Raw genomic sequence first — 144,179 nt, 5'->3', positions numbered from 1 at the left:
TCAAAATTCCACCTTTCCAAGCAGAGAAATGACTGTTTGTGTAAAGACATTATTCATTGATTTTAGCCATTGAAAACCGTCCTCTTAATCATATACCAGAAATGGTTGAAGGTATTGTCTAAACGCAAACAGATAGCATCTCACCCACTTTGAATCTTCTTTAGCATGCTAAAAGGAGCAGGAAAAAGCAAAAAAATTTCAGAATTTCACCTTTCAAAGCAGAATAATGTCTGTTTGTGCAATGACAGTATGCATTGATTTTAGCCATGGAAAAATGTCCTGTTACTCATATACCAGAAATGGTTGAAGGTATTGGCTGTACGCAAACAGACAGCAACTCATCCTCTTTGAATCTTCTTTAGCATGCTAAAAAGAGCAGGAAAAGGGAAAAAAATTCAGAATTCCACCTTTCCAAGCAGAGAAATGACTGTTTGTGCAATGACATTATTCAATGATTTTAGCCATTGAAAATCATCCTGCTACTCATATGCCAGAAATGGTTGAAGGTATTGACTGAACGCAAACAGATAGCAGCTCACTCTCTTTCAATCTTCTTTAGCATGCTAAAAGCAGAAGGTAAAAGCAAAAGATTTCAGAATTCCACCTTTCTAAGCAGAGAAATGACTGTTGGTGTAATGACATTATTCATTGATTTTAGCCATTGATAACCGTCCTGTTAATCATATACCAGAAATGGTTGAAGGTATTGGCTGAACGCAAACAGATAGCAGTTCACTCACTTAGAATCTTCTTTAGCATGCTAAAAGGAGCAGGAAAAAGCAAAAAATCTACAGAATTTCACCATTCAAAGCAGAGAAATGACTGTTTGTGCAATGACATTATTCATTGATTTTAGCTATTGAAAAATGTGCTGTTACTCATATACCAGAAATGGTTGAAGGTATTGGCTGAACGCAAACAGATAGCAGCTCACCCACTTTGAATCTTCTTTAGCATGCTAAAAGGAGCAGGAAAAAGCAAAAAAATTTCAGAATTTCACCTTTAAAGCAGAATAATGACTGTTTGTGCAGTGACATTATGCATTGATCTTAGCCATTGAAAAATGCCCTGTTGCTCATATACCAGAAATGGTTGAAGGTATTGGCTGAACACAAACAGACAGCAACTCATCCTCTTTGAATCTTCTTTAGCATGCTAAAAAGAGCAGGAAAAAGGAAAAAAAATTCAGAATTCCACCTTTCCAAGTAGAGAAATAACTGTTTGTGCAATGACATTATTCAATGATTTTAGCCATTGAAAACCATCCTGCTACTCATATACCAGAAATGGTTGAAGGTATTGGCTGAACGCAAACAGATAGCAGCTCACCCTCTTTGAATCTTCTTTAGCATGCTAAAAGGAGCAGGAAAAAGCAAAAAATTTCAGATTTCCCCTATTCCAAGCAGAGAAATGACTGTAGGTGCAATGACATTATTCCTTCATTTTAGCATTGAAAAATGTGCAGTTACTCATACACCAGAAATGGCTGAGGGCATTGGCTGAACGCAAACAGATAGCAGCTCACCCTCTTTGAATCTTCTTTAGCATGCTAAAAGGAGCAGGAAAAAGCAAAACATTTCAGAATTCCACCTTTCCAAGCAGAGAAATGACTGCGTGTGTAATGACATTATTCATTCATTTCAGTCATTGAATACCGTCCTGTTACTCATATTCAAAAAATGGTTGAAGGTATTGGATGAACAGAAACAGATAGCAGCTCACCCTCTTTGAATCTTCTTTAGCATTCTAAAAGGAGCAGGAAAAAGCAAAAAATTTCTGAATTCCACCTTTCAAAGCAGAGAAATGACTGTTTGTGCAATGACATTATTCCTTCATTTTATCCATTGAAAAATGTGCTGTTACTCATATACCAGAAATGGTTGAAGATATAGCCTGAACGCAAACAGATAGCAGCTCACCCTCTTTGAATCTTCTTTAGCATGCTTAAAGGAGCAGGAAAAATGAAAACATTTCAGAATTCCACCTTTCCAAGCAGAGAAATGACTGTTGGTGTAATGACATTATTCGTTGATTTTAGCCATTGAAAACCGTCCTATTAATCATATACCAGAAATGGTTGAAGATATTGGCTGAACGCAAACAGATAGCAGCTCACCCTCTTTGAATCTTCTTTAGCATGCTAAAAGAAGCAGGAAAAAGCAAAAAAATTTCAGAATTTCACCTTTCAAAGCAGAATAATGACTGTTTGTGCAATGACATTATGCATTGATTTTAGCCATTGAAAAATGTCCTGTTACTCATATACCAGAAACGGTTGAAGGTATTGGCTGAACGCAAACAGATAGCAGCTCACCCTCTTTGAATCTTCTTTAGCATGCTAAAAGGAGCAGGAAAAAGCAAAAGATTTCAGAATTCCACCTTTCCAAGCAGAGAAATTACTGCTTGTGCAATGACATTATTCAATGATTTTAGCCATTGAAAACCGTCCTGCTACTCATATACCAGAAATGGTTGAAGGTATTGGATGAACGCAAACAGATAGCAGCTCACCCTCTTTGAACCTTCTTTAGCATTCTAAAAGGAGCAGGAAAAAGCAAAAAATTTCTGAATTCCACCTTTCAAAGCAGAGAAATGACTGTTTGTGCAATGACATTATTCCTTCATTTTATCCATTGAAAAATGTGCTGTTACTCATATACCAGAAATGGTTGAAGATATAGCCTGAACGCAAACAGATAGCAGCTCACCCTCTTTGAATCTTCTTTAGCATGCTTAAAGGAGCAGGAAAAAGCAAAACATTTCAGAATTCCACCTTTCCAAGCAGAGAATTGACTGTTTGTGTAATGACGTTATTCATTCATTTCAGCCATTGAATACGGTCCTGTTACTCATATACAAAAAATTGTTGACGGTATTGGCTGAACACAAGCAGATAGCAGCTCACCCTCTTTGAATCTTCTTTAGCATTCTAAAAGGAGCAGTTAAAAGCAAAAGATTTCAGAATTCCACCTTTCCAAGCAGAGAAATGACTGTTTGTGCAATGACATTATTCATTGATTTTAGCCAATGAAAACCGTCCTGTTATTCATATACCAGAAATGGTTGAAGGTATTGGCTGAACGCAAACAGATAGCAGCTCACCCACTTTGAATCTTCTTTAGCATGCTAAAAGGAGCAGGAAAAAGCAAAAAAATTACAGAATTTCACCTTTTCAAGCAGAGAAATGACTGTTTGTGCAATGACATTATTCATTGATTTTAGCCATTGAAAAATGTCCTGTTACTCATATACCAGAAATGGTTGAAGGTATTGGCTGAACACAAGCAGACAGCAACTCATCCTCTTTGAAACTTCTTTAGCATGCTAAAATCAGCAGGAAAAATCTAAAAAAATTCAGAATTCCACCTTTTCAAGCAGAGAAATGACTGTTTGTGCAATGACATTATTCATTGATTTTAGCCATTAAAACCATCCTGTTACTCATATTCCAGAAATGGTTGAAGGTATTGGCTGAATGCAATCAGATAGCCGCTCACCCTCTTTGAATCTTCTTTAGCATGCTAAAAGGACTTACTCATATACCATAAATGGTTGAAGGTATTGGGTGATTGCAAACAGACAGCAACTCACCCTCTTTGAATATTATTTAGCATGCTAAAAGGAGCAGGAAAAAGCAAAACATTTCAGAATTCCACCTTTGCAAGCAGAAAATTGATTGTTTGTGCAATGACATTATTCATTGATTTTAGCCATTGAAAAACGTCCTGTTACTCATATACCAGAAATGGTTAAAGGTATTGTCTGAACTCAAAAAGATAGCAGCTCACCCTCTTTGAATCTTTTTCAGACTGCTAAAAGGAGCAGGAAAATGCAACAAATTTTTAGAATTCCACCTTTCCAAGCAGAAAAATGACTGCTTGTGCAATGACATTATTCATTGATTTTAGCCATTCAAAACCGTCCTGTTACTCATATACCAGAAATGGTTGAAGGTAATGGCTGAATACAAAGAGATAGCAGCTCAACCTCTTTGAATCTTCTTTAGCATGCTAAAAGGAACAGGAAAAGGCAAAAAAAATTCAGAATTCCACCTTTCCAAGCTGAGAAGTGACTGTTTGTGCAATGATATTATTCATTGATTTTAGCCATTGAAAACTGTCCTGTTACTCATAAACCAGGAATGGTTGAAGGTATTGGCTGAATGCAAACAGATAGCAGCTCACCCTCTTTGAATCTTCTTTAGCATGCTAAAAGTAGCAGGAAAAAGCAAAACATTTCAGAATTCCATCTTTCCTAGGAGAAAATTGATTGTTTGTGCAATGACATTATTCATTCATTTTAGCCATTGTAAACCTTCCTGTTACTCATATACCAGAAATGGGTGAAGGTATTGGCAGAAAGCAAACAGATTGCAGCTCACCCTCTTTGAATTTTCTTTAGCATGCTAAAAGGAGCAGGAAAGAGCAGAACATTTCAGAATTCCACCTTTCCAAGCAGAGAAATGACTGTTTGTGCAATGACTTTATTCATTCATTTTAGCCATTGAAAAATGTGCTGTTACTCATATACCAGAAATGGTTGAAGGTATTGGCTGAACACAAACAGAGAGCAGCACAACCTCTTTGAGTCTTCTTTAGTATGCTAATAGGAGCAGGAAAAAGCAAAAAAATTTCAGAATTCCACTTTTCCAAGCAGAGAAATGACTGTTTGTGCAATGACATTATTCATTGATTTTAGCCATTGAAAACCGTCCTGTTACTCATATACCAGAAATGGTTGAAGGTATTGGCTGAATGCAAAGAGATAGCAGCTCACCCTCTTTGAATCTTCTTTAGCATGCTAAAGGAGCAGGAAAAGGCAAAAAAAATCAGAATTCCACCTTTCCAAGCAGAGAAATGACTGTTTGTGCATTGATATTATTCATTGATTTTAGCCATTGAAAACCGTCCTGTTACTCATAAACCTGAAAAGGTTGAAGGCATTGGCTGAACCCAAACAGATAGCAGCTCACCCTCTTTGAATATTCTTTAGCATGCTAAAAGGAGCAGAAAAAAGCAAAACATTTCAGAATTTCACCTTTCAAAGCAGAGAAATGACTGAGCAATGACATTATTCACTGATTTTAGCCATTGAAAAACGTCCTGTTACTCATACACCAGAAATGTTTGAAGGTATAGCCTGAATGCAAACAGATAGCAGCTAAACCTCTTTGAATCTACTTTAGCATGCTAAAAGTAGCAGTAAAAAGCGAAACATTTCAGAATTCCACCTTTCCAAGCAGAGAAATGACTGTTTGTGTAATGACATTATTCATTGATTTTAGCCATTGAAAACTGTCCTGTTACTCATATACCAGAAATGGTTGAAGGTATTGGCTGAACGCAAACAGATAGCCGCTCACCCTGTTTGAATCTTCTTTAGCATGTTAAAAGGAGTTACTCATATGCCAGAAATGGCTGAAGGTATTGGCTGAATGCAAACAGACAGCAACTCACCCTCTTTGATTCTTCTTTAGCACGCTAAAAGGTGCAGGAAAAAGAAAAAAAATTCAGAATTCCACCTTTTCAATCAGAGAAATGACTGCTTGTTCAATGACATTATTCATTACTTTTAGACATTGAAAACCGTCCTGTTACTCATATACCAGAAATGTTTGAAGGTATTGGGTGAATGCAAACAAATAGCAGCTCACCCTCTTTGAATCTTCTTTAGAATGCTAAAAGGAGCAGTAAAAAGCAAATCATTTCATAATTCCACCTTTCCAAGGAGAAAATTGAGTGTTTGTGCAATGACATTATTCATTCATCTTAGCCATTGAAAACCTTCCTGTTACTCATATACCAGAAATGGGTAAAGGTATTGGCAGAAAGCAAACAGATTGCCGCTCACCCTCTTTGAGTCTTCTGTAGCATGCTAAAAGGAGCAGGAAAGAGCAAAACATTTCAGAATTCCACCTTTCCAAGCAGAGAATTGACTGTTTGTGCAATGGTATTATTCAATCATTTTAGCCATTGAAAACCGTCCTGTTACTCATATACCAGCAATAGATGAAGGTATTGGCTGAACGCAAACAGATAGCAGCTCACCCTCTTTATATCTTCTTTAGCATGCTAAAAGGAGAAAGAAAAAGCATAAAAAGTTCAGAATTCCTCCTATCAAAGCCGAGAAATGACTGAGCAATGACATTATTCACTGAATTTAGACATTGAAAATGTCCTGTTACTCATATACCAGAAATGGTTGAAGGTATTGGCTGAAAGCCAACAGAGAGCAGCTCACCCTCTTTGAATATTCTTTAGCATGCTAAAAGGAGCAGGAAAAACATAGAAATTCAGAATTCCAACTTTCCAAGCAGAGAAATGACTGTTTGTGCAATGACATTATTCATTGATTTTAGCCATTGAAAACCGTCCTGTCACTCATATACCAGAAATGGTTGGAGGTATTGGCTGAACGCAAACTGATAGCAGCTCACTCTCTTTGAATCTTCTTTAGCATGCTAAAAGGAGGAGGAAAAACCCAAAAATTTCAGAATTCCACCATTTAAAGTTCTGGAAAGACTGTATATGCAATGACATTATTCATTAAATTTAGCCATTGAATACCGTCATTTTTCTCATATGCCAGAAATGGTTGTGAGGTATTGGCTGAATGCAAACAGATAGCAGTTCACCCTCTTTGAATCTTCTTTAGAATGTTAAAAGGAGCAGTAATAAGCAAAAAAATTCAGAATTCCACCTTTCCAAGCAGACAAATGACTGTTTGTGCAATGACATTATTCATTGATTTTAGCCATTGAAAACCGTCCTGTCACTCTTATACCAGAAATGGTTGAAGGTATTGGCTGAACGCAAACAGATATCAGCTCACCCTCTTTGAATCTTAATTAGTATGCTAAAAGTAGCAGGAAAAAACAAAATATTTCAGATTTCCACCTTTAAAAGCAGAGAAATGACTGTTTGTGCAATGCCATTATTCATTGATTTTAACCATTGAAAAACATCCTGTTACTCATATACGAGAAAAGGTTGAAGGTATTGGCTGAACGCAAACAGACAGCAACTCACCCTCTTTGAATCTTCTTTAGCATGCTAAAATGAGCAGGAAAAAGCTAAATAATTTCGCAATTCCACATTTCCAAGCAGAGAAATGACTGTTTGTGCAATGACATTATTCATTCACTTTAGCCATTGCTAAATGTGCTGTTACTCATATACCAGAAATGGTTGAAGGTATTGGCTGAACGCAAACAGATAGCAGCACAACCTCTTTGAATCTTCTTTAGCATGCTAATAGGAGCAGGAAAAAGGAAAACAAAATCAGAATTCCACCTTTCCAAGCAGAGAAATGACTGTTTGTGCAATAACATTATTCATTGATTTTAGCCATTGAAAAAAGTCCTGTTAATTATACACCAGAATTAGTTGAAGATATTGGCTGAATGCAAAAAGATAGCATCTCACCCTCTTTGAATCTTCTTTAGTATGCTAATAGGAGCAGGAAAAAGCAAAAAAATTTCAGAATTCCACCTTTCTAAGGAGAGAAATGACTGCTTGTGCAATTACATTATTCATTGATTTTACCCATTGAAAAACATCCTGCTACTCATATACCAGAAATGGTTGAAGGTATTGGCTGAACTCAAACAGATAGCAGCTCACCCTCTTTGAATATTATTTAGCATGCTAAAAGGAGCAGGAAAGAGCAAAAAATTTCAGAATTCCACCTTTCCAAGCAGAGAAATGACTGTTTGTGCAATGACATTATTCATTGATTTTAGCCATTGAAAAACGTCCTATTACACATATACCAGAAATGGTTGAAGGTATTGTCTGAATGCAAAAATATAGCAGCTCACCCTCTTTGAATCTTTTTTAGCATGCTAAAAGGAGCAGGAAAATGCAAAAAAATTTTAGAATTCCACCTTTCCAAGCAGAGAAATGACTGCTTGTGCAATGACATTGTTCATTGATTTTATCCATTGAAAACCGTCCTGTTACTCATATACCAGAAATGGTTGATGGTAATGGCTGAATGCAAAGAGATAGCAGCTCACTCTCTTTGAATCTTCTTTAGCATGCTAAAAGGAGCAGGAAAAGGCAAAAAAATTCAGAATTCCACCTTTACAAGAAGAGAAATGACTGTTTGTGCAATGACATTATTCATTCATTTTAGCCATTGAAAAATGTGCTGTTACTCATATACCAGAAATTGTTGAAGGTATTGGCTGAACGCAAACAGATATCATCTCACCCTCATTGAAACTTCTTTAGTATGCTAAAAGGAGCAGGAAAAAGCAAAAAATTTCAGAATTCCACCTTTCAAAGCAGAGAAATGACTGTTTGTGCAATGGCATTATTCATTCATTTTAGCCATTGAAAAATGTGCTGTTACTCATATACCAGAAATGGTTGAAGGTATTGGCTGAACACAAACAGATAGCAGCACAACCTCTTTGAATCTTCTTTAGCATGCTAACAGGAGCAAAAAAAAGGACAAAAAATTCAGAATTCCCCCTTTTCAAGAAGAGAAATGTCTGTTGGTGCAATGACATTATTCATTGATTTTAGCCATTGAAAACTGTCCTGTTACTCATATACCAGAAATGGTTGAAGGTATTGGCTGAACGCAAACAGATAGCCGCTCACCCTGTTTGAATCTTCTTTAGCATGTTAAAAGGAGTTACTCATATACCAGAAATGGTTGAAGGTATTGGCTGAATGCAAAAAGACAGCAACTCACCCTCTTTGATTCTTCTTTAGCACGCTAAAAGGTGCAGGAAAAAGAAAAAAAAATCAGAATTCCACCTTTCCAAGCAGAGAAATGACTGTTTGTTCAATGACATTATTCATTGATTTTAGCCATTTAAACCGTCCTGTTACTCATATTCCAGAAATGGTTGAAGGTATTGGCTGAATGCAAACAGATAGTCACTCACTCTCTTTGAATCTTCTTTAGCATGCTGAAAGGAGTTACTCATATACAATAAATGGTTGAAGGTATTGGCTGAACGCAAACAGACAGCAACTCACCCTCTTTGAATCTTATTTAGCATGCTAAAAGGAGCAGGAAAAAGCAAAACATTTCAGAATTCCACCTTTGCAAGCAGAAAATTGATTGTTTGTGCAATGACTTTATTCATTGATTTTAGCCATTGAAAACCATCCTGTTAGTCATATACCAGAAATGATTGAAGGTTTTGGCTGAACGCAAACAGATAGCAGCTCACCCTCTTTGAATCTTCTTTAGCATGCTAAAAGGAGCAGGAAAAAGTAAAAAAATTCAGAATTCCACCTTTCAAAGCAGAGAAATGACTGTTTGTGCAATGACATTATTCATTCACTTTAGCCATTGCTAAATGTGCTGTTACTCATATACCAGAAATGGTTGAAGGTATTGGCTGAACGCAAACAGATAGCAGCACAACCTCTTTGAATCTTTTTTAGCATGCTAATAGGAGCAGGAAAAAGGAAAACAAAATCAGAATTCCACCTTTCCAAGCAGAGAAATGACTGTTTGTGCAATAACATTATTCATTGATTTTAGCCATTGAAAAAAGTCCTGTTAATTATACACCAGAATTAGTTGAAGATATTGGCTGAATGGAAAAAAAAAGCATCTCACCCTCTTTGAATCTTCTTTAGTATGCTAATAGGAGCAGGAAAAAGCAAAAAAATTTCAGAATTCCACCTTTCTAAGGAGAGAAATGACTGTTTGTGCAATTACATTATTCATTGATTTTACCCATTGAAAAACGTCCTGTTACTGATATACCAGAAATGGTTGAAGGTATTGGCTGAACTCAAACAGATAGCAGCTCACCCTCTTTGTATATTATTTAGCATGCTAAAAGGAGCAGGAAAGAGCAAAAAAATTTCAGAATTCCACCTTTCCAAGCAGAGAAATTACTGTTTGTGCAATGACATTATTCATTGATTTTAGCCATTGAAAAACGTCCTATTACACATATACCAGAAATGGTTGAAGGTATTGTCTGAATGCAAAAATATAGCAGCTCACCCTCTTTGAATCTTTTTTAGCATGCTAAAAGGAGCAGGAAAATGAAAAAAATTTTTAGAATCCACCTTTCCAAGCAGAGAAATGACGGCTTGTGCAATGACATTATTCATTGATTTTAGCCATTGCTAAATGTGCTGTTACTCATATACCAGAAATGGTTGAAGGTATTGGCTGAACGCAAACAGATAGCAGCACAACCTCTTTGAATCTTCTTTAGCATGCTAATAGGAGCAGGAAAAAGGAAAACAAAATCAGAATTCCACCTTTCCAAGCAGAGAAATGACTGTTTGTGCAATAACATTATTCATTGATTTTAGCCATTGAAAAAAGTCCTGTTAATTATACACCAGAATTAGTTGAAGATATTGGCTGAATGCAAAAAGATAGCATCTCACCCTCTTTGAATCTTCTTTAGTATGCTAATAGGAGCAGGAAAAAGCAAAAAAATTTCAGAATTCCACCTTTCTAAGGAGAGAAATGACTGCTTGTGCAATTACATTATTCATTGATTTTACCCATTGAAAAACATCCTGCTACTCATATACCAGAAATGGTTGAAGGTATTGGCTGAACTCAAACAGATAGCAGCTCACCCTCTTTGAATATTATTTAGCATGCTAAAAGGAGCAGGAAAGAGCAAAAAAATTTCAGAATTCCACCTTTCCAAGCAGAGAAATGACTGTTTGTGCAATGACATTATTCATTGATTTTAGCCATTGAAAAACGTCCAGTCACTCTTATACCAGAAATGGTTGAAGGTATTGGCTGAATGCAAACAGATAGCAGCTCACCCTCTTTGAATCTTCTTTAGCATGCTAAAAGGAGCAGGAAAAAGAAAAACATTTCAGAATTCCATCTTTCCTAGGAGAAAATTGATTGTTTGTGCAATGACATTATTCATTCATTTTAGCCATTGTAAACCTTCCTGTTACTCATATACCAGAAATGGGTGAAGGTATTGGCAGAAAGCAAACAGATTGCAGCTCACCCTCTTTAAATTTTCTTTAGCATACTAAAAGGAGCAGGAAAGAGCAGAACATTTCAGAATTCCACCTTTCCAAGCAGAGAATTGACTGTGCAATGACATTATTCATTGATTTTAGCCATTGAAAACTGTCCTGTTACTCATATACCAGAAATGGTTGAAGGTATTGGCTGAATGCAAAGAGATAGCATCTCACCCTCATTGAATCTTCTTTAGTATGCTAAAAGGAGCAGGAAAAAGCAAAAAAATTTCAGAATTCCACTTTTCCAAGCAGAGAAATGACTGTTTGTGCAATGACATTATTCATTGATTTTAGCCATTGAAAACCGTCCTGTTACTCATATACCAGAAATGGTTGAAGGTATTGGCTGAATGCAAAGAGATAGCAGCTCACCCTCTTTGAATCTTCTTTAGCATGCTAAAGGAGCAGGAAAAGGCAAAAAAAATCAGAATTCCACCTTTCCAAGCAGAGAAATGACTGTTTGTGCAATGATATTATTCATTGATTTTAGCCATTGAAAACCGTCCTGTTACTCATAAACCTGAAAAGGTTGAAGGCATTGGCTGAACCCAAACAGATAGCAGCTCACCCTCTTTGAATATTCTTTAGCATGCTAAAAGGAGCAGAAAAAAGCAAAACATTTCAGAATTTCACCTTTCAAAGCAGAGAAATGACTGAGCAATGACATTATTCACTGATTTTAGCCATTGAAAAACGTCCTGTTACTCATACACCAGAAATGTTTGAAGGTATAGCCTGAACGCAAACAGATAGCAGCTAAACCTCTTTGAATCTACTTTAGCATGCTAAAAGTAGCAGTAAAAAGCGAAACATTTCAGAATTCCACCTTTCCAAGCAGAGAAATGACTGTTTGTGTAATGACATTATTCATTGATTTTAGCCATTGAAAACTGTCCTGTTACTCATATACCAGAAATGGTTGAAGGTATTGGCTGAACGCAAACAGATAGCAGATCACCCTCTTTGAATCTTCTTTAGCATGCTAAAAGAAGCAGGAAAAAGCAAAACAATTTCAGAATTCCACCTTTCCAGACAGAGAAATGACTGTTTGTGCTATGACATTATTCATTGATTTTAGCCATTAAAACCGTCCTGCTACTCATATGCCAGAAATGCTTGAAGGTATTGGCTGAGCGCAAACAGATAGCCGCTCACCCTGTTTGAATCTTCTTTAGCATGTTAAAAGGAGTTACTCATATACCAGAAATGGCTGAAGGTATTGGCTGAATGCAAACAGACAGCAACTCACCCTCTTTGATTCTTCTTTAGCACGCTAAAAGGTGCAGGAAAAAGAAAAAAAATTCAGAATTCCACCTTTTCAATCAGAGAAATGACTGCTTGTTCAATGACATTATTCATTACTTTTAGACATTGAAAACCGTCCTGTTACTCATATACCAGAAATGGGTAAAGGTATTGGAAGAAAGCAAACAGATTGCAGCTCACCCTCTTTGAGTCTTCTGTAGCATGCTAAAAGGAGCAGGAAAGAGCAAAACATTTCAGAATTCCACCTTTCCAAGCAGAGAATTGACTGTTTGTGCAATGGTATTATTCAATCATTTTAGCCATTGAAAACCGTCCTGTTGCTCATATACCAGAAATGGATGAAGGTATTGGCTGAACGCAAACAGATAGCAGCTCACCCTCTTTAAATCTTCTTTAGCATGCTAAAAGGAGCAAGAAAAAGCATAAAAAGTTCAGAATTCCTCCTATCAAAGCCGAGAAATGACTGAGCAATGACATTATTCACTGAATTTAGACATTGAAAATGTCCTGTTACTCATATACCAGAAATGGTTGAAGGTATTGGCTGAAAGCCAACAGAGAGCAGCTCACCCTCTTTGAATATTCTTTAGCATGCTAAAAGGAGCAGGAAAAAACATAGAAATTCAGAATTCCAACTTTCCAAGCAGAGAAATGACTGTTTGTGCAATGACATTATTCATTAAATTTAGCCATTGAATACCGTCATTTTTCTCATATGCCAGAAATGGTTGTGAGGTATTGGCTGAATGCAAACAGATAGCAGTTCACCCTCTTTGAATCTTCTTTAGAATGTTAAAAGGAGCAGTAATAAGCAAAAAAATTCAGAATTCCACCTTTCCAAGCAGACAAATGACTGTTTGTGCAATGACATTATTCATTGATTTTAGCCATTGAAAACCGTCCTGTCACTCTTATACCAGAAATGGTTGAAGGTATTGGCTGAACGCAAACAGATATCAGCTCACCCTCTTTGAATCTTAATTAGTATGCTAAAAGAAGCAGGAAAAAACAAAATATTTCAGATTTCCACCTTTAAAAGCAGAGAAATGACTGTTTGTGCAATGCCATTATTCATTGTTTTTAACCATTGAAAAACATCCTGTTACTCATATACGAGAAAAGGTTGAAGGTATTGGCTGAACGCAAACAGTCAGCAACTCACCCTCTTTGAATCTTCTTTAGCATGCTAAAATGAGCAGGAAAAAGCAAAATAATTTCGCAATTCCACATTTCCAAGCAGAGAAATGACTGTTTGTGCAATGACATTATTCATTCACTTTAGCCATTGCTAAATGTGCTGTTACTCATATACCAGAAATGGTTGAAGGTATTGGCTGAACGCAAACAGATAGCAGCACAACCTCTTTGAATCTTCTTTAGCATGCTAATAGGAGCAGGAAAAAGGAAAACAAAATGAGAATTCCACCTTTCCAAGCAGAGAAATCACTGTTTGTGCAATAATATTATTCATTGATTTTAGCCATTGAAAAAAGTCCTGTTAATTATACACCAGAATTAGTTGAAGATATTGGCTGAATGCAAAAAGATAGCATCTCACCCTCTTTGAATCTTCTTTAGTATGCTAATAGGAGCAGGAAAAAGCAAAAAAATTTCAGAATTCCACCTTTCTAAGGAGAGAAATGACTGCTTGTGCAATTACATTATTCATTGATTTTACCCATTGAAAAACATCCTGTTACTCATATACCAGAAATGTTTGAAGGTATTGGCTGAACTCAAACAGATAGCAGCTCACCCTCTTTGAATATTATTTAGCATGCTAAAAGGAGCAGGAAAGAGCACAAAAATTTCAGAATTCCACCTTTCCAAGCAGAGAAATGACTGTTTGTGCAATGACATTATTCATTGATTTTAGCCATTGAAAAACGTCCTATTACACATATACCAGAAATGGTTGAAGGTATTGTCTGAATGCAAAAATATAGCAGCTCACCCTCTTTGAATCTTCTTTAGCATGCTAAAAGGAGCAGGAAAAGGCAAAAAAATTCAGAATTCCACCTTTACAAGAAGAGAAATGACTGTTTGTGCAATGACATTATTCATTCATTTTTGCCATTGAAAAATGTGCTGTTACTCATATACCAGAAATGGTTGAAGGTATTGGCTGAACGCAAACAGATATCATCTCACCCTCATTGAAACTTCTTTAGTATGCTAAAAGGAGCAGGAAAAAGCAAAAAATTTCAGAATTCCACCTTTCAAAGCAGAGAAATGACTGTTTGTGCAATGGCATTATTCATTCATTTTAGATATTGAAAAATGTGCTGTTACTCATATACCAGAAATGGTTGAAGGTATTGGCTGAACACAAACAGATAGCAGCACAACCTCTTTGAATCTTCTTTAGCATGCTAACAGGAGCAGGAAAAAGGACAAAAAATTCAGAATTCCCCCTTTTCAAGAAGAGAAATGTCTGTTGGTGCAATGACATTATTCATTGATTTTAGCCATTGAAAACTGTCCTGTTACTCATATACCAGAAATGGTTGAAGGTATTGGCTGAACGCAAACAGATAGCCGCTCACCCTGTTTGAATCTTCTTTAGCATGTTAAAAGGAGTTACTCATATACCAGAAATGGTTGAAGGTATTGGCTGAATGCAAAAAGACAGCAACTCACCCTCTTTGATTCTTCTTTAGCACGCTAAAAGGTGCAGGAAAAAGAAAAAAAAATCAGAATTCCACCTTTCCAAGCAGAGAAATGACTGTTTGTTCAATGACATTATTCATTGATTTTAGCCATTTAAACCGTCCTGTTACTCATATTCCAGAAATGGTTGAAGGTATTGGCTGAATGCAAACAGATAGTCACTCACTCTCTTTGAATCTTCTTTAGCATGCTGAAAGGAGTTACTCATATACAATAAATGGTTGAAGGTATTGGCTGAACGCAAACAGACAGCAACTCACCCTCTTTGAATCTTATTTAGCATGCTAAAAGGAGCAGGAAAAAGCAAAACATTTCAGAATTCCACCTTTGCAAGCAGAAAATTGATTGTTTGTGCAATGACTTTATTCATTGATTTTAGCCATTGAAAACCATCCTGTTAGTCATATACCAGAAATGATTGAAGGTATTGGCTGAACGCAAACAGATAGCAGCTCACCCTCTTTGAATCTTCTTTAGCATGCTAAAAGGAGCAGGAAAAAGTAAAAAAATTCAGAATTAGACCTTTCAAAGCAGAGAAATGACTGTTTGTGCAATGACATTATTCATTCACTTTAGCCATTGCTAAATGTGCTGTTACTCATATACCAGAAATGGTTGAAGGTATTGGCTGAGCGCAAACAGATAGCAGCACAACCTCTTTGAATCTTCTTTAGCATGCTAATAGGAGCAGGAATAAGGAAAACAAAATCAGAATTCCACCTTTCCAAGCAGAGAAATGACTGTTTGTGCAATAACATTATTCATTGATTTTAGCCATTGAAAAAAGTCCTGTTAATTATACACCAGAATTAGTTGAAGATATTGGCTGAATGGAAAAAAAAGCATCTCACCCTCTTTGAATCTTCTTTAGTATGCTAATAGGAGCAGGAAAAAGCAAAAAAATTTCAGAATTCCACCTTTCTAAGGAGAGAAATAACTGTTTGTGCAATTACATTATTCATTGATTTTACCCATTGAAAAACGTCCTGTTACTGATATACCAGAAATGGTTGAAGGTATTGGCTGAACTCAAACAGATAGCAGCTCACCCTCTTTGAATATTATTTAGCATGCTAAAAGGAGCAGGAAAGAGCAAAAAAATTTCAGAATTCCACCTTTCCAAGCAGAGAAATTACTGTTTGTGCAATGACATTATTCATTGATTTTAGCCATTGAAAAACGTCCTATTACACATATTCCAGAAATGGTTGAAGGTATTGTCTGAATGCAAAAATATAGCAGCTCACCCTCTTTGAATCTTTTTTAGCATGCTAAAAGGAGCAGGAAAATGAAAAAAATTTTTAGAATTCCACCTTTCCAAGCAGAGAAATGACTGCTTGTGCAATGACATTATTCATTGATTTTAGCCATTGAAAACCGTCCTGTTACTCATATACCAGAAATGGTTGATGGTAATGGCTGAATGCAAAGAGATAGCAGCTCACCCTCTTTGAATCTTCTTTAGCATGCTAAAAGGAGCAGGAAAAGGCAAAAAAATTCAGAACTCCACCTTTCAAAGCAGAGAAATGACTGTTTGTGCAATGACATTATTCATTTATTTTAGCCATTGAAAAATGTGCTGTTACTCATATACCAGAAATGGTTGAAGGTATTGGCTGAACGCAAACAGATATCATCTCACCCTCATTGAAACTTCTTTAGTATGCTAAAAGGAGCAGGAAAAAGCAAAAAATTTCAGAATTCCACCTTTCAAAGCAGAGAAATTACTGTTTGTGCAATGACTTTATTCATTCATTTTAGCCATTGAAAAATGTGCTGTTACTCATATACCAGAAATGGTTGAAGGTATTGGCTGAACACAAACAGATAGCAGCACAACCTCTTTGAATCTTCTTTAGCATGATAACAGGAGCAGGAAAAAGGACAAAAAATTCAGAATTCCCCCTTTTCAAGCAGAGAAATGTCTGTTGGTGCAATGACATTATTCATTGATTTTAGCCATTGAAAACTGTCCTGTTACTCATGTACCAGAAATGGTTGAAGGTATTGGCTGAACGCAAACAGATAGCCGCTCACCCTGTTTGAATCTTCTTTAGCATGTTAAAAGGAGTTACTCATATACCAGAAATGGTTGAAGGTATTGGCTGAATGCAAAAAGACAGCAACTCACCCTCTTTGATTCTTCTTTAGCACGCTAAAAGGTGCAGGAAAAAGAAAAAAAAATCAGAATTCCACCTTTCCAAGCAGAGAAATGACTGTTTGTTCAATGACATTATTCATTGATTTTAGACATTGAAAACCGTCCTGTTACTCATATACCAGAAATGTTTGAAGTTATTGGCTGAATTCAAACAAATAGCAGCTCACCCTCTTTGAATCTTCTTTAGAATGCTAAAAGAAGCAGGAAAAAGCAAAACATTTCATAATTCCACCTTTCCAAGCAGAAAATTGAGTGTTTGTGCAATGACATTATTCATTCATTTTAGCCATTGAAAACCGTCCTGTTATTCATATACCAGAAATGGGTGAAGGTATTGGCAGAAAGCAAACAGATTGCAGCTCACCCTCTTTGAGTCTTCTTTATCATGCTAAAAGGAGCAGGAAAGAGCAAAACATTTCAGAATTCCACCTTTCCAAGCAGAGAATTTACTGTTTGTGCAATGGCATTATTCAATCATTTTAGCCATTGAAAACCGTCCTGTTACTCATATACCAGAAATGGATGAAGGTATTGGCTGAACGCAAACATATAGCAGCTCACCCTCTTTGAATCTTCTTTAGCATACTAAAAGGAGCAGAAAAAATCAAAAAATTTCAGATTTTTTCTTTCTAAGCAGAGAAATGACTATTTGTGCAATTACATTATTCATTGATTTTAGTCATTGAAAAACGTGCTGTTACTCATATACCAGAAATGGTTGAAGGTATTGGCTGAATGCAAACAGATAGCAGCTCACCCTCTTTAAATCTTCTTTAGCATGCTAAAAGGAGCAAGAAAAAGCATAAAAAGTTCAGAATTCCACCTTTCAAAGCAAAGAAATGACTAAGCAATGACATTATTCACTGATTTTAGCCATTGAAAAACGTCCTCTTACTCATGTACCAGAAATGGTTGAAGGTAATGGCTGAAAGCCAACAGAGAGCAGCTCACTCTCTTTGAATCTTCTTTAGCATGCTAAAAGGAGGAGGAAAAACCCAAAAATTTCAGAATTCCACCATTTAAAGTTCTGGAAAGACTGTATGTGCAATGACATTATTAATTAAATTTAGCCATTGAATACCGTCATTTTTCTCATATGCCAGAAATGGTTGTAAGTTATTGGCTGATTGCAAACGGATAGCAGTTCACCCTCTTTGAATCTTCTTTAGAATGCTAAAAGGAGCAGGAATAAGCAAAACAATTCATAATTCCACCTTTCCAAGCAGAGAAATGACTGTTTGTGCAATGACATTATTCATTGATTTTAGCCATTGAAAACCGTCCAGTCACTCTTATACCAGAAATGGTTGAAGGTATTGGCTGAACGCAAACAGATAGCAGCTCACTCCCTTTGAAACTTAATTAGCATGCTAAAAGGAGCAGGAAAAAAACAAAATATTTCAGATTTCCACCTTTAAAAGCAGAGAAATGACTGTTTGTGCAATGCCATTATTCATTGATTTTAACCATTGAAAAACATCCTGTTACTCATACACGAGAAACGGTTGAAGGTATTGGCTTAACACAAACAGACAGCAACTCACCCTCTTTGAATCTTCTTTAGCATGCTAAAAGGAGCAGGAAAAAGCAAAATAATTCAGAATTCCACCTTTCCAGCAGAGAAATGACTGTTTGTGCAATGACATTATTCATTGATTTTAGCCATTGAAAACCGTACTGTTACTCATATACAAGAAATGGTTGAAGGTATTGGCTGAACACAAACAGATAGCAGCTCACCCTCTTTGAATCTTCTTTAGCATGCTAAAAGGAGCAGGAAAATGCAAAAAATTTCAGAATTCCACCTTTCCAAGCAGAGAAATGACTGTTTGTGCAATGACGTTGTTCATTGATTTTAGCCATTGAAAACCGTCTTGTTAGTCATATACCAAAAATTGTTGAAGGTATTGGCTGACCACAAAAAGATAGCAGGACACCCTCTTTGAATCTTCATCAGCATGATAAAAAGAGGAGGAAAAAGCAAAACATTTCAGATTTCCACCTTTCAAAGCAAAGAAATGACTGTTTGTGCAATGACATTATTCATGGAATTTAGCCATTAAAAAACATCCAGTTACTCATATACCAGAAATGGTTGAAGGTATTGGCTAAACGCAAACTGATAGCAGCTCACCCTCTTTGAATCTTGTTTAGCATGCCAAAAGGAGGAGGAAAAACCAAAAAATTTCAGAATTCCATCATTCAAAGCAGAGTAATGACTGTTTGTGCAAGGACATTATTCATTGATTTTAGCCATTGAAAAACGTTCTTTTACTCATATACCAGAAATGGTTGAAGGTATTGGCTGAACGCAAACAGTCAGAATCTCACCCTCTTTGAATCTTCTTTAGCACGCTAAAAGGAGCAGGAAAAAGCAAAAAAAATTCAGAATTCCCCCTTTCCAAGCAGAGAAATGACTGTTTGTTCAATGACATTATTCATTGATTTTAGACATTGAAAACCGTCCTGTTGCTCATTTACCAGAAATGGTTGAAGGTATTGGCTGAATGCAAACAGATAGCAGCTCACCCTCTTTGAATCTTCTTTAGCATGCTAAAAGGAGCAGGAAAAATCAAAAAAATTCAGAATTCCACCTTTCCAAGCAGAGAATTGAGTGTTTGTGCAATGACATTATTTATTCATTTTAGCCATTGAAAACCGTCCTGTTACTCATATACCAGAAATGGATGAAGGTATTGGCAGAAAGCAAACAGATTGCTGCTCACCCTCTTTGAATCTTCTTTAGCATGCTAAAAGGAGAAGGAAAATGCAAAAAAAATCAGAATTCCATCTTTCCAAGCAGAGAAATGACTGTTTGTGCAATGACATTATTCATTGATTTTAGCCATTGAAAACCGTCCTGTTAGTCATATACCAGAAATGGTTGAAGGTATTGGCTGAACACAAAAATATAGCAGGCCACCCTCTTTGAATCTTCTTTAGCATGATAGAAAGAGCAGGAAAAAGCAAAAAATTTCAGATTTTCACCTTTCAAAGCAAAGAAATTACTGTTTGTGCAATGACATTATTCATTGATTTTAGCCATTAAAAAACATCCTGTTACTCATATACCAGGATTGGTTGAAGGTATTGGCTGAAATCAAACATATAGCATCTCACCCTCTTTGAATCTTCTTTAGCATGCTAAAAGGAGCAGGAAAAAGCAAAAAATTTCAGAATTCCACCTTTCCAAGCCGAGAAATGACTGTTTGTGCATTGACATTATTCATTGATTTTAGCCATTGAAAACCATCCTGTTACTCATATACCAGAAATGGTTGAAGGTATTGGCTGAACGCAAACTGATAGCAGCTCACCCTCTTTGAATCTTCTTTAGCATGCTAAAAGGAGGAGAAAAAAGCAAAAAATTTCAGAATTCCACCATTCAAACCAGAGTAATGACTGTTTGTGCAATGACATTATTCATTGATTTTAACCATTGAAAAACGTTCTGTTACTCATATACCAGAAATGGTTGAAGGTATTGGCTGAACACAAAAAGATAGGATGCCACCCTCTTTGAATCTTCTATAGCATGCTAAAAAGAGCAGGAAAAAGCAAAAAATTTCAGAATTCCACCTTTCCAAGCAGAGCAATGACTGTTTGTTCAATGACTTTATTCATTGATTTTAGACATTGAAAACCGTCCTGTTACTCATGTACCAGAAATAGTTGAAGGTATTGGCTGAATGCAAACAGATATCAGCTCACCCTCTCTGAAACTTCTTTAGCATGCTAAAAGGAGCAGGAAAAATCAAAACATTTCAGAATTCCACCTTTTCAAGCAGAGAATTGAGTGTTTGTGCAATGACATTATTCATTCATTTTAACCATTGAAAACCGTCCTGTTACTCATATACCAGAAATGTATGAAGTGAAAGCAAAAAATAGTTTTTCCAGCACACGATGTAGAAAAATTAAAAAAAGCCTTTATTTAATCCATCGTTAAAAAATACAATTCCAACAGAGATAAAAGCGTGTGTAGGCTTACGCGTTTCGGATCATATTTGACCCTTAGTCATAGCATAAAGTACTGAATAAATGTTGCACTTTTCAAGGAAAAACAGTCAAGGGAAGCTGCCAAGGGTAACACCTACCAAAATCAGCTGTGATATCAGCATCACTAATTCAAGGCTAGCAGTGCTCTAAGCACTAGTTTAACCCTGTAGTACATCCATCCTCTACAAACATATTACAATGTGAACTGTCACTTAATAATGCACTAATTATTTAATTACTTTTTACCCAAGTTTTTTATATATGTGAATTCATTGAATAAACAATCGATGCACTATTTAAATATATATGTAACAATAAGAGCTTCTAAAGATATCTAACATTTGATTTCAAGGGCATACTTTTCCCAAAAAAAAAAAAAAAAAAACCTTCTCCATTTTAAAACTATATGAAAATGGCTGGAAATTATTACAAAACGTAATTACCATATATTGTTTTGCATACTATTAGTTATAGAATCCCCCAGATTGATCACAAAAAAAAAAAAAAAAAAAATTTCTCCTATGTTTATTTCTTTTTTAATTTTTTTCTCTTTCTCTCTCTCTTGAAAAAAAAAAAAAAAAGAAAAAAATTTCATTTCCATTTATTAAATGCCTCAATTTGTCCCAACTTTTTTAGTATAGATACATCAATTCATGTTTTAGATTTAGTCCTGCTGGGTGTCTGGTATTTAGTTTTAGAATCCATTGAGCTTCAGTCATCTGGAGTAATTTAACCCTATCTCCACCTCGCCAGGGAGCTGAAACAAATTCCAAAGCACTTACTCGCAGTCTACTTAAATCCCCCTTGTGTTCATACAAAAAATGTTTGGAAGCCCCCGAAAGACTGCGGGTAGTGACATTGTTAATGTCATAAATGTGCTCCGACAGTCTTTTTCTTACACTGCGGCTTGTAGATCCCACATATTGTTTTCTGCATATTGTGCAAAAAATGATATAAACACAGTGGTCAGTGGCACAATTCATGAAAGTCTTAAGATTAAATACTTGACCCTCATTACTTATGACTAGAGATGAGCGTTGTTCTACTCGAACTGTTCGCCAATCTCAAATTCGAGCTGTTTTGGGCGGTGTTCGAGCCGTTCGGCGTACACGAACAATTTGATAAAAATTCGGCTGTTCGAGGTTATGTTCGATAACTGTTCGTGCACCAAAATCATAACTGGATTTTTTCTCAGTAATGATGAAAATTAATGTTAATACGCAGTTTGAGTGTACAGCGGGGTGGGGGGAGGGGCAGGGGATGGATCTCTGCAGGAACAATGAAGATCTCCATTTTTTTTTCTCTTTCCCGCATTTGCAGTTGGGAGGTGCAATCTGTCAGCCTATCAGCAGCGCACACACGGAGCGAAGTGCTTTTTTTCACACAAGCAAGGGCATGTGTCATTGGCAGTGTATGTCACATGTCCTTGCCCTATAAGACCAAGCCATTTTCCCCGTCGCCACCATTTTCTCACTGCTGCAGCTGCGTGTTAGACGGCACCGCTGTTGCTGTGTGCGCTATACCTTGTTAATTTCAAGCCAATTTTCGCACAAATATACAGATAGCTTGGGAGTAGGGAATAGTTGTGATTGCAGTCCTTTTAAGGACTAGGTTACAGCATTTCCTACGACTTTTATCAAGCAGGTCTGTGCTCTTAAATAGATAGATTGTGGGAGTAAAGACTAATTGTAATTGGAGTCCTTTTCAGGACTAGGTTACATCAGTTCCTATCAGTTTTTGCCAGGCAGGTCTGTGCCACTGCTGTGCAAGTTTTTTTCACAGCATTTGGCTGAATCTAGCAAAGCTAATCCTTTTTGGCCTATTGCAGAGTGTGTTAGTCAGTGGAGTAGCCTATCTGTGTTGCAAGATATACCACCTGTGTATAGAATACCAATTTTTTTACTGCACCTAGTGAAGGAAAATCTTTTGGGCATAGCATCATTCTATTAGTCCATCTATACTGACCTCCATCAGGTTGCAAATTAAAACTAATTTTTATCTGCATCTACAGTACCTCTGAAAAAATATTTGGGCTTCTAGCTGTGTGTGGGACTTGTTGTATTAGTCCATCTATACTGACCTCCATCAGGTTGCAAACTGAATATATTTTTTTCTGCATCTACCTCTGAAAAAATATTGGGCTTCTAGCTGTGTGTGGGTCTTGTTCTATTAATCCATCTATACTGACCTCCATCAGGTTGCAAACTGAATATAATTTTTTTCTGCATCTAGCTCTGAAAAAATATTTGGCCTTCTAGCAGTGTGTCGGACTTTCTCTATTAGTCCATCTATACTGACCTCCATCAGGTTGCAAATTAAAACTAATTTTTATCTGCATCTACAGTACCTCTGAAAAAATATTTGGGCTTCTAGCTGTGTGTGGGACTTGTTGTATTAGTCAATCTATACTGACCTCCATCAGGTTGCAAATTAAAACTAATTTTTATCTGCATCTACAGTACCTCTGAAAAAATATTTGGGCTTCTAGCTGTGTGTGGGACTTGTTGTATTAGGCCATCTATACTGACCTCCATCAGGTTGCAAACTGAATATATTTTTTTCTGCGTCTACCTCTGAAAAAATATTGGGCTTCTAGCTGTGTGTGGGTCTTGTTCTATTAATCCATCTATACTGACCTCCATCAGGTTGCAAACTGAATATAATTTTTTTCTGCATCTAGCTCTGAAAAAATATTTGGCCTTCTAGCAGTGTGTCGGACTTTCTCTATTAGTCCATCTATACTGACCTCCATCAGGTTGCAAATTAAAACTAATTTTTATCTGCATCTACAGTACCTCTGAAAAAATATTTGGGCTTCTAGCTGTGTGTGGGACTTGTTGTATTAGTCCATCTATACTGACCTCCATCAGGTTGCAAATTAAAACTAATTTTTATCTGCATCTACAGTACCTCTGAAAAAATATTTGGGCTTCTACCTGTGTGTGGGACTTGTTGTATTAGTCCATCTATACTGACCTCCATCAGGTTGCAAACTGAATATATTTTTTTCTGCATCTACCTCTGAAAAAATATTTGGGCTTCTAGCTGTGTGTGGGACTTGTTGTATTAGTCCATCTATACTGACCTCCATCAGGTTGCAAACTGAATATATTTTTTTCTGCATCTACCTCTGAAAAAATATTTGGGCTTCTAGCTGTGTGTGGGACTTGTTGTATTAGTCCATCTATACTGACCTCCATCAGGTTGCAAACTGAATATATTTTTTTCTGCATCTACCTCTGAAAAAATATTGGGCTTCTAGCTGTGTGTGGGACTTGTTGTATTAGTCCATCTATACTGACCTCCATCAGGTTGCAAACTGAATATATTTTTTTCTGCATCTACCTCTGAAAAAATATTGGGCTTCTAGCTGTGTGTGGGTCTTGTTCTATTAATCCATCTATACTGACCTCCATCAGGTTGCAAACTGAATATAATTTTTTTCTGCATCTAGCTCTGAAAAAATATTTGGCCTTCTAGCAGTGTGTCGGACTTTCTCTATTAGTCCATCTATACTGACCTCCATCAGGTTGCAAATTAAAACTAATTTTTATCTGCATCTACAGTACCTCTGAAAAAATATTTGGGCTTCTAGCTGTGTGTGGGACTTGTTGTATTAGTCCATCTATACTGACCTCCATCAGGTTGCAAACTGAATATATTTTTTTCTGCATCTAACCCAGCCAATAGTTTTGGCCTAATACCACAGTTTGGCCACTCAGCTCTGCTCGGTTACCATCCATTGTTTTTTTGTGCAAACAACTCCAGAGTTGTGAATTAGTTAACCACCAAAATGAGTGGAAAAAGGCCTGCTGCTGCTGGAAAGGCGAATAGGCGTGTTGGGAAGGGGAAAAAAGGTTGTGTCCGTGGGGTAGGTGTTAAAGCAACAGTAACATCTGCAGAAGAAAGACCATCTTCCAGCCAAACTAAAATGTCTACTTCTTTTAGCGGACAATGTGATAAGATCCCTTTCTTACGGCCACGCCAATCGCTACAAATTCCAGATGAGGCACAAAAACAGCAGGTGCTTCAACGGATATCAAGTGCTCCTTTAAGTGGGCTCTCCTCCACATCAACTTCAACATCACAAATACTCCAGTCCTCAAAGGTGTCACCCAAATCGCACTTGCTTCCTCACAGCTCCCAAATCTCCAGCTGCCCGTCTGAGTATGAGGTAGAACAGATGGTTGAGTCTGCAGAGCTGTTTACTCATACTATAGCCTGGGAATCAGAGGTCGACTCCAGCGCTTCTGTGAATCCATACGAGGAAATGATCTGCACTGATGCCCAGAATCTTTATGAGTTGGATCCAGGACCAGACGCAGAAGGTTCTGACCATAATGTAGACCCTCATTCCCAAACTGTAACTCCTGTTGGTGGAGACAATGAGGAAGACGATGATAAGACTCAAATACCTGATTGGAGCGACAACTTTAGTTTTTTGTCAGGGCAGGAACAGGTTGGCTCTGAGGACGACGGGTGTGATAACACACAGGGTGATGATGATGAGGTTGGAGATCCCACTTACTGTCAACCCACAGTCAGCCAAGAGATGAGGTCAGCAGAGGAGGTGGAGGAAGATGCTAGTGACGACGAGGTCAGGTTGCGCCTTCCTGGACAGAGACGTAGTACTGGAAGCACGTCAACAACTGCATCCTCAAACACAACTCTGCCTCTCACCACAAGTTGTGGTGGCTCTTCAGGTCGCATGGGTGCTAAGCCTTGCATAGCCTGGGCATTTTTTCAGATCGATAAAGATGACCCAACTCGTGTTATCTGTAACATTTGTCAGCAAAAGCTAAGTAGAGGCCAAAAAATACATAGTTTGAGTACTTCATGCATGAACCGGCACATGGACATGAAGCATAAGTTGCAGTGGGAAGCTCAGTGTGCTACAATGCGGCCTAGCCGGCCGGGCCAACCACCGTCTGCCATATCTTGTGCATCCGCGGCCTCTTCATCCTCTGTGACTGGGGGGACAGCAGTCACACCTGTTTTGGGGCGCAGACCTGCCACGTCTTTACCCGCAACAGCCAGCGTGATTGGCAGGTCATCATTTTCTTTGGAGGTGGTAACAGCAGCTGGTGTTGAGCGCTGTCCGACATCGATAGCACCACCTTTGGATCAAGGCAACCTAACATGTCCGCCTGCATCTTCCTCACAGACCGGCAGTTTGCCGGGGACACCCTTATCAACCCCGTCTAAGCACTATAGCCAGCCCTCGGTCCCTCAGATGTGGACAAGTAAAAGACCATTTCCTCCTAGCCATGAGAAAGCTAAGAGGTTGAATTTCACCATCTGCAAGCTCTTGGCTACAGAAATGCTGCCTTTCCACCTGGTGGACACAGAGGATTTTCGAGACCTTATGTCCGTCGCAGTGCCCCAGTACCAGATGCCCAGTCGGCACTACTTCTCAAAGAAAGGTGTGCCTGCGCTCCACCAGCATGTCGCACACAACATCACCGCTTCTTTGAGAAACTCTGTGTGTGACAGGGTGCATTTCACCACAGACACTTGGACGAGTAGGCATGGACAGGGGCGTTACATGTCGCTGACTGGGCACTGGGTAACTATGGTGACAGCAGGACAAGAGGCTGCTGTCCAAGTCTTGCCGTCCCCACGAGTTGTGCGTCAATCCTCTTTATGTCAAAGTTCCTCCACTGCTTCTGCCTCCTCAACCTCCTCTCGGTCTTCCACCTGCACCCAAAGCCTGTCTGGTCATGCCACAAGCTTTCTAACTGCGCAGAAGGGATCCTGCACACCTCCTTACTATGCTGGCAGTAGGGCTCAACATCATCAGGCGGTTTTTACATTGAAATGTCTGGGAAATGTGAGTCACACAGCTGAGGAGTTGTGGTCAGCTCTGGAGAACCAATTTCATGAATGGTTGTCTCCACTGGACCTGAAACCAGGGAAGGCCGTGTGCGACAATGCTGCAAACCTGGGTGCAGCCCTTCGCCGGGGCAATGTCACACACGTGCCTTGTATGGCTCACGTGTTGAACCTGGTTGTCCAGCAATTTTTAGCCCACTATCCCAGACTAGATGGCCTTCTGCAGAGGGCACGGTCGCTGTGTGCTCACTTCCGCCGTTCGCATCCCGCAGCTCAGCGACTTACATCTCTACAGAAGTCGTTGGGCCTGCCACTTCACCGGCTAAAATGCGATGTGCCTACCCGGTGGAATTCAACTCTGCACATGTTGCAGCGACTGTGGCAGCACCGACAAGCCCTGGTTCAATACGTTCTGACGTATAGCCTGGGCCAACGAGATTCAGAGGTGGGGCAAATCACGCTGGAGGAGTGGTCTCAGATCAGGGACCTATGCACCCTTCTGCACAGTTTTGAAATGGCGACGAAGATGTTTAGTGCTGACGATGCCATTATCAGCATGACTATTCCGGTGATTTACATGCTGGAGCACATGTTAAACAGAATTCGGAGTCAGGTGGTGGCACAAGAGGAGGTGGAGGAAGTAGAGGAGGAGGAGTTGTATGCGGAAGGGCTAACATCTGCAAGGTCCAGACGGTCGGCAGCACCAAGGCGGCAGGCATGTGAGGGTGGGGGAGATGGTTTTACCAGGGCGCATGGTAGCAGCCAAACTAGTGAGGAAGGTGCAGGAGCCCAGGAAGAAGTGGAGGACGAACTGATGGAAGACTCATCAGATGAGGGAGACCTTGATCACATTTCTGTTGTGCGAGGTTGGGGGGAGAGGACAGAGGAAGGAAGCATGATTGTTACCTCACCACCAACACAACAGGGACTTGGTGCTCCTGGATGCGCAACACACATGAGTGCCTTCTTGCTGCACTACCTGCAACATGACCCTCGAATTGTGAGAATTAGAAATAATCCTGACTACTGGGTTGCCACACTGTTAGATCCCCGGTACAAAAGTAAATTTGCAGAAATTATTCCTGCCATAGAAAGGGATGCACGCATGCAGGAGTATCAGCAGAGACTGTTGCAGAATCTTACATGTGCTTTTCCACAAAATACCAGTGGTGCACGTAGTGAATCTCACAGTTCCAACTTGCCAACCGTGGGACCGTCAAGTGTTCAGCACTCAAACCGTAACAGAACCACAGTATCTGGTGGTAACATCAATTTTGCGGAATCATTTCACCACTTTTTTAGCCCATCCTTTGCAAGGCCACAGGAGACAAGAAGTCTGACACATAGTCAACGCCTAGAGACGATGGTACAGGAGTATCTCCAAGTAAACATTGAAGCCACGACTGTGTCACTGGACCCTTGCTCTTTTTGGGCTTCCAATCTGGATAAATGGCCGGAGCTAGCCACTTACGCCTTGGAGATCTTGTCATGCCCCGCAGCCAGCGTTCTGTCTGAACGTGTGTTCAGCGCTGCTGGTGGTGTGCTGACAGATAAGCGCACGCGGCTCTCCACTGATAATGTAGACAGACTCACGTTCATAAAGATGAACAAATCATGGATCCGAAACGACTTTTCTACCCCTGTGTCATCCTGGGGAGAGTAAAAGCTTGATGATTGTTTAAAATCACCCTACCAACCGTTTTAAGCTTTCAAATTACTAATCATGTTTATCTGTATCTTGACTGGAAATAATTTGGGCTTTGTAGCAGTGTGCAGCACTGATGCTATTAGGCCATCTATAATAAGCTCCACCAGATTTAAAATTAAAAATAATTTTTAGCTGCATCTAGCCCGGAAAATAATTTTGGGGCTCCGAGATGCGCAAGACACATAAATGCCTTCTTGCTGCACTACCTGCAGCATGACCCTCATATTGTCAGAATTCGAAGTAATCATGACTACTGGGTTGCCACACTCTTAGATCCCCCAAACTTTTCGATCAACCTTTTCATTTTAATAAAGACCAAAAAAATGGTCATTTTTGAAATTATAAGCATTAGCAGGTTGTTAGAAACTGAAATCAAACAGTTTTCAACTCAAAACTTTATTCTAGGTGATGCTACATTTTCACATAGGACCCCTTGTTCGAAAGGAGCTTCTGAACTCTCTCGTCCATTGAATTTGTCAGGTTTTGGATGGTTTCTGCTTCAATTGTTTTGCATGAGGACAGAATACCCTCCCAGAGCTGTTGCTTAGATGTGAACTGCCTCCCGCCATCATAGACACTCCTTTTAATGATTCTCCAAAGGTTCTGAATGGGGTAGAGGTCAGGGGAGCATGGGGGTCACACCATAAGTTTGTCCCCTTTTATGCCCATATCAGCCAGAGATGCAGATGTTTTATGTGCAGCATGAGATGGTGCATTATCATGCAGAAAAATGATCTTGCTGTGAAATACACGGTTCTTCTTCTTGAACCATGGCAGGAAGTGCTGTTTGAGAAAATCCACATACATTATGGAGTTCATCTTTAGCGCCTTCAGGGATCCTAAAGGGGCCGACAATCTCTCTCCCCATGATTCCAGCCCAAAACATTACTCCACCTCCTCCTTGTTGGCGCTGTAGCCGTGTTTGCGTGGGGTGTCCATCAACCAGCCATCCTCCACTCCATCCATCTGGACCATCGAGCGCTGCACGGCACTCATCCGTGAACAAAACAGTTTTGAAATCAGTCTTCATGTAATGTTTGGCCCACTGGAGCCGTTTCTGCTTGTGTGAAGTGGATAGAGGAGGTCGACAGGATGGCGTATGCACAGCTGCAAACCTCTGAAGGACCCTGCATCTTGTTGTTCGGGGGACGTTGGAGGCACAAGCAGCTTCAAAAACTTGTCTGCTGCTATGACAAGGCTTTTTTGCCGCTGCTCTTTCAACCTGACGTAATTGCCTGTAGGAAAGAGTCCTCAATTTGCCCTTATCAGCACGCACACGTGTGTACTGTGAATCAGCTACATACTCCTTGATTGCCAAGACACTTCATCCTGATCATCGCACAATGTTGATTGTAGTCATGCCTTGACCTAAACACTCCACAATTTGTTGCTTCTCAGCAGCCGACACATCCTTTTTCTTTCCCATTTTGGCAGAAAATGTAGGCTGCTGAATAATGTGAGAGAGCCTTCTTAAGTAATCTTGCCTTTCATTGGACACACCTGCCAAACTAATTAGCACTGGTGTCTGCAATTGCTTACAGTGATATAAAGAGCCCTGACACACATCACCATCAATGAGTTTAACTGACAAACAAACAAATTCTTCCCTTATCACTCCTAAACACTTTTTGCATAATAATTTGGAACACAGTGTACATGTTCTTTTCCACAAAACACCAGTGGTTCACGTAGTGAATCTTACAGTTCTAACTTGCCAACCGTGGTCTGTATGGAGTTGTTCAATAAAGGGCCCAAAATTAAGATAACATAGATGGGAGAGGTCTCTATGAATAGGAATTCCTAAGTATTTGATACCCTGTGAGGGCCAGGCAAAGGGAAAGTTGGACTGGATGGAATCCTATATGGATTTGGGGATGGAGACATCGAGGGCCTCAGACTTCGCTGCATTGATTTTAAAATTTGACCATGTAACAAAGTGATCTATTTCAGCCATAACAGCATGGATGGATATATGTGATTGAGTGATATATACTAGGACATCATCAGCAAATAGAGAGCACTTGTACTCGGTGCCTCCCACCTCAATCCACCTAATATTGGGGTTATGGCGAATTGATGAGAGCAGGTGCTCCATCACTAGGATGTATAAGAGAGGGGACAGAGAACATCCCTGCCTTGTCCCATTGGTGATTGTGAAAGGTGATGAAAATGTTCTGACGCGCCCCCTGGGCCTTGGGACACCCGGAGCCGGACCCTTTTTGGTGGATGCTGGTGGTTGTAGTCTCTGTGGCGGCAACCCGGTTCCGTGGCTCAGGGCGGTCAAACCAGTGGCGGAACTATTTATGTGGTTTTGATGTTTAAATGTCCGACTATGCCACCCGTGGATTGCGGCCAGAGTGAACCGCCGCTCCAGGGCAGACCGCTGAGGCTGGTGTTGTGGGTGCAGCAGAGCGTAGCATAACTCCCCACGGGAGGAGTATAGCCTCAGGGCAGTGTATGCGGAGGATGGGGGTGATGGTGCAGGGCAGCAGCAGTAATGACACGGAGTCAGTGATGCAGTCCAGGGCCTTTTCTCACAGTTCTTATTATCCAGACCACGTCTGCAGGTAGCGGCTGCCCACGTCGTACTGTGCTCACCAGGTGAGGGGCTCAGACAACTCCCAGATAACTTTGGAGTGCTTCACAGGACCCCCTTTGTGTGTCCTTTGTCTGGCCTTTCTTACCAACCCTTCTGTCCGGCTGCCTCGGGCCTCCTCTTGGTAAACTTGGCGCCAGTTTCCCTAACCCTATGTGGTGCCTTCCTAGCGGGTGTAGCGAGGGGCTGTGCCACATAAAATGTCACAGCCTCCTGTTTCTAGCTGAGGGTCGTTTCCTGCCTCCACTAGTTTCGGGGACCGGTCTCCCCCTTTGGCCTGACCCCTCCACGCAGGTGGATTCTGGCGTGTGGTGGCGACTCGCCCGTCCGCACCCCTGAGATCCCTTCGTTCCTCGTTCCTGGAGCCTTCTCCGCTCCTCTTCCTTCCTTCTTTCTCTTCCAGGCCTGGGCCTCTGTTACTAGGCCCGCCTCCGGAGCAGAGCTCATGCAGAGCCCCTGCTCCCTGCCACTTCTGCTCAGACTTCTCTGCACTGAACTAAGATGGTGCCCACCTTTTATACTCCCTTCTCAATGCACCCAGGAACTGCTTCCTCCCTGCTCCTGCACTACAGGGTTCCCCTTCCTCAGTGTTCCCTCCCCCTACTCCAGCCAGGGACAGGGACTGTCGTGCCCATCTCAGGGGCATATTGGTCGCCCTGCCCCACGGCAATGTGGTGTAATGCATGCAGGTGTCGGGTCCTGATCCACACTACATCCTTACCTGAGAGTGAGATATCACACCTCTGGGTGAGGTGCAATACCTCTGTAGCAACCGAGCCCTCAGGGTGCTACAGTTCCATTTATCTTCAGCCTAGGTGACGTATTGCGATACAGGGCCGTGATTTTGGCTATAAAAGGGTCCCCTAGACCCCTACCCCAAGCTTTTTAAGAGAATCATATATGGCGTGCCAGGAGACTCTATGGAATGCTTTCTCAGCATCCAACGAGAGTATCTAATTACAAATTTTTAACTGCATCTAGCCCAGGAAATACTTTGTGCCTAGTAGCAGTGTCTGCTAGTCAGCGGATTATCCCGGCTGTTAAGCAAGCTACACCACCTGTAGTTTGGACACTTAATTTTTTCAAAGGAAATGCTTCGGGACCACGGGATACTCAGTGAAGAGCATCAGGAGGCACCCCAAGGCATAGGGGCTGGGACTGCAGTAGGATGCCTTGCGGTGGACAGCCGAGCTCGATCCTTATAAAAGCTTTTTAACTGCAGCAGCTTTAGTGGACGCTACTGGAGCTGGAATTACGCGGCTGCTGGCATGAGACTTGCCCTCCAATAGATCCTTGTAAATGGATTTAAAGTGTATTCATTCAAATTAGAGAGACAATTTAAATTAAAAAGCTTAGAGCTGCCTCCACCACAGGGGGGCTCGCTCGACCCACCAGCGGACAGGCACCAGTATTGGGAGAGGGGGGCTGGCCATCAGGGTTCACCGCGGCTCTGGCACAAACCCGGCGACACGGAGGTGGCACGGGCAGGAGCGGACTGGCCGTGTCGGCTTCTCACTTTTTGGATTTTAGAAGGGCATGACATGCCTATATCTGTGTCTCCCCCTCCTTTTACTCCTCCACCTCTTTTATTTTCGCATGACTATATGTACTTGTCACTTTTCCATGTGTTAGTTATGTCTTCTGAGCAGTTTGTCAGCTTTTGGACACCTTTGAAGGTGTTTTCTATGTGTTTCTATGTGTTTTTGTTTGCCTGCCATTGGTTTTAACGGTGTTCGAAGGTGTTCGACGAACAGTTCGACGAACAGTTCGGCGAACACACGGGTGTTCGACGAACCGAACCGAACTCGAACACTACGGGGGTGGCTCAACACTACTTATGACAGACTTGTTATTATTTGTCATGAATTTGCATAAACCGCATGACTTTTGCCCGCATCTGAATGAGCCCTTAGTGGACAACCATGTATGACCTATTTTGCCTGTATTTTCTCTGAGTTCACTCAGGGAGATTACATTTCCTATTGTCAGGGATTTTTTTGGAACAAATTTACAACCATTTTTTAGAATTTCTCCAAGGGTACTGTCAGTGGTTAGGAATGGTAGATGTTTTCGAACAACATTAATTACTTTATAATAATTGCTGTGATATGTGGTGGAGAAGATCATTTCTTTAGAGAAATCTTTCCTGTCTGATTTTTTTGACTGGAGTAGATACTGATCTCTGCTTTTTTCATTAGCTTTTATTTCAGCTTTTCAATGGTTTTATGATTATAGCCCCTATGCTGTAGTCTCTTTTTAATGTTGTCACATTCCTCTTTATATTTTCTGTCATCAGTACAACACCTGCGAGCTGTGATAAATTCCCCGGTGGGGATATTCCTAATTACATGTTGTGGGTGTTGACTGGAAGCATGCAAAATAGAATTTCCTGAGATTTTTTTGCAGAAAAGCTGACAGTCTACTTTCCTATTCAAACTATCCCCACTCAGCTGTATATCCAGAAAGGAAATCGTGTCCCTATTGGTATCTACTGTAAAAGACAGATTTAAATCATTATCATTAATGTACTCATTAAAACCAGGGACTAAATCATCTGATCCTTTCCGCACTATCAAGATGTCATCTATAAAACGCAGGTATTGCTCTATGCAGTCTGAATAAGGGTTAGATTCAGAGTAGATAAATTTGGACTCCCACCAGTTCATGTACAAATTAGCCAGAGATGGGGAGAATTTAGCTCCCATGGAACATCCCTGACACTGTACATAGAACTGCTGGGAGAATTTAAAGTAATTGTTCTGAAGCAAAAATAGAGTGACATCCAGAATAAATTCTTTCATTATATCAGAATAATTGGAATATGTGTTTAGTTGATCTGTCAATGCTTGCATAGCTAAACCATGTGGAATGCAAGAATATAATGTTTTTATATCACAGGTAATCCACATGAGATTTTCATCCCAGTTCTGATTTAGCATTACTGATAGTACATGTTTGCTGTCTTTCAAATAGCTAGGTGACATAACTACCAATGGTTGCAGTCTCTCATCTAGCCAGGAACCTAGTCTTTCCAATAGTGAATCCACACCCGACACTATAGGCCTAAATGGAGGAGGAAAAAGCCCTTTATGAGTTTTTGGTAGGGCATGAAAAATAGGAATTCTGGGATTTTCTGGTAATAGGAATTCTTTTTGTTTTAAATTAAGAATACCTAAATCTGCCCCCTCTTGTAGAATTTTCCCCAATTTTTCCTCTATAGTTCGGGTTGGATCCCCATCAATTTTTCTGTATGAGTGGCTGTCATTTAGAATATTATTAACCTCTCTTACATATAGGGTCTTATCCAATATTACCACTGATCCCCCCTTATCAGCATTCTTCACTACAATGTTTGGGTTGTTTTGTATACTTTTTAGTGCTTGTCTTTCTCCCTTAGATAGATTATCCCCCTTATTACAATTAGAAAATACAGATTTTAATTCCCGTTCCACAGAAAGCTGAAACTCATCCATAATGGGGGCTCTTGATTGTAAGGGATCAAAATCTATGTTTGCCACTTTAGAAACAACACTGTTATCAAAAACAGGATTTTCCCTTTGTGAAAAATCAGATAAGGAATTAAGTTCTGTCAGGGCAACTTGTTCTTTAAACGAAAGTCCTGCATACTCATTAACTCATTAAGACTTTCATGAATTGTGCCACTGACCACTGTGTTTATATCATTTTTTGCACAATATGCAGAAAACAATATGTGGGATCTACAAGCCGCAGTGTAAGAAAAAGACTGTCGGAGCACATTCATGACATTAACAATGTCACTACCCGCAGTCTTTCGGGGGCTTCCAAACATTTTTTGTATGAACACAAGGGGGATTTAAGTAGCCTGCGAGTAAGTGCTTTGGAATTTGTTTCTGCTCCCCGGCGAGGTGGAGATAGGGTTAAATTACTCCAGATGACTGAAGCTCAATGGATTCTAAAACTAAATACCAGACACCCAGCAGGACTAAATCTAAAACATGAATTGATGTATCTATACTAAAAAAGTTGGGACAAATTTAGGCATTTAATAAATGGAAATGAATTTTTTTTCTTTCTTTTTTTTTTTTTTTCAAGAGAGAGAGAAAGAGAAATTTTTTTAAAAAAAAATAAAAATAAAAATAAACATAGGAGAAAAAAATTTATTTTTTATTTTTGTGATCAATCTAGGGGATTCTATAACTAATAGTATACAAAAAAATACATGCTAATTACGTTTCGTAATAATTTCCAGCCATTTTCATATAGTTTTAAAGTGGAGAAGTTTTTTTTTGTTTTTTGTTTGGGAAAAGTATGCCCTTGAAATCAAATGTTAGATATCTTTAGAAGCTGTTATTGTTACATATATATTTAAATAGTGCATCGATTGTTTATTCAATGAATTCACATATATAAAAAACTTGGGTAAAAAGTGTTCAAATAATTAGTGCATTACTAAGTGACAGTTCACATTGTAATATGTTTGTAGAGGATGGATGTACTACAGGGTTAAACTAGTGTTAGATCAATGCTAGCCTTGAATTAGTGATGCTGATATCACAGCTGATTTTGGTGGGTGTTACCCTTGGCAGCTTCCCTTGACTGTTTTTCCTTGAAAAGTGCAACATTTATTCAGTACTTTATGCTATGACTAAGGGTCAAATATGATCCGAAACGCGTAAGCCTACACACGCTTTTATCTCTGTTGGAATTGTATTTTTTAACGATGGATTAAATAAAGGCTTTTTTTAATTTTTCTACATCGTGTGCTGGAAAAACTATTTTTTGCTTTCACTGAGGATTTTTCTCCCAGATAGGGATGGATTAATTCCGAGCACCGAGATCATGGAAACGAGGACTGGGCAGGTTGGGCCAGGTGAGCTGAAGATCTTTTTCTTACTTGCTCAGAAATGTATGAAGGTATTGGCAGAAAGCAAACAGATTGCAGCTCACCCACTTTGAATCTTCTTTAGCATGCTAAAAGTAGCAGGAAAAAGCAAAAAATTTCAGAATTTCACCTTTCCAAGCAGAAAATTGACTGTTTGTGCAATGGCATTATTCAATCATTTTAGCCATTGAAAACCGTCCTGTTACTTATATACCAGAAATGGATGAAGGCATTGGCTGAATGCAAAAATATAGCAGCTCACCATCTTTGAATCTTCTTTAGTATACTAAAAGCAGCAGGAAAAAGCAAAAAAAATCAGAATTCCACCTTTCCAAGCAGAGAAATGACAATTTGTGCAATGACATTATTCATTGATTTTAGCCATTGAAAAACGTGCTGTTACTCATATACAAGAAATGGATGAAGGCATTGGCTGAACGCAAAAATATAGCAGCTCACCCTCTTTGAATCTTCTTTAGCATGCTAAAAGGAGCAGGAAAAAGCAAATAAATTCAGAATTCCACATTTCCAAGCAGAGAAATGACTGTTTGTGCATTGACATTATTCATTGATTTTAGCCATTGAAAAACATCCTGTTACTCATATACCAGAAATGGTTGAAGGTATTGGCGGAACGCAAACTGATAGCAACTCATCCTCTTTGAATCTTCTTTAGCATGCTAAAAGGAGGAGGAAAAACCAAAAAATTTCAGAATTACACCATTCAAAGCACAGGAATGACTGATTCTGGAATGACTTTATTCATTCAATTTAGCCATTGAATACCGTCATTTTTCTCATATAGCAGAAATGGTTTAAGGTATTGGCTGAATGCAAACAGACAGCAGCTCACCCTCTTTGAATCTTCATTAGCATGCTAGAAGTAGCAGGAAAAAAACAAAATATTTCATATTTCCACTTTTAAAAGCAGAGAAAAGACTATTTGTGCAATGACATTATTCATTGATTTTAGCCATTGAAAAACGTCCTGTTACTCATATACCAGAATTGGTTGAAGGTATTGACTGAAATCAAATAAATAGCAGCTCAACCTCTTTGAATCTTCTTTAACATGCTAAAAGGAGCAGGAAAAAGCAAAAAAATTTCAGATTTCCACCTTTCCAAGCAGAGAAATGACTGTGCATTGACATTATTCATTGATTTTAGCCATTGAAAACCGTCCTGTAACTCATATACCAGAGATGGTTGAAGATTTTGGCTCAACACAAAAAGATAGCAGGACACACTCTTTGAATATTCTTTAGTATGAAAAAAAGAGCAGGAAAAAGCAAAACATTTCAGAATTCCACATTTCAAAGCAAAGAAATGACTGTTTGTGCAATGACATTATTCATTGATTTTAACCATTGAAAAAGGTCCTGTTACTCATATACCAGAATTGGTTTAAGATGTTGGCTGAACTCAAACAGATAGCAGCTCACCCTCTTTGAATCTTCTTTAGCATGCTAAAAGGAGCAGGAAAAAGCAAAAAATTTCAGAATTCTACCTTTCCAAGCAGAGAAATGACTGTTTGTGCATTGACATTATTCATTGATTTTGGCCATTGAAAACCGTCCGGTTACTCATGTACCAGAAATCGTTGAATGTATTGGCTGAACGCAAACTGATAGCAGCTCACACTCTTTGCATCTTATTTAGCATGCTAAAAGGAGGAGGAAAAAAAAAATTCTGAATTCCACCATTCATAGCAGAGGAATGACTGTGCAGTGACATTATTCATTGATTTTAGCTTTTGAAAAACGTCCTGTTACACATATACCAGAAATGGTTGAAGGTATTGGCTGAACACAAAAAGATAGGAGGCCACCCTCTTTGAATCTTCTTTAGCATGATAAAAAGAGCAGGAAAAATGGAAAAAACAAAAAATTTCAGAGTTCCACCTTTCAAAGCAAAGAACTGACTGTGTGTGTATTGACATTATTCATTGATTTTAGCAATTAAAAACCGTCCTGTTACTCATATACCAGAATTGGTTGAAGGTATTGGCGGAACTCAAACTGATAGCAGCTCACCCTCTTTGAATCTTCTTTAGCATGCTAAAATGAGGATGTTTTTGCAATGACATTATTCTTTCATTTTCGCCATTGAAAACCATCCTGTTGCTTTTATGCCATAAATGGTTGAAGGTATTGGCTGAACGCAAACAGATAGCAGCTCACCCTCTTTGAATCTTCTTTAGCATGCTAAAAGGAGCAGGAAAAAGCAAAAAAATTCAGAATTCCACCTTTCCAAACAGAGAAATGACTGTTTGTTCAATGACATTATTAATTGATTTTAGACATTGAAATCCGTCCTGATACTCATATACCAGAAATGGTTGAAGGCATTGGCTGAATACAAAGAGATAGCAGCTCACCCTCTTTGAATCTTCTTTAGCATGCTAAAAGGAGCAGGAAAAAGCAAAACATTTCAGAATTCCACCTTTCCAAACAGAAAATTGAGTGGTTATGCAATGACATTATTCATTCATTTTAGCCATTGAAAACCGTCCTGTTACTCATATACCAGAAATGTGTGTAGGTATTGGTAAAAAGCAAACAGATTGCAGCTCACCCTCTTGGAATTTTCTTTAGCATGGTAAAAGGAGCAGGAAAGAGCAAAACATTTCAGAATTCCACCTTTCCAAGCAGAGAAATGACTGTTTGTGCAATGACATTATTCATTGATTTTAGCCATTGAAAACTGTCCTGTTTCTCATATACCAGAAATGGTTGAAGGTATTGGTTGATCGCAAACAGACAGCAACTCACCCTCTTTGAATCTTCTTTAGCATGATAAAAAGAGCAGGAAAAAACAAAAAATTTCAGAGTTCCACCTTTCAAAGCAAAGAACTGACTGTGTGTGTATTGACATTATTCATTGATTTTAGCCATTAAAAACCGTCCTGTTACTCATATACCAGAATTGGTTGAAGGTATTGGCGGAACTCAAACTGATAGCAGCTCACCCTCTTTGAATCTTCTTTAGCATGCTAAAATGAGGATGAAAAACCAAAACATTTCAGAATTCCACCTTTCCAAGCAGAGAAATGACTGTTTGTGTAACGACATAATTCATTCAATTTAGCTATTGAATAAAGTGATTTTTCTCATATACCAGAAATAGTTTTAAGGTATTGGCTGAATGCAACCAGATAGCAGCTCACCCTCTTTGAATCTCCTTTAGCATGCTAAAAGGAGCAGGAAAAAACAAAAAATGTCAGATTTCCACCTTTAAAAGCAGAGAAATGACAATTTGTGCAATGACATTATTCACTCATTTTAGTCATTGAAAAACATCCTGTTCCTCATATACCAGAAATGGTTGAAGGTATTGGCTTAACGCAAACAGACAGCAACTCACTCTCTTTGAATCTTCTTTAGCATGATAAAAAGAGCAGGAAAATGAAAAAAAAATTTCAGAATTCCACCTTTCAAAGCAAAGAAATGACTGTTAGTGCAATGACATTATTCATTGATTTTAGCTATTGAAAAACGTCCTGTTACTCATATACAAGAATTGGTTGAAGGTATTGGCTGAAATCAAACAGATAACAGCTCACTCTCTTTGAATCTACTTTAGCATGCTAAAAGGAGCAGGAAAAAGCAAAAAAAATCAGAATTCCTCCTTTCCAAGCAGAGAAATGACTGTTTGTGCCTTGACATTATTCATTGATTTTAGCCATTGAAAACCGTCCTGCTACTCATATACCAGAAATGGTTGAAGATATTGGCTGAACGCAAACTGATAGCAGCTCACCCTCTTTGAATCTTCTTTAGCATGCTAAAAGGAGGAGGAAAAACCAAAAAATTTCAGAATTCCTCGCTTCCAAGCAGAGAAATTACTGTTTGTGCATGGACATTATTCTTTGATTTTAGCCATTGAAAAACGTCCTGTTACTCATATACCAGAAATGGTTGAAGGTACTGGCTGAACACAAACAGATAGCAGCTCACCCTCTTTGAATCTTCTTTAGCATGCTAAAAGGAGCAGGTAAAAGCAAAAAAATATAGAATTCCACCTTTCCAAGCAGAGAAATGACTGTTTGTGCAATGACAATATTCATTCAATTTAGCTATTGAATACCATCATTTTTCTCATATACCAGAAATGGTTTTAAGGTATTGGCTGAATGCAACCAGATAGCAGCTCACCCTCTTTGAATCTTCTTTAGCATGCTAAAAGGAGCAGGAAACAACAAAAAATTTCAGATTTCCACCTTTAAAAGCAGAGAAATGACAATTTGTGCAATGACGTTATTCATTCATTTTAGCCATTGAAAAACATCCTGTTACTCATTTACCAGAAAGGGTTGAAGGTATTGGCTGAACGCAAACAGACAGCAACTCACCCTCTTTGAATCTTCTTTAGCATGCTAAAAGGAGCAGGAAAAAGCAAAATAATTTCAGAATTCCACCTTTCCAAGCAGAGAAATGACTGTTTGTGCAATGACATTATTCATTGATTTTAGCTATTGAAAAACGTCCTGTTACTCATATACCAGAATTGGTTGAAGGTATTGGCTGAAATTAAACAGATAGCAGCTCAATCTCTTTGAATCTTCTTTAGCATGCTAAAAGGAGCAGGAAAAAGCAAAACATTTCAGAATTCCTCCTTTCCAAGCTGAGAAATTACTGTTTGTGCATTGACATTATTCATTGATTTTAGCCATTGAAAAACATCCTGTTCCTCATATACCAGAAATGGTTGAAGATATTGGCTGAACACAGGCAGACAGCAACTCACCCTCTTTGAATCTTCTTTAGTATGCTAAAAGGAGCAGGAAAAAGCAAAAAATTTCAGAATTCCTCCTTTCCAAGCAGAGAAATGACTGTTTGTGCATTGACATTATTCATTTATTTTAGCCATTGAAAACCGTCCTGCTACTCATATACCAGAAATGGTTGAAGATATTGGCTGAATGCAAACTGATAGCAGCTCACCCTCTTTGAATCTTCTTTAGCATGCTAAAAGGAGGAGGAAAAACCCCAAAATTTCAGAATTCCACCATTCAAAGCAGAGGAATGACTGTTTGTGCAATGACATTATTCATTGATTTTAGCCTTTGAAAAACTTCCTTTAACTCATATAGAAGAAATGGTTGAAGGTATTGGCTGAACACAAACTGATAGCAGCTAACCCTCTTTGAATCTTCTTTAGCATGCTAAAAGGAGCAGGAAAAAGCAAAAATTTCAGATTTCCACCTTTCCAAAGAGAGAAATGACTGGTTGTGTAATGACATTATTCATTCAATTTAGCCATTGAATACCGTCATTTTTCTCATATACCAGAAATGGTTATAAGGTATTGGCTGAATGCAAACAGAGAGCAGCTCACCTTCTTTGAATCTTGTTTAGCATGCTAAAAGGAGCAGGAAAAAGCAAAAAAAAATCAGAATTCCACCTTTGTAAGCAGAGAAATGACTGTTTGTGCAATGACATTATTCATTGATTTTAGACATTGAAAACCATCCTGTTACTCATATACCAGACATGGTTGAATGTATTGACTTAATGCAAACAGAGAGCAGCTCCCCCTATTTGAATCTTCGTTAGCATGCTAAAAGGAGCAGGAAAAAGCAAAACCTTTCAGAATTCCACCTTTCCAAGCAGAGAATTGACTGTTTTTGCAATGACATTATTCTTTCATTTTCGCCATTGAAAACCATCCTGTTGCTTTTATGCCATAAATGGTTGAAGGTATTGGCTGAACGCAAACAGATAGCAGCTCACCCTCTTTGAATTCTCTTTAGCATGGTAAAAGGAGCAGGAAAAAGCAAAAAAATTCAAAATTCCACCTTTCCAGGCAGAGAAATGACTGTTTGTGCAATGACATTATTCACTGATATTAGACATTGAAAACCGCCCTGTTACTCATATACCAGAAATGGTTGAAGGTATTGGCTTAACGTAAACAGATAGCAGCTCATTCTCTTTGAGTCTTCTTTAGCATGCTAATAGGAGCAGGAAAAAGCAAAAAAAAATCAGATTTCCACCTTTCCAAGCAGAGAATGACTGTTTGTGTAATGACATTATTCATTCAATTTAGAGAATTGAATACCGCCATTTTTCTCAAATACAAGAAATGGTTTTAAGGTATTGGCTGAATGCAAACACATAGCAGCTCACCCTCTCTGAATCTTCTTTAGCATGCTAAAAGGAGCAGGAAAAAGCAAAAAAATTCAGAATTCCACCTTTCCAAACAGAGAAATGACTGTTTGTGCAATGACATTATTCATTGATTTTAGCCATTGAAAACCATCCTGTTAATCATATACCAGAAATGGTTGAAGGTATTGGCTGAACGCAAACAGATAGCAACTCACCCACTTTGAATCTTCTTTAGCATGCTAAAAGGAGTTACTCATATACCATAAATGGTTGAAGGTATTGGCTGATCGCAAACAGACAGCAACTCACCCTCTTTGAATCTTCTTTAGCATGCTAAAAGGTGCAGGAAAAAGCAAAAAAATTCAGAATTCCACCTTTCCATGCAGAGAAATGACTGTTTGTTCAATGACATTATTAATTGATTTTAGACATTGAAATCCGTCCTGATACTCATATACCAGAAATGGTTGAAGGCATTGGCTGAATACAAAGAGATAGCAGCTCACCCTCTTTGAATCTTCTTTAGCATGCTAAAAGGAGCAGGAAAAAGCAAAACATTTCAGAATTCCACCTTTCCAAACAGAAAATTGAGTGGTTATGCAATGACATTATTCATTCATTTTAGCCATTGAAAACCGTCCTGTTACTCATATACCAGAAATGTGTGTAGGTATTGGTAAAAAGCAAACAGATTGCAGCTCACCCTCTTGGAATTTTCTTTAGCATGGTAAAAGGAGCAGGAAAGAGCAAAACATTTCAGAATTCCACCTTTCCAAGCAGAGAATTGACTGTTTGTGCAATGACATTATTCATTGATTTTAGCCATTGAAAAACGTCCTGTTACTCATATACCAGAAATGGTTGAAGGTATTGGCTGAACGCAAACAGATAGCAGCTCACCCTCTTTGAATCTTCTTTAGCATGCTAAAAGGAGCAGGAAAAAGCAAAATATTTCAGAATTCCACCTTTCAAAGCAGAGAAATGACTGTTTGTGCAATGACATTATTCATTGATTTTAGCCATTGAAAACCATCCTGTTAATCATATACCAGAAATGGTTGAAGGTATTGGCTGAACGCAAACAGATAGCAACTCACCCACTTTGAATCTTCTTTAGCATGCTAAAAGGAGTTACTCATATACCATAAATGGTTGAAGGTATTGGCTGATCGCAAACAGACAGCAACTCACCCTCTTTGAATCTTCTTTAGCATGCTAAAAGGTGCAGGAAAAAGCAAAAAAATTCAGAATTCCACCTTTCCATGCAGAGAAATGACTGTTTGTTCAATGACATTATTAATTGATTTTAGACATTGAAATCCGTCCTGATACTCATATACCAGAAATGGTTGAAGGCATTGGCTGAATACAAAGAGATAGCAGCTCACCCTCTTTGAATCTTCTTTAGCATGCTAAAAGGAGCAGGAAAAAGCAAAACATTTCAGAATTCCACCTTTCCAAACAGAAAATTGAGTGGTTATGCAATGACATTATTCATTCATTTTAGCCATTGAAAACCGTCCTGTTACTCATATACCAGAAATGTGTGTAGGTATTGGTAAAAAGCAAACAGATTGCAGCTCATCCTCTTGGAATTTTCTTTAGCATGGTAAAAGGAGCAGGAAAGAGCAAAACATTTCAGAATTCCACCTTTCCAAGCAGAGAATTGACTGTTTGTGCAATGACATTATTCATTGATTTTAGCCATTGAAAAACGTCCTGTTACTCATATACCAGAAATGGTTGAAGGTATTGGCTGAACGCAAACAGATAGCAGCTCACCCTCTTTGAATCTTCTTTAGCATGCTAAAAGGAGCAGGAAAAAGCAAAATATTTCAGAATTCCACCTTTCAAAGCAGAGAAATGACTGTTTGTGCAAAGACATTATTCATTCATTTTAGCCTTTGAAAAATATGCTGTTACTCATATACCAGAAATGGTTGAAGGTATTGGCTGAACGCAAACAGATAGCAGCTCAACTTCTTTGAATCTTCTTTAGCATGCGAATATCAGCAGGAAAAAGAAAAAAAAATCAGAATTCCACCTTTCCAAGCAGAGAAATGACTGTTTGTGCAATAACATTATTCATTGATTTTAGCCATTGAAAAAAGTCCTGTTAATTATACACCAGAGTTGGTTGACGATATTGACTGTACGCAAAAAGATAGCAGCTCACCCTATTTGCATCTTCTTTAGTATGCTAATTGGAGCAGGAAAAAGCAAACAAATATCAGAATTCCACCTTTCCAAGCAAAGAAATGACTGTGCATTGACATTATTCATTGATTTTAGTCATTGAAAAACGTCCTGTTACTCATATACCAGAAATGGTTGAAGGTATTGGCTGAACTCAAACAAATAGCAGCTCACCCTCTTTGAATCTTCTTTAGAATGCTAAAAGTAGCAGGAAAGAGCAAAAAAATATTCAGAATTCCACCTTTCCAAGCAGAGAAATGACTGTTTGTGCATTGACATTATTCATTGATTTTAGCCATTGAAAAACGTCCTGTTACTCATATACCAGAAATGGTTGAAGGTATTGGCTGAACGCAAACAGATAGCAGCTCACCCTCTTTGATTCTTGTTTAGCATGCTAAAAGGAGCAGGAAAATGCAAAATTTTTTTAGAATTCCACCTTTCCAAGCAGAGAAATGACTGTTTGTGCAATGACATTATTCATTGATTTTAGCCATTGAAAACCGTCCTGTTACTCATAAACCAGAAATGGTTGAAGGTATTGGCTGAATGCTAAAAGGTAGCAGCTCACCCTCTTTGAATCTTCTTTAGCATGCTAAAGGAGCAGGAAAAGGCAAAAAAAATCAGAATTCCACCTTTCCAAGCAGAGAAATGACAGTTTGTGCCATGATTTTATTGAATTTTTTAGCCATTGAAAACCGTCCTGTTACTCATAAACCAGAAAAGGTTGAAGACATTGGCTGAACCCAAACAAATAGCAGCTCACCCTCTTTGAATCTTCTTTAGCATGCTTAAAGAAGCAGGAAAAAGGAAAACATTTCAGAATTCCACCTTTCCAAGCAGAGAAATGACTGTTTGTGTAATGACATTATTCATTGATTTTAGCCAATGAAAACCGTCTTGTTACTCATATACCAGAAATGGTTGAAGGTATTGGCTGAACACAAAAAGAGGGCAGGCCACCCTCTTTGAATATCCTTTAGCATGATAAAAAGAGCAGGAAAAAGCAAAAAATATCAGAATTCCACCTTTCAAAGCAAAGAAATGACTGTTTGTGCAATGACATTATTCATTGATTTTAGCCATTGAAAACCGTCCTGTTTCTCATATACCAGAAATGGTTGAAGGTATTGGCTGAACGCAAACTGATAGTAGCTCACCCACTTTGAATCTTTTTTAGCATGCTAAAAGTAGCAGGAAAAAACAAAATATTTCAGATTTCCACCTTTAAAAGCAGAGAAATGACTGTTTGTGCAATGACATTATTCACTGATTTTAACCATTGAAAACCGTCCTGTTACTCATATACCAGAAATGGTTGAAGGTATTGGCTGAACGCAAACAGATAGCAGCTCACCCTTTTGAATCTTCTTAAGCATGCTAAAAGGAGCAGGAAAAAGCCAAAAAATTAGAGAAATCCACCTTTCCAAGCAGAGAAATGACTGATTGTGCAAAGACATTATTCATTGATTTTAGCCATTGAAAACCGTCCTGTAACTCATATACCAGAAATGGTTGAAGCTTTTGGCTGAACACAAAAAGATAGCAGGCCACCCTCTTTGAATCTTCTTTACCATGATAAAAAGAGCAGGAAAAAGCAAAAAAAATCAAAATTCCACCTTTCAAAGCAAAGAAATTATTGTTTGTGCAATGACATTATTAATTCAATTTAGCCATTGAATACCGTCATTTTTGTCATATACCAGAAATGGTTTTAAGGTATTGGCTGAATGCAAACAGATTGCAGCTCACCCTCTTGGAATCTTCTTTAGCATTCTAAAAGGAGAAGGAAAAAGCAAAAAAATTCAGAATTCCACCTTTCCAAGCAGAGAAATGACTGTTTGTGCAATGACATTATTCATTGATTTTAGCCATTGAAAACCGTCCTGTTACTCATAAACCAGAAAAGGTTGAAGACATTGGCTGAACCCAAACAAATAGCAGTTCACCCTCTTTGAATCTTCTTTAGCATGCTAAAAGGAGCAGGAAAAAGCAAAACATTTCAGAATTCCACCTTTCCAAGCAGATAAATGACTGTTTGTGTAATGACATTATTCATTCATTTCAGCCATTGAATACCGTCCTGTCACTCAAATACAAAAAATGGTTTAAGGTATTGGCTGAACACAAACAGATAGCAGCTCACACTCTTTGAATCATCTTTAGCATGCGAACAGGAGCAGGAAAAAGCAAAAAATTTCAGAATTCCACCTTTCTAAGCAGAGAAATGACTGTTGGTGCAGTGACATCATTCATTGATTTTAGCCATTGATAACCGTCCTGTTACTCATATACCAGAAATGGTTTAAGGTAAGGGCTGAATGCAAACAGATAGCCACTCACCCTCTTTGAATCTTCTTTAGCATGCTAAAAGGAGCAGGAAAAAGCAAAAAAATTTCAGAATTTCACCTTTCAAAGCAGAGAAATTACAGATTGTGCAATGACATTATTCATTGACTTTAGCCATTGAAAAATGTCCTGTTACTCATATACATGAAATGGTTGAAGGTATTGGCTGACCGCAAACAGACAGCAAGTCATCCTCTTTGAATCTTCTTTAGCATGCTAAAAGGAGCAGGAAAAAGCAAAAAAATTCAGAATTCCACCTTTACAAGCAGAGAAATGACTGTTTGTGCAATGACATTATTCATTGGTTTTAGCCAATAAACCCGTCCTGTTACTCATATACAAGAAATGGTTGAAGGTATTGGCTGAACGCAAACAGATAGCAGCTCATCCTCTTTGAATCTTCTTTAGCATGTTAAAAGGAGTTAATCACATACCAGAAATGGTTGTAGGTATTGGCTGAACGCAAACAGACAGCAACTCACCCTCTTTGAATCTTCTTTAGCACGCTAAATGGTGCAGGAAAAAGCAAAAAAATACAGAATTCCACATTTCCAAGCAGAGAAATGTCTGTTTGTTCAAAACATTATTCATTGATTTTAGACATTGAAAACCGTCCTGTTATATACCAGAAATGGTTAAAGGTTTTGGCTGAATGCAAAAAGATAGCAGCTCTCCCTCTTTGAATCTTCTTTAGCATGCTAAAAGGTGCAGGAAATAGCAAAACATTTCAGAATTCCACCTTTCCAAGCAGAAAATTGAGTGATTGTGCAATAACATTATTCATTCATTTTAGCCATTGAAAACCATCCTGTTACTCATATGCCAGAAATGGTTAAAGGTATTGGCGGAACGCAAACAGATAGCCGCTCACCCTCTTTGAATATTCTGTAGTATGTTAAAAGGAGTTACTCATATACCAGAAATGCATGAAGGTATTGGCTGAACGCAAACATATAGCAGCTCACTCTCTTTGAATCTTCTTTAGCACACTTAAAGGAGCAGGAAAAAGCCAAAAATTTCAGAATTCTAAGTTTCCAAGCAGAGAAATGACTAATTGTGCAATGACATTATTCATTGATTTTAGCCATTGAAAAACATGCTGTTACTCATATACCAGAAATGGTTGAAGGTTTTGGCTGAATGCAAACAGATAGCAGCTCACAATCTTTGAATCTTCTTTATCATGCTAGAAATAGCAAAAAAAAAACAAAAGATTTCAGATTTCCACTTTTAAAAGCAGAGAAATGACTGTTTGTGCAATGACATTATTCATTGATTTTAGCCATTGAAAAACATCCTGTTACTCACATACCAGAAATGGTTGAAGGTATTGGCTGAACGCAAACAGACAGCAACTCACCCTCTTTGAAACTTCTTTAGCATGCTAAAAGGAGCAGGAAAAAGCTAAATAATTTCAGAATTCCACTTTTCCAAGCAGAGAAATTACAGTTTGTGCAGTCACATTATTCATTGATTTTAGCCATTGAAAAACGTCCTGTTACTCATATACCAGAAATGGTTGAAGATATTGGCTGAACGCAAACAGATAGCAGCTCACCCTCTTTGAATCTTCTTTAGCATGCTAAAAGGAGCAGGAAAAAGCAAAATAATTTCAGAATTCCACCTTTCCAAGCAGAGAAATGACTGTTTGTGCAATGACATTATTCATTGATTTTAGCCAATGAAAACCGTCTTGTTACTCATATACCAGAAATAGTTGAAGGTATTGGCTGAACACAAAAAGAGGGCAGGCCACCCTCTTTGAATATCCTTTAGCATGATAAAAAGAGCAGAAAAAAGCAAAACATGTCAGAATTCCACCTTTCAAAGCAAAGAAATGACTGTTTGTGCAATGACATTATTCATTGATTTTAGCCATTGAAAACCGTCCTGTTTCTCATATACCAGAAATGGTTGAAGGTATTGGCCGAACGCAAACTGATAGTAGCTCACCCTCTTTGAATCTTTTTTAGCATGCTGAAAGTAGCAGTAAAAAACAAAATATTTCAGATTTCCACCTTTAAAAGCAGAGAAATGACTGTTTGTGCAATGACATTATTCACTGATTTTAACCATTGAAAACCGTCCTGTTACTATTATACCAGAAATGTTTGAAGGTATTGGCTGAACGCAAACAGATTGCAGCTCACCCTTTTGAATCTTCTTAAGCATGCTAAAAGGAGCAGGAAAAAGCCAAAAAATTAGAGAAATCCACCTTTCCAAGCAGAGAAATGACTGATTGTGCAAAGACATTATTCATTGATTTTAGCCATTGAAAACCGTCCTGTAACTCATATACCAGAAATGGTTGAAGCTTTTGGCTGAACACAAAAAGATAGCAGGCCACCCTCTTTGAATCTTCTTTACCATGATACAAAGAGCAGGAAAAAGCAAAAAAATTCAGAATTCCACCTTTCAAAGCAAAGAAATTATTGTTTGTGCAATGACATTATTAATTCAATTTAGCCATTGAATACCATCATTTTTCTCATATACCAGCAATAGTTTTAAGGTATTGGCTGAATGCAAACAGATAGCAGCTCACCCTCTTGGAATCTTCTTTAGCATTCTAAAAGGAGAAGGAAAAAAGCAAAAAAATTCAGAATTCCACCTTTCCAAGCAGAGAAATGACTGTTTGTGCAATGACATTATTCATTGATTTTAGCCATTGAAAACCGTCCTGTCACTCATATACCAGAAATGGTTGAAGGTATTGGCTGAACGCAAACAGACCGCTGCTCTCCCTCTTTGAATCTTCTTTAGCATGCAAAAAGTAGCAGGAAAAAACAAAATGTTTCAGATTTCCTCCTTTAAAAGCAGAAAAATGACTGTTTGCGCAATGACATTATTCATTGATTTTAGCCATTGAAAAACGTCCTGTTACTCATATACCAGAAATGGTTGAAGATATTGGCTGAACGCAAACAGATAGCAGCTCACCCTCTTTGAATCTTCTTTAGCATGCTAAAAGGAGCAGGAAAAAGCAAAATAATTTCAGAATTCCACCTTTCCAAGCAGAGAAATGACTGTTTGTGCAGTGACATTATCCATTGATTTTAGCCAATGAAAACCGTCTTGTTACTCATATACCAGAAATGGTTGAAGGTATTGGCTGAACACAAAAAGAGGGCAGGCCACCCTCTTTGAATATCCTTTAGCATGATAAAAAGAGCAGGAAAAAGCAAAAAATGTCAGAATTCCACCTTTTAAAGCAAAGAAATGACTGTTTGTGCAATGACATTATTCACTGATTTTAACCATTGAAAACCGTCCTGTTACTCATATACCAGAAATGGTTGAAGGTATTGGCTGAACGCAAACAGATAGCAGCTCACCCTTTTGAATCTTCTTAAGCATGCTAAAAGGAGCAGGAAAAAGCCAAAAAATTAGAGAAATCCACCTTTCCAAGCAGAGAAATGACTGATTGTGCAATGACATTATTCATTGATTTTAGCCATTGAAAACCGTCCTGTAACTCATATACCAGAAATGGTTGAAGCTTTTGGCTGAACACAAAAAGTTAGCAGGCCACCCTCTTTGAATCTTCTTTACCATGATAAAAAGAGCAGGAAAAAGCAAAAAAATTCAGAATTCCACCTTTCAAAGCAAAGAAATGACTATTTGTGCAATAACATTATTAATTCAATTTAGCCATTGAATACCGTCATTTTTCTCATATACCAGAAATGGTTTTAAGGTATTGGCTGAATGCAAACAGATAGCAGCTCACCCTCTTGGAATCTTCTTTAGCATTCTAATAGGAGAAGGAAAAAGCAAAAAAATTCAGAATTCCACCTTTCCAAGCAGAGAAATGACTGTTTGTGCAATGACATTATTCAGTGATTTTAGCCATTGAAAACCGTCCTGTCACTCATATACCAGAAATGGTTGAAGGTATTGGCTGAACGCTAACAGGCTGCTGCTCTCCCTCTTTGAATCTTCTTTAGCATGCTAAAAGTAGCAGGAAGAAACAAAATGTTTCAGATTTCCTCCTTTAAAAGCGGAGAAATGACTGTTTGCGCAATGACATTATTCATTAATTTTAGCCATTGAAAAACGTCCTGTTACTCATATACCAGAAATGGTTGAACATATTGGCTGAACGCAAACAGATAGCTGGTCACCATCTTTGAATCTTCTTTATCATGCTAAAAGGAGCAGGAAAAAGCATAAAAAAATCAGAATTCCACCTTTACAAGCAGATAAATGACTGTGCAATGACATTATTCATTGGTTTTAGCCATTAAAACCGTCCTGTTACTCTTATGCCAGAAATGGTTGAAGGTATTGGCTGAACGCAAACACATAGCCGCTCACCCTCTTTGAATCTTCTTTAGCATGTTAAAAGGAGTTAATCAAATACCAGAAATGGTTGTAGGTTTTGGCTGAATGCAAACAGGCAGCAACTCACCCTCTTTGAATCTTCTTTAGCACGCTAAATGGTGCAGGAAAAAGCAAAAAAATTCTGAATTCCACCTTTCCAAGCAGAGAAATGACTGTTTGTTCAATTACATTATTCATTGATTTTAGAAATTGAAAACCGTCCTGTTACTCATATACCAGAAATGGTTAAAGGTATTGACTGAATGCAAAAAGATAGCAGCTCTCCCTCTTTGAATCTTCTTTAGCATGCTAAAAGGAGCAGGAAAAAACAAAACATTTCAGAATTCCACATTTCCAAGCAGAAAATTGAGTGTTTGTGTAATAACATTATTCATTCATTTTAGCCATTGAAAACTGTCCTGATACTCATATACCAGAAATTGGAGAAGGTATTGGCAGAAAGCAAACAGATTGCAGCTCACCCTCTTTGAATCTTCTTTAGCATGCTAAAAGGAGCAGGAAAGAGCAAAACATTTCAGAATTCCACCTTTCCAAGCAGAGAAATGACTGTTTGTGCAATGATATTATTCATTGGTTATAGCCATTAAAACCGTCCTGTTACTCATATACCAGAAATGGTTGAAGCTTTTCTCTGAACACAAAAAGATAGCAGGCCACCCTCTTTGAATCTTCTTTACCATGATAAAAAGAGCAGGAAAAAGCAAAAAAATTCAGAATTCCACCTTTCAAAGCAAAGAAATGACTGTTTGTGCAATGACATTATTAATTCAATTTAGCCATTGAATACCGTCATTTTTCTCATATACCAGAAATGGTTTTAAGGTATTGGCTGAATGCAAACAGATAGCAGCTCACCCTCTTGGAATCTTCTTTAGCATTCTAAAAGGAGAAGGAAAAAGGAAAAAAATTCAGAATTCCACCTTTCCAAGCAGAGAAATGACTGTTTGTGCAATGACATTATACATTGATTTTAGCCAATGAAAACCGTCCTGTCACTCATATACTAGAAATGGTTGAAGGTATTGGCTGAATGCAAACAGACCGCTGCTCTCCCTCTTTGAGTCTTCTTTAGCATGCTAAAAGTAGCAGGAAAAAACAAAATGTTTCAGATTTCCTCCTTTAAAAGCAGAGAAATGACTGTTTGCGCAATGACATTATTCATTGATTTTAGCCATTGAAAAACGTCCTGTTACTCATATACCAGAAATGGTTGAACATATTGGCTGAACGCAAACAGATAGCTCCTCACCATCTTTGAATCTTCTTTAGCATGCTAAAAGGTGCAGGAAAAAGCAAAAAAACAGAATTCCACCTTTCCATGCAGAGAAATAACTGTTTGTTCAATGACATTATTAATTGATTTTAGACATTGAAAACCGTCCTGTTACTCATATACCAGAAATGGTTGAAGGTATTGACTGAATGCAAAGAGATAGCAGCTCACCCTCTTTGAATCTTCTTTAGCATGCTAAAAGGAGCAGTAAAAAGCAAAATAATTTCAGAATTCCACCTTTCCAAGCAGAGAAATGACTGTTTGTGCAATGACATTATTCATTGATTTTAGCCATTGAAAAACATCCGGTTACTCATATACCTGAAATGGTTGAAGGTATTGGCTGAACGCAAACAGTTAGCAGCTCACCCTCTTTGAATCTTCTTTAGCATACTAGAAGTAGGAGGAAAAAACAAAATATTTCAGATTTCCACTTTTAAAAGCAGAGAAATGTCTGTTTGTGCAATGACATTATTCATTGATTTTAGCCATTGAAAAACATCCTGTTACTCACATACCAGAAATGGTTGAAGGTATTGGCTGAACGCAAACAGATAGCAGCTCACGCTCTTTGAGTCTTCTTTAGCATGCTGAAAGGAGCAGGAAAAAGCAAAAAAATTCAGAATTCCACCTTTCCAAGCAGAGAAATGACTGTTTGTGCAATGACATTAATCATTGATTTTAACCATTGAAAACCGTCCTGTTACTCATATACCAGAAATGGTTGAAGTTATTGGCTGAACGCAAACAGATAGCAGCTCACCCTCTTTGAATCTTCTTTGGCATTCTAAACGGAGCAGGAAAAAGCAAAAAATTTCAGAATTCCACCTTTCCAAGCAGAGAAATCACTGTTTGTGCAATGACATTAATCATTGATTTTAACCATTGAAAACCGTCCTGTTACTCATATACCAGAAATGGTTGAAGGTATTGGCTGAACGCAAACAGATAGCAGCTCACCCTCTTTGAATCTTTTTTAGCATGCTAAAAGTAGCAGGAAAAAACAAAATATTTCTGATTTCCACTTTTTAAAGCAGAGAAATGACTGTTTGTGCAATGACATTATTCATTGATTTTAACCATTGAAAACCGTCCTGTTACTCATATACCAGAAATGGCTGAAGGCATTGGCTGAACGCAAACAGATAGCAGCTCAACCTCATTGAATCTTTTTTAGCATGCTAAAAGGAGGAGGAAAAAACAAAAAAATTCAGAATTCCAACATTCAAAGCAGAGTAATGACTGTTTGTGCAATGACATTATTCATTGATTTTAGCCATTGAAAAAGTTCTGTTACTCATATACCAGAAATGTTTGAAGGTATTGGCTGAACACAAAAAGATATTAGGCCACCCTCTTTGAATTTTCTTTAGCATGATAAAAAGAGCAGGAAAAAGCAAAAAAATTCAGAATTCCACCTTTCCAAGCAGAGAAATGACTGTTTGTTCAATGACATTATTCATTGATTTTGGACAATGAAAACCGTCCTGTTACTCACATACCAGAAATGGTTGAAGGTATTGGCTGAATGCAAACAGAAATCAGCTCACCATCTTTGAATCTTCTTTAGCATGCTAAAAGGAGCAGGAAAAAGCAAAACATTTCAGAATTCCACCTTTCCAAGCAGAGAATTGAGTGTTTGTGCAATGACATTATTCATTCATTTTAGCCATTGAAAACCTTCCTTTTACTCATATACCAGAAATGTATGAAGGTATCGGCAGAAAGCAAACAGATTGCAGCTCACCCTCTTTGAATCTTCTTTAGCATGCTAAAAGTAGCAGGAAAAAGCAAAACATTTCAGAATTCCACCTTTCCAAGCAGAGAATTGACTGTTTGTGCAATGGCATTATTCAATCATTTTAGCCATTGAAAACCGTCCTGTTACTTATATTCCAGAAATGTATGAAGGTATTGGCTGAACGCAAAAATATAGCAGCTCATCCTCTTTGAATCTTCTTTAGCATACTAAAAGCAGCAGGAAAAAGCAAAAAATTTCAGAATTCCACCTTTCCAAGCAGAGAAATGACTATTTGTGCCATGATATTATTCATTGATTTTAGCAATTGAAAAACGTGCTGTTACTCATATACCAGAAATGGTTGAAGGTATTGGCTGAACGCAAACACATAGCAGCTCACCCTCTTTAAAACTTCTTTAGCATGCTAAAAGGAGCAGGAAAAAGCAAAAAAATTTCAGAATTCCACCTTTCAAAGCGGAGAAATGACTGAGCAATGACATTATTCACTGATTTTAGCCATTGAAAAACGTCCTGTTATTCATATGCCATAAATGGTTGAAGTTATTGGCTGAACGCCAACAGAGAGCAGCTCACCCTCTTTGAATCTTCTTTACCATGCTAAAAGGAGCAGGAAAAAGCAAATAAATTCAAAATTCCATCTTTCCAAGCAGAGAAGTGACTGTTTGTGCATTGACATTATTCATTGATTTTAGCCATTGAAAACCGTCCTGTTTAGTGTTGAGCTACCCCCGTAGTGTTCGAGTTCGGTTCGGTTCGTCGAACACCCGTGTGTTCGCCGAACTGTTCGTCGAACTGTTCGTCGAACACCTTCGAACACCATTAAAACCAATGGCAGGCAAACAAAAACACTAAGAAACACATAGAAAACACCTTCAAAGGTGTCCAAAAGCTGACAAACTGCTCAGAAGACACAACTAACACATGGAAAAGTGACAAGTACATATAGTCATGAGAAAAGAAAAGAGGTGGAGGAGTAAAAGGAGGGGGAGACACAGATATAGGCATGTCATGCCCTTCTAAAATCCAAAAAGTGAGAAGCCGACACTTTCAGTCCGCTCCTGCCCGTGCCACCTCCGTGTCGCCGGGTTTGTGCCAGAGCCGCGGTGAACCCTGACGGCCAGCCCCCCTCTCCCAATACTGGTGCCTGTCCGCTGGTGGGTCGAGCGAGCCCCCACGGTGGTGGAGGCAGCTCTAAGCTTTTTAATTTAAATTGTCTCTCTAATTTGAATGAATACACTTTAAATCCATTTACAAGGATCTATTGGAGGGCAAGTCTCATGCCAGCAGCCGCGTAATTCCAGCTCCAGTAGCGTCCACTAAAGCTGCTGCAGTTAAAAAGCTTTTATAAGGATCGAGCTCGGCTGTCCACCGCAAGGCATCCTACTGCCAGTCCCAGCCCCTATGCCTTGGGGTGCCTCCTGATGCTCTTCACTGAGTATCCCGTGGTCCCGAAGCATTTCCTTTGAAAAAATTAAGTGTCCAAACTACAGGTGGTGTAGCTTGCTTAACAGCCGGGATAATCCGCTGACTAGCAGACACTGCTACTAGGCACAAAGTATTTCCTGGGCTAGATGCAGTTAAAAATTTGTAAGTAGATACTCTCGTTGGATGCTGAGAAAGCATTCCATAGAGTCTCCTGGCACGCCATATATGATTCTCTTAAAAAGCTTGGGGTAGGGGTCTAGGAGACCCTTTTATAGCCAAAATCATGGCCCTGTATCACAATACGTCACCTAGGCTGAAGATAAATGGAACTGTAGCACCCTGAGGGCTCGGTTGCTACAGACGTATTGCACCTCACCCAGAGGTGTGATATCTCACTCTCAGGTAAGGATGGAGTGTGGATCAGGACCCGACACCTGCATGCATTACACCACATTGCCATGGGGCAGGGCGACCAATATGCCCCTGAGATGGGCACGACAGTCCCTGTCCCTGGCTGGAGTAGGGGGAGGGAACACTGAGGAAGGGGAACCCTGTAGTGCAGGAGCAGGGAGGAAGCAGTTCCTGGGTGCATTAAGAAGGGAGTATAAAAGGTGGGCACCATCTTAGTTCAGTGCAGAGAAGTCTGAGCAGAAGTGGCAGGGAGCAGGGGCTCTGCATGAGCTCTGCTCCGGAGGCGGGCCTAGTAACAGAGGCCCAGGCCTGCAAGAGGGAGAAGGAAGGAAGAGGAGTGGAGAAGGCTCCAGGAACGAGGAATGAAGGGATCCCAGGGGTGCGGACGGGCGAGTCGCCACCGCACGCCCGAATCCACCTGCGTGGAGGGGTCAGGCCAAAGGGGGAGACCGGTCCCCGAACTAGTGGAGGCAGGAAACGACCCTCAGCTAGAAACCGGAGGCTCTGACATTTTATGTGGCGCAGCCCCTCGCTACACCCGCTAGGAAGGCACCACATAGGGTCAGGGAAACTGGCGCCAAGTTTACCAAGAGGAGGCCCGAGGCAGCCGGACAGAAGTGTTGGTAAGAAAGGCCAGACAAAGGACACACAAAGGGGGTCCTGTGAAGCGCTCCAAAGTTATCTGGGAGTTGTCTGAGCCCCTCACCTGGTGAGCACAGTACGACGTGGGCAGCCGTTACCTGCAGACGTGGTCTGGATAATAAGAACTGTGAGTAAAGGCCCTGAACTGCATCACTGACTCCGTGTCGTTACTGCTGCTGCCCTGCACCATCACCCCCATCCTCCGCATACACTTCCCTGAGGCTATACTCCTCCCGTGGGGAGTTATGCTACGCTCTGCTGCACCCACAACACCAGCCTCAGCGGTCTGCCCTGTAGCGGCGGTTCACTCTGACCGCAATCCACGGGTGGCGTAGTCGGACATTTAAACATCAAAACCACATAAATAGTTCCGCCACTGGTTTGACCACCCTGAGCCACGGAACCGGGTCGCCGCCACGAAGACTACAACCACCAGCATCCACCAAAAAGGGTCCGGCTTCGGGTGTCCCAAGGCCCAGGGGGTGCGTCAGAACATTTTCATCACCTTTCACAATCACCAATGGGACAAGGCAGGGATGTCCTCTGTCCCCTCTCTTATACATCCTAGTGATGGAGCACCTGCTCTCATCAATTCGCCATAACCCCAATATTAGGTGGATTGAGGTGGGAGGCACCGAGTACAAGTGCTCTCTATTTGCTGATGATGTCCTAGTATATATCACTCAATCACATATATCCATCCATGCTGTTATGGCTGAAATAGATCACTTTGTTACATGGTCAAATTTTAAAATCAATGCAGCGATGTCTGAGGCCCTCGATGTCTCCCTCCCCAAATCCATATAGGATTCCATCCAGTCCAACTTTCCCTTTGCCTGGCCCTCACAGGATATCAAATACTTAGGAATTCCTATTCATAGAGACCTCTCCCATCTATGTTATCTTAATTTTGGGCCCTTTATTGAACAACTCCATACAGACCACGGTTGGCAAGTTAGAACTGTAAGATTCACTACGTGAACCACTGGTGTTTTGTGGAAAAGCACATGTACACTGTGTTCCAAATTATTATGCAAAAAGTGTTTAGGAGTGATAAGGGAAGAATTTGTTTGTTTGTCAGTTAAACTCATTGATGGTGATGTGTGTCAGGGCTCTTTATATCACTGTAAGCAATTGCAGACACCTGTGCTAATTAGTTTGGCAGGTGTGTCCAATGAAAGGCAAGACTACTTAAGAAGGCTCTCTCACATTATTAAGCAGCCTACATTTTCTGCCAAAATGGGAAAGAAAAAGGATGTGTCGGCTGCTGAGAAGCAACAAATTGTGGAGTGTTTAGGTCAAGGCATGACTACAATCAACATTGTGCGATGATGAGGATGAAGTGTCTTGGCAATCAAGAAGTATGTAGCTGATTCACAGTACACACGTGTGCGTGCTGATAAGGGCAAATTGAGGACTCTTTCCTACAGGCAATTACGTCAGGTTGAAAGAGCAGCGGCAAAAAAGCCTTGTCATAGCAGCAGACAAGTTTTTGAAGCTGCTTGTGCCTCCAAGGTCCCCCGAACAACAAGATGCAGGGTCCTTCAGAGGTTTGCAGCTGTGCATACGCCATCCTGTCGACCTCCTCTATCCACTTCACACAAGCAGAAATGGCTCCAGTGGGCCAAACATTACATGAAGACTGATTTCAAAACTGTTTTGTTCACGGATGAGTGCCGTGCAGCGCTCGATGGTCCAGATGGATGGAGTGGAGGATGGCTGGTTGATGGACACCCCACGCAAACACGGCTACAGCGCCAACAAGGAGGAGGTGGAGTAATGTTTTGGGCTGGAATCATGGGGAGAGAGATTGTCAGCCCCTTTAGGATCCCTGAAGGCGCTAAAGATGAACTCCATAATGTATGTGGATTTTCTCAAACAGCACTTCCTGCCATGGTTCAAGAAGAAGAACCGTGTATTTCACAGCAAGATCATTTTTCTGCATGATAATGCACCATCTCATGCTGCACATAAAACATCTGCATCTCTGGCTGATATGGGCATAAAAGGGGACAAACTTATGGTGTGACCCCCATGCTCCCCTGACCTCTACCCCATTCAGAACCTCTGGAGCATCATTAAAAGGAGTGTCTATGATGGCGGGAGGCAGTTCACATCTAAGCAACAGCTCTGGGAGGGTATTCTGTCCTCATGCAAAACAATTGAAGCAGAAACCATCCAAAACCTGACAAATTCAATGGACGAGAGAGTTCAGAAGCTCCTTTCGAACAAGGGGTCCTATGTGAAAATGTAACATCACCTAGAATAAAGTTTTGAGTTGAAAACTGTTTGATTTCAGTTTCTAACAACCTGCTAATGCTTGTAATTTCAAAAATGACCATTTTTTTGGTCTTTATTAAAATAAAAAGGTTGATCGAAAAGTTTGGGGGATCTAAGAGTATGGCAACCCAGTAGTCATGATTACTTCGAATTCTGACAATATGAGGGTCATGCTGCAGGTAGTGCAGCAAGAAGGCACTTATGTGTCTTGCGCATCTCGGAGCCCCAAAATTATTTTCTGGGCTAGATGCAGCTAAAAATTATTATTAATTTTAAATCTGGTGAAGCTTTAGTATAGATGGCCTAATAGGATCAGTGCTGCACACTGCTACAAAGCCCAAATTATTTTCCAGTCAAGATACAGATAAACATGATTAGTAATTTTAAATCTGGTGGAGCTTATTATAGATGGCCTAATAGAATCAGTGTTGCACACTGCTACAAAGCCCAAATTATTTTCCAGCCAAGATACAGATAAACATGATTAGTAATTTGAAAGCTTAAAACGGTTGGTAGGGTGATTTTAACCAATCATCAAGCTTTTACTCTCCCCAGGATGACACAGGGGTAGAAAAGTCGTTTCGGATCCATGATTTGTTCATCTTTATGAACGTGAGTCTGTCTACATTATCAGTGGAGAGCCGCGTGCGCTTATCTGTCAGCACTCCACCAGCAGCGCTAAACACACATTCAGACAGAACGCTGGCTGCGGGGCATGACAAGATCTCCAAGGCGTAAGTGGCTAGCTCCGGCCATTTATCCAGATTGGAAGCCCAAAAAGAGCAAGGGTCCAGAGACACAGTCGTGGCTTCAATGTTTACTTGGAGATACTCCTGTACCATCGTCTCTAGGCGTTGACTATGTGTCAGACTTCTTGTCTCCTGTGGCCTTGCAAAGGATGGGCTAAAAAAGTGGTGAAATGATTCCGCAAAATTGATGTTACCAGCAGATACTGTGGTTCTGTTACGGTTTGAGTGCTGAACACTTGACGGTCCCACGGTTGGCAAGTTGGAACTGTGAGATTCACTACGTGCACCACTGGTATTTTGTGGAAAAGCACATGTAAGATTCTGCAACAGTCTCTGCTGATACTCCTGCATGCGTGCATCCCTTTCTATGGCAGGAATAATTTCTGCAAATTTACTTTTGTACTGGGGATCTAACAGTGTGGCAACCCAGTAGTCAGGATTATTTCTAATTCTCACAATTCGAGGGTCATGTTGCAGGTAGTGCAGCAAGAAGGCACTCATGTGTGTTGCGCATCCAGGAGCACCAAGTCCCTGTTGTGTTGGTGGCGAGGTAACAATCATGCTTCCTTCCTCTGTCCTCTCCCCCCAACCTCGCACAACAGAAATGTGATCAAGGTCTCCCTCATCTGATGAGTCTTCCATCAGTTCGTCCTCCACTTCTTCCTGGGCTCCTGCACCTTCCTCACTAGTTTGGCTGCTACCATGCGCCCTGGTAAAACCATCTCCCCCACCCTCACATGCCTGCCGCCTTGGTGCTGCCGACCGTCTGGACCTTGCAGATGTTAGCCCTTCCGCATACAACTCCTCCTCCTCTACTTCCTCCACCTCCTCTTGTGCCACCACCTGACTCCGAATTCTGTTTAACATGTGCTCCAGCATATAAATCACCGGAATAGTCATGCTGATAATGGCATCGTCAGCACTAAACATCTTCGTCGCCATTTCAAAACTGTGCAGAAGGGTGCATAGGTCCCTGATCTGAGACCACTCCTCCAGCGTGATTTGCCCCACCTCTGAATCTCGTTGGCCCAGGCTATACGTCAGAACGTATTGCACCAGGGCTTGTCGGTGCTGCCACAGTCGCTGCAACATGTGCAGAGTTGAATTCCACCGGGTAGGCACATCGCATTTTAGCCGGTGAAGTGGCAGGCCCAACGACTTCTGTAGAGATGTAAGTCGCTGAGCTGCGGGATGCGAACGGCGGAAGTGAGCACACAGCGACCGTGCCCTCTGCAGAAGGCCATCTAGTCTGGGATAGTGGGCTAAAAATTGCTGGACAACCAGGTTCAACACGTGAGCCATACAAGGCACGTGTGTGACATTGCCCCGGCGAAGGGCCGCACCCAGGTTTGCAGCATTGTCGCACACGGCCTTCCCTGGTTTCAGGTCCAGTGGCGACAACCATTCATGAAATTGGTTCTCCAGAGCTGACCACAACTCCTCAGCTGTGTGACTCACATTTCCCAGACATTTCAATGTAAAAACCGCCTGATGACGTTGAGCCCTACTGCCAGCATAGTAAGGAGGTGTGCAGGATCCCTTCTGCGCAGTTTGAAAGCTTGTGTCATGACCAGACAGGGTTTGGGTGCAGGTGGAGGACCGAGAGGAGGTTGAGGAGGCAGAAGCAGTGGAGGAACTTTGACATAAAGAGGATTGACGCACAACTCGTGGGGACAGCAAGACTTGGACAGCAGCCCCTTGTCCTGCTGTCACCATAGTTACCCAGTGCCCAGTCAGCGACATGTAACGCCCCTGTCCATGCCTACTCGTCCAAGTGTCTGTGGTGAAATGCACCCTGTCACACACAGAGTTTCTCAAAGAAGCGGTGATGTTGTGTGCGACATGCTGGTAGAGCGCAGGCACACCTTTCTTTGAGAAGTAGTGCCGACTGGGCATCTGGTACTGGGACACTGCGACGGACATAAGGTCTCGAAAATCCTCTGTGTCCACCAGGCGGAAAGGCAGCATTTCTGTAGCCAAGAGCTTGCAGATGGTGAAATTCAACCTCTTAGCTTTCTCATGGCTAGGAGGAAATGGTCTTTTACTTGTCCACATCTGAGGGACCGAGGGCTGGCTATTGTGCTTAGACAGGGTTGATAAGGGTGTCCCCGGCAAACTGCCGGTCTGTGAGGAAGATGCAGGCGGACATGTTAGGTTGCCTTGATCCAAAGGTGGTGCTATCGATGTCGGACAGCGCTCAACACCAGCTGGTGTTACCACCTCCAAAGAAAATGATGACCTGCCAATCACGCTGGCTGTTGCGGGTAAAGAGGTGGCAGATCTGCGCCCCAAAACAGGTGTGACTGCTGTCCCCCCAGTCACAGAGGATGAAGAGGCCGCGGATGCACAAGATATGGCAGACGGTGGTTGGCCCAGCCAGCTAGGCCGCATTGTAGCACACTGAGTTTCCCACTGCAACTTATGCTTCATGTCCATGTGCCGGTTCATGCATGAAGTACTCAAACTATGTATTTTTTGGCCTCTACTTAGCTTTTGCTGACAAATGTTACAGATAACACGAGTTGGGTCATCTTTATTGATATGAAAAAATGCCCAGGCTATGCAAGGCTTAGCACCCATGCGACCTGAAGAGCCACCACGACTTGTGGTGAGAGGCAGAGTTGTGTTTGAGGATGCAGTTGTTGACGTGCTTCCAGTACTACGTCTCTGTCCAGGAAGGCGCAACCTGACCTCGTCGTCACTAGCATCTTCCTCCACCTCCTCTGCTGACCTCATCTCTTGGCTGACTGTGGGTTGACAGTAAGTGGGATCTCCAACCTCATCATCATCACCCTGTGCGTTATCACACCCGTCGTCCTCAGAGCCAACCTGTTCCTGCCCTGACAAAAAACTAAAGTTGTCGCTCCAATCAGGTATTTGAGTCTCATCATCGTCTTCCTCATTGTCTCCACCAACAGGAGTTACAGTTTGGGAATGAGGGTCTACATTATGGTCAGAACCTTCTGCGTCTGGTCCTGGATCCGACTCATAAAGATTCTGGGCATCAGTGCAGATCATTTCCTCGTCTGGATTCACAGAAGCGCTGGAGTCGACCTCTAATTCCCAGGCTATAGTATGAGTAAACAGCTCTGCAGACTCAACCATCTGTTCTACCTCATACTCAGACGGGCAGCTGGAGATTTGGGAGCTGTGAGGAAGCAAGTGCGATTGGGGTGACACCTTTGAGGACTGGAGTATTTGTGATGTTGAAGTTGATGTGGAGGAGAGCCCACTTAAAGGAGCACTTGATATCCGTTGAAGCACCTGCTGTTTTTGTGCCTCATCTGGAATTTGTAGCGATTGGCGTGGCCGTAAGAAAGGGATCTTATCACATTGTCCGCTAAAAGAAGTAGACATTTTAGTTTGGCTGGAAGATGGTCTTTCTTCTGCAGATGTTACTGTTGCTTTAACACCTACCCCACGGACACAACCTTTTTTCCCCTTCCCAACACGCCTATTCCCCTTTCCACCAGCAGCAGGCCTTTTTCCACTCATTTTGGTGGTTAACTAATTCACAACTCTGGAGTTGTTTGCACAAAAAAACAATGGATGGGAACCGAGCAGAGCTGAGTGGCCAAACTGTGGTATTAGGCCAAAACTATTGGCTGGGTTAGATGCAGAAAAAATTATTTTCAATTTGCAACCTGATGGAGGTCTGTATAGATGGACTAATACAACAAGTCCCACACACAGCTAGAAGCCCAATATTTTTTCAGAGGTAGATGCAGAAAAAAATATATTCAGTTTGCAACCTGATGGAGGTCTGTATAGATAGATTAATAGAACAAGTCCCACACACAGCTAGAAGCCCAATATTTTTTCAGAGGTAGATGCAGAAAAAAATTATATTCAGTTTGCAACCTTATGGAGGTCAGTATAGATGGACTAATAGAACAAGTCCCACACACAGCTAGAAGGCCAAATATTTTTTCAGAGGTAGATGCAGAAAAAAATTATATTCAGTTTGCAACCTTATGGAGGTCAGTATAGATTGACTAATAGAACAAGTCCCACACACAGCTAGAAGGCCAAATATTTTTTCAGAGGTAGATGCAGAAAAAAATTATATTCAGTTTGCAACCTTATGGAGGTCAGTATAGATGGACTAATAGAACAAGTCCCACACACAGCTAGAAGGCCAAATATTTTTTCAGAGGTAGATGCAGAAAAAAATTATATTCAGTTTGCAACCTTATGGAGGTCAGTATAGATGGACTAATAGAACAAGTCCCACACACAGCTAGAAGGCCAAATATTTTTTCAGAGGTAGATGCAGAAAAAAATTATATTCAGTTTGCAACCTTATGGAGGTCAGTATAGATGGACTAATAGAACAAGTCCCACACACAGCTAGAAGGCCAAATATTTTTTCAGAGGTAGATGCAGAAAAAAATTATATTCAGTTTGCAACCTTATGGAGGTCAGTATAGATGGACTAATAGAACAAGTCCCACACACAGCTAGAAGGCCAAATATTTTTTCAGAGGTAGATGCAGAAAAAAATTATATTCAGTTTGCAACCTTATGGAGGTCAGTATAGATGGACTAATAGAACAAGTCCCACACACAGCTAGAAGGCCAAATATTTTTTCAGAGGTAGATGCATAAAAAAATTATATTCAGTTTGCAACCTTATGAAGGTCAGTATAGATGGACTAATAGAACAAGTCCCACACACAGCTAGAAGGCCAAATATTTTTTCAGAGGTAGATGCAGAAAAAAATTATATTCAGTTTGCAACCTTATGGAGGTCAGTATAGATGGACTAATAGAACAAGTCCCACACACAGCTAGAAGGCCAAATATTTTTTCAGAGGAAGATGCAGAAAAAAATTATATTCAGTTTGCAACCTTATGGAGGTCAGTATAGATGGACTAATAGAACAAGTCCCACACACAGCTAGAAGGCCAAATATTTTTTCAGAGGTAGATGCAGAAAAAAATTATATTCATTTTGCAACCTTATGGAGGTCAGTATAGATGGACTAATAGAACAAGTCCCACACACAGCTAGAAGGCCAAATATTTTTTCAGAGGTAGATGCAGAAAAAAATTATATTCAGTTTGCAACCTTATGGAGGTCAGTATAGATGGACTAATAGAACAAGTCTCACACACAGCTAGAAGGCCAAATATTTTTTCAGAGGTAGATGCAGAAAAAAATTATATTCAGTTTGCAACCTTATGGAGGTCAGTATAGATGGACTAATAGAAAAAGTCCCACACACAGCTAGAAGGCCAAATATTTTTTCAGAGGTAGATGCAGAAAAAAATTATATTCAGTTTGCAACCTTATGGAGGTCAGTATAGATGGACTAATAGAACAAGTCCCACACACAGCTAGAAGGCCAAATATTTTTTCAGAGGTAGATGCAGAAAAAATTATATTCAGTTTGCAACCTTATGGAGGTCAGTATAGATTGACTAATAGAACAAGTCCCACACACAGCTAGAAGGCCAAACATTTTTTCAGAGGTAGATGCAGAAAAAAATATATTCAGTTTGCAACCTGATGGAGGTCTGTATAGATGGATTAATAGAACAAGTCCCACACACAGCTAGAAGCCCAATATTTTTTCAGAGGTAGATGAAGAAAAAAATATATGCAGTTTGCAACCTGATGAAGGTCAGTATAGATGGACTAGTACAACAAGTCCCACACACAGCTAGAAGCCCAATATTTTTTCAGAGCTAGATGCAGAAAAAAATTATATTCAATTTGCAACCTGATGGAGGTCAGTATAGATGGACTAATAGAATGATGCTATGCCCAAAAGATTTTACTTCACTAGGTGCAGTAAAAAAATTGGTATTCTATACACAGGTGGTATATCTTGCAACACAGATAGGCTACTCCACTGACTAACACACTCTGCAATAGGCCAAAAAGGATTAGCTTTGCTAGATTCAGCTAAAAGGAGCAGGAAAAAGCAAAAAATTTCAGAATTCCACTTTTCAAAGCAAAGAAATGACTGTTTGTGCAATGACATTATTCATTGATTTTAGCCATTGAAAACAATCCTGTTACTCATATACCAGAAATGGTTGAAGGTATTGGCTGAACGCAAACTGGTAGCAGCTCACCGTCTTTGAATCTTTTTTAGCATGCTAAAAGTAGCAGGAAAAAACAAAATATTTCAGATTTCCACCTTTAAAAGCAGAGAAATGACTGTGCAATGACATTATTCGTTGATTTTAACCATTGAAAACCGTCCTGTTACTCATATACCAGAAATGGTTGAAGGTATTGGCTGAAAGCAAACAGATAGCAGCTCACCCTCTTTGAATCTTCTTTACCATGCTAAAAGTAGCAGGAAAAAACAAAATGTTTCAGATTTCCTCCTTTAAAAGCAGAGAAATGACTGTTTGCGCAGTGACATTATTCATTGATTTTAGCGATTGAAAAACATCCTGTTACTCATATACCAGAAATGGTTGAACATATTGGCTGAACGCAAACAGATAGCAGCTCACACTCTTTGAATCTTCTTTAGCATGCTAAAAGGAGCAGGAAAAAGCAAAATAATTTCAGAATTCCACCTTTCCAAGCAGAGAAATGACTGTTTGTGCAATGACATTAATCATTGATTTTAACCATTGAAAACCGTCCTGTTACTCATATACCAGAAATGGTTGAAGGTATTGGCTGAACGCAAACAGATAGCAGCTCACCCTCTTTTAATCTTCTTTAGCATTCTAAAAGGAGCAGGAAAAAGCAAAAAAATTCAGAATTCCACCTTTCCAAGCAGAGAAATGACTGTTTGTGCAATGACATTATTCATTGATTTTAGCCATTGAAAACAGTCCTGTTACTCATATACCAGAAATGGTTGAAGGTATTGGCTGAACGCAAACTGATCGCAGCTCACCCTCTTTGAATCTTTTTTAGCATGCTAAAAGTAGCAGGAAAAAACAAAATATTTCTGATTTCCACCTTTAAAAGCAGAGAAATGACTTTTTGTGCAATGACATTATTCATTGATTTTAACCATTGAAAACCATCCTGTTACTCATATACCAGAAATGGTTGAAGGTATTGGCTGAACGCAAACAGATAGCAGCTCACCCTTTTGAATCTTCTTAAGCACGCTAAAAGGAGCAGGAAAAAGCCAATAAATTTCAGAAATCCACCTGTCCAAGCATAGAAATGACTGATTGTGCAATGACATTATTAATTCAATTTAGCCATTGAATACCATCATTTTTCTCATATACCAGAAATGGTTTTAAGGTATTGGCTGTATGCAAACAGATAGCAGCTCACCCTCTTTGAATCTTCTTTAGCATGCTAAAAGGAGAAGCAAAAGGCAAAAAAATTCAGAATTCCACCTTTCCAAGCAGAGAAATGGCTGTTTGTGCAATGACATTATTCTTTGATTTTAGCCATTGAAAACCATCCTGTCACTCATATACCAGAAATGGTTGAATTTATTGGCTGAACACAAACAGACAGCTGCTCACCCTTTTAGAATCTTCTTTAGCATGCTAAAAGTAGCAGGAAAAAAACAAAATATTTCAGATTTCCACCTTTAAAAGCAGAAAATTACTGTTTGTGCAATGAAATTATTCATCGATTTTAGCCATTGAAAACGGTCCTGTTACTCATATACCAGAAATGGTTGTAGGTATTGGCTGAACACAATAAGATAGCAGGCCACCCTCTTAGAATTTTCTTTAGCATGATAAAAAGAGCAGGAAAAAGCAAAAAATTTCAAATTTCCACCTTTCAAAGCAAAGAAATGACTGTTTGTGCAATGACATTATTCATTGATTTTAGCCATTAAAAAACATCCTGTTACTCATATACCAGAATTGGTTGAAGGTATTGGCTGAAATCAAACAGATAGCAGCTCACTGTCATGGTTGTGTCGCCATGAAGATCGTCAAGATTGCACAGCCTGACTTCTCGCAGCTGAGTTTTTGGTGTTTTGTGCTTTTCGGCAGTGAGGGAGTTAACTCTCTCTCTCTGTGCTAGACAAGGTCCAGCCTCACCCAGCTGCAATCAATTCTGCAGTAGTGAGATTCTTTCATATGTCTGCTGATCTGTTAGGGAAGTTGTCGGTGAAAGCATTTCATGCAGACTAACAGAGCGGATCGTGGTATTTGGAGTTTCAGAGCTAAGTGTATTTGGAGTGTTTTTTCCCTTCCTCGCTTTATCATTTATCTCCTTTCCCGTTGGTGTTCCCTCTGTTGTTGTTGTGCAGTTTTTGTATGCAAGGTGGTTTTGGTTTTACCCTTGTACTGTCTCGTTCGTCTAAGTACTGAGTGTTGGCATACTATTACCTGTCCCCTTTTGTTGTGATCGGGGTCCTTCTCAGGACTAGATTACTTAGGTGCAGGGATCCTCAGGAGGTAGGGGTTACGCTGGCGGCCTGGACCTCTGTACCTTTAACAGTACCTCCAGGTAGAGGGATTAGTCAGGGCCCCAGCTTAGGGTCAGCTTAGGCCCCCTACCTCCAGTACACAGAGACAGCGTGACACTTACCCTCTTTGAATCTTCTTTAGCATGCTAAAAGGAGCAGAAAAAAGCAAAAAATTTTAGAATTCCACCTTTCCAAGCAGAGAAATGACTGTTTGTGCATTGACATTATTCATTGATTTTAGCTATTGAAAACCATCCTGTTACTCATATACCAGATAAGGTTGAAGGTATTGGCTGAACGCAAACTGATAGCAGCTCAACCTCTTTGAATCTTTTTTAGCATGCTAAAAGGAGGAGGAAAAACCAAAAAATTTCAGAATTCCACAATTCAAAGCAGAGTAATTACTGTTTGAGCAATGACATTAATCATTGATTTTAGCCATTGAAAAACGTTCTGTTACTCATATACCAGAAAAGTTTTAAGGTATTGGCTGAACACAAAAAGATATTAGGCCACCCTCTTTGAATCTTCTTTAGCATGATAAAAAGAGCAGGAAAAAGCAAAAAAATTCAGAATTCCACCTTTCCAAGCAGAGAATTGACTGTTTGTGCAATGGCATTATTCAATCATTTTAGCCATTGAAAACCGTCCTGTTACTTATATTCCAGAAATGGATGAAGGTATTGGCTGAACGCAAAAATATAGCAGCTCATCCTCTTTGAATCTTCTTTAGCATACTAAAAGGAGCAGGAAAAAGCAAAAAATTTCAGAATTCCACCTTTCCAAGCAGAGAAATGACTATTTGTGCCATGACATTATTCATTGATTTTAGCAATTGAAAAACGTGCTGTTACTCATATACCAGAAATGGTTGAAGGTATTGGCTGAACGCAAACACATAGCACCTCACCCTCTTTAAAACTTCTTTAGCATGCTAAAAGGAGCAGGAAAAAGCAAAAAAATTTCAGAACTCCACCTTTCAAAGCGGAGAAATGACTGAGCAATGACATTATTCACTGATTTTAGCCATTGAAAAACGTCCTGTTACTCATATACCAGAAATGGTTGAAGGTATTGGCTGAACGCAAACTGATAGCAGCTCACCCTCTTTGAATCTTTTTTAGCATGCTAAAAGTAGCAGGAAAAAACAAAATATTTCAGATTTCCACCTTTAAAAGCAGAGAAATGACTGTTTGTGCAATGACATTATTGGTTGATTTTAACCATTGAAAACCGTCCTGTTACTCATATACCAGAAATGGTTGAAGGTATTGGCTGAACGCAAACAGATAGCAGCTCACCCTCTTTGAATCTTCTTTAGCATGCTAAAAGTAGCAGGAAAAAACAAAATATTTCAGATTTCCACCTTTAAAAGCAGAGAAATGACTGTTTGTGCAATGACTTTATTCATTTAATTTAGCCATTGAGTACCGTCATTTTTTCTCATATACCAGAAATGGTTTTAAGGTATTGGCTGAATGCAAACAGATAGAAGCTCACCCTCTTTGAATCTTCTTTACCATGCTAAAAGGAGCAGGAAAAAGCAAATAAATTCAAAATTCCACCTTTCCAAGCAGAGAAGTGACTGTTTGTGCATTGACATTATTCATTGATTTTAGCCATTGAAAACCGTCCTGTTACTCATATACCAGAAATGGTTGAAGTTATTGGCTGAAAGCAAACTGATAGCAGCTCACCCTCTTTGAATCTTCTTTAGCATGCTAAAAGGAGGAGGAAAAACCAAAAAATTTCAGAATTCCACCATCCAAAGAACAGGATTGACTGTTTGTGTAATGACTTTGTTCATTCAATTTAGCCATTGAATACAGTCATTTTTCTCATATACCAGAAATGGTTTTAAGGTATTGGCTGAATGCAAATAGATCGCAGCTCACCCTCTATGAATCTTCTATAGCATGCTAAAAGGAGCAGGAAAAAGCAAAAAAATTCAGAATTCCACCTTTCCAAGCAGAGAAATGACTGTTTGTGCAATGACATTATTCATTGATTTTAGCCATCGAAAAACATCCGGTTACTCATATACCTGAAATGGTTGAAGGTATTGGCTGAACGCAAAAAGTTAGCAGCTCACCCTCTTTGAATCTTCTTTAGCATGCTAGAAGTAGCAGGAAAAAACAAAATATTTCAGATTTCCACTTTTAAAAGCAGAGAAATGACTGTTTGTGCAATGACATTATTCATTGATTTTAGCCATTGAAAAACATCCTGTTACTCACATGCCAGAAATGGTTGATGGTATTCGCTGAACGCAAACAGACAGCAACTCACACTCTTTGAAACTTTTTTAGCATGCTAAAAGGAGCAGGAAAAAGCTAAATAGTTTCAGAATTCCACTTTTCCAAGCAGAGAAATGACTGTTTGTGCAATGACATTATTCATTGATTTTAGCCATTGAAAAACGTCCTGTTACTCATATACCAGAAATGGTTGAAGATATTGGCTGAACGCAAACAGATAGCAGCTCACCCTCTTTGAGTCTTCTTTAGCATGCTAAAAGGAGCAGGAAAAAGCAAAAAAATTCAGAATTCCACCTTTCCAAGCAGAGAAATGACTGTTTGTGCAATGACATTAATCATTGATTTTAACCATTGAAAACCGTCCTGTTACTCATATACCAGAAATGGTTGAAGGTATTGGCTGAACACAAAAAGATAGCAGGCCACCCTCTTTGAATCTTCTTTAGCATGATAAAAAGAGCAGGAAAAAGCAAAAAATTTCAGAATTCCACCTTTCAAAGCAAAGAAATGACTGTTTGTGCAATGACATTATTCATTGATTTTAGTAATTGAAAACCGTCCTGTTACTCATATACCAGAAATGGTTGAAGGTATTGGCTGAACGCAAACAGATAGCAGCTCACCCTCTTTGAATCTTCTTTAGCATGCTAAAATGAGCAGGAAAAAGCAAAAAATTTCAGAATTCCACCTTTCCTAGCAGAGAAATGACTGTTTGTGCATTGACATTATTCATTGATTTCAGCCATTGAAAACCGTCCTGTTACTCATATAACAGAAATGGTTGAAGGTATTGGCTGAACGCAAACTGATAGCAGCTCACCCTCTTTGAATCTTCTTTAGCATGCTAAAAGTAGCAGGAAAAAACAAAATATTTCTGATTTCCACCTTTAAAAGAAGAGAAATGACTGTTTGTGCAATGACATTATTCATTGATTTTAGCCATTGGAAAACATCCTGTTACTCATACACCAGAAATGGTTGAATATATTGGCTGAACGCAAACAGACAGCAACTCACCCTCTTTGAATCTTCTTTATCATGCTAAAAGGAGGAGGAAAAACCAAAAAATTTCAGAATTCCACAATCAAAAGCACAGGAATGACTGTTTGTGCAATGACTTTATTCATTCATTTTAGCCATTGAATACAGTCATTTTTCTCATATACCAGAAATGGTTTTAAGGTATTGGCTGAGTGCAAATAGATAGCAGCTCACCCTCTTTGAATCTTCTTTAGCATGCTAAAAGGAGCAGGAAAGAGCAAAAAAATTCAGAATTCCACCTTTCCAAGCAGAGAATTGACTGTTTGTGCAATGATATTATTCATTGAATTTAGCCATTGAAAACCGTCCTGTCACTCATATACCAGAAATGGTTGAAGGTATTGGCTGAATGCAAACAGATATCAGCTCACCCTCTTTGAATCTTCTTTAGCATGCTAGAAGTTGCAGGAAAAAGCAAAATATTTCAGATTTCCACTTTTAAAAACAGTGAAATGACTGTTTGTGCAATGACATTATTCATTGATTTTAGCTATTGAAAAACGTTCTGTTACTCATATACCTGAAATGGTTGAAGGTATTGGCTGAACGCAAACAGATAGCAGCTCATCCTCTTTGAATCTTCTTTAGCATGCTAAAAGGAGCAGGAAAAAGCAAAACATTTCAGAATTCCACCTTTATAATCAGAGAAATGACTGTTTGTGCATTGACATTATTCATTGATTTTAGCCATTGAAAACCGTCCTGTTACTCATATAACAGAAATGGTTGAAGGTATTGGCTGAACGCAAACTGATAGCAGCTCACCCTCTTTGAATGTTCTTTAGCATGCTAAAAGTAACAGGAAAAAACAAAATATTTCAGATTTCCAGCCTTAAAAGCATAGAAATGACTGTTTGTGCAATGACATTATTCATTGATTTCAGCCATTGAAAAACCGTCCTGTTACTCATATACCAGAAATGGATGAATATATTGGCTGAACGCAAACAGACAGCAACTCACCCTCTTTGAATCTTCTTTAGCAGGCTAAAAGGAGCACAAAAAATCAAAATAATTTCAGAATTCCACCTTTCCAATCAGAGAAATGACTGTTTGTGCATTGACATTATTCATTGATTTTAGCCCTTGAAAACCGTCCTGTTACTCATATACCAGAAATGGTTGAATATATTGGCTGAACGCAAACAGACAGCAACTCACCCTCTTTGAATCTTCTTTAGCAGGCTAAAAGGAGCACAAAAAATCAAAATAATTTCAGAATTCCACCTTTCCAAGCAGAGAAATGACTCTTTGTGCATTGACATTATTCATTGATATTGGCCATTGAAAACCGTCCTCTTACTCATATACCAGAAATGGTTGAAGGTATTCGCTGAACGCAAACTGATAGCAGCTCACCCTCTTTTTATCTTCTTTAACGTGCTAAGAGGAGGAGGAGAAACCAAAAAAATTCAGAATTCCACTATTCAAAGCAGAGGAATGACGGTTTGTGCAATGACATTAATCATTGATTTTAGCGATTGATAACCGCCTGTTACTGATATACTAGAAATAGTTGAAGGTATTGGCTGAACGCAAACAGATAGCAGCTCATCCTCTTTGAATCTTCTTTATCATGCTAAAAGGAGCAGGAAAAAGCAAAAAATTTCAGAATTCCACCTTTCCAAGCAGAGAAATGACTGTTTGTGCAATGACATTATTCATTGATTTTTGCCATTGAAAACTGTCCTGTTACTCATATACCAGAAATGGTTGAAGGTATTGGCTGAACACAAAAAGATAGCAGGCCACCCTCTTTGAATCTTCTTTAGCATGATAAAAAGAGCAGGAAAAAACAGAAAATTTCAGAATTCCACCTTTCAAAGCAAAGAAATGACTGTTTGTGCAATGACAATATTCATTGATTTTAGCCATTGAAAACTTTCCTGTTACTCATATACCAGAAATGGTTGAAGGTATTGGCTGAACGCAAACTGATAGAAGCTCACCCTGTTTGCATCTTCTTTAGCATGCTAAAAGGAGGAGGAAAAACCAAAAAATTTCAGAATTCCACCATTCAAAGCAGAGGAATGACTGTTTGTGCAATGACATTATTCATTGATTTTGGCCATTGAAAACCGTCCTGTTACTCATATACCAGAAATGGTTGAAGGTATTGGCTGAACGCAAGCTGATAGCAGCTCACCCTCTTTGCATTTTCTTAAGCATTCTAAAAGGAGGAAGAAAAAACAAAAAAATTCAGAATTCCACTATTCAAAGCAGAGGAATGACTGTTTGTGCAATGACATTATTCATTGATTTTAGCCATTGAAAAACGTCCTGTTACTCATATACCAGAAATGGTTGAAGGTATAGGGTGAGCACAAAACGATAGGAGGCCACGCTCTTTGCATCTTCTTTAGCATGATAAAAAGAGCATGAAAAAGCAAAAAATTTCAGAATTCCACCTTTCAAAGCAAGGAAATGATGGTTTGTGCAAAGAAATTATTCATTGATTTTAGCCATTGAAAACCGTCCTGTCACTCATATATCAGAAATGGCTGAAGGTATTGGCTGAACGCAACAGATAGCAGATCACCCTCTTTGAATCTTCTTTATCATGCTAAAAGTAGCAGGAAAAAACAAAATATTTCAGATTTCCACCTTTAAAAGCAGAGAAATGACAGTTTGCGCAATGATATTATTCATTGATTTTAGCCATTGAAAAACATCCTGTTACTCATAAACCAGAAATGGTTCAAGGTGTTGGCTGAATGCAAATAGACAGCAACTCACCCTCTTTGAATCTTCTTTAGCATGCTAAAAGGAGCAGTAAAAAGCAAAATAATTTCAGAATTCCACCTTTCCAATCAGAGAAATGACTGTTTGTGAAATGACGTTATTCATTGATTTTAGCCATTGAAAAATGTCCTGTTACTCATATACCAGAAATGGTTGAAGATATTGGCTGAACGCAAACAGATAGCAGCTCACCCTCTTTGAATCTTCTTTAGCATGCCAAAAGGAGAAGGAAAAAGCAAAAAAAATCTGAATTCCACCTTTCCAAGCAGAGAAATGACTGTTTGTGCAATGACATTATTCATTGATTTTAGCCATTGAAAACCGTGCTGTTATTCATATACCAGAAATGTTTGAAGGTATTGGCTGATTGCAAACAGATAGCAGCTCACCCTCTTTGAATCTTCTTTAGCATGCTAAAAGGAGCAGGAAAAAGCAAAAATTTCAGAATTCCACCTTTCCAAGCAGAGAAATGACTTTTTGTGCAATGACGTTATTCATTGATTTTAGCCATTGAAAACCATCCTGTTAGTCATATACCAGAAATGGTTGAAGGTATTGGCTGAACACAAAAAGATAGCAGGCCACCCTCTTTGAATCTTCTTTAGCATGAAAAAAAGAGCAGGAAAAGGCAAAAAAATTCAGAATTCCACCTTTCAAAGCAAAGAAATGACTGTTTGTGCAATGACATTATTCATTGATTTTAGCCATTAAAAAACATGCTGTTACTCACATACCAGAATTGGTTGAACGTATTTTCTGAAATCAAACAGATAGCAGCTCAGCCTCTTTGAATCTTCTTTAGCATGCTAAAAGGAGCAGAAAAAAGCATAAAAATTTCAGAATTCCCCCTTTCAAGCAGAGAAATGACTGTTTGTGCATTGACATTATTCATTGCTTTTAGCCATTGAAAACCGTCCTGTTACTCATATACCAGAAATGGTTTAAGGTATTGGCTGAACGCAAACTGATAGCAGCTCACCCTCTTTGAATCTTCTTTAGCATGCTAAAAGGAGCAGGAAAAAGCAAAACATTTCAGAAATCCACCTTTCCAAGCAGAGAAATGACTGTTTGTGCAATGACATTATTTATTGATTTTAGCCATTGAAAACCGTCCTGTTACTCATATACCAGAAACGGTTGAAGGTATTGGCTGAATGCAAACAGATAGCAGCTCACCCTTTTGAATCTTCTTTAGCATGCTAAAAGGAGCAGGAAAAAGCAAAAAATTTCAGAAATCAACCTTTCCATGCAGAGAAATGACTGTTTGTGCAATGATATTATTCATTGATTTTAGCCATTGAAAACCATCCTGTAACTCATATTCTAGAAATGGTTGAAGGTTTTGGATGAACACAAAAAGATAGCAGCTCACTCTCTTTGAATCTTCTTTAGCATGAAAAAAGAGAAGGAAAAAGCAAAAAATTTCAGAATTCCACCTTTCAAAGCAAAGAAATGACTGTTTGTGCAATGACATTATTCATTGATTTTGGCCATTGAAAACCGTCCTTTTACTCATATACCAGAAATGGTTGAAGGTATTGGCTGAATGCAAACTGATAGCAGCTCACCCTCTTTGCATCTTCTTTAGCATTCTAAAAGTAGCAGGAAAAAACAAAATATTTCAGATTTCCTCCTTTAAAAGCAGAGAAATGACAGTTTGCGCAATGATATTAATCATTGATTTTAGCCATTGAAAAACATCCTGTTACTCATAAACAAGAAATGGTTCAAGGTGTTGGCTGAACGCAAATAGACAGCAACTCACCCTCTTTGAATCTTCTTCAGCATGCTAAAAGGAGCAGTAAAAATTAAAATAATTTCAGAATTCCACTTTTCCAAGCAGAGAAATGACTGTTTGTGAAATGACGTTATTCATTGATTTTAGCCATTGAAAAATGTCCTGTTACTCATATACCAGAAATGGTTGAAGGTATTGGCTGAACGCAAACTGATAGCAGCTCACCCTCTTTGCATCTTCTTTAGCATGCTAAAAGGAGGAGGAAAAACCAAAAAATTTCAGAATTCCACCATTCAAAGCAGAGAAATGACTGTTTGTGCAATGACATTATTCATTGATTTTAGCCTTTGAAAAACGTCCTGTTACTCATATACCAGAAATGGTTGAAAGTATTGGCTGAACACAAAAAGATAGGAGGCCACCCTCTTTGAATCTTCTTTAGCATGATAAAAAGAGCAGGAAAAAGCAAAAAAAATCAGAATTCCACCTTTCCAAGCAAAGAAATGACGAATTGTGCAATGACAATATTCATTCAATTTAGCCATTGAATACCGTCATTTTTCTCATATACCAGAAATGGTATTAAGGTATTGGCTGAATGCAAACAGATAGCAGCTCATCCTCTTTGAATCTTCCTTATCATGCTAAAAGGAGAAGGAAAAAGCAAAAACATTAAGAATTCCACCTTTCCAAGCAGAGAAATGACTGTTTGTGCAATGACATTATTCAATGATTTTAGCCACTGAAAACCGTCCTGTCACTCACATACCAGAAATAGTTGAAGGTATTGGCTGAACGCAAACAGATAGCAGCTCACCCTCTTTGAATCTTCTTTAGCATGCTAAAAGTAGGAGGAAAAAACAAAATATTTCAGATTTCCAACTTTAAAAGCAGAGAAATGACTGTTTGCACAATGACATTATTCATTGATTTTAGCCATTGAAAAACATCCTGTTACTCATATACCAGAAATGATTCAAGGTATTGGCTGAACGCAAACAGACAGCAACTTACCCTCTTTGAATCTTCTTTAGCATGCTAAAAGGAGCAGGAAAAGCAAAATAATTTCAGAATTCCATCTTTCCAAGCAGATAAATTACTTTTTGTGCATTGACATTATTCATTGATTTTAGCCATTGAAAACCATCCTGTTACTCATATACCAGAAATGGTAGAAGGTATTGGCTGAACGCAAACTGATAGCAGCTCACCCTCTTTGAATCTTCTTTAGCATGCTAAAAGGAGCAGGAAAAAGCAAAAAATTTCAGAAATCAACCTTTCCATGCAGAGAAATGACTGTTTGTGCAATGATATTATTCATTGATTTTAGCCATTGAAAACCATCCTGTAACTCATATTCTAGAAATGGTTGAAGGTTTTGGATGAACACAAAAAGATAGCAGCTCACTCTCTTTGAATCTTCTTTAGCATGAAAAAAGAGAAGGAAAAAGCAAAAAATTTCAGAATTCCACCTTTCAAAGCAAAGAAATGACTGTTTGTGCAATGACATTATTCATTGATTTTGGCCATTGAAAACCGTCCTTTTACTCATATACCAGAAATGGTTGAAGGTATTGGCTGAATGCAAACTGATAGCAGCTCACCCTCTTTGCATCTTCTTTAGCATTCTAAAAGTAGCAGGAAAAAACAAAATATTTCAGATTTCCTCCTTTAAAAGCAGAGAAATGACAGTTTGCGCAATGATATTAATCATTGATTTTAGCCATTGAAAAACATCCTGTTACTCATAAACAAGAAATGGTTCAAGGTGTTGGCTGAACGCAAATAGACAGCAACTCACCCTCTTTGAATCTTCTTCAGCATGCTAAAAGGAGCAGTAAAAATTAAAATAATTTCAGAATTCCACTTTTCCAAGCAGAGAAATGACTGTTTGTGAAATGACGTTATTCATTGATTTTAGCCATTGAAAAATGTCCTGTCACTCATATACCAGAAATGGTTGAAGGTATTGGCTGAACGCAAACTGATAGCAGCTCACCCTCTTTGCATCTTCTTTAGCATGCTAAAAGGAGGAGGAAAAACCAAAAAATTTCAGAATTCCACCATTCAAAGCAGAGAAATGACTGTTTGTGCAATGACATTATTCATTGATTTTAGCCTTTGAAAAACGTCCTGTTACTCATATACCAGAAATGGTTGAAAGTATTGGCTGAACACAAAAAGATAGGAGGCCACCCTCTTTGAATCTTCTTTAGCATGATAAAAAGAGCAGGAAAAAGCAAAAAAAATCAGAATTCCACCTTTCCAAGCAAAGAAATGACGAATTGTGCAATGACAATATTCATTCAATTTAGCCATTGAATACCGTCATTTTTCTCATATACCAGAAATGGTATTAAGGTATTGGCTGAATGCAAACAGATAGCAGCTCATCCTCTTTGAATCTTCCTTATCATGCTAAAAGGAGAAGGAAAAAGCAAAAACATTAAGAATTCCACCTTTCCAAGCAGAGAAATGACTGTTTGTGCAATGACATTATTCAATGATTTTAGCCACTGAAAACCGTCCTGTCACTCACATACCAGAAATAGTTGAAGGTATTGGCTGAACGCAAACAGATAGCAGCTCACCCTCTTTGAATCTTCTTTAGCATGCTAAAAGTAGGAGGAAAAAACAAAATATTTCAGATTTCCAACTTTAAAAGCAGAGAAATGACTGTTTGCACAATGACATTATTCATTGATTTTAGCCATTGAAAAACATCCTGTTACTCATATACCAGAAATGATTCAAGGTATTGGCTGAACGCAAACAGACAGCAACTTACCCTCTTTGAATCTTCTTTAGCATGCTAAAAGGAGCAGGAAAAGCAAAATAATTTCAGAATTCCATCTTTCCAAGCAGATAAATTACTTTTTGTGCATTGACATTATTCATTGATTTTAGCCATTGAAAACCATCCTGTTACTCATATACCAGAAATGGTAGAAGGTATTGGCTGAACGCAAACTGATAGCAGCTCACCCTCTTTGAATCTTCTTTAGCATGCTAAAAGAAGCAGGAAAGAGCAAAAAATTTCAGAATTCCACCATTCAAAGCCGAGTAATGACTGTTTGTGGAATGACATTATTCATTGATTTTTGCCATTGAAAAATGTTCTGTTACTCATATACCAGAAATGTTGGAAGGTATTGGCTGAACACAAAAAGATAGGATACCACCTTCTTTGAATCTTCTTTAGCATGATAAAAAGAGCAGGAAAAAGCAAAAAAATTCAGAATTCCAACTTTTTAAGCAGAGAAATAACTGTTTGTTCAATGACATTATTCATAGATTTTAGACATTGAAAACCGTCCTGTTACTCATATATCAGAAATGGTTGAAGGTATTGGCTGATTGCAAACAAATATCAGCTCACCCTCTTTGAATCTTCTTTAGCAGGCTAAAAGTAGCAGGAAAAAGCAAAACATTTCAGAGTTTCACCTTTCCAAGAAGAGAATAGAGTGTTTGTGCAATGACATTATTTATTCATTTTAGCCATTGAAAACCGTCCTGTTACTCATATACCAGAAATGTATGAAGGTATTGGCAGAAAGCAAACAGATTGCAGCTCACCCTCTTTGAATCTTCTTTAGCATGCTAAAAGTAGCAGGAAAAAGCAAAACATTTCAGAATTCCACCTTTCCAAGCAGAGAATTGACTGTTTGTGCAATGGCATTATTCAATCATTTTTGCCATTGAAAACTGTCCTGTTACTTATATACCAGAAATGGATGAAGGTATTGGCTGAACGCAAAAATATAGCAGCTCACCCTCTTTGAATCTTTTCTAGCATGCTAAAAGGATCAGGAAAAAGCAAAAAAAATTCAGAATTCCACCGTTCCAAGCAGAGAAATGACTATTTGTGCAATGACATTATTCATTGATTTTAGCAATTGAAAAACGTGCTGTTACTCATATACCAGAAATGGTTGAAGGTATTGGCTGAACGCAAACAGAAAGCAGCTCACCCTCCTTAAATCTTGTTGTCAGTATTCCGGGTTTTCTAGGTAACCTTGTAAATGATTTTGCCCTTTGCTAAGATGGAGTTTGCTGTTCTTGTGCGCCCTACTTCCTGTTCGTTTGTTTAAAATCCGGCTCAGGTGCTGGCTTCCTTGCTGGAGTATTCTGCTTCCTTTTCCCTTCAACCCAGCTGCCTTGTCCTACTATTATCTCCCAGATCTCTTTTGTATTTACCAGGTTAATCTTCACGTGTTTCTCAGCAGCAGTGAGCTACTACCCCTGGCTCTGGACATTCTCTGCATATGTAAGCTACACTCACTGTGTTATCATTAACCTGTTGACTTTGCAATTTTAACCCTTGGCTTACTCTACCTGGTAAGAACTGTGTTTCTGAACTGTGTTGCTGTTTAACCCTTTGTTCATTCCCTCCGGTGAGGGCTGCTGGAACTATTTACTGGAATATTACTTAAATGTGAACTTGTTTCTGGACTTCCCTGAATCTACGCCGCATCTAGGATTAACTTGTGAACTTGATTTTGGACTTCCCTGTGGCTACTGCATACCTGGATCTGACTCTTACTACACCAGCAGTGTTTGAATCAAGCCACGTCACCAGTGTGTCAGACTTTCCTTTTGATCACATTTGTGTGAGGACTCCGTCGTAAGAACCTTGCCGACTTTGCTATATAAGGTTCCAAAGACTCAATATCGCTGGACTTATTTCATTGCATGTCACTACGGGTTATTTGTATATTGTTTTTGGGTGTTATTGCTGTTGCACAAATACACTACTTGCAGTAAAGAAACCCGTCTCTGATTGTTCATTGCCCCACGCTACCAGAATCCTCGAGTTCCTACAATAGTATTACACTTGTTTAGCATGCTAAAAGGAGCAGGAAAAAGCAAAACATTTCAGAATTCCACCTTTCCAAGCAGAGAATTGACTGTTTGTGCAATGACATTATTCATTTATTTTAGCAATTGAAAAACGTGCTGTTACTCATATACCAGAAATGGTTGAAGGTATTGGCTGAACGCAAACAGATAGCAGCTCACCCTTTTTGAATCGTTTTTATCATGAAAAGAAGAGCAGGAAAAAGCAAAAAATTTCAGAATTCCACCTTTCAAAGCAAAGAAATGACTGTTTGTGCAATGACATTATTCATTGATTTTTACCATTGAAAAAGGTCCTGTTACTCATATACCAGAATTGGTTGAAGGTATTGGCTGAACTCAAACAGATAGCAGCTCACCCTCTTTGAATCTTCTTTAGCATGCTAAAAGGAGCAGGAAAAAGCAAAAAATTTCAGAATTTCACCTTTCCAAGCAGAGAAATGACTGTTTGTGCATTGACATTATTCATTGACTTTGGCCATTGAAAACCATCCTGTTACTCATATACCAGAAATGGTTGAAGGTATTGGCTGAACGCAAACTGATAGCAGCTCAGCCTCTTTGCATCTTCTTTAGCATGCTAAAAGGAGGAGGAAAAACCAAAAAATTTCAGAATTCCACAATTCAAAGCAGAGGAAAGACTGTTTGTGCAATGACATTATTCATTGATTTTAGCCTTTGAAAAACGTCCTGTTACTCATATACCAGAAATGGTTGAAGGTATTGGCTGAACACAAAAAGAAAGGAGGCCACCCTCTTGGAATCTTCTTTAGCATGATAAAAAGAGCAGCAAAAAGCAAAAAATTTCAGAATTCCACCTTTCAAAGCAAATAAATGACTGTTTGTGTATTGACATTATTCATTCAATTTAGCTATTGAATTCTGTCATTTTTCTCATATACCAGAAATGATTAAAAGGTATTGGCTGAATGCAACCAGATAGCAGCTCACCCTCTTTAAATCTTCTTTAGCATGCTTAAAGGAGCAGGAAAAAGCAAAAAATTTCAGAATTCCACCTTTCCAAACAGAGAAATGACATTATTCATTGATTTTAGCCATTGAATACCGTGATTTTTTTTCATATACCAGAAATGGTTTTAAGGTATTGGCTGAAAGCAAATAGATAGCAGCTCACCCTCTTTGAATCTTCTTTAGGATGCTAAAAGGAGCAGGAAAAAGCAAAAAAATTCAGATTTCCACCTTTAAAAGCAGCGAAATGACTGTTTGTGCAATGACATTATTCGTTGAATTTAGCCATTGAAAAACATCCTGTTCCTCATATACCAGAAATGATTGACGGTATTGGCTGAACGCAAACAGACAGCAACACACCCTCTTTGAATCTTCTTTAGCATGCTAAAAGGAGCAGGAAAAAGCAAAATAATTTCAGAATTCCACCTTTCCAAGCGGAGAAATGACTGTTTGTGCAATGACATTATTCATTGATTTTAACCATTGAAAAACATCCTGTTACTCATATACAAGAAATTTTTGAAGGTATTGGCTGAATGCAAACAGATAGCAGCTCACCCTCTTTGAATCTTCTTTAGCATGCTAAAAGGAGCAGGAAAAAGCAAAAAATTTCAGAATTCCACCTTTTCAAGCAGAGAAATGACTGTTTGTGCAATGACATTATTCATTGATATTAGCCATTGAAAACCGTCCTTTTACTCATATACCAGAAATGGTTGAAGGTATTGGCTGAACACAAAAAGATAGCAGGCCACCCTCTTTGAATGCTCTTTAGCATGATAAAAAGAGCAGAAAAATGCAAAAAATTTCAGAATTCCACCTTTCAAAGCAAAGAAATGACTGTTTGTGCAATGACATTATTCATTGATTTTAGCTATTGAAAAACGTCCTGTTACTCATATACCAGAAAAGGTTGAAGATATTGGCTGAACTCAAACAGATAGCAGCTCACCCTCTTTGAATCTACTTTAGCATGATAAAAGGAGCAGGAAAAGCAAAAAATTTCAGAATTCCTCCTTTCCAAGCAGAGAAATGACTGTTTGTGCATTGACATTATTCATCGATTTTATCCATTGAAAAACATCCTGTTCCTCATATAACAGAAATGGTTGAAGGTATTGGCTGAACACAAACAGACCGCAACTCACCCTCTTTGAATCTTCTTTAGCATGCTAAAAGGAGCAGGAAAAAGTAAAAAATTTCAGAATTACTCCTTTGCAAGCAGAGAAATAACTGTTTGTGCATTGACATTATTCAAAGATTTTAGCCATTGAAAACCATCCTGCTACTCATATACCAGAAATGGTTGAAGGTATTGGCTGACCGCAAACTGATAGCAGCTCATCCTCTTTAAATCTTCTTTAGCATGCTAAAAGGAGAAGGAAAAATCACATAATTTCAGGATTCCACCTTTCAAAGCAAAGAAATGACTGTTTGTGCAATGACATTATTCATTGATTTTAGCCATTGAAAAACGTCCTGTTACTCATGTACCAGAATTGGTTGAAGGTATTGGCTGAACTCAAACAGACAGCAGATCACCCTCTTTGAATCTTCTTTAGCATGCTAAAAGGAGCAGGAAAAAGAAAAAAATTTCAGAATTCCACGTTTCCAAGCACAGAAATGACTGTTTGTGCATTGACATTATTCATTGATTTTAGCCATTGAAAAACGTCCTGTTACTCATATAACAGAAATGGTTGAAGGTATTGGCTGAACACAAACAGATAGCAGCTCACCCTCTTTGAATCTTTTTTAGCATGCTAAAAGGAGCAGGAAAAAGCAAAAAATTTCAGAAATCCACCTTTACAAGCAGAGAAATTACTGTTTGTGTAATGACATTATTCATTCAATTTAGCCATTGAATACCATCATTTTTCTCATATACCAGAAAAAGTTTTAACTTATTGGCTGAATGCAAACAGATAGCAGCTCACCCTCTTTGAATCTACTTTAGCATGCTAAAAGGAGCAGGAAAAAGCAAAAAAATTCAGAATTCCTACTTTTCAAGCAGAGAAATGACTGTTTGTGCATTGCAATTATTCATTGATTTTAGCCTTTGAAAAACATCCTGTTACTCATATACCAGAAATGGTTGAAGGTATTGGCTGAACACAAACAGACAGCAACTCACCCTCTTTGAACCTTCTTTAGCATGCCAAAAGGAGAAGGAAAAAGCAAAAAATTTCAGAATTCCTCCTTTCCAAGCAGAAAAATGACTGTTTGTGCATTGACAATATTCATTGATTTTAGCCATTGAAAACCGTCCTGCTACTCATATACCAGAAATGGTTGAAGGTATTGGCTGACTGCAAACTGATAGCAGCTCACCCTCTTTGAATCTTTTTTAGCATGCTAAAAGGAGGAGGGAAAACCACAAAATTTCAGAATTCCACCTTTCAAAGCAAAGAAATGACTGTTTGTGCAATGACATTATTCATTGATTTTAGCCATTGAAAAGTGTCCTGTTACTCATATACCAGAATTGGTTGATGGTATTGGCTGAACTCAAATGGACAGCAGCTCACCCTCTTTGAATCTTCTTTAGCATGCTAAAAGGAGCAGGAAAAAGCAAAAAAATTCAGAATTCCACCTTTCCAAGCAGAGAAATCACTGTTTGCATTGACATTATTCATTAATGTTAGCCATTGAAATCATTTTTGTTACTCATATACCAGAAATGTTTGAAGGTATTGGCTGAAAACAAACAGATAGCAGCTCACTCTCTTTAAATCTTTTTTAGCATGATAAAAGGAGCAGGAAATAGCAAAAAATTTCAGAAATCCACCTTTCCAAGCAAAGAAATGACTGTTTGTGTAATGACATTATTCATTCAATTTAGCCATTGAATACCGTCATTTTTCTCATATACCAGAAATGGTTTTAACTTATTGGCTGAATGCAAACAGATAGCTGCTCACCCTTTTGAGTCTTCTTTAGCATGCTAAAAGGAGCAGGAAAAAGCAAAAAAATTCAGAATTCCGCCTTTCCAAGCAGAGAAATCACTTTTTGTGCAATGACATTATTCATTGATTTTAATCATTGAAAACCGTCCTGTCACTCATATACCAGAAATGGTTGAAGGTATTGGCTGAATGCAAACAGATAGCAGCTCACCCTCTTTGAATCTTATTTAGCATGCTAAAAGCAGCAGGAAAAATCAAAATATTTCAGATTTCCACCTTTAAAAGCAGAGAAATGACGGTTTGTGCAATGATATTATTCATTGATTTTGGACATTGAAAAACATCCTGTTACTCATATACCAGAAATGGTACAAGGTATTGGCTGAACGCAAACAGATAGCAGCTCACCCTCTTTGAATCTTCTTTAGCATGCTAAAAGGAGCAGGAAAAAGCAAAAAATTTCAGAATTCCTCCTTTCCAAGCAGAGAAATTACTGTTTGTGCATTGACATTATTCATTGATTTTTGCCATTGAAAAACGTTCTGTTACTCATATAACAGAAATGTTTGAAGGTATTGGCTGAACACAAAAAGATAGGATGCCACCCTCTTTGAATCTTCTTTAGCATGATAAAAAGAGCAGGAAAAACCCAAAAAATTCAGAATTCCAACTTTTTAAGCAGAGAAATGACTGTTTGTGCAATGAAATTATTCATTGATTTTAGCCATTGAGAACTGTCCTGTTACTCATATACCAGAATTGGTTGAAGGTATTGGCTGAAATCAATTAGGTAGCAGCTCAACCTCTTTTAATCTTCTTTAGCATGCTAAAATGAGCAGTAAAAAGCAAGAAATTTCAGAATTCCACCTTTCCAAGCAGAGAAATGAATGTTTGTGCATTGACATTATTCATTGATTTTAGCCATCGAAAACCGTCCTGTTACTCATATACCAGAAATGGTTGAAGGTATTGGCTGAACGCAAACTTATAGCAGCTCACCCTCTTTGAATCTTCTTTAGCATGCTAAAAGGAGCAGGAAAAACCCCAAAAATTCAGAATTCCACCATTCAAAGCACAGGAATGAGTGTGCAATGACTTTATTCATTCAATTTAGACATTGAATACCGTCATTTTTCTCATTAACCAGAAATGGTTTTAAGGTATTGGCTGAATGCAAACATATAGCAGCTCACCCACTTTGAATCATCTTTAGCATGCTAAAAGGAGCAGGAAAAAGCAAAAAAATTCAGATTTCCACCTTTCCAAGCAGAGAAATTATTATTTGTGCAATGACATTATTCATTGATTTTAGCAATAGAAAAACGTGCTGTTACTCATATACCAGAAATGTTTTAAGGTATTGGCTGAACGCAAACAGATAGCAGCTCACCCTCTTTAAATCTTCTTTAGCATGCTAAAAGGAGCAGAAAAAGCAAAAAAAATTCAGAATTCCACCTTTCCAAGCAGAGAAATCACTGTTTGTGCAATGACATTATTCATTGATTTTAGCCATTGAAAACCATCCTGTTACTCATATACCAGAAATGGTTGAAGGTATTGGCTGAATGTAAATAGATAGCAGCTCACCCTCTCTGAATCTTCTTTAGCATGCTAGAAGTAGCAGGAAAAAACAAAATATTTCAGATTTCCACTTTTAAAAGCAGAGAAATGACTGTTTGTGCAATGACATTATTCATTGATTTTAGCCATTGAAAACCATCCAGTTACTCATATACCAGAAATGGTTGAAGGTATTGGCTGAACGCAAACAGACAGAAACTCACCCTCTTTGAATCTTCTTTAGCATGCTAAAAGGAGCAGGAAAAAGCAAAATAATTTCAGAATTCCACCTTTCCAAGCAGAGAAATGACTGTTTGTGCAATGACATTATTCATTGATTTTAGCCATGGAAAAACGTCCTGTTACTCATATACCAGAAATGGTTGAAGGTATTGGCTGAACGCAAAAAGATAGCAGGCCACCATCTTTGAATCTTTTTTTAGCATGATAAAAAAGAGCAGAAAAAGCAAAAAATTTCAGAATTCCACCTTTCAAAGCAAAGAAATGACTGTTTGTGCAATGACATTATTCATTGATTTTAGCCATTCAAAACCGTGCTGTTACTCATATGCCAGAATTGGTTGAAGGTATTGGCTGAAATCAAATAGGTAGCAGCTCAACCTCTTGGAATCTTCTTTAGCATGCTAAAAGGAGCAGGAAAAAGCAAAAAATTTCAGAATTCCACCTTTCCAAGCAGAGAAATGACTGTTTGTGCATTGACATTATTCATTGATTTTAGCCATTGAAAACCGTCCTGTTACTCATATACCAGAAATGGTTGAAGGTATTGGCTGAACGCATACTGATAGCAGCTCACCCTCTTTGAATCTTCTTTAGCATGCTAAAAGGAGCAGGAAAAAGCAAAAAATTTCAGATTTCCACCTTTTCAAGCAGAGAAATGACTGTTTGTGCAATGACATTATTCATTGATTTTAGCCATTGAAAAATGTCCTGTTACTCACATACCAGAAATGGTTGAAGGTATTGGCTGAACGCAAACAGATAGCAGCTCACCCTCTTAGAATCTTCTTTAGCATGCTAAAAGGAGCAGGAAAAAGCAAAAAATTTCAGATTTCCACCTTTCCAAGCAGAGAAATGACTGTTTGTGCAATGACATTATTCATTGATTTTAGCCATTGAAAACCGTCCTGTTACTCATGTACCAGAATTGGTTGAAGGTATTGGCTGAACTCAAACAGACAGCAGATCACCCTCTTTGAATATTCTTTAGCATGCTAAAAGGAGCAGGAAAAAGAAAAAAATTTCAGAATTCCACGTTTCCAAGCACAGAAATGACTGTTTATGCATTGACATTATTCATTGATTTTAGCCATTGAAAAACGTCCTGTTACTCATATACCAGAAATGTTTGAAGGTATTGGCTGAACACAAACAGATAGCAGCTCACCCTCTTTGAATCTTTTTTAGCATCCTAAAAGGAGCAGGAAAAAGCAAAAAAATTCAGAAATCCACCTTTACAAGCAGAGAAATTACTGTTTGTGTAATGACATTATTCATTCAATTTAGCCATTGAATACCGTCATTTTTCTCATATACCAGAAATGGTTTTAACTTATTGGCTGAATGCAAACAGATAGCAGCTCACCCTCTTTGAATCTACTTTAGCATGCTAAAAGGAGCAGGAAAAAGCAAAAAAATTCAGAATTCCTACTTTTCAAGCAGAGAAATGACTGTTTGTGCATTGACAATATTCATTGATTTTAGCTATTGAAAACCGTCCTGCTACTCATATACCAGAAATGGTTGAAGGTATTGGCTGACTGCAAACTGATAGCAGCTCACCCTCTTTGAATCTTTTTTAGCATGCTAAAAGGAGGAGGGAAAACCACAAAATTTCAGAATTCCACCTTTCAAAGCAAAGAAATGACTGTTTGTGCAATGACATTATTCATTGATTTTAGCCATTGAAAAATGTCCTGTTACTCATATACCAGAATTGGTTGATGGTATTGGCTGAACTCAATCGGACAGCAGCTCACCCTCTTTGAATCTTCTTTAGCATGCTAAAAGGAGCAGGAAAAAGCAAAAAAATTCAGAATTCCACCTTTCCAAGCAGAGAAATCACTGTTTGCATTGACATTATTCATTAATGTTAGCCATTGAAATCATTTTTGTTACTCATATACCAGAAATGTTTGAAGGTATTGGCTGAAAACAAACAGATAGCAGCTCACTCTCTTTAAATCTTTTTTAGCATGATAAAAGGAGCAGGAAATAGCAAAAAATTTCAGAAATCCACCTTTCCAAGCAAAGAAATGACTGTTTGTGTAATGACATTATTCATTCAATTTAGCCATTGAATACCGTCATTTTTCTCATATACCAGAAATGGTTTTAACTTATTGGCTGAATGCAAACAGATAGCTGCTCACCCTTTTGAGTCTTCTTTAGCATGCTAAAAGGAGCAGGAAAAAGCAAAAAAATTCAGAATTCCGCCTTTCCAAGCAGAGAAATCACTTTTTGTGCAATGACATTATTCATTGATTTTAATCATTGAAAATCGTCCTGTCACTCATGTACCAGAAATGGTTGAAGGTATTGGCTGAATGCAAACAGATAGCAGCTCACCCTCTTTGAATCTTATTTAGCATGCTAAAAGCAGCAGGAAAAATCAAAATATTTCAGATTTCCACCTTTAAAAGCAGAGAAATGACGGTTTGTGCAATGATATTATTCATTGATTTTAGACATTGAAAAACATCCTGTTACTCATATACCAGAAATGGTACAAGGTATTGGCTGAACGCAAACAGATAGCAGCTCACCCTCTTTGAATCTTCTTTAGCATGCTAAAAGGAGCAGGAAAAAGCAAAAAATTTCAGAATTCCTCCTTTCCAAGCAGAGAAATTACTGTTTGTGCATTGACATTATTCATTGATTTTTGCCATTGAAAAATGTTCTGTTACTCATATAACAGAAATGTTTGAAGGTATTGGCTGAACACAAAAAGATAGGATGCCACCCTCTTTGAATCTTCTTTAGCATGATAAAAAGAGCAGGAAAAACCCAAAAAATTCAGAATTCCAACTTTTTAAGCAGAGAAATGACTGTTTGTGCAATGAAATTATTCATTGATTTTAGCCATTGAGAACTGTCCTGTTACTCATATACCAGAATTGGTTGAAGGTATTGGCTGAAATCAATTAGGTAGCAGCTCAACCTCTTTGAATCTTCTTTAGCATGCTAAAATGAGCAGTAAAAAGCAAGAAATTTCAGAATTCCACCTTTCCAAGCAGAGAAATGAATGTTTGTGCATTGACATTATTCATTGATTTTAGCCATCGAAAACCGTCCTGTTACTCATATACCAGAAATGGTTGAAGGTATTGGCTGAACGCAAACTTATAGCAGCTCACCCTCTTTGAATCTTCTTTAGCATGCTAAAAGGAGCAGGAAAAACCCCAAAAATTCAGAATTCCACCATTCAAAGCACAGGAATGAGTGTGCAATGACTTTATTCATTCAATTTAGACATTGAATACCGTCATTTTTCTCATTAACCAGAAATGGTTTTAAGGTATTGGCTGAATGCAAACATATAGCAGCTCACCCACTTTGAATCATCTTTAGCATGCTAAAAGGAGCAGGAAAAAGCAAAAAAATTCAGATTTCCACCTTTCCAAGCAGAGAAATTATTATTTGTGCAATGACATTATTCATTGATTTTAGCAATAGAAAAACGTGCTGTTACTCATATACCAGAAATGTTTTAAGGTATTGGCTGAACGCAAACAGATAGCAGCTCAACCTCTTTGAATCTTCTTTAGCATGCTAAAAGGAGCAGGAAAAAGCAAAAAATTTCAGATTTCCACCTTTTCAAGCAGAGAAATGACTGTTTGTGCAATGACATTATTCATTGATTTTAGCCATTGAAAAATGTCCTGTTACTCACATACCAGAAATGGTTGAAGGTATTGGCTGAACGCAAACAGATAGCAGCTCACCCTCTTAGAATCTTCTTTAGCATGCTAAAAGGAGCAGGAAAAAGCAAAAAATTTCAGATTTCCACCTTTCCAAGCAGAGAAATGACTGTTTGTGCAATGACATTATTCATTGATTTTAGCCATTGAAAACCGTCCTGTTACTCATGTACCAGAATTGGTTGAAGGTATTGGCTGAACTCAAACAGACAGCAGATCACCCTCTTTAAATATTCTTTAGCATGCTAAAAGGAGCAGGAAAAAGAAAAAAATTTCAGATTTCCACATTTCCAAGCACAGAAATGACTGTTTGTGCATTGACATTATTCATTGATTTTAGCCATTGAAAAACGTCCTGTTACTCATATACCAGAAATGTTTGAAGGTATTGGCTGAACACAAACAGATAGCAGCTCACCCTCTTTGAATCTTTTTTAGCATGCTAAAAGGAGCAGGAAAAAGCAAAAAAATTCAGAAATCCACCTTTACAAGCAGAGAAATTACTGTTTGTGTAATGACATTATTCATTCAATTTAGCCATTGAATACCGTCATTTTTCTCATATACCAGAAATGGTTTTAACTTATTGGCTGAATGCAAACAGATAGCAGCTCACCCTCTTAGAATCTACTTTAGCATGCTAAAAGGAGCAGGAAAAAGCAAAAAAATTCAGAATTCCACCTTTCCAAGCAGAGAAATCACTGTTTGCATTGACATTATTCATTAATGTTAGCCATTGAAATCATTTCTGTTACTCATATACCAGAAATGATTGAAGGTATTGGCTGAACACAAACAGATAGCAGCTCACTCTCTTTAAATCTTTTTTAGCATGATAAAAGGAGCAGGAAATAGCAAAAAATTTCAGAAATCCACCTTTCCAAGCAGAGAAATGACTGTTTGTGTAATGACATTATTCATTCAATTTAGCCATTGAATACCGTCATTTTTCTCATATACCAGAAATGGTTTTAACTTATTGGCTGAATGCAAACAGATAGCTGCTCAGCCTTTTTGAGTCTTCTTTAGCATGCTAAAAGGAGCAGGAAAAAGCAAAAAAATTCAGAATTCCGCCTTTCCAAGCAGAGAAATCACTTTTTGTGCAATGACATTATTCATTGATTTTAATCATTGAATACCGTCCTGTCACTCATATACCAGAAATGGTTGAAGGTATTGGCTGAATGCAAACAGATAGCAGCTCACCCTCTTTGAATCTTATTTAGCATGCTAAAAGCAGCAGGAAAAATCAAAATATTTCAGATTTCCACCTTTAAAAGCAGAGAAATGACGGTTTGTGCAATGATATTATTCATTGATTTTAGACATTGAAAAACATCCTGTTACTCATATACCAGAAATGGTACAAGGTATTGGCTGAACGCAAACAGATAGCAGCTCACCCTCTTTGAATCTTCTTTAGCATGCTAAAAGGAGCAGGAAAAAGCAAAAAATTTCAGAATTCCTCCTTTCCAAGCAGAGAAATTACTGTTTGTGCATTGACATCATTCATTGATTTTAGCCATTGAAAAACATCCTGTTACTCATATACCAGAAATGGTTGAAGGTATTAGCTGAACGCAAAATGATAGCAGCTCACCCTCTTTGAATCTTCTTTAGCATGCTAAAAGGAGGAGGAAAAACCAAAAAATTTCAGAATTCCACCATTCAAAGCAGAGTAATGAATGTTTGTGCAATTACATTATTCATTGATTTTTGCCATTGAAAAACGTTCTGTTACTCATATAACAGAAATGTTTGAAGGTATTGGCTGAACACAAAAAGATAGGATGCCACCCTCTTTGAATCTTCTTTAGCATGATAAAAAGAGCAGGAAAAACCCAAAAAATTCAGAATTCCAACTTTTTAAGCAGAGAAATGACTGTTTGTGCAATGAAATTATTCATTGATTTTAGCCATTGAGAACTGTCCTGTTACTCATATACCAGAATTGGTTGAAGGTATTGGCTGAAATCAATTAGGTAGCAGCTCAACCTCTTTGGATCTTCTTTAGCATGCTAAAATGAGCAGTAAAAAGCAAGAAATTTCAGAATTCCACCTTTCCAAGCAGAGAAATGAATGTTTGTGCATTGACATTATTCATTGATTTTAGCCATTGAAAACCGTCCTGTTACTCATATACCAGAAATGGTTGAAGATATTGGCTGAACGCAAACTGATAGCAGCTCACTCTCTTTGAATCTTCTTTAGCATGCTAAAAGGAGCAGGAAAAACCCCAAAAAATTCAGAATTCCACCATTCAAAGCACAGGAATGAGTGTTTGTGCAATGACTTTATTCATTCAATTTAGACATTGAATACCGTCATTTTTCTCATTAACCAGAAATGGTTTTAAGGTATTGGCTGAATGCAAACATATAGCAGCTCACCCGCTTTGAATCATCTTTAGCATGCTAAAAGGAGCAGGAAAAAGCAAAAAAATTCAGATTTCCACCTTTCCAAGCAGAGAAATTATTATTTGTGCAATGACATTATTCATTGATTTTAGCAATAGAAAAACGTGCTGTTACTCATATAACAGAAATATTTTATGGTATTGGCTGAACGCAAACAGATAGCAGCTCACCCTCTTTAAATCTTCTTTAGCATGCTAAAAGGAGCAGAAAAAGCAAAAAAAAATCAGAATTCCACCTTTCCAAGCAGAGAAATGACTGTTTGTGCAATGACATTATTCATTGATTTTAGCCATTGAAAACCATCCTGTTACTCATATACCAGAAATGGTTAAAGGTATTGGCTGAATGCAAATAGATAGCAGCTCACCCTTTCTGAATCTTTTTAGCATGCTAGAAGTAGCAGGAAAAAACAAAATATTTCAGATTTCCACTTTTACAAGCTGAGAAATGACTGTTTGTGCAATGACATTATTCATTGATTTTAGCAATTGAAAACCATCCAGTTACTCATATACCAGAAATGGTTGAAGGTATTGGCTGAACGCAAACAGACAGAAACTCACCCTCTTCGAATCTTCTTTAGCATGCTAAAAGGAGCAGGAAAAAGCAAAATAATTTCAGAATTCCACCTTTCCAAGCAGAGAAATGACTGTTTGTGCAATGACATTATTCATTGATTTTAGCCATGGAAAAACGTCCTGTTACTCATATACCAGAAATGGTTGAAGGTATTGGCTGAATGGAAATAGATAGCAGCTCACCCTCTTTGAATCTTCTTTAGCATGATAAAAGGAGCAGGAAAGAGCAAAAAATTTCAGAATTATACCTTTCCAAGCAGAGAAATGACTGTTTGTGCAATGACATTATTCATTGATTTTAGCCATTGAAAAACGTCCTGTTACTCATACACCAGAAATGGTTGAAGGTGTTGGCTGAACGCAAACAGATAGCTGCTCACCCTCTTTGAATCTTCTTTAGCATGCTAAAAGGAACAGGAAAAAGCAAAAAATTTCAGAATTCCACCTTTCCAAGCAGAGAAATGATTGTTTGTGCAATGACATTATTCATTGATTTTAGCCATTGAAAACCGTCCTGTTACTCATATACCAGAAATGGTTAAAGGTATTGGCTGAACGCAAACAGATAGCAGCTCACCCTCTTTGAATCTTCTTTAGCATGCTAAAAGGAGCAGGAAAAAGCAAAAAATTTCAGAATTCCTCCTTTCCAAGCAGAGAAATTACTGTTTGTGCATTGACATTATTCATTGATTTTTGCCATTGAAAAACATTCTGTTACTCATATAACAGAAATGTTTGAAGGTATTGGCTGAACACAAAAAGATAGGATGCCACCCTCTTTGAATCTTCTTTAGCATGATAAAAAGAGCAGGAAAAACCCAAAAAATTCAGAATTCCAACTTTTTAAGCAGAGAAATGACTGTTTGTGCAATGAAATTATTCATTGATTTTAGCCATTGAGAACTGTCCTGTTACTCATATACCAGAATTGGTTGAAGGTATTGGCTGAAATCAATTAGGTAGCAGCTCAACCTCTTTGAATCTTCTTTAGCATGCTAAAATGAGCAGTAAAAAGCAAGAAATTTCAGAATTCCACCTTTCCAAGCAGAGAAATGAATGTTTGTGCATTGACATTATTCATTGATTTTAGCCATCGAAAACCGTCCTGTTACTCATATACCAGAAATGGTTGAAGGTATTGGCTGAACGCAAACTTATAGCAGCTCACCCTCTTTGAATCTTCTTTAGCATGCTAAAAGGAGCAGGAAAAACCCCAAAAATTCAGAATTCCACCATTCAAAGCACAGGAATGAGTGTGCAATGACTTTATTCATTCAATTTAGACATTGAATACCGTCATTTTTCTCATTAACCAGAAATGGTTTTAAGGTATTGGCTGAATGCAAACATATAGCAGCTCACCCACTTTGAATCATCTTTAGCATGCTAAAAGGAGCAGGAAAAAGCAAAAAAATTCAGATTTCCACCTTTCCAAGCAGAGAAATTATTATTTGTGCAATGACATTATTCATTGATTTTAGCAATAGAAAAACGTGCTGTTACTCATATACCAGAAATGTTTTAAGGTATTGGCTGAACGCAAACAGATAGCAGCTCACCCTCTTTAAATATTCTTTAGCATGCTAAAAGGAGCAGAAAAAGCAAAAAAAATTCAGAATTCCACCTTTCCAAGCAGAGAAATGACTGTTTGTGCAATGACATTATTCATTGATTTTAGCCATTGAAAACCATCCTGTTACTCATATACCAGAAATGGTTGAAGGTATTTTCTGAATGTAAATAGATAGCAGCTCACCCTCTCTGAATCTTCTTTAGCATGCTAGAAGTAGCAGGAAAAAACAAAATATTTCAGATTTCCACTTTTAAAAGCAGAGAAATGACTGTTTGTGCAATGACATTATTCATTGATTTTAGCCATTGAAAACCATCCAGTTACTCATATACCAGAAATGGTTGAAGGTATTGGCTGAACGCAAACAGACAGAAACTCACCCTCTTTGAATCTTCTTTAGCATGCTAAAAGGAGCAGGAAAAAGCAAAATAATTTCAGAATTCCACCTTTCCAAGCAGAGAAATGACTGTTTGTGCAATGACATTATTCATTGATTTTAGCCATGGAAAAACGTCCTGTTACTCATATACCAGAAATGGTTGAAGGTATTGGCTGAACGCAAAAAGATAGCAGGCCACCATCTTTGAATCTTTTTTTAGCATGATAAAAAAGAGCAGAAAAAGCAAAAAATTTCAGAATTCCACCTTTCAAAGCAAAGAAATGACTGTTTGTGCAATGACATTATTCATTGATTTTAGCCATTCAAAACCGTGCTGTTACTCATATGCCAGAATTGGTTGAAGGTATTGGCTGAAATCAAATAGGTAGCAGCTCAACCTCTTGGAATCTTCTTTAGCATGCTAAAAGGAGCAGGAAAAAGCAAAAAATTTCAGAATTCCACCTTTCCAAGCAGAGAAATGACTGTTTGTGCATTGACATTATTCATTGATTTTAGCCATTGAAAACCGTCCTGTTACTCATATACCAGAAATGGTTGAAGGTATTGGCTGAACGCATACTGATAGCAGCTCACCCTCTTTGAATCTTCTTTAGCATGCTAAAAGGAGCAGGAAAAAGCAAAAAATTTCAGATTTCCACCTTTTCAAGCAGAGAAATGACTGTTTGTGCAATGACATTATTCATTGATTTTAGCCATTGAAAAATGTCCTGTTACTCACATACCAGAAATAGTTGAAGGTATTGGCTGAACGCAAACAGATAGCAGCTCACCCTCTTAGAATCTTCTTTAGCATGCTAAAAGGAGCAGGAAAAAGCAAAAAATTTCAGATTTCCACCTTTCCAAGCAGAGAAATGACTGTTTGTGCAATGACATTATTCATTGATTTTAGCCATTGAAAACCGTCCTGTTACTCATGTACCAGAATTGGTTGAAGGTATTGGCTGAACTCAAACAGACAGCAGATCACCCTCTTTGAATATTCTTTAGCATGCTAAAAGGAGCAGGAAAAAGAAAAAAATTTCAGAATTCCACGTTTCCAAGCACAGAAATGACTGTTTATGCATTGACATTATTCATTGATTTTAGCCATTGAAAAACGTCCTGTTACTCATATACCAGAAATGTTTGAAGGTATTGGCTGAACACAAACAGATAGCAGCTCACCCTCTTTGAATCTTTTTTACCATCCTAAAAGGAGCAGGAAAAAGCAAAAAAATTCAGAAATCCACCTTTACAAGCAGAGAAATTACTGTTTGTGTAATGACATTATTCATTCAATTTAGCCATTGAATACCGTCATTTTTCTCATATACCAGAAATGGTTTTAACTTATTGGCTGAATGCAAACAGATAGCAGCTCACCCTCTTTGAATCTACTTTAGCATGCTAAAAGGAGCAGGAAAAAGCAAAAAAATTCAGAATTCCTACTTTTCAAGCAGAGAAATGACTGTTTGTGCATTGACAATATTCATTGATTTTAGCTATTGAAAACCGTCCTGCTACTCATATACCAGAAATGGTTGAAGGTATTGGCTGACTGCAAACTGATAGCAGCTCACCCTCTTTGAATCTTTTTTAGCATGCTAAAAGGAGGAGGGAAAACCACAAAATTTCAGAATTCCACCTTTCAAAGCAAAGAAATGACTGTTTGTGCAATGACATTATTCATTGATTTTAGCCATTGAAAAATGTCCTGTTACTCATATACCAGAATTGGTTGATGGTATTGGCTGAACTCAAACGTACAGCAGCTCACCCTCTTTGAATCTTCTTTAGCATGCTAAAAGGAGCAGGAAAAAGCAAAAAAATTCAGAATTCCACCTTTCCAAGCAGAGAAATCACTGTTTGCATTGACATTATTCATTAATGTTAGCCATTGAAATCATTTTTGTTACTCATATACCAGAAATGTTTGAAGGTATTGGCTGAAAACAAACAGATAGCAGCTCACTCTCTTTAAATCTTTTTTAGCATGATAAAAGGAGCAGGAAATAGCAAAAAATTTCAGAAATCCACCTTTCCAAGCAAAGAAATGACTGTTTGTGTAATGACATTATTCATTCAATTTAGCCATTGAATACCGTCATTTTTCTCATATACCAGAAATGGTTTTAACTTATTGGCTGAATGCAAACAGATAGCTGCTCACCCTTTTGAGTCTTCTTTAGCATGCTAAAAGGAGCAGGAAAAAGCAAAAAAATTCAGAATTCCGCCTTTCCAAGCAGAGAAATCACTTTTTGTGCAATGACATTATTCATTGATTTTAATCATTGAAAATCGTCCTGTCACTCATATACCAGAAATGGTTGAAGGTATTGGCTGAATGCAAACAGATAGCAGCTCACCCTCTTTGAATCTTATTTAGCATGCTAAAAGCAGCAGGAAAAATCAAAATATTTCAGATTTCCACCTTTAAAAGCAGAGAAATGACGGTTTGTGCAATGATATTATTCATTGATTTTAGACATTGAAAAACATCCTGTTACTCATATACCAGAAATGGTACAAGGTATTGGCTGAACGCAAACAGATAGCAGCTCACCCTCTTTGAATCTTCTTTAGCATGCTAAAAGGAGCAGGAAAAAGCAAAAAATTTCAGAATTCCTCCTTTCCAAGCAGAGAAATTACTGTTTGTGCATTGACATTATTCATTGATTTTTGCCATTGAAAAATGTTCTGTTACTCATATAACAGAAATGTTTGAAGGTATTGGCTGAACACAAAAAGATAGGATGCCACCCTCTTTGAATCTTCTTTAGCATGATAAAAAGAGCAGGAAAAACCCAAAAAATTCAGAATTCCAACTTTTTAAGCAGAGAAATGACTGTTTGTGCAATGAAATTATTCATTGATTTTAGCCATTGAGAACTGTCCTGTTACTCATATACCAGAATTGGTTGAAGGTATTGGCTGAAATCAATTAGGTAGCAGCTCAACCTCTTTGAATCTTCTTTAGCATGCTAAAATGAGCAGTAAAAAGCAAGAAATTTCAGAATTCCACCTTTCCAAGCAGAGAAATGAATGTTTGTGCATTGACATTATTCATTGATTTTAGCCATCGAAAACCGTCCTGTTACTCATATACCAGAAATGGTTGAAGGTATTGGCTGAACGCAAACTTATAGCAGCTCACCCTCTTTGAATCTTCTTTAGCATGCTAAAAGGAGCAGGAAAAACCCCAAAAATTCAGAATTCCACCATTCAAAGCACAGGAATGAGTGTGCAATGACTTTATTCATTCAATTTAGACATTGAATACCGTCATTTTTCTCATTAACCAGAAATGGTTTTAAGGTATTGGCTGAATGCAAACATATAGCAGCTCACCCACTTTGAATCATCTTTAGCATGCTAAAAGGAGCAGGAAAAAGCAAAAAAATTCAGATTTCCACCTTTCCAAGCAGAGAAATTATTATTTGTGCAATGACATTATTCATTGATTTTAGCAATAGAAAAACGTGCTGTTACTCATATACCAGAAATGTTTTAAGGTATTGGCTGAACGCAAACAGATAGCAGCTCAACCTCTTTGAATCTTCTTTAGCATGCTAAAAGGAGCAGGAAAAAGCAAAAAATTTCAGATTTCCACCTTTTCAAGCAGAGAAATGACTGTTTGTGCAATGACATTATTCATTGATTTTAGCCATTGAAAAATGTCCTGTTACTCACATACCAGAAATGGTTGAAGGTATTGGCTGAACGCAAACAGATAGCAGCTCACCCTCTTAGAATCTTCTTTAGCATGCTAAAAGGAGCAGGAAAAAGCAAAAAATTTCAGATTTCCACCTTTCCAAGCAGAGAAATGACTGTTTGTGCAATGACATTATTCATTGATTTTAGCCATTGAAAACCGTCCTGTTACTCATGTACCAGAATTGGTTGAAGGTATTGGCTGAACTCAAACAGACAGCAGATCACCCTCTTTAAATATTCTTTAGCATGCTAAAAGGAGCAGGAAAAAGAAAAAAATTTCAGAATTCCACATTTCCAAGCACAGAAATGACTGTTTGTGCATTGACATTATTCATTGATTTTAGCCATTGAAAAACGTCCTGTTACTCATATACCAGAAATGTTTGAAGGTATTGGCTGAACACAAACAGATAGCAGCTCACCCTCTTTGAATCTTTTTTAGCATGCTAAAAGGAGCAGGAAAAAGCAAAAAAATTCAGAAATCCACCTTTACAAGCAGAGAAATTACTGTTTGTGTAATGACATTATTCATTCAATTTAGCCATTGAATACCGTCATTTTTCTCATATACCAGAAATGGTTTTAACTTATTGGCTGAATGCAAACAGATAGCAGCTCACCCTCTTTGAATCTACTTTAGCATGCTAAAAGGAGCAGGAAAAAGCAAAAAAATTCAGAATTCCACCTTTCCAAGCAGAGAAATCACTGTTTGCATTGACATTATTCATTAATGTTAGCCATTGAAATCATTTCTGTTACTCATATACCAGAAATGATTGAAGGTATTGGCTGAACACAAACAGATAGCAGCTCACTCTCTTTAAATCTTTTTTAGCATGATAAAAGGAGCAGGAAATAGCAAAAAATTTCAGAAATCCACCTTTCCAAGCAGAGAAATGACTGTTTGTGTAATGACATTATTCATTCAATTTAGCCATTGAATACCGTCATTTTTCTCATATACCAGAAATGGTTTTAACTTATTGGCTGAATGCAAACAGATAGCTGCTCAGCCTTTTTGAGTCTTCTTTAGCATGCTAAAAGGAGCAGGAAAAAGCAAAAAAATTCAGAATTCCGCCTTTCCAAGCAGAGAAATCACTTTTTGTGCAATGACATTATTCATTGATTTTAATCATTGAAAACCGTCCTGTCACTCATATACCAGAAATGGTTGAAGGTATTGGCTGAATGCAAACAGATAGCAGCTCACCCTCTTTGAATCTTATTTAGCATGCTAAAAGCAGCAGGAAAAATCAAAATATTTCAGATTTCCACCTTTAAAAGCAGAGAAATGACGGTTTGTGCAATGATATTATTCATTGATTTTAGACATTGAAAAACATCCTGTTACTCATATACCAGAAATGGTACAAGGTATTGGCTGAACGCAAACAGATAGCAGCTCACCCTCTTTGAATCTTCTTTAGCATGCTAAAAGGAGCAGGAAAAAGCAAAAAATTTCAGAATTCCTCCTTTCCAAGCAGAGAAATTACTGTTTGTGCATTGACATCATTCATTGATTTTAGCCATTGAAAAACATCCTGTTACTCATATACCAGAAATGGTTGAAGGTATTAGCTGAACGCAAAATGATAGCAGCTCACCCTCTTTGAATCTTCTTTAGCATGCTAAAAGGAGGAGGAAAAACCAAAAAATTTCAGAATTCCACCATTCAAAGCAGAGTAATGAATGTTTGTGCAATTACATTATTCATTGATTTTTGCCATTGAAAAACGTTCTGTTACTCATATAACAGAAATGTTTGAAGGTATTGGCTGAACACAAAAAGATAGGATGCCACCCTCTTTGAATCTTCTTTAGCATGATAAAAAGAGCAGGAAAAACCCAAAAAATTCAGAATTCCAACTTTTTAAGCAGAGAAATGACTGTTTGTGCAATGAAATTATTCATTGATTTTAGCCATTGAGAACTGTCCTGTTACTCATATACCAGAATTGGTTGAAGGTATTGGCTGAAATCAATTAGGTAGCAGCTCAACCTCTTTGGATCTTCTTTAGCATGCTAAAATGAGCAGTAAAAAGCAAGAAATTTCAGAATTCCACCTTTCCAAGCAGAGAAATGAATGTTTGTGCATTGACATTATTCATTGATTTTAGCCATTGAAAACCGTCCTGTTACTCATATACCAGAAATGGTTGAAGATATTGGCTGAACGCAAACTGATAGCAGCTCACTCTCTTTGAATCTTCTTTAGCATGCTAAAAGGAGCAGGAAAAACCCCAAAAAATTCAGAATTCCACCATTCAAAGCACAGGAATGAGTGTTTGTGCAATGACTTTATTCATTAAATTTAGACATTGAATACCGTCATTTTTCTCATTAACCAGAAATGGTTTTAAGGTATTGGCTGAATGCAAACATATAGCAGCTCACCCGCTTTGAATCATCTTTAGCATGCTAAAAGGAGCAGGAAAAAGCAAAAAAATTCAGATTTCCACCTTTCCAAGCAGAGAAATTATTATTTGTGCAATGACATTATTCATTGATTTTAGCAATAGAAAAACGTGCTGTTACTCATATAACAGAAATATTTTATGGTATTGGCTGAACGCAAACAGATAGCAGCTCACCCTCTTTAAATCTTCTTTAGCATTGTAGCGCTGGCGTCCCTGCCCTCTGCTAGGCAGGGACGCTGCTCCCCTCACCGCTCTGCTCCGTGCCCGGCGTCCTCTCCCCGCTCTGCTGTCAGCGCGCGTCCCTTCCCGGCCCCTGTGCTTAGGGCGCGCGCGCGCGCGCTCCCCTCCTCTTAAAGGGGCCGCGCGCGCCGCCCTAAGGAGTCCCCGGCCAATGGCCGGAGGACTTCATCATATATAAGGCACCTCCTCCAAAATGGAGGTGCCCGAGCAATGTTGTTTGCACCTGTGTCTCACCTGTGCTTCAGCCCTCAGGTCCCGTTGCCAGTTACCTGCCAGTTTCCTGCTAGTTACCTGCCAGTTACCTGCCTGATTCCTGCCTGAATACTTGTTACCTGTCTGCCAGTCTGAGGTCCGACGGTCTGCCTTACTACTCCTGTCAGTCTGTCTAAGGACCAGCCTGCCCGCTCACCTGGGAGCGCATATCAGCTACCTGCCTGCTTGCCTGAGGTCCGACGGTCTGCCTTACTACTCCGGTCAGTCTGTCTATGGACCAGCTTGCCCGCTCACCTGGGAGCGCTTCTCCGTTATCTGCCTGCTTGCCAGCCCGGAGGCTCCGTTGTCACGTGCTGTGACCACCAGCTATCTCAGAGACTCTTGCCCGCTCACCTGGGAGCGCATCTCCGTTACCTGCCTGCTTGCCAGCCCGGAGGTCCCGTTGTCACGTGCGGTGACCATCAGCTATTCCAGAGACTCTTGCCCGCTCACCTGGGAGCGCTTCTCCGTTACCTACCTGCCTGCCAGCCCGGAGGGTCCGCCGTCACGTGCCGTGACCACCTGCTATTCCAGAGACTCTCGCTTGCTCACCTGGGAGCACACATCTACCACCTGCCTGCTAGCCTACCCGGAGGCTCTGCCATCACAGGTCGTACCTACCCCTTACCCAGAGACTGCCCTGATCACTTGCCGTAACTCCCTGTCCGTTCACCCAGAGACTGCCACCCGCTCCCTTACAAGGGCCGCCCCCTTGTATAGTAGCTCAGAGGTTCCGCCTCCCGGACCCGTTACAGTCCGCCTCCCGGACCCGTTACAGTTTGCTCGGGCCATGGAACCCGGTGGCACCCAAGCTCCCTCGCTCTCGGACCTCTGTCTAGAACTGTCCCGTCAGAGGTCCCAACAGGAGGCCATCCTGGGTCACCTGCGGAATGTTAATACTCGCCTGAACACTCTGTCTGATCCACCAACAACCTCCGCCAGTGCCATATCTTGCAATCCGGCAGCTCCGCTGCCCACTAATACTATGGTATCCTACCCCGGACCCCGGCTTTCTGCACCTCCTCGCTTCGGAGGCGACCCCGTCCAGGCTCGGGGCTTCTTAAATCAGTGCACCCTGCATTTTGAACTTTTGTCCTACCAGTTTAACTCCGACCGGGCCAAAATTGCCTTCATCATGTCCCATCTCACCGGGGAGGCCCTGGCCTGGCTGAATCCTCTATGGGAGAGAGGAGACCCCCTGGTGTCCAACTTGCCTGCTTTTCTCACGGCTTTCCGGAAAGTCTTCGACGAACCCGGACGGAAGACCTCATCTGCATCATCGTTGCTACGCCTCCGTCAGGGGAGTCTCACCGTGGGCCAATATGCCATACGGTTCCGTACCCTTGCCTCGGAGCTGGCCTGGGATAACGACGCTCTGGTTTCCGTCTTCTGGGAGGGTCTGTCCGGCCGTATTAAAGATGAACTTGCCGGTCGGGACATTCCTACCACTCTCGATGACTTAATAACTCTTGCCACCCGGATTGACCTACGGTTCCAGGAGCGTGCAAAAGAGGTCACCCGTGAGAGAAGGATTCCACGTTTAGCTCCTACTTTCCAGAAACCCGTCATTCCCTCCATTTCTCCCCAGGTACACTCTCCTGAGCCTATGCAGGTCGACCAGACCAAGATGGTCAAAACCCGTCAGGACTCACGCCGTGCCGAGGGGAGCTGCTTCTACTGTGGCAGTAAGGAGCACCGGATCCGTGCCTGCCCGGAGAGGTCGGGAAACGCCTGTGTCTAGGTTCGCTCAGAGAGGTCCACCTAGACAAGAATAAATCCTCTCCATCCCTGCTGTTGTCAGTCTCGATCATCTACGGGGAGAACCGTTATTTCGAACTAGCCCAACTTGACTCTGGAGCAGCCGGGAACCTTATTTCACAGTCCCTGGTTGAGAAATACCGCATCCCCACCAAACCTCTGGCTGTACCCTTGTCTGTCGCTGCCGTGGATGGGGGCCTCTTACCTCGCCCCATTCAACTCATCACCGAATCCATTACCCTGCAGGTGGGAATGCTGCATTCTGAAAGTATCTCCTTTCATGTTCTACCTGGACTCTCTCACGCCCTCTTGCTAGGTCTGCCCTGGCTCCAGAGACATGCACCCGTGCTAGACTGGCAAACCGGAGAGGTCCTTCGCTGGGGACAAGACTGTCATAAAACCTGCCTGGTTCCCGTCCATCCCGTCCGTCCCTCTCCTACCCCAGCTAATCTACCTGGACTTCCGATTCCTTATTGGTCTTATGCAGATGTCTTTAATAAAAAGGAGGCAGAGACATTACCACCACATAGACCATACGACTGTCCCATCGATCTGCTACCCGGTACTACTCCTCCCCGTGGGCGTATCTATCCTTTATCCGCTGCTGAGACCCGGTCAATGTCCGAATATATTGAGGAGAATCTGGCCAGAGGATTCATCCGGAAATCTACCTCCCCGGCGGGAGCAGGCTTCTTTTTCGTCAAAAAGAAGGACGGCTCTCTCCGTCCCTGTATAGACTATAGAGGCCTAAACCTGATCACGGTGAAGAATAAGTACCCCCTTCCGCTCATTCCAGAATTATTTGATCGTCTGAGGGGGGCTAGGATCTTCACCAAACTGGACCTTCGTGGGGCGTACAACCTGGTTCGTATTCGTCAGGGGGATGAATGGAAGACGGCATTCAACACCCGGGACGGCCACTATGAATACCTGGTAATGCCCTTTGGTCTCTGTAACGCTCCTGCCGTCTTTCAAGAGTTGGTCAATGACATCTTCCGGGACCTTCTCTACTCCTGCGTAGTGGTGTACCTGGACGACATCTTGGTCTTCTCTCCGGATCTCCAGACTCACCGGAGGGACGTTCGTCAGGTCCTGCTCAGGCTAAGGCAGAACCATCTCTACGCTAAATTTGAGAAGTGCCTCTTTGAGCAGACCTCGCTTCCGTTTCTGGGCTACTTTATCTCTCAGACCGGCCTACAAATGGATCCTGAGAAACTGTCTGCCATCGAGAAATGGCCCCGACCGGAGGGGTTGAAGGCCATTCAGCGATTCCTGGGCTTCGCCAACTACTACCGCCTCTTCATACCACACTTCTCTTCCCGGACGGCCCCAATTTCTGCGCTCACCCGTAAAGGTACTAATCCCAAAGAGTGGCCACCCGAAGCAGAGGAGGCCTTTCTTTCCCTTAAACAGGCCTTCTCTTCCGCCCCGGTGCTGCATCGCCCAGATGGCAACAAGCAGTTCTTCCTGGAAGTTGACGCCTCCTCCTCTGGAGCCGGAGCGGTACTTACTCAAAAATCATCTTCCGGGAGGATGGTAACTTGTGGCTTCTTCTCTAAACTCTTCTCCTCCTCTGAGCGCAACTATTCCATAGGAGACCGAGAGTTATTGGCCATCAAACTGGCATTGGAGGAGTGGCGTTACCTGCTCGAGGGGGCTCTTCATCCGGTAATAATTTACACTGACCACAAGAACTTGGCTTACCTCCAGCATGCCCAGAGACTTAACCCGCGCCAAGCCCGGTGGTCCTTGTTTTTTGCTCGTTTTGATTTTGTCCTTCATTTTCGCCCGGCTGACAAAAACGTCAAGGCGGACGCCTTGTCTCGATCCTTTCTGGTGTCTGATCTCGAGGAGGATCCGAAACATATCATCGATCCCGCCAGAGTAATGCAGGTGGCTCCCGTGAGTCTAAATCGTCTTCCTCCTGGTAAGACGTTCGTACCAGTACCTGATCGGGAGAAGATCCTACACTGGGGTCATTCGTCTAAACTAGCTGGCCACGCCGGTCAGAAAAAGACCCTCCAGCTTATTACCCGGCACTACTGGTGGCCTAACCTGCACAAGGATGTAATAGACTTTGTTTCTGCCTGTGTGTCCTGCGCCCGCAACAAAGTTCCGAGACACCTGCCGGCCGGCCGCCTCCTACCTCTGCCAGTACCTGCTGCCCCCTGGCAGCATATAGCGATGGACTTCATTACTGATCTGCCCGTCTCTGCCGGTTGTACGGTCATTTGGGTGGTCGCTGACCGCTTCTCCAAGATGGCTCACTTCATTCCACTGCCAGGTCTTCCGTCTGCACCCGAGCTGGCTAAAGACTTTATCCGCCACATCTTCCGTCTTCATGGCCTGCCCCGTCACATCGTGTCGGATCGTGGGGTACAGTTCACTTCCCGTTTCTGGAGAGCCACTTGTAAATTGCTGGACGTCACCCTGGACTTCTCCTCCGCTTACCACCCACAGTCTAATGGTCAAGTGGAGCGGATCAATCAGAACCTGACCAGTTACCTTCGGCACTTCGTTAATGCCCACCATTCTGACTGGGTGGATCTCCTGCCATGGGCCGAATTCTCGTACAACAATCACGAGAGCGAGTCTTCCTCCAAATCCCCGTTTTTTGTAGTCTACGGTCAGCATCCTCGGATCCCGTTTCCCGTCTCCACCTCGGCGGACAATCCGGCTGCGGAATCTCTTGTTAACAAATTTTCCTCCATATGGGAGAGTACCCGGTCCGCACTCCTTCTGTCATCCGAGCGTATGAAAAGACACGCTGACAAAAAACGTCTGGACCCTCCTCAATTCCGCCCTGGGGATAAAGTCTGGCTCTCGTCCAAATATGTCCGGCTCAAGATCCCTTCCTATAAGTTAGGGCCTCGGTTCATCGGCCCACTGGAGGTCATCAGTCAGATCAACCCGGTGGCCTATAAATTGAAACTCCCGGCCAACTTACGGATCCCTAACTCCTTCCATGTATCTCTCCTCAAACCTGTGGTACTTAACTCTTTTTCCAAGTCTACAGGTACGCCTCCTGCTCCGGTTTCTGCTGAGGACGAGTTTGAGGTAGAGAACATTCTTGCCACCAAAAGGGTAAGAGGAAAGACCTTTTTTCTGGTAGATTGGAAGGGGTTTGGTCCTGAGGAGAGAACGTGGGAGCCCCGGGAGAACATCCATGCCCCTCTCATCCTAGCTAAATTTCTGTCTGGCCTAAAAAAGGGGGGGCCTAAAGGGGGGGGTACTGTAGCGCTGGCGTCCCTGCCCTCTGCTAGGCAGGGACGCTGCTCCCCTCACCGCTCTGCTCCGTGCCCGGCGTCCTCTCCCCGCTCTGCTGTCAGCGCGCGTCCCTTCCCGGCCCCTGTGCTTAGGGCGCGCGCGCGCGCGCTCCCCTCCTCTTAAAGGGGCCGCGCGCGCCGCCCTAAGGAGTCCCCGGCCAATGGCCGGAGGACTTCATCATATATAAGGCACCTCCTCCAAAATGGAGGTGCCCGAGCAATGTTGTTTGCACCTGTGTCTCACCTGTGCTTCAGCCCTCAGGTCCCGTTGCCAGTTACCTGCCAGTTTCCTGCTAGTTACCTGCCAGTTACCTGCCTGATTCCTGCCTGAATACTTGTTACCTGTCTGCCAGTCTGAGGTCCGACGGTCTGCCTTACTACTCCTGTCAGTCTGTCTAAGGACCAGCCTGCCCGCTCACCTGGGAGCGCATATCAGCTACCTGCCTGCTTGCCTGAGGTCCGACGGTCTGCCTTACTACTCCGGTCAGTCTGTCTATGGACCAGCTTGCCCGCTCACCTGGGAGCGCTTCTCCGTTATCTGCCTGCTTGCCAGCCCGGAGGCTCCGTTGTCACGTGCTGTGACCACCAGCTATCTCAGAGACTCTTGCCCGCTCACCTGGGAGCGCATCTCCGTTACCTGCCTGCTTGCCAGCCCGGAGGTCCCGTTGTCACGTGCGGTGACCATCAGCTATTCCAGAGACTCTTGCCCGCTCACCTGGGAGCGCTTCTCCGTTACCTACCTGCCTGCCAGCCCGGAGGGTCCGCCGTCACGTGCCGTGACCACCTGCTATTCCAGAGACTCTCGCTTGCTCACCTGGGAGCACACATCTACCACCTGCCTGCTAGCCTACCCGGAGGCTCTGCCATCACAGGTCGTACCTACCCCTTACCCAGAGACTGCCCTGATCACTTGCCGTAACTCCCTGTCCGTTCACCCAGAGACTGCCACCCGCTCCCTTACAAGGGCCGCCCCCTTGTATAGTAGCTCAGAGGTTCCGCCTCCCGGACCCGTTACAGTCCGCCTCCCGGACCCGTTACAAGCATGCTAAAAGGAGCAGAAAAAGCAAAAAAAAATCAGAATTCCACCTTTCCAAGCAGAGAAATGACTGTTTGTGCAATGACATTATTCATTGATTTTAGCCATTGAAAACCATCCTGTTACTCATATACCAGAAATGGTTAAAGGTATTGGCTGAATGCAAATAGATAGCAGCTCACCCTTTCTGAATCTTTTTAGCATGCTAGAAGTAGCAGGAAAAAACAAAATATTTCAGATTTCCACTTTTACAAGCTGAGAAATGACTGTTTGTGCAATGACATTATTCATTGATTTTAGCAATTGAAAACCATCCAGTTACTCATATACCAGAAATGGTTGAAGGTATTGGCTGAACGCAAACAGACAGAAACTCACCCTCTTCGAATCTTCTTTAGCATGCTAAAAGGAGCAGGAAAAAGCAAAATAATTTCAGAATTCCACCTTTCCAAGCAGAGAAATGACTGTTTGTGCAATGACATTATTCATTGATTTTAGCCATGGAAAAACGTCCTGTTACTCATATACCAGAAATGGTTGAAGGTATTGGCTGAATGGAAATAGATAGCAGCTCACCCTCTTTGAATCTTCTTTAGCATGATAAAAGGAGCAGGAAAGAGCAAAAAATTTCAGAATTATACCTTTCCAAGCAGAGAAATGACTGTTTGTGCAATGACATTATTCATTGATTTTAGCCATTGAAAAACGTCCTGTTACTCATACACCAGAAATGGTTGAAGGTGTTGGCTGAACGCAAACAGATAGCTGCTCACCCTCTTTGAATCTTCTTTAGCATGCTAAAAGGAACAGGAAAAAGCAAAAAATTTCAGAATTCCACCTTTCCAAGCAGAGAAATGATTGTTTGTGCAATGACATTATTCATTGATTTTAGCCATTGAAAACCGTCCTGTTACTCATATACCAGAAATGGTTAAAGGTATTGGCTGAACGCAAAAAGATAGCAGGCCACCATCTTTGAATCTTTTTTTAGCATGATAAAAAAGGGCAGAAAAAGCAAAAAATTTCAGAATTCCACCTTTCAAAGCAAAGAAATGACTGTTTGTGCAATGACATTATTCATTGATTTTAGCCATTGAAAACCGTCCTGTTACTCATATGCCAGAATTGGTTGAAGGTATTGGCTGAAATCAAATAGGTAGCAGCTCAACCTCTTGGAATCTTCTTTAGCATGCTAAAAGGAGCAGGAAAAAGCAAAAAATTTCAGAATTCCACCTTTCCAAGCAGAGAAATGACTGTTTGTGCAATGACATTATTCATTGATTTTAGCCACTGAAAACCGTCCTGTTACTCATATACCAGAAATGGTTGAAGGTATTGGCTGAACGCAAACAGATAGCAGCTCACCCTCTTTGAATCTTCTTTAGCAATGCTAAATGGAGGAGGAAAAACCAAAAAAATACAGAATTCTACCATTCAAAGCAGAGGAATGACTGTTTGTGCGACGACATTATTCATTGATTTTAGCCATTGAAAAACGTCCTGTTACTTATACACCAGAAATGGTTGAAGGTATAGGGTGAGCACAAAAAGATAGGAGGCCACCCTCTTTGAATCTTCTTTAGTATGATAAGAAGAGCAGGAAAAAGTAAAAAAATTCAGAATTCCACCTTTCAAAGCAAAGAAATGACTGTTTGTGTATTGACATTATTCATTGATTTTAGCCTTTGAAAACCGCCTTGTTACTCATATACCAGAAATGGTTGAAGGTATTGGCTGAACGCAAACTGTTAGCAGCTCACCCTCTTTGTATCTTCTTTAGCACGCTAAAAGGAGGAGGAAAAACCAAAAAATTTCAGAATTCCACCTTTCCAAGCAGAGAAATGAATGTTTGTGTAATGACATTATTCATTCAAATTAGCTATTGAATACCGTCATTTTTCTCATATGCCAGAAATGGTTTTAAGTTATTGGCTGAATGCAACCAGATAGTAGGTCACCCTATTTGAATCTTCTTTACCATGCTAAAAGGAGCAGGAAAGAGCAAAAAATTTCAGAACTTCTCCAATCCAAGCAGAGAAATGACTGTTTGTGCAAGACTTTATTCATTGATTTTAGCCATTGAATACCGTGATTTTTTTCATATACCAGAAATGGTTTTAAGTTATTGGCTGAATGCAAACAGATAGCAGCTCACCGTTTTGAATCTTCTTTAGTATGCTAAAAGGAGCAGGAAAAAACAAAAAATTTCAGATTTCCAGCTTTAAAAGCAGAGAAATGACTGTTTGTGAAATGACATTATTCATTGATTTTAGCCATTGAAAAACGTCCTGTTACTCATATACCAGAATTCGTTGAAGTTATTGCCTGAACTCAAACAGACAGCAGCTCAGCCTCTTTGAATCTTCTTTAGCATGCTAAAAGGAGCAGGATAAAGCAAAAAAATTCAGAATTACACCTTTCCAAGCAGAGAAATGACTGTTTGTGAAATGACATAATTCCCTGATGTTAGCCATTGAATATTGTCATGTTACTCATATACCAGAACTGGTTGAAGGTATTGGCTGAACGCAAACTGATAGCAGCTCACCATCTTTGAATCTTCTTTAGCATGATAAAAAGAGCAGGAAAATGCAAAAAATTTCAGAATTCCACCTTTCAAAGCAAAGAAATGACTGTGCCATGACATTACTCATTGATTTAAGCTATTGAAAAATGTCCTGTTACTCATATACCAGAATAGGTTGAAGGTATTGGCTGAACTCAAACAGATAGCAGCTCACCCTCTTTGAATCTTCTTTAGCATGCTAAATGGAGCAGGAAAAAGCAAAAAATTTCAGAATTCCTCCTTTCCAAGCAGAGAAATGACTGCTTGTGCATTGACATTATTCATTGATTTTAGCCATTGAAAAACATCCTGTTCCTCATATACCAGAAATGGTTGAAGATATTGGCTGAACACAAACAGACAGCAACTCACCCTCTTTGAATCTTCTTTAGCATGCTAAAAGGAGGAGGAAAAGCCACAAAACTTCAGAATTCCACGTTTCAAAGCAAAGAAATGACTGTTTGTGCAATGACATTATTCATTGATTTTAGCCATTGAAAAACGTCCTGTTACTCATATACAAGAATTCGTTGAAGGTATTGGCTGAACTTAAACAGGCAGCAGCTCACTATCTTTGAATCTTCTTTAGCATGCTAAAAGTAGCAGGAAAGAGCAAAACATTTCAGAATTCCACCTTTCCAAGCAGAGAAATGACTGTTTGTGCAATGACATTATACATTGATGTTAGCCATTGAAAACCGTCATGTTACTCATATACCAGAAATGGTTGAAGGTATTGGCTTAATGCAAACAGATAGCAGCTCCCCCTCTTTGAATCTTTTTTAGCATGCTAAAAGGAGCAGGAAAAATTTAAAGATTTCAGAATTCCAGCTTTCCAAGCAGAGAATTGACTGTTTGTGCAATGACATCATTCATTGATTTTAGACATTGAAAACCCTCCTGTTACTCATATAGCAGAAATAGTTGAAGGTATTGGCTGAATGCAAACAGATAGCAACTCACCCTCTTTGGATCTTCTTAGCATGCTAAAAGTAGCAGGGAAAAGCAAAACATTTCAGAATTCCACCTTTCCAAGCAGAGAATTGACTGTTTTGCTGTGACATTATTCATTCATTTTAGCCATTAAAAACCATCCTGTTACTCTTATGCCAGAAATGGTTGAAGTTATTGGCTGAAAGCAAACAGATAGAAGCTCACCCTCTTTGAATCTTCTTTAGCATGGTAAAAGGAGCAGGAAAAAGCAAAAAATTTCAGAATTCCACCTTTCCAAGCAAATAAAAGACTGTTTGTGCAATGACATTATTCAATGATTTTAGACATTGAAAACCGCCCTGCTACTCATATACCAGAAATGGTTGAAGGTATTGGCTTAACGTTAACAGAAAGCAGATCACCCTCTTCGAGTCTTCTTTAGCATGCTAATAGGAGCAGGAAAAAGTAAAAACATTTCAGATTTCCACCTTTTCAAGCAGAGAATGACTATTTGTGCAATGACATTATTCATTGATTTTAGCCATTGAAAAACGTCCTGTTAATCATATACCAGAAATGGTTGACGGTATTGGCTTAACGTAAACAGATAGCAGTTCACCCTCTTTGAATCTTCTTTAGCATGCTAAAAGGAGGAGGAAAAAACAAAAAATTTCAGAATTCCACCTTTCAAAGCAGAGGAATGACTGTTTGTGCAATGACATTATTCATTGATTTTAGCCATTGAAAAACGTCCTGTTACTCATATACCAGAAATGGTTGAAATTATTGGCTGAACACAAACAGATAGCAGCTCACCCTCTTTGAATCTTTTTTAGCATGCTAAATGGAGCAGGAAAAAGGTAAAGATTTCAGAATTCCAGCTTTCCAAGCAGAGAATTGACTGTTTGTGCAATGACATCATTCATTGATTTTAGCCATCGAAAACCGTCCTGTCACACATATACCAGAAATGGTTGAAGGTATTGGCTGAACGCAAACAGATAGCAGCTCACCCTCTTTGAATCTTCTTTAGCTTGCTAAAAGTAGCAGAAAAAAACTAAATATTTCAGATTTCCACCTTTAAAAGCAGAGAAATGACAGTTTGCGCAATGATATTATTCATTGATTTTAGAAATTGAAAAACATCCTGTTACTCATAAACCAGAAATGGTTCAAGGTGTTGGCTGAACGCAAATAGACAGCAACTCACCCTCCTTGAATCTTCTTTAGCATGCTAAAAGGTTGAGTAAAAAGCAAAATTATTTCAGAATTCCAGCTTTCCAAGCAGAGAATTGACTGTTTGTGCAATGACATTATTCATTAATTTTAGCCATTGAAAACCGTCCTGTTACTCATATAGCAGAAATGGTTAAAGGTATTGGCTGAACGCAAACAGATAGCAGACCACCCTCTTAGAATCTTCTTTAGCATGATAAAAAAGCAGGAAAAAGCAAACAATTTCAGATTTCCACCTTTCAAAGCAAAGAAATGACTGTTTGTGCAATGACATTATTCATTGATTTTAGCCCTTGAAAAACGTCCTGTTACTCATATGCCAGAAATGGTTGAAGGTATTGGCTGAACACAAAAAGATAGAAGGCCACACTCTTTGAATCTACTTTAGCATGATAAAAATAGGAGGAAAAAGCCAAAAATTTCAGAATTCCACCTTTCAAAGCAAAGAAATGACTGTTTGTGTATTGACATTATTCATTGATTTTAGCCATTGAAAACCGTCCTGTTACTCATATACTAGAATTGGTTAAAGGTAATGGCTGAACTCAAACAGAAAACACATAGCTGCTCACCCTCTTTGAATCTTCTTTAGCATGCTAAAAGGAGCAGGAAAAAGCAACAAATTTCAGAATTCCACCTTTCCAAGCAGAGAAATGACTGTTTGTGCAATGATATTATTCATTGATTTTAGCCACTGAAAACCGTCCTGTTTAGAGATGAGCGTTGTTCTACTCGAACTGTTCGCCAATCTCAAATTTGAGCTGTTTTGGGCGGTGTTCGAGCCGGTCGGTGAACACGAACAATTTGAGAAAAATTCGGCTGTTCGAGGTTATGTGCGATAACTGTTCGTGCACCAAAATCATAACTGGATTTTTTCTCAGTAATGATGAAAATTAATGTTAATACGCAGTTTGAGTGTACAGCGGGGCGGGGGGAGGGTCAGGGGATGGATCTCTGCAGGAACAATGAAGATCTCCATTTTTTTTTCTCTTTCCCGCATTTGCAGTGGGGAGGTGCAATCTGTCAGCCTATCAGCAGCGCACACACGGAGCGAAGTGCTTTTTTTCACACAAGCAAGGGCATGTGTGATTGGCAGTGTATGTCACATGTCCTTGCCCTATAAGACCAAGCCATTTTCCCCGTCGCCACCATTTTCTCACTGCTGCAGCTGCGTGTTAGACGGCACCGCTGTTGCTGTGTGCGCTATACCTCGTTAATTTCAAGCCAATTTTCGCACAAATATACAGATAGCTTGGGAGTAGGGAATAGTTGTGATTGCAGTCCTTTTAAGGACTAGGTTACAGCATTTCCTACGACTTTTATCAAGCAGGTCTGTGCTCTTAAATAGATAGATTGTGGGAGTAAAGACTAATTGTAATTGGAGTCCTTTTCAGGACTAGGTTACATCAGTTCCTATCAGTTTTTGCCAGGCAGGTCTGTGCCAGTGCTGTGCAAGTTTTTTTCACAGCATTTGGCTGAATCTAGCAAAGCTAATCCTTTTTGGCCTATTGCAGAGTGTGTTAGTCAGTGGAGTAGCCTATCTGTGTTGAAAGATATACCACCTGTGTATAGAATACCAATTTTTTTACTGCACCTAGTGATGCAAAATCTTTTGGGCATAGCATCATTCTATTAGTCCTTCTATACTGACCTCCAGCAGGTTGCAAATTGAATATAATTTTTTTCTGCATCTAGCTCTGAAAAAATATTTGGGCTTCTAGCAGTGTGTGGGACTTGGTCTATTAGTCCATCTATACTGACCTCCATCAGGTTGCAAATTAAAAATAATTTTTTTCTTCATTTAGCTCTGAAAAAATATTTGGGCTTCTAGCATGTGTGTGGGACTTGTTCTATTAGTCCTTCTATACTGACCTCCAGCAGGTTGCAAATTGAATATAATTTTTTTCTGCATCTAGCTCTGAAAAAATATTTGGGCTTCTAGCGGTGTGTGGGAATTGGTCTATTAGTCCATCTATACTGACCTCCATCAGGTTGCAAATTAAAAATAATTTTTTTCTGCATCTAGCTCTGAAAAAATATTTGGGCTTCTAGCAGTGTGTGGGACTTGGTCTATTAGTCCATCTACACTGACCTCCATCAGGTTGCAAATTAAAAATAATTTTTTTCTTCATTTATCTCTGAAAAAATATTTGGGCTTCTAGCAGCGTGTGGGACTTGTTCTATTAGTCCATCTATACTGACCTCCATCAGGTTGCAAATTAAAAATAATTTTTTTCTGCATCTAGCTCTGAAAATATATTTGGGCTTCTAGCAGTGTGTGGGACTTGGTCTATTAGTCCATCTATACTGACCTCCATCAGGTTGCAAATTAAAAATAATTTTTTTCTGCATCTAGCTCTGAAAACATATTTGGGCTTCTAGCAGTGTGTGGGACTTGGTCTATTAGTCCATCTATACTGACCTCCATCAGGTTGCAAATTGAATAAAAAAATTTTCTGCATCTAGCTCTGAAAAAATATTTGGGCTTCTAGCGGTGTGTGGGACTTGGTCTATTAGTCCATCTATACTGACCTCCATCAGGTTGCAAATTAAAAATAATTTTTTTCTGCATCTAGCTCTGAAAAAATATTTGGGCTTCTAGCAGTGTGTGGGACTTGGTCTATTAGTCCATCTATACTGACCTCCATCAGGTTGCAAATTAAAAATAATTTTTTTCTGCATCTAGCTCTGAAAAAATATTTGGGCTTCTAGCAGTGTGTGGGACTTGGTCTATTAGTCCATCTATACTGACCTCCATCAGGTTGCAAATTGAATAAAAAAATTTTCTGCATCTAGCTCTGAAAAAATATTTGGGCTTCTAGCGGTGTGTGGGACTTGGTCTATTAGTCCATCTATACTGACCTCCATCAGGTTGCAAATTAAAAATAATTTTTTTCTGCATCTAGCTCTGAAAAAATATTTGGGCTTCTAGCAGTGTGTGGGACTTGGTCTATTAGTCCATCTATACTGACCTCCATCAGGTTGCAAATTAAAAATAATTTTTTTCTTCATTTATCTCTGAAAAAATATTTGGGCTTCCAGCAGCGTGTGGGACTTGTTCTATTAGTCCATCTATACTGACCTCCATCAGGTTGCAAATTAAAAATAATTTTTTTCTGCATCTAGCTCTGAAAAAATATTTGGGCTTCTAGCAGTGTGTGGGACTTGGTCTATTAGTCCATCTATACTGACCTCTATCAGGTTGCAAATTAAAAATAATTTTTTTCTTCATTTAGCTCTGAAAAAATATTTGGGCTTCTAGCAGTGTGTGGGACTTGTTCTATTAGTCCTTCTATACTGACCTCCAGCAGGCTGCAAATTGAATATAATTTTTTTCTGCATCTAGCTCTGAAAAAATATTTGGGCTTCTAGCGGTGTGTGGGACTTGGTCTATTAGTCCATCTACACTGACCTCCATCAGGTTGCAAATTAAAAATAATTTTTTTCTGCATCTAGCTCTGAAAAAATATTTGGGCTTCTAGCAGTGTGTGGGACTTGGTCTATTAGTCCATCTATACTGACCTCCATCAGGTTGCAAATTAAAAATATTTTTTTTCTGCATCTAGCTCTGAAAAAATATTTGGGCTTCTAGCAGTGTGTGGGACTTGGTCTATTAGTCCATCTATACTGACCTCCATCAGGTTGCAAATTAAAAATAATTTTTTTCTGCATCTAACCCAGCCAATAGTTTTGGCCTAATAACACAGTTTGGCCACTCAGCTCTGCTCGGTTACCATCCATTGTTTTTTTGTGCAAACAACTCCAGAGTTGTGAATTAGTTAACCACCAAAATGAGTGGAAAAAGGCCTGCTGCTGGTGGAAAGGGGAATAGGCGTGTTGGGAAGGGGAAAAAAGGTTGTGTCCGTGGGGTAGGTGCAGAAGAAAGACCATCTTCCAGCCAAACTAAAATGTCTACTTCTTTTAGCGGACAATGTGATAAGATCCCTTTCTTACGGCCACGCCAATCACTACAAATTCCAGATGAGGCACAAAAACAGCAGGTGCTTCAACGGATATCAAGTGCTCCTTTAAGTGGGCTCTCCTCCACATCAACTTCAACATCACAAATACTCCAGTCCTCAAAGGTGTCACCCAAATCGCACTTGCTTCCTCACAGCTCCCAAATCTCCAGCTGCCCGTCTGAGTATGAGGTAGAACAGATGGTTGAGTCTGCAGAGCTGTTTACTCATACTATAGCCTGGGAATCAGAGGTCGACTCCAGCGCTTCTGTGAATCCAGACGAGGAAATGATCTGCACTGATGCCCAGAATCTTTATGAGTCGGATCCAGGACCAGACGCAGAAGGTTCTGACCATAATGTAGACCCTCATTCTGTAACTCCTGTTGGTGGAGACAATGAGGAAGACGATGATAAGACTCAAATACCTGATTGGAGCGACAACTTTAGTTTTTTGTCAGGGCAGGAACAGGTTGGCTCTGAGGACGACGGGTGTGATAACGCACAGGGTGATGATGATGAGGTCGGAGATCCCACTTACTGTCAACCCACAGTCAGCCAAGAGATGAGGTCAGCAGAGGAGGTGGAGGAAGATGCTAGTGACGACGAGGTCAGGTTGCGCCTTCCTGGACAGAGACGTAGTACTGGAAGCACGTCAACAACTGCATCCTCAAACACAACTCTGCCTCTCACCACAAGTCGTGGTGGCTCTTCAGGTCGCATGGGTGCTAAGCCTTGCATAGCCTGGGCATTTTTTCAGATCAATAAAGATGACCCAACTCGTGTTATCTGTAACATTTGTCAGCAAAAGCTAAGTAGAGGCCAAAAAATACATAGTTTGAGTACTTCATGCATGAACCGGCACATGGACATGAAGCATAAGTTGCAGTGGGAAGCTCAGTGTGCTACAATGCGGCCTAGCCGGCCGGGCCAACCACCGTCTGCCATATCTTGTGCATCCGCGGCCTCTTCATCCTCTCTGACTGGGGGGACAGCAGTCACACCTGTTTTGGGGCGCAGACCTGCCACCTCTTTACCCGCAACAGCCAGCGTGATTGGCAGGTCATCATTTTCTTTGGAGGTGGTAACACCAGCTGGTCTTGAGCGCTGTCCGACATCGATAGCACCACCTTTGGATCAAGGCAACCTAACATGTCCGCCTGCATCTTCCTCACAGACCGGCAGTTTGCCGGGGACACCCTTATCAACCCCGTCTAAGCACAATAGCCAGCCCTCGGTCCCTCAGATGTGGACAAGTAAAAGACCATTTCCTCCTAGCCATGAGAAAGCTAAGAGGTTGAATTTCACCATCTGCAAGCTCTTGGCTACAGAAATGCTGCCTTTCCGCCTGGTGGACACAGAGGATTTTCGAGACCTTATGTCCGTCGCAGTGCCCCAGTACCAGATGCCCAGTCGGCACTACTTCTCAAAGAAAGGTGTGCCTGCGCTCCACCAGCATGTCGCACACAACATCACCGCTTCTTTGAGAAACTCTGTGTGTGACAGGGTGCATTTCACCACAGACACTTGGACGAGTAGGCATGGACAGGGGCGTTACATGTCGCTGACTGGGCACTGGGTAACTATGGTGACAGCAGGACAAGGGGCTGCTGTCCAAGTCTTGCCGTCCCCACGAGTTGTGCGTCAATCCTCTTTATGTCAAAGTTCCTCCACTGCTTCTGCCTCCTCAACCTCCTCTCGGTCTTCCACCTGCACCCAAAGCCTGTCTGGTCATGCCACAAGCTTTCTAACTGCGCAGAAGGGATCCTGCACACCTCCTTACTATGCTGGCAGTAGGGCTCAACGTCATCAGGCGGTTTTTACATTGAAATGTCTGGGAAATGTGAGTCACACAGCTGAGGAGTTGTGGTCAGCTCTGGAGAACCAATTTCATGAATGGTTGTCTCCACTGGACCTGAAACCAGGGAAGGCCGTGTGCGACAATGCTGCAAACCTGGGTGCGGCCCTTCGCCGGGGCAATGTCACACACGTGCCTTGTATGGCTCACGTGTTGAACCTGGTTGTCCAGCAATTTTTAGCCCACTATCCCAGACTAGATGGCCTTCTGCAGAGGGCACGGTCGCTGTGTGCTCACTTCCGCCGTTCGCATCCCGCAGCTCAGCGACTTACATCTCTACAGAAGTCGTTGGGCCTGCCACTTCACCGGCTAAAATGCGATGTGCCTACCCGGTGGAATTCAACTCTGCACATGTTGCAGCGACTGTGGCAGCACCGACAAGCCCTGGTGCAATACGTTCTGACGTATAGCCTGGGCCAACGAGATTCAGAGGTGGGGCAAATCACGCTGGAGGAGTGGTCTCAGATCAGGGACCTATGCACCCTTCTGCACAGTTTTGAAATGGCGACGAAGATGTTTAGTGCTGACGATGCCATTATTAGCATGACTATTCCGGTGATTTACATGCTGGAGCACATGTTAAACAGAATTTGGAGTCAGGTGGTGGCACAAGAGGAGGTGGAGGAAGTAGAGGAGGAGGAGTTGTATGCGGAAGGGCTAACATCTGCAAGGTCCAGACGGTCGGCAGCACCAAGGCGGCAGGCATGTGAGGGTGGGGGAGATGGTTTTACCAGGGCGCATGGTAGCAGCCAAACTAGTGAGGAAGGTGCAGGAGCCCAGGAAGAAGTGGAGGACGAACTGATGGAAGACTCATCAGATGAGGGAGACCTTGATCACATTTCTGTTGTGCGAGGTTGGGGGGAGAGGACAGAGGAAGGAAGCATGATTGTTACCTCACCACCAACACAACAGGGACTTGGTGCTCCTGGATGCGCAACACACATGAGTGCCTTCTTGCTGCACTACCTGCAACATGACCCTCGAATTGTGAGAATTAGAAATAATCCTGACTACTGGGTTGCCACACTGTTAGATCCCCGGTACAAAAGTAAATTTGCAGAAATTATTCCTGCCATAGAAAGGGATGCACGCATGCAGGAGTATCAGCAGAGACTGTTGCAGAATCTTACATGTGCTTTTCCACAAAATACCAGTGGTGCACGTAGTGAATCTCACAGTTCCAACTTGCCAACCGTGGGACCGTCAAGTGTTCAGCACTCAAACCGTAACAGAACCACAGTATCTGGTGGTAACATCAATTTTGCGGAATCATTTCACCACTTTTTTAGCCCATCCTTTGCAAGGCCACAGGAGACAAGAAGTCTGACACATAGTCAACGCCTAGAGACGATGGTACAGGAGTATCTCCAAGTAAACATTGAAGCCACGACTGTGTCACTGGACCCTTGCTCTTTTTGGGCTTCCAATCTGGATAAATGGCCGGAGCTAGCCACTTACGCCTTGGAGATCTTGTCATGCCCCGCAGCCAGCGTTCTGTCTGAACGTGTGTTCAGCGCTGCTGGTGGTGTGCTGACAGGTAAGCGCACGCGGCTCTCCACTGATAATGTAGACAGACTCACGTTCATAAAGATGAACAAATCATGGATCCGAAACGACTTTTCTACCCCTGTGTCATCCTGGGGAGAGTAAAAGCTTGATGATTGGTTAAAATCACCCTACCAACCGTTTTAAGCTTTCAAATTACTAATCATGTTTATCTGTATCTTGACTGGAAAATAATTTGGGCTTTGTAGCAGTGTGCAGCACTGATCCTATTAGGCCATCTATAATAAGCTTCACCAGATTTAAAATTAAAAATAATTTTTAGCTGCATCTAGCCCGGAAAATAATTTTGGGGCTCCGAGATGCGCAAGACACATAAGTGCCTTCTTGTTGCACTACCTGCAGCATGACCCTCATATTGTCAGAATTTGAAGTAATCATGACTACTGGGTTGCCACACTCTTAGATCCCCCAAACTTTTCGATCAACCTTTTCATTTTAATAAAGACCAAAAAAATGGTCATTTTTGAAATTATAAGCATTAGCAGGTTGTTAGAAACTGAAATCAAACAGTTTTCAACTCAAAACTTTATTCTAGGTGATGTTACATTTTCACATAGGACCCCTTGTTCGAAAGGAGCTTCTGAACTCTCTCGTCCATTGAATTTGTCAGGTTTTGGATGGTTTCTGCTTCAATTGTTTTGCATGAGGACAGAATACCCTCCCAGAGCTGTTGCTTAGATGTGAACTGCCTCCCGCCATCTTAGACACTCCTTTTAATGATGCTCCAAAGGTTCTGAATGGGGTAGAGGTCAGGGGAGCATGGGGGTCACACCATAAGTTTGTCCCCTTTTATGCCCATATCAGCCAGAGATGCAGATGTTTTATGTGCAGCATGAGATGGTGCATTATCATGCAGAAAAATGATCTTGCTGTGAAATACACGGTTCTTCTTCTTGAACCATGGCAGGAAGTGCTGTTTGAGAAAATCCACATACATTATGGAGTTCATCTTTAGCGCCTTCAGGGATCCTAAAGGGGCCGACAATCTCTCTCCCCATGATTCCAGCCCAAAACATTACTCCACCTCCTCCTTGTTGGCGCTGTAGCCGTGTTTGCGTGGGGTGTCCATCAACCAGCCATCCTCCACTCCAGTCATCTGGACCATCGAGCACTGCATGGCACTCATCCGTGAACAAAACAGTTTTGAAATCAGTCTTCATGTAATGTTTGGCCCACTGGAGCCGTTTCTGCTTGTGTGAAGTGGATAGAGGAGGTCGACAGGATGGCGTATGCACAGCTGCAAACCTCTGAAGGACCCTGCATCTTGTTGTTCGGGGGACGTTGGAGGCACAAGCAGCTTCAAAAACTTGTCTGCTGCTATGACAAGGCTTTTTTGCCGCTGCTCTTTCAACCTGACGTAATTGCCTGTAGGAAAGAGTCCTCAATTTGCCCTTATCAGCACGCACACGTGTGTACTGTGAATCAGCTACATACTTCTTGATTGCCAAGACACTTCATCCTGATCATCGCACAATGTTGATTGTAGTCATGCCTTGACCTAAACACTCCACAATTTGTTGCTTCTCAGCAGCCGACACATCCTTTTTCTTTCCTATTTTGGCAGAAAATGTAGGCTGCTTAATAATGTGAGAGAGCCTTCTTAAGTAGTCTTGCCTTTCATTGGACACACCTGCCAAACTAATTAGCACAGGTGTCTGCAATTGCTTACAGTGATATAAAGAGCCCTGACACACATCACCATCAATGAGTTTAACTGACAAACAAACAAATTCTTCCCTTATCACTCCTAAACACTTTTTGCATAATAATTTGGAACGCGGTGTACATGTGCTTTTCCACAAAACACCAGTGGTTCACGTAGTGAATCTTACAGTTCTAACTTGCCAACCGTGGTCTGTATGGAATTGTTCAATAAAGGGCCCAAAATTAAGATAACATAGATGGGAGAGGTCTCTATGAATAGGAATTCCTAAGTATTTGATACCCTGTGAGGGCCAGGCAAAGGGAAAGTTGGACTGGATGGAATCCTATATGGATTTAGGGAGGGAGACATCGAGGGCCTCAGACTTCACTGCATTGATTTTAAAATTTTACCATGTAACAAAGTGATCTATTTCAGCCATAACAGCAGGGATGGATATATGTGATTGAGTGATATATACTAGGACATCATCAGCAAATAGAGAGCACTTGTACTCGGTGCCTCCCACCTCAATCCACCTAATATTGGGGTTATGGCGAATTGATGAGAGCAGGTGCTCCGTCACTAGGATGTATAAGAGAGGGGACAGAGGACATCCCTGCCTTGTCCCATTGGTGATTGTGAAAGGTGATGAAAATGTTCTGACGCACCCCCTGGGCCTTGGGACACCCGGAGCCGGACCCTTTTTGGTGGATGCTGGTGGTTGTAGTCTTCGTGGCGGCGATCCGGTTCCGTGGCTCAGGGCGGTCAAACCAGTGGCGGAACTATTTATGTGGTTTTGATGTTTAAATGTCCGACTACGCCACCCGTGGATTGCGGTCAGAGTGAACCGCCGCTACAGGGCAGACCGCTAAGGCTGGTGTTGTGGGTGCAGCAGAGCGTAGCATAACTCCCCACGGGAGGAGTATAGCCTCAGGGCAGTGTATGCGGAGGATGGGGGTGATGGTGCAGGGCAGCAGCAGTAACGACACGGAGTCAGTGATGCAGTTCAGGGCCTTTACTCACAGTTCTTATTATCCAGACCACGTCTGCAGGTAACGGCTGCCCACGTCGTACTGTGCTCACCAGGTGAGGGGCTCAGACAACTCCCAGATAACTTTGGAGCGCTTCACAGGACCCCCTTTGTGTGTCCTTTGTCTGGCCTTTCTTACCAACACTTCTGTCCGGCTGCCTCGGGCCTCCTCTTGGTAAACTTGGCGCCAGTTTCCCTGACCCTATGTGGTGCCTTCCTAGCGGGTGGAGCAAGGGGCTGCGCCACATAAAATGTCAGAGCCTCCGGTTTCTAGCTGAGGGTCGTTTCCTGCCTCCACTAGTTCGGGGACCGGTCTCCCCCTTTGGCCTGACCCCTCCACGCAGGTGGATTCGGGCGTGCGGTGGCGACTCGCCCGTCCGCACCCCTGGGATCCCTTCATTCCTCGCTCCTGGAGCCTTCTCCGCTCCTCTTCCTTCCTTCTCCCTCTTGCAGGCCTGGGCCTCTGTTACTAGGCCCGCCTCCGGAGCAGAGCTCATGCAGAGCCCCTGCTCCCTGCCACTTCTGCTCAGACTTCTCTGCACTGAACTAAGATGGTGCCCACCTTTTATACTCCCTTCTCAATGCACCCAGGAACTGCTTCCTCCCTGCTCCTGCACTGCAGGATTCCCCTTCCTCAGTGTTCCCTCCCCCCACTCCAGCCAGGGACAGGGACTGTCGTGCCCATCTCAGGGGCATATTGGTCGCCCTGCCCCACGGCAATGTGGTGTAATGCATGCAGGTGTCTGGTCCTGATCCACACTCCATCCTTATCTGAGAGTGAGATATCACACCTCTGGGTGAGGTGCAATACGTCTGTAGCAACCGAGCCCTCGGTGCTACAGTTCCATTTATCTTCAGCCTAGGTGACGTATTGTGATACAGGGCCGTGATTTTGGCTATAAAAGGGTCCCCTAGACCCCTACCCCAAGTTTTTTAAGAGAATCATATATGGCGTGCCAGGAGACTCTATGGAATGCTTTCTCAGCATCCAACGAGAGTATCTACTTACAAATTTTTAACTGCATCTAGCCCAGGAAATACTTTGTGCCTAGTAGCAGTGTCTGCTAGTCAGCGGATTATCCCGGCTGTTAAGCAAGCTACACCACCTGTAGTTTGGACACTTAATTTTTTCAAAGGAAATGCTTCGGGACCACGGGATACTCAGTGAAGAGCATCAGGAGGCACCCCAAGGCATAGGGGCTGGGACTGGCACTAGGATGCCTTGCGGTGGACAGCCGAGCTCGATCCTTATAAAAGCTTTTTAACTGCAGCAGCTTTAGTGGACGCTACTGGAGCTGGAATTACGCCGCTGCTGGCATGAGACTTGCCCTCCAATAGATCCTTGTAAATGGATTTAAAGTGTATTCATTCAAATTAGAGGGACAATTTAAATTAAAAAGCTTAGAGCTGCCTCCACCACAGGGGGGCTCTCTCGACCCACCAGCGGACAGGCACCAGTATTGGGAGAGGGGGGCTGGTCGTCAGGGTTCACCGCGGCTCTGGCACAAACCCGGCGACACGGAGGTGGCACGGGCAGGAGCGGACTGGCCGTCTCGGCTTCTCACTTTTTGGATTTTAGAAGGGCATGACATGCCTATATCTGTGTCTCCCCCTCCACCTCTTTTCTTTTCGCATGACTATATGTACTTGTCACTTTTCCATGTGTTAGTTGTGTCTTCTGAGCAGTTTGTCAGCTTTTGGACACCTTTGAAGGTGTTTTCTATGTGTTTCTATGTGTTTTTGTTTGCCTGCCATTGGTTTTAACGGTGTTCGAAGGTGTTCGACGAACAGTTCGACGAACAGTTCGGCGAACACACGGGTGTTCGACGAACCGAACCGAACTCGAACACTACGGGGGTGGCTCAACACTAGTCCTGTTACTCATATACCAGAAATGGTTGAAGGTATTGGCTGAACGCAAACAGATAGCAGCTCACCCTCTTTGAATCTTCTTTAGCAATGCTAAATGGAGGAGGAAAAACCAAAAAAATTCAGAATTCTACCATTCAAAGCAGAGGAATGACTGTTTGTGCGACGACATTATTCATTGATTTTAGCCATTGAAAAACGTCCTGTTACTTATACACCAGAAATGGTTGAAGGTATAGGGTGAGCACAAAAAGATAGGAGGCCACCCTCTTTGAATCTTCTTTAGTATGATAAGAAGAGCAGGAAAAGGTACAAAAATTCAGAATTCCACCTTTCAAAGCAAAGAAATGACTGTTTGTGTATTGACATTATTCATTGATTTTAGCCTTTGAAAACCGCCTTGTTACTCATATACCAGAAATGGTTGAAGGTATTGGCTGAACGCAAACTGTTAGCAGCTCACCCCCTTTGTATCTTCTTTAGCATGCTAAAAGGAGGAGGAAAAACCAAAAAATTCCAGAATTCCACCTTTCCAAGCAGAGAAATGAATGTTTGTGTAATGACATTATTCATTCAAATTAGCTATTGAATACCGTCATTTTTCTCATATACCAGAAATGGTTTTAAGCTATTGGCTGAATGCAACCAGATAGTAGGTCACCCTATTTGAATCTTCTTTAGCATGCTAAAAGGAGCAGGAAAGAGCAAAAAATGTCAGAACTCCTCCAATCCAAGCAGAGAAATGACTGTTTGTGCAAGACTTTATTCATTGATTGTAGCCATTGAATACCGTGATTTTTTTCATATACCAGAAATGGTTTTAAGTTATTGGCTGAATGCAAACAGATAGCAGCTCACCCTTTTGAATCTTCTTTAGCATGCTAAAAGGAGCAGGAAAAAGCAAAATAAATTCAGAATTCTATCTTTCCAAGCAGAGAAATGACTGCTTGTGCATTGACATTATTCATTGATTTTAGCCATTGAAAAACATCCTGTTCCTCATATACCAGAAATGGTTGAAGGCATTGGCTGAACACAAACAGACGGCAACTCACCCTCTTTGAATCTTCTTTAGCATGCTAAAAGGAGGAGGAAAAGCCACAAAACGTCAGAATTCCACCTTTCAAAGCAAAGAAGTGACTGTTTGTGCAATGACATTATTCATTGATTTTAACCATTGAAAAACGTCCTGTTACTCATATACCAGAATTCGTTGAAGTTATTGCCTGAACTCAAACAGACAGCAGCTCAGCCTCTTTGAATCTTCTTTAGCATGCTAAAAGGAGCAGGATAAAGCAAAAAAATTCAGAATTCCACCTTTCCAAGCAGAGAAATGACTGTTTGTGAAATGACATAATTCCCTGATGTTAGACAATGAATATTGTCATGTTACTCATATACCAGAACTGGTTGAAGGTATTGGCTGAACGCAAACTGATAGCAGCTCACCTCTTTGAATCTTCTTTAGCATGATAAAAAGAGTAGGAAAATGCAAAAAATTTCAGAATTCCACCTTTCAAAGCAAAGAAATGACTGTGCCATGACATTACTCATTGATTTAAGCTATTGAAAAAAGTCCTGTTACTCATATACCAGAATTGGTTGAAGGTATTGGCTGAACTCAAACAGATAGCAGTTCACCCTCTTTGAATCTTCTTTAGCATGCTAAAAGGAGGAGGAAAAAACAAAAAATTTCAGAATTCCACCTTTCAAAGCAGAGGAATGACTGTTTGTGCAATGACATTATTCATTGATTTTAGCCATTGAAAAACGTCCTGTTACTCATATACCAGAAATGGTTGAAGGTATTGGCTGAACACAAACAGATAGCAGCTCACCCTCTTTGAATCTTTTTTAGCATGCTAAATGGAGCAGGAAAAAGGTAAAGATTTCAGAATTCCAGCTTTCCAAGCAGAGAATTGACTGTTTGTGCAATGACATCATTCATTGATTTTAGCCATTGAAAACCGTCCTGTCACACATATACCAGAAATGGTTGAAGGTATTGGCTGAACGCAAACAGATAGCAGCTCACCCTCTTTGAATCTTCTTTAGCTTGCTAAAAGTAGCAGAAAAAAACTAAATATTTCAGATTTCCACCTTTAAAAGCCGAGAAATGACAGTTTGCGCAATGATATTATTCATTGATTTTAGCCATTGAAAAACATCCTGTTACTCATAAACCAGAAATGGTTCAAGGTGTTGGCTGAACGCAAATAGACAGCAACTCACCCTCTTTGAATCTTCTTTAGCATGCTAAAAGGATGAGTAAAAAGCAAAATTATTTCAGAATTCCACCTTTCCAAGCAGAGAAATGACTGTTTGTGCAATGACATTATTCATTGATTTTAGCCATTGAAAAACGTCATGTTACTCATATACCAGAAATGGTTGAAGATATTGGCTGAACACAAAGAGATAGTAGCTCACCCTCTTTGAATCTTCTTTAGCATGCCAAAAGGAGAAGGAAAAAGCAAAAAAAAAATCAGAATTCCACCTTTCCAAGCAGAGAAATGACTGTTTGTGCAATGACATTATTCATTGATTTTAGCCATTGAAAACCGTCCTGTTACTCATATACCAGAAATGGTTAAAGGTTTTGGATGAACACAAAAAGATAGCAGGCAACCCTCTTTGAATCTTCTTTAGCATGAAAAAAAGAGCAGGAAAAAGCAAAAAATTTCAGAATTCCAGCTTTCAAAGCAAAGAAATGACTGTTTGTGCAATGACATTATTCATTGATTTTAGCCATTGAAAAAGGTCCTGTTACTCATATAACAGAATTGTTTGAAGGTATTGGCTGAACTCAAACAGATAGCAGCTCACCCTCTTTGAATCTTCTTTAGCATGCTAAAAGGAACAGGAAAAAGCAAAAAATTTTAGAAATCCACCTTTCCAAGCAGAGAAATGACTGTTTGTGCATTGACATTATTCATTGATTTTGGCCATTGAAAACCGTTCTGTTACTCATATACCAGAAATGGTTGAAGGTATTGGCTGAACGCAAACTGATAGCAGCTCACCCTCTTTGCATCTTCTTTAGCATTCTAAAAGGAGGAGGAAAAAACAAAAAATTTCAGAATTCCACCATTCAAAGCAGAGGAATGACTGTTTGTGCAATGACATTATTCATTGATTTTAGCCATTGAAAAACGTCCTGTTACTTGTATACCAGAAATGGTTGAAGGTATAGGGTGAGCACAAAAAGATAGGAAGCCAAACTCTTTGAATCTTCTTCAGCATGATAAAAAGAGCATGAAAAAGCAAAAAATGACTGTTTGTGCAATGACATTATTCATTGATTTTAGCCATTAAAAAACATCCTGTTACTCACATACCAGAAATGGTTGAAGGTATTGGCTGAACGCAAACTGATAGCAGCTCACCCTCTTTGAATCTTCTTTAGCATGCTAAAAGGAGCAGGAAAAAGCAAAACATTTCAGAAATCCACCTTTCCAAGCACAGAAATGACTGTTTGTGCAATGACATTATTTATTGATTTTTGCCATTGAAAACCATCCTGTTACTCATATATCAGAAATGGTTGAAGGTATTGGCTGAACGCAAAGAGATAGCAGCTCACCCTCTTTGAATTTTCTTTAGCATGCTAAAAGGAGCTGGAAAAAGCAAAAAATTTCAGATTTCAACCTTTCCAAGCAGACAAATGACTGTGCAATGACATTATTCATTGATTTTAGCCATTGAAAACCATCCTGTTACTCATATACCAGAAAAGGTTGAAGGTATTGGCTGAACGCAAGCAGATAGCTGCTCTCCCTTTTGAATCTTCTTTAGCATGCTAAAAGGAGCAGGAAAAAGCAAAAAAATTCAGAAATCCTTCTTCCAAGCAGAGAAATGACTGTTTGTGCAATGACATTATTCATTGATTTTAGCCATTGAAAACCGTCCTGTTACTCATATACCAGTATTGGTTAAAGGTAATGGCTGAACTCAAACAGAAAACAGATAGCTGCTCACCCTCTTTGAGTCTTCTTTAGCATGCTAAAAGGAGCAGGAAAAAGCAAAACATTTCTGAATTACACCTTTCCAAGCAGAGAAATGACTGTTTGTGCAATGACATTATTCACTGATTTTAGCCACTGAAAACCGTCCTGTTACTCATATACCTGAAATGGTTGAAGGTATTGGCTGAACACAAACAGATAGCAGCTCACCCTCTTGGAATCTTCTTTAGCAATGCTAAAAGGAGGCGGAAAAAACAAAAAAATTCAGAATTCCACCATTCAAAGCAGAGGAATGACTGTTTGTGCAATGACATTATTCATTGATTTTAGCCATTGAAAAACGTCCTGTTACTTATACACCAGAAATGGTTGAAGGTATAGGGTGAGCACAAAAAGATAGGAGGCCACCCACTTTGAATCTTCTTTAGTATGATAAGAAGAGCAGGAAAAAGCAAAAAAATTCAGAATGACTGTTTGTGTAATGACATTATTCATTCAATTTAGCTATTGAATACCGTCATTTTTCTCATATACCAGAAATGTTTTTAAGTTATTGGCTGAATGCAACTAGATAGTAGCTCACCCTATTTGAATCTTCTTTAGCATGCTAAAAGGAGAAGGAAAGAGCAAAAAATTTATTTCAGAACTCCTCCTTTCCAAGCAGAGAAATGACTGTTTGTGCAAGACATTATTCATTGATTTTAGCCATTGAATACCGTGATTTTTTTCATATACCAGAAATGGTTTTAAGTTATTGGCTGAATGCAAACAGATAGCAGCTCACCCTCTTTGAATCTTCTTTAGCATGCTAAAAGGAGCAGGAAAAAACAAAAAACTTCAGATTTCCACCTGTAAAAGCAGAGAAATGACTGTTTGTGCAATGACATTAATCATTGATTTTAGCCATTGAAAAACATCCTGTTCCTCATATACCAGAAATGGTTGAAGGTATTGGCTGAACACAAACAGACAGCAACTCACCGTCTTTGAATCTTCTTTAGCATGCTAAAAGGAGCAGGAAAAAGCCAAATAATTTCAGAATTCCACCTTTCCAAGCAGAGAAATGACTGTTTGTGCAATGACATTATTCAATGATTTAAGCCATTGAAAAATGTCCTGTTACTCATATTCCAGAATTCGTTGAAGGTATTGCCTGAACTGAAACAGACAGCAGCTCACCCTCTTTGAATCTTCATAAGCATGCTAAAAGGAGCAGGATAAAGCAAAAAATTTCAGAATTCCACCTTTCCAAGCAGAGAAATGACTGTTTGTGAAATGACATAATTCACTGATGTTAGCCATTTAAAATTGTCATGTTACTCATATACCAGAACTGGTTGAAGGTATTGGCTGAACGCAAACTGATAGCAGCTCACCCTCTTTGAATCTTCTTTAGCATGATAAAAAGAGCAGGAAAATGCAAAAAATTTCAGAAATCCACCTTTCCAAGCAGAGAAATGACAGTTTGCGCAATGATATTATTCATTGATTTTAGCCATTGAAAAACATCCTGTTACTCATAAACCAGAAATGGTTCAAGGTGTTGGCTGAACGCAAATAGTCAGCAACTCACCCTCTTTGAATCATCTTTAGCATGCTAAAAGGATGAGTAAAAAGCAAAATTATTTCAGAATTCCACCTTTCCAAGCAGAGAAATGACTGTTTGTGCAATGACATTATTCATTGATTTTAGCCATTGAAAAGCATCCTGTTACTTATATACCAGAAATGGTTGAAGATATTGGCTGAACACAAAGAGATAGTAGCTCACCCTCTTTGAATCTTCTTTAGCATGCCAAAAGGAGAAGGAAAAAGCAAAAAAAATTCAGAATTCCACCTTTCCAAGCAGAGAAATGACTGTTTGTGCAATGACATTATTCATTGATTTTAGCCATTGAAAACCGTCCTGTTACTCATTTACCAGAAATGGTTATAGGTATTGGCTGAACGCAAACAGATAGCAACCACCCTCTTAGAATCTTCTTTAGCATGATAAAAAAGCAGGAAAAAGCAAATAATTTCAGATTTCCACCTTTCAAAGCAAAGAAATGACTGTTTGTACAATGACATTATTCATTGATTTTAGCCATTAAAAAACATCCTGTTACTCATATACCAGAATTGGTTGAAGGTCTTGGCTGAAATCAAACAGATAGCAGCTCACCCTCTTTGAATCTTCTTTAGCATGCTAAAAGGAGCAGGAAAATACAAAAAATTTCAGAAATCCACCTTTCCAAGCAGAGAAATGACTGTTTGTGCAATGACATTATTCATTGATTTTAGCCATTGAAAACCATCCTGTAACTCATATACTAGAAATGGTTGAAGGCTTTGGATGAACACAAAAAGATAGCAGGCCACCCTCTTTGAATCTTCTTTAGCATGAAAAAAAGAGCAGGAAAAAGCAAAAAATTTCAGAATTCCAGCTTTCAAAGCAAAGAAATGACTGTTTGTGCAATGACATTATTCATTGATTTTAGCCATTGAAAAAGGTCCTGTTACTCATATACCAGAAATGGTTGAAGGTATTGGCTGAACGCAAACTGATAGCAGCTCACCCTCTTTGCATCTCCTTTAGCATTCTAAAAGGAGGAGGAAAAAACAAAAAATTTCAGAATTCCACCATTCAAAGCAGAGGAATGACTTTTTGTGCAATGACATTATTCATTGATTTTAGCCAATGAAAAACGTCCTGTTACTTATATACCAGAAATGGTTGAAGGTATAGGGTGAGCACAAAAAGATAGGAAGCCACCCTCTTTGAATCTTCTTCAGCATGATAAAAAGAGCATGAAAAAGGAAAAAATTTCAGAATTCCACCTTTCAAAGCAAAGAAATGACTGTTTGTGCAATGACATTATTTATTGATTTTAGCCATTGAAAACCGTCCTGTTACTCATATATCAGAAATGGTTGAAGGTATTGGCTGAACGCAAACAGCAGCTCACCCTCTTTGAATCCTCTTTAGCATGCTAAAAGGAGCTGGAAAAAGCAAAAAATTTCAGATTTCCACCTTTCCAAGCAGACAAATGACTGTTTGTGCAAAGACATTATTCATTGATTTTAGCCATTGAAAACCATCCTGTTACTCATATACCAGAAACGGTTGAAGGTATTGGCTGAACGCAAACAGATAGCAGCTCTCCCTTTTGAATCTTCTTTAGCATGCTAAAAGGAGCAGGAAAAAGCAAAAAAATTCAGAAATCCTTCTTCCAAGCAGAGAAATGACTGTTTGTGCAATGACAATATTCATTGATTTTAGCCATTGAAAACCATCCTGTAACTCATATTCTAGAAATGGTTGAAGGTTTTGGATGAACACAAAAAGATAGCAGGCCAACCTCTTTGAATCTTCTTTAGCATGAAAAAAAGAGCAGGAAAAAGCAAAAAATTTCAGAATTCCACATTTCAAAGCAAAGAAATGACTGTTTGTGTATTGACTTTATTCATTGATTTTAGCCATTGAAAACCGTCCTGTTACTCATATACCAGTATTGGTTTAAGGTAATGGCTGAACTCAAACAGAAAACAGATAGCTGCTCACCCTCTTTGAATCTTCTTTAGCATGCTAAAAGGAGCAGGAAAAGGCAAAAAATTTCTGAATTCCACCTTTCCAGGCAGAGAATTGACTGTTTGTGCAATGACATTATTCACTGATTTTAGCCACTGAAAACCGTCCTGTTACTCATATACCAGAAATGGTTGAAGGTATTGGCTGAACACAAACAGATAGGAGGCCACCCTCTTTGAATCTTCTTTAGTATGATAAGAAGAGCAGGAAAAAGCAAAAAAATTCAGAATTCCACCTTTACAAGCAGAGAAATGACTGTTTGTGTAATGACATTATTCATTCAATTTAGCTATTGAATACCGTCATTTTTCTCATATACCAGAAATGGTTTTAAGTTATTGGCTGAATGCAACCAGATAGTAGCTCACCCTATTTGAATCTTCTTTAGCATGCTAAAAGGAGCAGGAAAGAGCAAAAAATTTCAGAACTCCTCCTTTCCAATCAGAGAAATGACTGTTTGTGCAAGACATTATTCATTGATTTTAGCGATTGAATACCGTGATTTTTTTCATATACCAGAAATGGATTTAAGTTATTGGCTGAATGCAAACAGATAGCAGCTCACCCTCTTTGAATCTTCATTAGCATGCTAAAAGGAGCAGGAAAAAACAAAAAATTTCAGATTTCCACCTTTAAAGGCAGAGAAATGACTGTTTGTGCAATGACATTATTCATTGATTTTAGCCATTGAAAAACATCCTGTTCCTCATATACCAGAAATGGTTGAAGGTATTGGCTCAACACAAACAGACAGCAACTCACCGTCTTTGAATGTTCTTTAGCATGCTAAAAGGAGCAGGAAAAAGAAAAATAATTTCAGAATTCCACCTTTCCAAGCAGAGAAATGACTGTTTGTGCAATGACATTATTCATTGATTTAAGCCATTGAAAAATGTCCTGTTACTCATATACCAGAATTCGTTGAAGGTATTGCCTGAACTGAAACAGACAGCAGCTCACCCTCTTTGAATCTTCTTTAGCATGCTAAAAGGAGCAGGATAAAGCAAAAAATTTCAGAATTCCACCTTTCCAAGCAGAGAAATGACTGTTTGTGAAATGACATAATTCCCTGATGTTAGCCATTGAAAATTGTCATGTTACTCATATACCAGAACTGGTTGAAGGTATTGGCTGAGCGCAAACTGATAGCAGCTCACCCTCTTTGAATCTTCTTTAGCATGATAAAAAGAGCAGGAAAATGCAAAAAAATTAAGAATTCCACCTTTCAAAGCAAAGAAATGATTGTTTGCGCCATGATATTATTCATTGATTTTAGCTTTTGAAAAAAGTCCTGTTCCTCATATACCAGAAATGGTTGAAGGCATTGGCTGAACACAAACAGACAGCAACTCACCCTCTTTGAATCTTCTTTAGCATGCTAAAAGGAGCAGGAAAAAGCAAAAAAATTCTGAATTCCTCCTTTCCAATCAGAGAAATGACTGTTTGTGCAATGACATAATTCATTGATTTTAGCCATTGAAAACCGTCCTGCTACTCATATACCAGAAAAGGTTGAAGGTATTGGCTGACAGCAAACGGATAGCAGCTCACCCTCTTGGAATCTTCTTTAGGATGCTAAAAGGAGGAGAAAAAGGCACAAAACTTCAGAATTCCACCTTTCAAAGCAAAGAAATGGCATTATTCATTGATTTTAGCCATTGAAAAACGTCCTGTTACTCATATACCAGAATTCGTTGAAGGTATTGGTTGAACTCAAACAGGCAGCAGCTCAATATCTTTGAATCTTATTTAGCATGCTAAAAGGAGCAGGAAAGAGCAAAACATTTCAGAATTCCACCTTTCCAAGCAGAGAAATGACTGTTTGTGCAATGACATTATACATTGATGTTAGCCATTGAAACCGTCATGTTACTCATATACCAGAAATGGTTAAAGGTATTCGCTGAATGCAAACAGATAGCAGCTCCCCCTCTTTGAATCTTTTTTAGCATGCTTAAAGGAGCAGGAAAAAGGTAAAGATTTCAGAATTCCAGCTTTCCAAGCAGAGAATTGACTGTTTGTGCAATGACATCATTCATTGATTTTAGACATTGAAAACCCTCCTGTTACTCATATAGCAGAAATAGTTGAAGGTATTGGCTGAATGCTAACAGATAGCAGCTCACCCTCTTTGGATCTTCTTAGCATGATAAAAGAAGCAGGAAAAAGCAAAACATTTCAGAATTCCACCTTTCCAAGCAGAGAATTGACTGTTTGCAATGACATTATCCATTCATTTTAGCCATTAAAAACCATCCTGTTACTCTTATGCCAGAAATGGTTGAAGGTATTGGCTGAACGCAAACAGAATGCAGCTCACCCTCTTTGAATCTTCTTTAGCATGCTAAAAGTAGCAGGAAAAAACAAAATATTTCAGATTTCCACCTTTAAAAGCAGAGAAATGACAGTTTGTGCAATGACATTATTCATTGATTTTAGCCATTGAAAAATGTCATGTTACTCATATACCAGAAATGGTTGAAGATATTGGCTGAACGCAAACAGATAGCAGCTCACCCTCTTTGAATCTATTTTAGCATGCCAAAAGGAGAAGGAAAAAGCAAAAAAAATCAGAATTCCACCTTTCCAAGGAGAGAAATGACTGTTTGTGCAATGACGTTATTCATTGATTTTAGCCATTGAAAACCGTCCTGTTAGTCATATACCAGAAATGGTTGAAGGTATTGGCTGAACACAAAAAGATAGCAGCTCACCCTCTTTGCATCTTCTTTAGCATTCTAAAAGGAGGAGGAAAAACCAAAAAATTTCAGAATTCCACCATTCAAAGCAGAGGAATGACTGTTTGTGCAATGACATTATTCATTGATTTTAGCGATTGAAAAACGTCCTGTTACTCATATACCATAAATGGTTGAAGGTATAGGGTGAGCACAAAAATATAGGATGCCACCCTCTTTGAATCTTCTTTAGCATGATAAAAAGAGCATGAAAAAGCAAAATATTTCAGAATTCCACCTTTCAAAGCAAGGAAATGACGGTTTGTGCAATGACATTATTCATTGATTTTAGCCATTGAAAACCGTCCTGTCACTCATATACCAGAAATGGTTGAAGGTATTGGCTGAACGCAAACAGATAGCGGCTCACCCTCTTTCCATCTTCTTTATCATGCTAAAAGTAGCAGGAAAAAAGAAAATATTTCAGATTTCCACCTTTAAAAGCAGAGAAATGACAGTTTGCGCAATGATATTATTCATTGATTTTAGCCATTGAAAAACATCCTGTTACTCATATACCAGAAATGGTTCAAGGTGTTGGCTGAACGCAAATAGACAGCAAATCACCCTCTTTGAATCTTCTTTAGCATGCTAAAAGGAGCAATAAAAAGCAAAATAATTTCAGAATTCCACCTTTCCAAGCAGAGAAATGACTGTTTGTGAATTGACTTTATTCATTGATTTTAGCCGTTGAAAAATGTCCTGTTCCTCATATACCAGAAATGGTTGAAGGTATTGGCTGAACGAAAACAGACAGCAACTCACCGTCTTTGAATCTTCTTTAGCATGATAAAAGGAGCAGGAAAAAGCAAAATAATTTCAGAATTCCAACTTTCCAAGCAGAGAAATGACTGTTTGTGCAATGACATTATTCATTGATTTAAGCCATTGAAAAACGTCCTGTTACTCATATACCAGAATTCGTTGAAGGTATTGGCTGAACGCAAACTGATAGCAGCTCACCCTCTTTGAATCTTCTTTAGCATGCTAAAAGGAGCAGGAAAAAGCAAAACATTTCAGAAATCCACCTTTCCAAGCAGAGAAATGACTGTTTGTGCAATGACATTATTTATTGATTTTAGCCATTGAAAAATGTCCTGTTACTCATATATCAGAAATGGTTGAAGGTATTGGCTGAACGCAAACAGATAGCAGCTCACCCTCTTTGAATCTTCTTTAACATGCTAAAAGGAGCTGGAAAAAGCAAAAAAAATCTGATTTCCACCTTTCCAAGCAGAAAAATGACTGTTTGTGCAATGACATTATTCATTGATTTTAGCCATTGAAAACCATCCTGTTACTCATATACCAGAAACGGTTGAAGGTATTGGCTGAACGCAAACAGATAGCAGCTCACCCTTTTGAATCTTCTTTAGCATGCTAAAAGAAGCAGGAAAAAGCAAAAAATTTCAGAATTCCTCCTTTCCAAGGAGAGAAATGACTGCTTGTGCATTGACATTATTCATTGATTTTAGCCATTGAAAACCATCCTGTAACTCATATTCTAGAAATGGTTGAAGGTTTTGGGTGAACACAAAAAGATAGCAGGCCACCCTCTTTGAATCTTCTTTAGCATGAAAAAAAGAGCAGGAAAAAGCAAAAAATTTCAGAATTCCACCTTTCAAAGTAAAGAAATGACTGTTTGTGCAATGACATTATTCATTGATTTTAGCCATTGAAAAAGGTCCTGTTACTCATATAAAAGAATTGTTTGAAGGTATTGGCTGAACTCAAACAGATAGCAGCTCACCCTCTTTGAATCTTCTTTAGCATGCTAAAAGGAGCAGGAAAAAGCAAAACATTTCAGAAATCCACCTTTCCCAACTGAGAAATGACTGTTTGTGCAATGACATTATTTATTGATTTTAGCCATTGAAAACCATCCTGTTACTCATATATCAGAAAAGGTTGAAGGTATTGGCTGAAGGCAAACTGATAGCAGCTCACCCTCCTTGTATCGTCTTTAGCATGCTAAAAGGAGTAGGAAAAAGCAAAAAATTTCAGATTTCCACCTTTCCAAGCAGAGAAATGACTGTTTGTGTAATGACATTATTCATTCAATTTAGCTATTGAGTACCGTCATTTTTCTCATATACCAGAAATGGTTTTAAGTTATTGGCTGAATGCAACCAGATAGTAGCTCACCCTATTTGAATCTTCTTTAGCATGCTAAAAGGAGCAGGAAAGAGCAAAAAATTTCAGAACTCCTCCTTTCCAAGCAGAGAAATGACTGCTTGTGCAAGACATTATTCATTGATTTAGCCATTGAATACCGTGATTTTTTTCATATACCAGAAATGGTTTTAAGTTATTGGCTGAATGCAAACAGATAGCAGCTCACCCTCTTTGAATCTTCTTTAGCATGCTAAAAGGAGCAGGAAAAAACAAAAAATTTCAGATTTCCACCTTTAAAAGCAGAGAAATGACTGTTTGTGCTATGACATTATTCATTGATTTTAGTCATTGAAAAACATCCTGTTCCTCATATACCAGAAATGGTTGAAGGTATTGGCTGAACGAAAACAGACAGCAACTCACCGTCTTTGAATGTTCTTTAGCATGCTAAAAGGAGCAGGAAAAAGCAAAATAATTTCAGAATTCCACCTTTTCAAGCAGAGAAATGACTGTTTGTGCAATGACATTATTCATTGATTTAAGCCACTGAAAAACATCCTGTTCCTCATATACCAGAAATGGTTGCAGGTATTGCCTGAACTCAAACAGACAGCAGCTCACCCTCTTTGAATCTTCTTTAGCATGATAAAAAGAGCAGGAAAATGCAAAAAATTTCAGAATTCCACCTTTCAAAGCAAAGAAATGACTGTTTGTGCCATGATATTATTCATTGATTTTAGCTATTGAAAAAAGTCCTGTTACTCATATACCAGAATAGGTTGAAGGTATTGGCTGAACTCAAACAGATAGCAGCTCACCCTCTTTGAATCTTCTTTAGCATGCTAAAAGGAGCAGGAAAAAGCAAAAAATTTCAGAATTCCTCCTTTCCAAGGAGAGAAATGACTGCTTGTGCATTGACATTATTCATTGATTTTAGCCATTGAAAAACATCCTGTTCCTCATATACCAGAAATGGTTGAAGGCATTGGCTGAACACAAACAGACAGCAACTCACCCTCTTTGAATCTTCTTTAGCATGCTAAAAGGAGCAGGAAAAGCCACAAAACTTCAGAAGTCCACCTTTCAAAGCAAAGAAATGACTGTTTGTGCAATGAAATTATTCATTGATTTTAGCCATTGAAAAACGTCCTGTTACTCATATACCAGAATTTGTAGAAGGTATTGGCTGAACTCAAACAGGCAGCAGCTCACTATCTTTGAATATTATTTAGCATGCTAAAAGGAGCAGGAAAGAGCAAAACATTTCAGAATTCCACCTTTCCAAGCAGAGAAATGACTGTTTGTGCAATGACATTATACATTGATGTTAGCCATTGAAAACCGTCATGTTACTCATATACCAGAAATGGTTGAAGGTATTGGCTTAATGCAAACAGATAGCAGCTCCCCCTCCTTGAATCTTTTTTAGCATGCTAAAAGGAGCAGGATCAAGCTAAAGATTTCAGAATTCCAGCTTTCCAAGCAGAGAATTGACTGTTTGTGCAATGACATCATTCATTGATTTTAGACATTGAAAACCCTCCTGTTACTCATATAGCAGAAATAGTTGAAGGTATTGGCTGAATGCAAACAGATAGCAGCTCACCCTCTTTGGATCTTCTTAGCATGCTAAAAGGAGCAGGAAAAAGCAAAACATTTCAGAATTCCACCTTTCCAAGCAGAGAATTGACTGTTTTGCAATGACATTATTCATTCATTTTAGCCATTAAAAACCATCTTGTTACTCTTATGCCAGAAATGGTTGAAGGTATTGGCTGAACGCAAACAGATAGCAGCTCACCCTCTTTGAATCTTCTTAAGCATGGTAAAAGGAGCAGGAAAAAGCAAAAAATTTCAGAATTCCACCTTTAAAAGCAAATAAAAGACTGTTTGTGCAATGACATTATTCAATGATTTTAGACATTGAAAACCGCCCTGCTACTCATATACCAGAAATGGTTGAAGGTATTGGCTTAACGTAAACAGATAGCAGCTCACACTCTTCGAGTCTTCTTTAGCATGCTAATAGGAGCAGTAAAAAGTAAAAACATTTTAGATTTCCACATTTCCAATCAGAGAATGACTATTTGTGCAATGACATTATTCAATGATTTTAGCAATTGAAAAACATCCTGTTACTCATATACCAGAAATGGTTGACGGTATTGGCTTAACGTAAACAGATATCAGCTCACCTTCTTTGAATCTTCTTTAGCATGCTAAAATGAGGAGGAAAAAACAAAAAATTTCAGAATTCCACCTTTCAAAGCAGAGGAATGACTGTTTGTGCAATGACATTATTCATTGATTTTAGCCATTGAAAAACGTCCTGTTACTCATATACCAGAAATGCTTGAAGGTATTGGCTGAACACAAACAGATAGCAGCTCACCCTCTTTGAATCTTTTTTAGCATGCTAAATGGAGCAGGAAAAAGCAAAAAATTTCAGAAATCCACGTTTCCAAGCAGAGAAATGACAGTTTGTGCAATGACATTATTCATTGATTTTAGCCATTGAAAACCGTCCTGTCACACATATACCAGAAATGGTTGAAGGTATTGGCTGAAAGCAAACATATATCAGCTCACCCTCTTTGAATCTTCTTTAGCATGCTAAAAGTAGCAGGAAAAAACTAAATATTTCAGATTTCCACCTTTAAAAGCAGAGAAATGACAGTTTGTGCAATGACATTATTCATTGATTTTAGCCATTGAAAAACATCCTGTTACTCATAAACCAGAAATGGTTCAAGGTGTTGGCTGAACGCAAATAGACAGCAACTCACCCTCTTTGAATCTTCTTTAGCATGCTAAAAGGAGCAGTAAAAAGCAAAATAATTTCAGAAATCCACCTTTCCAAGCAGAGAAATGACTGTTTGTGCAATGACATTATTCATTGATTTTAGACATTGAAAAACGTCCTGTTACTCATATACCAGAAATGGTTGAAGATATTGGCTGAACGCAAACAGATAGCAGCTCACCCTCTTTGAATCTTCTTTAGCATGCCAAAAGGAGAAGGAAAAAGCAAAAAAAAATCAGAATTCCACCTTTCCAAGCAGAGAAATGACTGTTTGTGCAATGACATTATTCATTGATTTTAGCCATTGAAAACTGTCCTGTTACTCACATACCAGAAATGGTTGAAGGTATTGGCTGAACGCAAGCAGATAGCAGACCACCCTCTTAGAATCTTCTTTAGCATGATAAAAAGAGCAGGAAAAAGCAAAAAATTTCAGATTTCCACCTTTCAAAGCAAAGAAACGACTGTTTGTGCAATGACATTATTCATTGATTTTAGCCATTAACAAACATCCTGTTACTCTTATAACAGAATTGGTTGAAGGTATTGGCTGAAATCAAACAGATAGCAGCTCACCCTCTTTGAATCTTCTTTAGCATGCTAAAAGGAGCAGAAAAAAGCAAAAAATTTCAGAAATCCACCTTTCCAAGCAGAGAAATGACTGTTTGTGCAATGACGTTATTTATTGATTTTAGCCATTGAAAACCATCCTGTTACTCATATACCAGAAATGGTTGAAGGTATTGGCTGAACGCAAACTGATATCAGCTCACCCTCTTTGAATCTTCTTTAGCATGCCAAAAGGAGAAGGAAAAAGCAAAAAAAAATCAGAATTCCACCTTTCCAAGCAGAGAAATGACTGTTTGTGCAATGACATTATTCATTGATTTTAGCCATTGAAAACTGTCCTGTTACTCATATACCAGAAATGGTTGAAGGTATTGGCTGAACGCAAGCAGATAGCAGACCACCCTCTTAGAATCTTCTTTAGCATGATAAAAAGAGCAGGAAAAAGCAAAAAATTTCAGATGTCCACCTTTCAAATCAAAGAAATGACTGTTTGTACAATGACATTATTCATTGATTTTAGCCATTAACAAACATCCTGTTACTCATATAACAGAATTGGTTGAAGGTATTGGCTGAAATCAAACAGATAGCAGTTCACCCTTATTGAATCTTCTTTAGCATGCTAAAAGGAGCAGAAAAAAGCAAAAAATTTCAGAAATCCACCTTTCCAAGCAGAGAAATGACTGTTTGTGCATTGACATTATTCATTGATTTTGGCCATTGAAAACCGTCCTGTTACTCATATACCAGAAATGGTTGAAGGTATTGGCTGAACGCAAACTGATAGCAGCTCACCCTCTTTGCATCTTCTTTAGCATTCTAAAAGGAGGAGGAAAAAACAAAAAATTTCAGAATTCCACCATTCAAAGCAGAGGAATGACTGTTTGTGCAATGACATTATTCATTGATTTTAGCCATTGAAAAACGTCCTGTTACTCATATACCAGAAATGGTTGAAGGTATAGGGTGAGCACAAAACAATAGGAGGCCACCCTCTTTGCATCTTCTTTAGCATGATAAAAAGAGCATGAAAAAGCAAAAAACTTCAGAATTCCACCTTTCAAAGCAAGGAAATGACGGTTTGTGCAATGACATTATTCATTGATTTTAGCCATTGAAAACCGTCCTGTCACTCATATATCAGAAATGGCTGAAGGTATTGGCTGAACGCAACAGATAGCAGATCACCCTCTTTGAATCTTCTTTATCATGCTAAAAGTAGCAGGAAAAAACAAAATATTTCAGATTTCCACCTTTAAAAGCAGAGAAATGACAGTTTGCGCAATGATATTATTCATTGATTTTAGCCATTGAAAAACATCCTGTTACTCATAAACCAGAAATGGTTCAAGGTGTTGGCTGAATGCAAATAGACAGCAACTCACCCTCTTTGAATCTTCTTTAGCATGCTAAAAGGAGCAGTAAAAAGCAAAATAATTTCAGAATTCCACCTTTCCAATCAGAGAAATGACTGTTTGTGAAATGACGTTATTCATTGATTTTAGCCATTGAAAAATGTCCTGTTACTCATATACCAGAAATGGTTGAAGATATTGGCTGAACGCAAACAGATAGCAGCTCACCCTCTTTGAATCTTCTTTAGCATGCCAAAAGGAGAAGGAAAAAGCAAAAAAAATCTGAATTCCACCTTTCCAAGCAGAGAAATGACTGTTTGTGCAATGACATTATTCATTGATTTTAGCCATTGAAAACCGTGCTGTTATTCATATACCAGAAATGTTTGAAGGTATTGGCTGATTGCAAACAGATAGCAGCTCACCCTCTTTGAATCTTCTTTAGCATGCTAAAAGGAGCAGGAAAAAGCAAAAATTTCAGAATTCCACCTTTCCAAGCAGAGAAATGACTTTTTGTGCAATGACGTTATTCATTGATTTTAGCCATTGAAAACCGTCCTGTTAGTCATATACCAGAAATGGTTGAAGGTATTGGCTGAACACAAAAAGATAGCAGGCCACCCTCTTTGAATCTTCTTTAGCATGAAAAAAAGAGCAGGAAAAGGCAATAAAATTCAGAATTCCACCTTTCAAAGCAAAGAATTGACTGTTTGTGCAATGACATTATTCATTGATTTTAGCCATTAAAAAACATGCTGTTACTCACATACGAGAATTGGTTGAACGTATTTTCTGAAATCAAACAGATAGCAGCTCACCCTCTTTGAATCTTCTTTAGCATGCTAAAAGGAGCAGGAAAAAGCAAAACATTTCAGAAATCCACCTTTCCAAGCAGAGAAATGACTGTTTGTGCAATGACATTATTTATTGATTTTAGCCATTGAAAACCGTCCTGTTACTCATATACCAGAAACGGTTGAAGGTATTGGCTGAATGCAAACAGATAGCAGCTCACCCTTTTGATTCTTCTTTAGCATGCTAAAAGGAGCAGGAAAAAGCAAAAAATTTCAGAAATCCACCTTTCCATGCAGAGAAATGACTGTTTGTGCAATGACATTATTCATTGATTTTAGCCATTGAAAACCATCCTGTAACTCATATTCTAGAAATGGTTGAAGGTTTTGGATGAACACAAAAAGATAGCAGCTCACTCTCTTTGAATCTTCTTTAGCATGAAAAAAGAGAAGGAAAAAGCAAAAAATTTCAGAATTCCACCTTTCAAAGCAAAGAAATGACTGTTTGTGCAATGACATTATTCATTGATTTTGGCCATTGAAAACCGTCCTTTTACTCATATACCAGAAATGGTTGAAGGTATTGGCTGAATGCAAACTGATAGCAGCTCACCCTCTTTGCATCTTCTTTAGCATTCTAAAAGTAGCAGGAAAAAACAAAATATTTCAGATTTCCTCCTTTAAAAGCAGAGAAATGACAGTTTGCGCAATGATATTAATCATTGATTTTAGCCATTGAAAAACATCCTGTTACTCATAAACAAGAAATGGTTCAAGGTGTTGGCTGAACGCAAATAGACAGCAACTCACCCTCTTTGAATCTTCTTCAGCATGCTAAAAGGAGCAGTAAAAATCAAAATAATTTCAGAATTCCACTTTTCCAAGCAGAGAAATGACTGTTTGTGAAATGACGTTATTCATTGATTTTAGCCATTGAAAAATGTCCTGTTACTCATATACCAGAAATGGTTGAAGGTATTGGCTGAACGCAAACTGATAGCAGCTCACCCTCTTTGCATCTTCTTTAGCATGCTAAAAGGAGGAGGAAAAACCAAAAAATTTCAGAATTCCACCATTCAAAGCAGAGGAATGACTGTTTGTGCAATGACATTATTCATTGATTTTAGCCTTTGAAAAACGTCCTGTTACTCATATACCAGAAATGGTTGAAAGTATTGGCTGAACACAAAAAGATAGGAGGCCACCCTCTTTGAATCTTCTTTAGCATGATAAAAAGAGCAGGAAAAAGCAAAAAAAATCAGAATTCCACCTTTCCAAGCAAAGAAATGACGAATTGTGCAATGACATTATTCATTCAATTTAGCCATTGAATACCGTCATTTTTCTCATATACCAGAAATGGTATTAAGGTATTGGCTGAATGCAAACAGATAGCAGCTCATCCTCTTTGAATCTTCCTTATCATGCTAAAAGGAGAAGCAAAAAGCAAAAACATTAAGAATTCCACCTTTCCAAGCAGAGAAATGACTGTTTGTGCAATGACATTATTCAATGATTTTAGCCACTGAAAACCGTCCTGTCACTCACATACCAGAAATAGTTGAAGGTATTGGCTGAACGCAAACAGATAGCAGCTCACCCTCTTTGAATCTTCTTTAGCATGCTAAAAGTAGGAGGAAAAAACAAAATATTTCAGATTTCCAACTTTAAAAGCAGAGAAATGACTGTTTGCACAATGACATTATTCATTGATTTTAGCCATTGAAAAACATCCTGTTACTTATATACCAGAAATGATTCAAGGTATTGGCTGAACGCAAACAGACAGCAACTTACCCTCTTTGAATCTTCTTTAGCATGCTAAAAGGAGCAGGAAAAGCAAAATAATTTCAGAATTCCATCTTTCCAAGCAGAGAAATTACTTTTTGTGCATTGACATTATTCATTGATTTTAGCCATTGAAAACCATCCTGTTACTCATATACCAGAAATGGTAGAAGGTATTGGCTGAAC

Source organism: Phyllobates terribilis, unplaced genomic scaffold (assembly GCF_046119375.1).
Source record: "Phyllobates terribilis strain yellow unplaced genomic scaffold, ASM4611937v1 Scaffold_11__3_contigs__length_659146591, whole genome shotgun sequence".
Taxonomy (NCBI): domain Eukaryota; kingdom Metazoa; phylum Chordata; class Amphibia; order Anura; family Dendrobatidae; genus Phyllobates; species Phyllobates terribilis.
This window is presented reverse-complemented; position numbering follows the sequence as displayed.